At 39.5% G+C, this 132,500-nt stretch overlaps 4 protein-coding genes and 3 long non-coding RNA genes across 9 annotated transcripts in view; 4 read left to right on the forward strand and 3 right to left on the reverse strand.

The window, feature by feature from the left end:
* The window catches only part of mmd2a (monocyte to macrophage differentiation-associated 2a), a 23,823-nt gene extending 11,198 nt beyond the window's left edge, over positions 1-12,625 (reverse strand). Inside the window, exon 1 of the mRNA XM_061884926.1 lies at positions 12,298-12,625. Coding sequence (XP_061740910.1) covers positions 12,298-12,386 — 89 coding nt within the window. The 5' untranslated portion in view covers positions 12,387-12,625. The remainder of the gene's footprint in view (positions 1-12,297) is intronic.
* A 12,429-nt stretch (positions 12,626-25,054) lies between these two features.
* On the forward strand, positions 25,055-48,759 carry wipi2 (WD repeat domain, phosphoinositide interacting 2). Its single transcript, XM_061884180.1, has 12 exons — positions 25,055-25,296; positions 27,899-27,981; positions 30,152-30,321; positions 30,434-30,530; positions 34,132-34,229; positions 36,732-36,824; positions 36,926-36,996; positions 37,072-37,185; positions 37,279-37,443; positions 38,675-38,782; positions 40,365-40,462; positions 47,744-48,759. Exons 1-12 carry the CDS (start codon positions 25,223-25,225, stop codon positions 47,854-47,856), a joined length of 1,284 nt encoding a protein of 427 aa, XP_061740164.1. The 5' UTR covers positions 25,055-25,222; the 3' UTR covers positions 47,857-48,759.
* Positions 48,760-50,496: 1,737 nt separating this feature from the next.
* Positions 50,497-97,959, reverse strand: LOC133541092 (myosin-16-like). The gene is made up of 44 exons (XM_061884181.1): positions 97,626-97,959; positions 94,815-94,958; positions 94,497-94,653; positions 89,828-89,855; positions 89,637-89,733; positions 87,227-87,319; positions 87,062-87,125; positions 85,665-85,763; positions 85,465-85,568; positions 85,248-85,386; positions 85,048-85,149; positions 83,578-83,744; positions 83,347-83,517; positions 83,089-83,265; positions 82,794-82,979; positions 81,462-81,549; positions 81,274-81,391; positions 81,036-81,156; positions 80,728-80,864; positions 80,576-80,657; positions 78,743-78,916; positions 78,457-78,537; positions 77,073-77,219; positions 76,905-77,009; positions 71,667-71,753; positions 71,398-71,543; positions 71,231-71,321; positions 70,447-70,503; positions 68,723-68,809; positions 68,414-68,659; positions 68,239-68,356; positions 68,048-68,175; positions 66,549-66,745; positions 63,942-64,074; positions 63,647-63,863; positions 63,439-63,575; positions 63,268-63,371; positions 63,015-63,207; positions 58,997-59,200; positions 56,537-56,662; positions 56,298-56,468; positions 52,865-53,065; positions 52,567-52,791; positions 50,497-51,031 (listed from the first exon to the last, which is right to left on the reverse strand). The coding sequence occupies exons 1-43, from the start codon at positions 97,833-97,835 to the stop codon at positions 52,594-52,596; spliced, it is 5,832 nt and encodes a 1,943-aa protein (XP_061740165.1). The 5' UTR covers positions 97,836-97,959; the 3' UTR covers positions 50,497-51,031; positions 52,567-52,593.
* LOC133541093 (uncharacterized) lies at positions 74,055-79,332 on the forward strand. The gene is made up of 2 exons (XR_009803792.1): positions 74,055-74,169; positions 76,532-79,332. It is a non-coding gene; the product is annotated as an uncharacterized LOC133541093 (long non-coding RNA).
* On the forward strand, positions 82,803-88,287 carry LOC133541094 (uncharacterized). 2 transcript variants are annotated; one of them, XR_009803794.1, is made up of 4 exons: positions 82,803-82,981; positions 83,155-83,333; positions 83,440-83,544; positions 85,359-88,287. It is a non-coding gene; the product is annotated as an uncharacterized LOC133541094 (long non-coding RNA). The 2 variants fall into 2 exon arrangements; XR_009803793.1 differs by lacking the exon at positions 85,359-88,287 and having other exon boundaries at positions 83,440-85,347.
* A 10,928-nt stretch (positions 97,960-108,887) lies between the features above and the next one.
* smurf1 (SMAD specific E3 ubiquitin protein ligase 1) overlaps positions 108,888-132,500 on the forward strand; it is a 54,584-nt gene continuing 30,971 nt past the window's right edge. For both annotated transcript variants that reach the window (XM_061885173.1, XM_061885174.1), the window contains exon 1: positions 108,888-109,179. In XM_061885173.1, the coding sequence (XP_061741157.1) occupies positions 109,125-109,179 (55 nt within the window). In that variant the 5' untranslated portion in view covers positions 108,888-109,124. The remainder of the gene's footprint in view (positions 109,180-132,500) is intronic.
* Positions 123,384-132,500, reverse strand: part of LOC133541652 (uncharacterized) — a 14,567-nt gene continuing 5,450 nt past the window's right edge. Inside the window, exon 3 of the long non-coding RNA XR_009803941.1 lies at positions 123,384-124,115. This is a non-coding gene — a long non-coding RNA (uncharacterized LOC133541652). The remainder of the gene's footprint in view (positions 124,116-132,500) is intronic.

A 132,500-nucleotide genomic window follows, 5' to 3' on the forward strand; every position in this document is an offset into this window, starting at 1 on the left:
TAGAACAGTGGTTCTTAACCTTGTTGGAGGTACGGAACCCTACCAGTTTCATATGCACATTCATCAAACCCTTCTTTAGTGAAAAATATTTAAAAAAAAAAAAAATTGTTTGTTTTGTTTTCAAATTCAAGACAAAGTTATATGTTGTTGTTTTTTTTTTTACTGGAGCACAACATAAACCATGCATGAACATCACCTCGTTCAAAGAACAAAACCAACACAGTGCATGAACTCACAACAAATTCCCCACTTGCAAATCAGATGAAAAATTAGAGGAAATATTGTTTGAGGGTCTCTATAATACTTGGACTTAGATTTCCTTATTATTGTCATTCAAATTTTAACTTTACAGTACAGATACGCCGATAGGGAGAAGTTTTTATTTACATGATTGATTGATTGATTGATTGATTGATTGATTGATTGAAAGAAGCTTTTATTAGTAGATTGCACAGTACAGTACATATTCTGTACAATTGACCACTAAATGGTAACACCCCAATAAAGTTTTTTAACTTGTTTAATTAAGTCAGGCTTCACGTTAATCAATTCATGAGTCCGGTGTGTTTTGACCACTGCGCCGGAGGCTCCGCCGAACCCCTGAGGCTGACTCACTGAACCCCTAGGGTTCGGTCGAACCCAGGTTAAGAACCACTGTTCTAGAACCATCTTATCTTGTATTGTATTGTACCCTAAGTTCTGTCCAGAAATCTGTGTGCCAAGAACGCCGGCTTATTAGTGATTCTCAGAAGTTAAACAACATCTGCAGTCTCTAGAGCGTTTTCTATTGGGCTCCAGTACTTTGGAATGCTCTACCGGCAATAGTTGTAGATTCTACCTCAGTAGAAGCATTTAAGTCCTATCTAAATCTCATTTATATACTTTGTATATCCATTGCAGCCAGTCACTGAGAATTGGGGACCCTCACATCTTCAGCTACTTCCCAAGGTTTCGTTTTTTTCCACCTCGGACTTTTGGGGTTTGTCCTTGCCTGGATGAGTTCAAATCCGGGAATGTCATTGATGAAGCTCTTAGAGGCACTTCTGATTAAGGGCTCTACAAATAAATATTGATTGATTGATTCTTAAAATGCTAATGATCTTTGACTAGATGTTTTGCAGAGGTGTCAAGATCCATTGCCCGAGTCATGTTATGTTAAGTTTATGATATCCTTACTTTATTGTCTATTTCTGTTTTCAGTAACCTTTTTATTCTTATTAGTTTCCATGGACATGATTCCCTGCACCTGCTTCTGATTAGCGGTCAGGATGCTCACCTGCTCCTGATCACTGATCAGAGAGCTATTTATACGCGTTGCACTCGTCTGGACTGTATTGCTCGCTACATGCGACTGTTTGTGTTGGCGTCACGCTATGACTACTGTTTCTATTTTGCTGTGCTAAGTTATCCTCGAGCCTCACATGTGCTTTCCCTGCATCACGACCTTCTATGTTGTTTTTGCCCTGTATTTGGAGAATACATCATCATCTTACCTGCACGCTGCTTCCTCACATCCTTCTGCATCTTGACATGACCATTGCAAAACCATGTGACCAAAACGCAACACATATAGGCAATAAACTAAGGATATTGTGAACTAAACATAGCATGACCTGGGCAACGAATGATGACAGAAGGTCTTTAAAAACAGCAGAACGCTCCTGTAACCTGTGACCAGCTCAGTGGCCTTGTGGTTAGAGTGTCCGCCCTGAGACTGCGAGGTCGTGAGTTCAAACCCCGAACGAGTCATACCAAAGACTACAAAAAATGGGACCCATTGCCTCTCTGCTTGGCACTCAGCAGAACGTTCCTGTAACCTGTGACCAGCTCAGTGGCCTTGTGCTTAGAGTGTCTGCCCTGAGACTGGGAGGTCGTGAGTTCAAACCCCGGCCGAGTCATAACAAAGACTACAAAAAATGGGACCCATTGCCTCTCTGCTTGGCACTCAGCAGAACGTTCCTGTACCCTGTGACCAGCTCAGTGGCCTTGTGCTTAGAGTGTCCGTCTTGAGACTGTGAGGTTGTGAGTTCAAACCTTGATTGATTGATTGATACTTTTATTAGTATATTGCGCAGTACAGTACATATTCCGTACAATTGACCACTAAATGGTAACACCCGAATAAGTTTTTCAACTTGTTTAAGTCGGGGTCCACGTTAATCAATTCATGGCCGAGTGATACCAAAAACTAAAAAAATGGGACCAAAGACAACAAAAATGGCACCCATTGCCTCCCTGCTCGGTACTCAGCATCAAGGGTAGGATTTGGGGGTTAAATTGCCAAAATGATTTCCTGAGCGCGGCGCATGCTGCTGCTCACTGCTCCCCTCACCTCCCAGGGGGTGAACATGGGGATGCAGAGGACAAATTTTAACACACCTAGTGTGTGTGTGTGACATTCGTTGGGGCTTTAACTTTAACTTAACTCTCACAAAATAAATAGACCAATGTCAAATGTCGACTGTAGAAGACACCGGTTGTCTGGAATGTACAAAATAAAACTAATAGTAAAGGGATCAAGCTTTCTGGAAATTTGGCCCCAAATACAATTTATTTGAATATTGAAATCCCTGATGTACACTCACTGCTCTAAGTTATTTTCAAGACATTTAAATACTGCACGATAGGAAACCTTTACATCCAAAGTCCAAGTCCAAGGAGAAGTTTAGGATGTTTTCCTGCCCGTCCTGTCACACAAACCCGTAGCCACATGAGTGAGAATATTTTCACAGTAATGGAAAAAGCAAACCGTCACCTGACTAAAGAAAACTAATGTTTGGCCTTTACTTTTCCCACGTAGCTCAGTAAGCTTGGCTGCGAGGCTATCAATGGACCTGAGTGTTGCATTGTGAGGTCCTCTAATTGCCTATGACAGAATTGTGTGTGTGTTTGTGTAGTTGGACTGAAGTGAAGGGAAAGGCTCTGATCAGAGGAGACATTGTTGTCATCCTCATCAGCAGGGCCACTATTCTCTTCCTCCGGCTTGAGCACACGCACTGTCCCTCTGCCTGTGCACACACAGTGCCTACTCTATAGGTGTGTGTGTTTGTGTGCGTGCGGGCTTCACGTTCACACAAGTATTCTGGGTACGAAAGCCTATTTCTGCACATTCCATAAATTAATAGGCTCAGTTGCATTTAAGAGGATGAGAAGTGTGTATGTGTGCGTGTATGTATGTATGTGTGTGTGTGTGTGTCTGTGTGTGTGTGTGTATTACTTTTTCCACTAATGCTGAAGTTCATCACCTCTGGGACTCAAATCTCGGGTTCTCACGGTTATACATTCCATGCTTGTGCATCTCCAGTCCGGTCTATTTATTATTTCCTAATGACAATGTTACAGCTTGTCTGCAAGCGCACTGTGGTGGACAGGTGACCTGTCCGGGATAGGGTTGTCCAAAGTGCGGCTCGCGAGCCATTTTCGGCTTATTTTATTGATGAATATACAAAGATTATATTGTGCGACAGTGTTGCCAGATAGGAAATGACAACATAAATAAAATTACTGAATTTTGAGGAAAAAAACAGTATTATTTTCCCTTTGAAATCAGGGGTCTCAAACTAATTTTTATCGTGGGCAACATCACTAAATATTATTACGCAATTGCCCCTTTTATTTAAATATTGTACCGTATGCCAACATACTGATAGAAAAATAGCTTTGCAATCAGAAGTCAGGATGGAAAGCAACTATAAAAGTTCAGCTATTGTAGAATTAATTTCAAAATGGGTTTCAGTGACAAAAAAATGCTAGTGCTATTTTGTTTGCATCAACTAATATTGATTTAAAAAAACTGCAGTTGTATGTGGTTAGACATATTTATGTCAAAATTGAAACAAATTATAATTACTTAAATAGTTACAAATGAGGACTTCATTCACTTTTTATGCACGTACAACACCTAAGACCTTTAGCATATCAGTATGTGGAGTTAAATTATGGAATGGATTAAGTAAATGAGCTAAACAATGTACTCATATGATCCACTTTAAGAGGCTGTTCAAATTAAAAGTTCTTACAAAGCACAAGGAAGAATGATTGTGAGAAATACCTTCAACGTAATTGAAAACAGGATATTCTAAACTCTGAAATCAATCGATCGATCAATCAAATGTGCCATAATCAATACTGATTGGAATCAAATACATACATGTGTTATTAAATGTGTCATTTATTATATATATATATATATACATATATACATATATATATATATATGTGTTAATATATATGTGTGTGTGTATATATATATATGTGTTAATATATATGTGTGTGTGTATATATATATATATATATATATATATATATATATTATTTCATGGTTTGAATAATCAATCCAAATTACATTTTTATTTTATGTTTTCATGATTTATTTTATGATTGAATCAATTAAAGATGCATTTAAGTAATTATTTAAAAATGTATTTATTTACTTTTATTACACTTGGACCTCCATATACTGACACACATTTTTAGGTTTTTGTAGGCCACATAAAAGGATGTGGCGGACCATATGTGGCGCCCGGGCTTTCAGTTTGACACCTGTGCTTTAAATGAGCTAAATGTGCTTATTGGCAGAACAGCGCCCCCAACTGGCTGTAAGGAGGCACATGAGACATCGCACAGTATCGGGTGCAACTCAGGATGTATTTGTTTTGTGTTAATTGCTATTAGCCTTGTTTTGAGGTTGTCAAGTTATCGGACATTATGGGATTTTTGGTTATGAAAATCAAGTTTTACCCTGAAAATCAACGCTGGTGTGTGATCAATGTACAAAATGTAACAAAATTATGGCTGTAACAGTTGATCGATTAGAGAAACGCTTTGATTTACATTTACGTGGTTTCTCTCCGGGTACTCCAGCTTCCTCTTACTTCCAAAGACATGCACCTAGTGTGTGAGTGTGAATGTTGTCTGTCTATCTGTGTTGGCCCTGCGATTAGTTGGGGACTTGTCCAGGGTGTACCCCTCCTTTCGCCCGATGGTAGCTGAGATAGGCGCCAGCGCCCCCCACGACCCCAAAAGGGAATAAGCGGTGGAAAATTGATGGATGGATGTTTGTCAAATTCTAAATTATTTTTTTTTAGAGGTTACAATAATGTCTGCCTTTATAAGCTATTGAATTTGGGTAGATTTATTTAAAATAATGCAGTAGGGCCGCAACAATTAGTCGACATTATCAACTTTTTAAATACACCAATGGTGCAACTGGACACATCCTCAGTGATGTAACCTAGGATCACAGGGGGTTTCGGGTCTTTCAACAATCAGACCCCCTCCCCTAGGCGACCCAGCCGGGGTTGATCAGGCCCCAGCCTGTGTCCACGTAGCGCTACTGCCCTACATGCCACGCCTCTCCCCTCCTGATCCACAGCCACCTTGATGCCACTTCTGCTGCATCTGTGACTAACTTCATGGCCCTTTGCTGGCTGGCCCCTGTGATGCCAAGCATTCTGTAGGCCCTGCAGAGAGATTTGCCCACAAACCCTCGACACCCCACTTCAACCGGCCGGCACATCGCTCGCCACCCATTGCTCCGACACTCCTCCACAAGCTGAGAGTACTTTGCACTCTTCCTCTCATTGGCCTCCTCCATACGGTCCTCCCAAGGCACTGTGAGCTCCAAGAGGATTACCTGCTTGGAGGCCACTGAGGTGAGCACAATATCTGGCCTTAGTGTTGTTTTAGCAACCACGTCAGGGAACTTCAACTGCTTTCCCAGATCAACTGACAGCTCCCAGTCGCGTGCTGTTGCCAACAGGCCAGACGAGGTGTTCCGGGCAGCCGGTGTTGACTTCTCCCCAGCTCTGATGAAAGCAGTACTCTTCACTGGGCGGAGGCTCTTGCTGTGACTGACTCCCCTGCAGATGGCATCAGCTATGGCCTTCAGGACCTGGTCATGTCGCCAGCGGTACCGCCCTTCACCCAGGGCTTTTGGACAACAGCTTAGGATGTGCTCCAAGGTTCCTCTCCTCTGGCAGAGGGGGCACCCTGGTGTCTCCACCTTTCCCCAGGTGAAGAGGTTGGATGGACTTGGCAGCACATCGTAGACCGCCTGGATCAAGAACTTTATTCGATGGGGTTCGGCTTTCCAGAGCTCGGTCCATGTGACCTTACGCTCTGATACTTGTTCCCATCTCGTCCAGGCGCCCTGTTGCCGCATTCCCGCCATCTGGCAGGCTCGCCTTTCCTCAACTCCTGCTCGCACTTCCTCGAGGATCAGTGACCTCTTCTCTTTCCCCTGCGCCTTATCATAGCGAGGTGTTCTTCTGCTACCTAAGCCAGATCTCCCCTGCGCCACTGTTCCCACCAAAACCTTTTGCCGTAGCCTTGCCTCTGCAACATCCACAGCCTCGACAGCTCTCCACTTCCGCCCCGTCCTGACTTCAATCCCAGCCTGTGCAACCTTTGGGTCACTGGACTCCCGATACTGTAGGAGCTCCCTGGACCGTGTCACCATGAACTCCTCGCTCAGGCTGCTGATGGGGAGCTTCAGTTTGTTGTTATGCCCGTATAGAGCAATGCTGCTCAGGCTTCGCGGCAGTCCTAGCCACCTGCGCAGGAACCTACTGACCCTCATCTCAAAGCCTTCCACCGTTGAAATGGGGACTTCGTACACCATGAGGGGCCAGAGGATCCGAGGGAGAATCCCGTGCTGGTAAATCCAGGCCTTGAACTTGCCAGGAAGGCCAGACTTATCCACCACGGTCAGCCAGGTCTCCAGGTCTTGGTTGGTCGATCTTGTGGAGGCTGCGTCTCTCAGGCTGCAATTAAACACCTTTCCCAAGCTCTTCACAGGTTCCTCGGTGAGTGATGGTATTTTGGTGGTGCCAAGTGAGAAGCAGAACTTGCCAGTAACCTTTCCTTTCTTTAGCACTAGGACCCTCGACTTGGCCGGCTTGAAGTTCATGCGAGCCCAGGAAATCACCTCCTGAAGGCCATTCAAGATCCACCTGCAACCTGGGACGGATGCAGTGGTCACTGTCAGGTCGTCCATGAAGGCTCGGATGGGTGGCTGCCGGACTCCAGACCTGGAGAGGGGACCTCTGCACTGAACTTCCGCAGACTTCACCAGCATGTTCATGGCGAGCGCAAAGAGGATGACTGAGATCGTACAGCCAGTGATGATCCCCTTTTCAAGCCTGTGCCAGTCGGAGGTTGTTTTTCCGGAGGAGACTCTTAGATGGAAGTTGGCATAGTAGTCCAGAATGAGGTCTCTGAACTTCTTTGGAATGTGATGCCGATTCAGTGCCTCTTCGACCAGCTTGTGGGGTATGGATCCATAGGCATTTTCGAGGTCCAGCCACAGAACAGCCAGGTCCCCCTTATTCTCCCTGGCTTCCCTGATGAGCTGAGTGACCACGCCTGTGTGCTCCAGACATCCAGATACCTCTGGGATCCCTCCTTTCTGGACCGATGTATCAATGTAGGAGTTCTTCAGGAGGTAGTCTGTCAGTCGCCTGGCCATGAGGCTGAAGAAGATCTTCCCTTCAACACTCAGCAACGAGATGGTTCGGAACTGATTGATGTTCTTAGACTTCTCCTCCTTTGGGATCCACACACCCTCTGCCTGTCTCCACTGGTCTGCTACCTTGCCCCTCCTCCAGATCACCTTCAAGATTCTCCAGAGTCTGTGGAGTAGTCTTGGACAGTTCTTATAGACCTTATAAGGTACTCCACTGGGCCCTGGAGCTGAGCTCGTCCTTGCCCTGCGGACCACCTCCTGGATTTCCTTCCAGCCGGGCTCTTTCCCATCGAAGTCAAGCGTTGGTGTTGGTGGATTGATCAAGGACCTGCAGGGGCCTAGGTCTTGTTCTCTGCATCCATCGCTGTAAATTTGCTTGAGGTGGTGGTCGACCTCAGCTTTGGAGCAGGCCAGTCTACCGCTTCGCTTCTGTCCTAGCAGCTGTTTTGTGACTCCAAAGGGATTCGCCAGAAAGGCAGCTCTCCTCCTGGACCTTTCCTTCCTCCTCCTCCTATGCCACTCCGCTCTCCTCAAGGTTATTAGCTTCTTGCGGATTATACAACGTAGTTCCGCAAGAGGCCCCCTATCCTCTTCACGTGCAACCTTGAACTGCTGTCTTAAACACTTCAGTTCCTGCCTGAGCTGATGGATTTTACTCGCTCTATTGTTCATGATGTAGGGGGGCTTCGCTGCCCGCTTCTCCTCAAGTCCAAACCTCTCTGCAGCGAGGCTGATGATGATCGTGGTCATCGTCTTGAGGCGTCGATCAGCGTCCCCTTTGGCTGTTGTTTCCAAGATGGTATCAGCATCTTCATCAAACTGGAGCCACTCTTTCTCCTTGCTAGCTTGGGGCCACTTTACCCGACGATGTTCTGATGTCCTGTGTGCTTCTGGTGGTTGCATCACCTGGAGGCTCCGGGCACTGTGGGGTGACTCCGGGCCTGGCTCCTCCTGCGTCTCACCAGGCGTAGTTCCTGTGCGCTGTGATTCTACCACCTTCTGCATACACTTCATCCTGGCCTGGTGGATCCGCAGGCCATGTCGGTTCTTGCATACCTTCCCACATATGCATTCCATAGTCGTCGTCGTGTTACCATTGCCATGTGTCGTCAACCTTTGATCCGTCCAGTGGGATTCTCTTCCGCCCCCCCTCTCGGGAATCCCTGGGGGTATATTTCCTGTAGGTCGATTCGTAGCTTGTTGTGGGTTCCTTCCTCTCAGAAGGTGCAGCTCGGGATGCTACCCCTCACTGCCCCGGTGCCGTCTTTCCGGGCTGTCCGCTGTCTCTCCAGCTGTCACCAATCTATACTTGGTGGTCAACCAGACTGTTCCTGGTAGTCACTGGTTGTCCCAGAAAAGCAACTTTTTAAATACACCAATGGTGCAACTGGACACATCCTCAGTGATGTAACCTAGGATCACAGGGGGTTTCGGGTCTTTCAACAATCAGACCCCCTCCCCTAGGCGACCCAGCCGGGGTTGATCAGGCCCCAGCCTGTGTCCACGTAGCGCTACTGCCCTACATGCCACGCCTCTCCCCTCCTGATCCACAGCCACCTTGATGCCACTTCTGCTGCATCTGTGACTAACTTCATGGCCCTTTGCTGGCTGGCCCCTGTGATGCCAAGCATTCTGTAGGCCCTGCAGAGAGATTTGCCCACAAACCCTCGACACCCCACTTCAACCGGCCGGCACATCGCTCGCCACCCATTGCTCCGACACTCCTCCACAAGCTGAGAGTACTTTGCACTCTTCCTCTCATTGGCCTCCTCCATACGGTCCTCCCAAGGCACTGTGAGCTCCAAGAGGATTACCTGCTTGGAGGCCACTGAGGTGAGCACAAGATTATAAAAAAATTAATCGACAAAGACTTGTTAATATAGATGAGTCGCTGAAAAAAGTCTCCATGGTGGAATGTTTATGTGTACACTTTTATTCCTTGAGGTAAGTAAATTCTAACAGTACTGAATAAAATACCTTTTTTACAGAACATTTAGGTGTATTTTTAACTATGTAATAAAGTAAAACTATTCGTTATGCAGTCATTTATGTTTCTTTTTACAATTAAATTTGCTATTATGAAAAGGAGTTCAAATCAAGTCGAAGGCTCAACGTCAAATTCGATCATATAAGCAATAATTGTTTGACCACAAACCCCGTTTCCATATGAGTTGGGAAATTGTGTTGGATGTAAATAAAAACAGAATACAATGATTTGCAAATCCATTTCAACCCATATTCAATTGAATGCTCTACAAAGACAAGATATTTGATGTTCAAACTCATAAATTTTATTTTTTGTTTGCAAATAACAACTTGGAATTTCATGGCTGCAACACGTGCCAAAGTAGTTGGGAAAGGGCATGTTCACCACTGTGTTACATCACCTTTTCTTTTAACAACACTCAATAAACGTTTGGGAACTGAGGAAATTAATTGTTGAAGCTTTGAAAGTGGAATTCTTTCCCATTCTTGTTTTATGTAGTGCTTCAGTCGTTCAACAGTCCAGGGTCTCCGCTGTCGTATTTTACGCTTCATAATGCGCCACACATTTTCGATGGGAGACAGGTCTGGACTGCAGGCGGGCCAGGAAAGTACCCACACTCTTTTTTTTACGAAGCCACGCTGTTGTAACACGTGCTGAATGTGTCTTACTGAAATAAGCAGGGGCGTCCATGAAAAAGATGGCAGCATATGTTGTTCCAAAACCTGTATGTACCTTTCAGCATTAATGGTGCCTTCACAGATGTGTAAATTACCCATGCCTTGTGCACTAATGCACCCCCATACCATCACAGATGCTTGCTTTTGAACTTTGCGTCGATAACAGTCTGGATGGTTTGCTTCCCCTTTGGTCCGGATGACACAATGTCGAATATGTCCAAAAACTATTTGAAATGTGGACTTGTCAGACCACAGAACACTTTTCCACTTTGCATCAGTCCATCTTAGATGATCTCGGGCCCAGAGAAGCCGGCGGCGTTTCTGGATGTTGTTGATAAATGGCTTTTGCTTTGCATAGTAGAGTTTCAACTTGCACTTACAGATGTAGCGACCAACTGTATTTAGTGACAGTGGTTTTCTGAAGTGTTCTTGAGCCCATGTGGTGATATCCTTTAGAGATTGATGTCGGTTTTTTATACAGTGCCATCTGAGGCATTGAAGGTCACGGTCATTAGATGTTTTTATACAGTGCCATCTGAGGCATTGAAGGTCACGGTCATTAGATGTTGGTTTCCGGTTTACGTGGAGTAATTTCTCAAGATTCTCTGAACCTTTTGATGATATTATAAACCGTAGATGTTGAAATCCCTAAATTTCTTGAAATTGCACTTTGACAAACGTTGTTCTTGAACTGTTTGACTATTTGCTCACACAGTTGTGGACAAAGGGGTGTACCTCTTCCCATCCTTTCTTCTGAAAGACTGAGCATTTTTTGGGACGCTGTTTTTATACCCAATCACGGCACCCGCCTGTACCCAATTAGCCTGCACACCTGTGGGATGTTCCAAATAAGTGTTTGATGAGCATTCCTCAACTTTATCAGTATTTATTGCCACCTTTCCCAACTTCTTTGTCACGTGTTGCTGGCATCAAATTCTAAAGTTAATGATTATTTGCAAAAAAAAAAATAATAATAAGTTTGAACATCAAGTATGTTGTCTTTGTAGCATATTCAACTGAATATGGGTTGAAAATGATTTGCAAATCATTGTATTCCGTTTATATTTACATCTAACACAATTTCCCAACTCATATGGAAACGGGGTTGGGGGCAGGGGGGTTCGGTAGCGGAGGAGTATATTGTAGTGTCCCGGAAGAGTTAGTGCTGCAAGGGGTTGTAGGTATTTGTTCTGTTGTGTTTGTATTGTGTTACGGTGTGGATGTTCTCCCGAAATGTGTTTGTCATTCTTGTTTGGTGTGGGTTCACAGTGTGGCGCATATTTGTAACAGTGTTAAAGTTGTTTATCCGGCCACCCTCTGTGTGACCTGTACGGCTGTTGACCAAGTATGCCTTTCATTCCCTTGTGTGTGTGAAAAGTCGTAGATATTTTGAGACTGGGCCGGCACGCCAAGGAAATTCCTTTAAGGTTTATTGGCGCTCTATTCTTCTCCCTGCGTCCGCAAACACGGCGGCGTTTTAAAAAGTCATTGATTGATTGATTAATTGATACTTTTAGTAGTATATTGCACAGTTCAATACATATTCCGTGCAATTGACGACTAAATGGTAACACCCGAATAAGTTTTTCAACTTGTTTAAGTCGGGGTCCACGTTAATCAATTCATGGTAAAAATAAATTTTACTTTTTGAAACCAATACCGATGATTTCCGATTTTACATTTTAAAGCATTTATCGGCCGATAATATCGGCAGCCCAATATTATCGGACATCCCTAATCAAAACGAATTTGTTAAAAACCTAAAGGGCACTTGGATTCTTTATGTTTTATCGGGTGCCAATGGAAATATGCATTTTGATCAAGGGTGTTAATGGGGAAAATGACAAAACAAAAGCAAAGAAGCCCTGCAAAAAAGTTCGTTTTGGAAAGATCTTTTGTTTGAAATGCAATACTTTTCCTCTCTCTCTCTCTCTCTCTCTCTCTCTCTCTCTCTCTCTCTCTCTCTCTCTCTCTCTCTCTCTCTCTCTCACACACACACACGCACACACATATGCAAACACACTCACAGTATCAATCAATAACAAATTCTCTATACGCTTCCATGCACTGGACTTGTTATGCGCGTAAACACGGACAATGTCCACAAATCCAGACAGAGAATTAAAAACAACAACAACAAAAAAAACAATCAAAAACAATCCCTTTACCTTCCAAATGTTGTCCCTTTCAGGTCCATGTTGTGTCTCTGCCTATGGGTTCTCCATTCCGGATGTGCCACCGCCGTGCGCTCAAACATGAACACAACATAATAACATAATAGTCCGGCCGGAGCGACGCAACCTGCGGGTTCGGTCCGGGCTACACAACAAAAACAAAACAAAAAAGAAGAAGAAGGAGCAGACTTAACCCCAACTTTGCATCAACGTGGGCGAGGACGCATGCATGGAGGTGGGTGCAATGGTTGCTTGTGCAGAGTTGTTGCTGCGAGTGTGAGATGTGTTGGCAGGATGTTCCACTCTACAGGACTGGGCTTGTAATCCCTCCTCCCCTTTTCCTGGCTGATGATAACACAACAGCAGCTCTCCCGACTGCACAACTTGTGAGTCCCCCTCCCTCAACTTTTCTGCACTGTTTTACCTCACAATATTTGCAGGGGAAACACTGCAATTGCGCAATAAACTTAATAGGGAGCGAGCCTATAAGCGGAATTTCAGGTTCCAACAGCATCGACGTGATATGCAGCATACAGGGACAGTGGCCTAGTAAATAGAATAGCAATAATACTGTATGAAAAATTAAAGTATGTCAATGTTGATCAATCAATGTTTATTTATCTAGTCCTAAATTACAAGTGTCTCAAAGGCCTGCACAAGCCACAAGACATCCGCGTTACATAGCCCACGTAAGGCAAGGAAAAACTCACCCCAGTGGAACGTCGATGACAATGACTATGAGAAACCTTGGAGAGGACCCACCAACCCCCGCTCCTTCTTGTAGGGCAGTGGTTCTTTAATGGGGGTACTTGAAGGTATGCCAAGGGGTACGTGAGATTTTTTTAAAATAGCAACAATTCAAAAATCTTTTATCTATATATTTATTGAATAATACTTCAAAAAAATATATATGTCAGTTCATAAACTGTGAAAAGAAATGCAAGAATGCAATATTTAGTGTTGACAGCTAGATTTTGTGTGGACATGTTCCATAAATATCGATGTTAAATATTTATTTTTTTGTTTAGAATTAAGTTCATGAATCCAGAGGGATCTCTATTACAATCCCCAAAGAGGGCACTTTAAGTTGATGATTACTTTTATGTGTAGAAATCTTTATTTATAATTGAATCACTTGTTTATTTTTCAACAAGTTTTTATTTATTTTTATATCTTTTTTTCCAAATAGTTCAAGAAAGACCACTACAAATGAGCAATATTTTGCACTGTTGTACAATTTAATAAATCAGAAACTGATGACATAGTGCTGTATTTTACTTCTTTATCTCTTTTTTTTAATCAAAAATGCTTTGCTCTGATTAGGGGGTACTTGAATTTAAAAAAAAATCACAGGGGGTACATCACTGAAAACAGGTTGAGAACCACTGGCCTAGTAAATAGAATAGCAATAATACTGTATGAAAAATAAAAGTATGTCAATGTTTATCAATTAATGTTTATTTATGTAGCCCTAAATCACAAGTGTCTCAAAGGGCTGCACAAGCCACAACGACCTCCGCGGTACAGAGCCCACATAGAGGCAATGAAAAACTCACCCCAGTGGGACTTCGATGACAATGACTATGACAAATCTTGGAGAGGACCGCATATGTGGGCATCCCCCAGCCCCTGCTCCCTCTTCTTAGGGCAGTGGTTCTCAAATGGGGGTACGCGAACCCCTGGGGGTACTTGAAGGTATGCCAAAGGGTACGTGAGATTTTTTTTAAACGTTCTAAAAATAGCAATAATTCAAAAATATTTTATCAATATATTTATTGAATAATACTTCAACAAAATATGAATGTAAGTTCATAAACTGTGAAAAGAAATGCAAGAATGCAATATTTAGTGTTGACGGCTAGATTTTGTGTGGACATGTTCCATAAATATCGATGTTAAATATTTATTTTTTTGTTTAGAATTAAGTTCATGAATCCAGATGGATCTCTATTACAATCCCCAAAGAGGGCACTTTAAGTTGATGATTACTTTTATGTGTAGAAATCTTTATTTATAATTGAATCACTTGTTTATTTTTCAACAAGTTTTTATTTATTTTTATATCTTTTTTTCCAAATAGTTCAAGAAAGACCACTACAAATGAGCAATATTTTGCACTGTTGTACAATTTAATAAATCAGAAACTGATGACGTAGTGCGGTATTTTACTTATTAATCTCTTTTTTTTAATCAAAAATGCTTTGCTCTGATTAGGGGGTACTTGAATTTAAAAAAAAATCACAGGGGGTACATCACTGAAAACAGGTTGAGAACCACTGGCCTAGTAAATAGAATAGCAATAATACTGTATGAAAAACAAAAGTATATCAATGTTTATCAATTAATGTTTATTTATGTAGCCCTAAATCACAAGTGTCTCAAAGGGCTGCACAAGCCACAACGACCTCCGCGGTACAGAGCCCACGTAAAGGCAATGAAAAACTCACCCCAGTGGGACTTCGATGACAATGACCATGAGAAATCTTGGAGAGGACCGCATATGTGAGCATCCCCCAGCCCCTGCTCCCTCTTCTTAGGGCAGTGGTTCTCAAATGGGGGTACACGTACCCCTGGGGGTACTTGGAGGTATGCCAAAGGGTACGTGAGATTTTTTTTTTAATGTTCTAAAAATAGCAATAATTCAAAAATATTTGATCAATATATTTATTGAATAATACTTCAACAAAATATGAATGTAAGTTCATAAACTGTGAAAAGAAATACAACAATGCAATATTCAGTGTTGATAGGTAGATTTTTTTGTGGACATGTTCCATAAATATTGATGTTAAAGATTTATTTTTTTGTTTAGAATTAAGTTCATGAATCCAGATGGATCTCTATTACAAACGTACAATCCCCAAAGAGGGCACTTTAAGTTGATGATTACTTCTATGTGTAGAAATCTTTATTTATAATTGAATCCATCCATCCATCCATTTTGACACAAACGAAGGCAGAGGGTTGCAGATTTTTAGGTTGTTGTTTATTGAGTATGTCATCGTCAGCTCCACATCATACATGTAGTACATAACATCGGCGCCAAGCTACATTTCTGCCTGTTGAGTTGAGTTGAGTTTGAGTTTATTTGGAACATGCATGCATACCACATAATACATCACAATTTCCAGTTTCTCTAATCAACATGTTCCAAAAGGAGTAGGAAGAAGCAGATCTTTTTTAATCCCACCCCTTTTCTTTTACACAACAGCTGCTAAAACTTTTGTTCACTTCCTGTTCTCAATTTATTCACAATATACAGCATAAGTAATCACAAAAAAAATAAATAAATAATACTTGGTGAAGTAAGTTACATTTCATTCGGCGAGATGAGTAAGATTATTTTGAAAATGAACGGATGGATGGATGAAATAAATTCAGAATGTTTATCATGGTTCTTCTTCTTTGTACTTTGTAAACACTTTAAGTTTGAAGAGTTTCTTGAAGTAGATCATATTTGTACATTGTTTGAGTGCTTTGCTTAATCCATTCCATAATTTAATTCCACATTCTAATTTACTGAAGGTCTTAAGTGTTGTACGTGCGTACAAATGTTTTAAAATACATTTTTCTCTAAGATTATATTTCTCCTCTTTTTTTGAGAAGAATTGTTGTATATTCTCGGGTAGCAGATTATTGTTTGCTTTGTGTATAATTTTAGCTGTTAGCAAATTCACTATGTCGTGGAATTTCAGTATTTTTGATTCAATAAATAAAGGGTTTGTATGTTCTCTATATTCAACATTATGTATTATTGTAACTGATCTTTTTGTGGGTGCTCAATGTGCATGTATTAGTGTTGTCCCGATACCAATAGTTTGGTACCAGTAGCGGTACCAAAAGTATTTTGGTACTTTTTGGTACTTTTCTAAATAAAGGGGACCACAAAAAATTTAATTATTGGCTTTATTTGAAAAAAAATCCCCAAACATGAGCGATATTTCCCGCATCTACTTTGTTTTAGCAATCAGGAAAATTTCAGGAATATTTTAGTTGTTTTTATCCTCCTTTGTGTGGACATTGTTGATTGTCATGTCATGTTCGGATGTGTACATTGTGGATACTGTCTTTGCTCCACAGTAAGAGTTTGCTGTCGTCCAGCATTCTTTTTTTTACTTTGTAGCCAGTTCAGTTTTAGTTTTGTTCTGCATAGCCTTCCCGAAGCTCCAAAGCCTTTTCTTAGGGACACTCACCTTATGTTTATTTTTGGTTTAAGCATTAGACACATTTATACCTGCACGCTGCCTCCCGCTGTTTCCGACATCTACAAAGCAATTAGCTACCGGCTGCCACCTACTGATATGGAAGAGTATTACACGGTTACTCTGCCGAGCTCTAGACAGCACTGACACTCAACAACAACACAAAAAATATTTTTAACCCAAGTAGGTGAAATTAGATAATCTCCCACAGAAACACCAGACTGTAATTCACAGCACTAATGTGCCGCTGCACTGTGGTTGAAAAACACTAGTACATAATATACATGCATATCTCCATTGAACAGTCTTATGCTCAATGGCAATACTATCATTTTACCAAAAAGAAAAGAAAATTTAATTAAGAAAATAAAAGTAAAGAAAATTAAATGAAACATATCTCAAAAGGGTAATGGGAAGAAGTATAAACTTTTTGAATCCCACCCTTTTTTACACAGTTACTTTAACTAATATCTAGTTTCCTCTGAACCACATTTTATCAAAATAATCTGGATCGACGTAACTCAATTTGCCCATGACCACGTGCTTACAATTCTCAGTATATAATCATGAGTAAGTCATATAAGTCATTCATACTCATATTCAAAATAAGCCTAGACCTCACTACACCAAACTAAAATATTACATTTGTACAGTTTTTTAAAATGCTCAATGTTTGAACAGTGTTTGAGCTCATCACTCATGCTGTTCCATATTTTCACCCCACAGACTGAGACACAAAAACTTTTCCTTGTGCCAAGTGCTAAAGCGTGTTTATATTTTGTCGTTCCTCTGAGGTTATACCCCTCATCCCTTTCTATGAATAAACTTTGAATATTTGCAGGCAATTGATAACTTCCAGCTTTAAACATGATAAGCCCTGTCAAATATTCTACTAAATAGATTAATTTTAACAGTTTTGACCTTAAAAATAAGCTATTTGTGTGCTCCTTGAACCCAACATTATGGATAATTATAAGTGACTGTTTTTGTAAGATTGTTAAGGAATATATTTTGCTTTTATAATTATTTCCCCAAGATTCTGCACAGTAACAACGTACGTATATATAGTGGGGCAAAAAAGTATTTAGTCAGCCGCCGATTGTGCAAGTTCTCCCACTTACAATGATGAGAAAGGTCTGTAATTTTCATCATAGGTACACTTCAACTGTGAGAGACAGAATGTGAAATAAAAATCCAGGAATTCACATTGTAGGAATTTTAAATAATTTATTTGTAAATTATGGTGGAAAATAAGTATTTGGTCAACCATTCAAAGCTCTCACTGATGGAAGGAGGCTTTGGCTCAAAATCTCACGATATATGGCCCCATTCATTCTTTCCTTAACACGGATCAATCGTCCTGTCCCCTTAGGAGAAAAACAGCCCCAAAGCATGATGTTTCCACCCCCATGCTTCACAGTAAGTATGGTGTTCTTGGGATAAAACTTAGTATTCTTCTTCCTCCAAACACGACGAGTTGAGTTTATACCAAAATGGATACATGGATGATACAGCAGAGGATTGGGAGAATGTCATGTGGTCAGATGAAACCAAAATAGAACTTTTTAATTATCTTTAGCAGATGACATTGATGTGTTTTCATAGCGATGCTGTCACCTAGCGGCGGTTTATTGTGATTGCAGGGGATTTCTACATATTTGTAATGTTACTCTCAGGAATGTCATTTGAACATTCCATATCACGGTTATTATTACTAGTATCACAATATTGTTATATGGAATGTAAAAAATTAATTTGAAACAGACACACAAACAAGGAGTCATTTGCACAATGCATCAGGGTATGACATTAATGCTTCTTGTGGTCATGTTAGCATTTATAACAGCTAGCAATCAGTGGCGCTAATTAACAGCGAGCGATTAGCGGTGCTAGCAATTAGCTGCGCCATCTGGCAGTTACCGATCAAGCTGGCACAAGTGGCAAAAAAGACTGAGAAAGTTGAGGAATGCTCATCAAACACTTATTTGGAACATCCCACAGGTGAACAGGGTAATTCGGAACAGGTGGGTGCCATGATTGCGTATAAAACCCGCTTCCAAGAAATGCTCAGTAATTCACAAACAAAGATGGGGCGAGGATCCCCACTTTGTGAACAAATGCATGAGAAAATTGTCCAACAGTTTAAGAACAACATTTCTTAACAAGCTACTACAAGGAATTTAGGGATTTCACCATCTATAGTCTGTAATATCATCAAAAGGTTCAGAATATTTAGAGAAATCACTGCACATAAGCGATGATATTACAGACCTTGGATCCCTCAGGCGCTACTGCATCAAAGAGTGACATCAGTGTGTAAAAGTTACACAGGAACACTTCAGAAAAACCACTGTCAGTAACTACAGTTCGTCGCTACAGCTGTAAGTGCAAGTTAAAACTCTACCATGCCAAGCGAAAGCCATTTATCAACAACACCCAGAAACGCTGCCGGCTTCGCTGAGCCCGAGCTCATTTAAGATGGACTGATGCAAAGTGGAAGAGTGTTCTGTGGTCTGAGATAATGCGGCGCTACCTGAGAGTTTGCGAATACCAGTGCTGGCGATTAACAGTGCTGGCACTTAGCGACGCTAGCTGGCGATCAGCGGCGCTAGCTTTCTTACCTGGAAATGAGCAGCATCAGCAGTCCACGAGTTTAGCAAATTGTGGTTATCAATCACAGTTTTACTATCATTTCAATTTTATACAGAGATACTAATCGTTGGGGCTTTTACCGTGGTTTATATTAACACCAGTAATCGTTACATCCCTATTACATATGATTAATGAGTGTTGCCATATTGTATTTCACCCTGGCATCCAATACGGTGCTTAATATGGCCCAGTAGGGAGTGCCAGATGTATAGAGGGGAAAAAAAGATTCACATTGTAACATCTACTCAACAGGATGCCTTGTCAAAATGGGGTGGGGAGGAGTTAAAGCTGGAAAAGTGTATACTTGCGTGCATCATTGTTATTGAATTATTGCTTAATTTGTACATATTTCATTATTGCAGTTCTGTTTAGATGTATGATTGTTTTCAGATATTATTGCAAAGTGGAATCATAATATGTTCTTGTGGGAAAATGCCATCGGGCAAGTTTCAACTAACTAAACTCCTAACTTAAATCAGCTAAGGCAGTGGTTCCCAGCCTTTACCCCCTAATCAGAGCAAAGCATTTTTTCTTGAAAAAAAGAGATAAAGAAGTAAAATACAGCACTATATCATCAGTTTCTGATTTATAAAATTGTATAACAGTGCAAAATATTGCTCATTTGTAGTGGTCTTCTTGAACTATTGGGAAAAAAATATATAAAATAACTAAAAACTTGTTGAAAAATAAACAAGTGATTTAATTATAAATAAAGATTTCTACACATAGAAGTAATCATCAACTTAAAGTGCCTTCTTTGGGGATTGTAATAGAGAGCCATCTGGATTCTTGAACTTTGTTCTAAACATTTCTTCACAAAAAAAGAAATCTTTAACATCAATATTTATGGAACATGTCCACAAAAAATTTAGCTGTCAACACTGAATATTGCATTGTTGTATTTTTTTTCACAGTTTATGAACTTACATTCATATTTTGTTGAAGTGTCATTCAATAAATATATTTATAAAGGATTTTTGAATTGTTGCTCTTTTTAGAAATTAAAAAAAAATCTCATGTACCCCTTGGCATAGCTCCAAGTACCCCCAGGGGTACGCGTACCCCCATTTGAGAACCAGTTACTGAAATTTTTAAGATGTAATGGAACTATCTTTTAGTTCTATGAGTATCATCACACTTTTTGTCTGCCATGACTTGCAGTATACCCGTGTGTGTTAACATCCCCAAAAAATGGAGTTTAATTTTGTAGACCAGTGCTCCCCAACCACCGGTCCGGGGACCGGTACCAGTCCGTGACGCTTTTGCTACCGGGCCGCAGAGAAGCATTAAATAATTCATAAACGACTGCATTTGTCCCACTAGAAACACCAATAAGCTTGTTTATAGGGTTAACCATAACCCTAACCCCCAAAAAAACTCCTCATAAGAAGTTGCCCTTTGTTATATGTGTTCTAACTTTGTGACATTATACAACGCACATTAAAGAACAAATAACATTTTAAATATGTTTATTTTTTTATAAATGTCTGTAATGATAATGTCAATGAGGGAGTTTTAATCACTGCTATGTTGAAATTGTTACTGATATTGACACTGTTGTTGATAATGTTATTTTTTGTTTCACTGCTTTTAGATTGTTTTGTGTTATGTTTGTGTTTCCTCTCAATTGCTCTGTTTATTGCTATTCTAAATGTTGCTGGGTTGATTTTGTTTTGATATTGGAATTGCATTATTAAGGTGTAGTTGTGTATTGTTTTGTTGGATTGATAAATAAATAAAAAAATAAAAAATGAACATATGAAATATAAATGTGACAGATTGTAGCAAAAGGCTGATTTCCATCTGCATCTCACAACCCCGAGCTCCCACTAATTCAGCGTTATAGTGAGTTGTATCTTTCATGCACTTATTTTTGCTGTATTTATCTGGCAAAAGTGGAAAGCCGGTCACTGAAAATTATTTGCCAACAATTAACCGGTCCGTGGTGCAAAAAAAGGTTGGGGACCACTGCTTTGGACCACAGGTGTCAAACTCAAAACCTGCTGCCAGATCTGGTCCGCCATATAATTTTATGTGGCCCGCAAAAGCCTGGAGATAATATGTATCAATAAATTATTTAATCTTTCTTACTAAATATATTCCTTTTTTCCGCTTTGACAGAAAAAAACGGCAAGTAATTGCATACTCTATATTTTAATATAATATTATCAAATAATGTAACAAATATTATTTTCTATCCATCCATCCATTTCCTACCGCTTGTCCCTTTTTGGGGTCGTGGGCAAACATTATATTGTACATTAGATTTTACATTTTTATGAGTTTAGGTTGGAAAGTAGTTGTAATTATAATTATGATGAATTATAATGAACTACTGAACTTTCGTGTATCCTACTAATGTAGCAAATATATTATCATCCATTACACATTTTTTGTTCAAATAAAAATAGATGTCTGATTGACTTATGATAACAAAGTAAGTTAGCCACTAATTCGTACATTGTGGAAATGACAATAGATTTTACGGGGAAAAAATGTCCGCTCAGTTTCTAGAATTTAAAAATAATAGAAAAACAGTGGTATTGTTTTTCTCTTTACAGTAACATGCTGTGAAAACACTTAATTCTACGATAAAATTCTAGCAGTCTTGAGATTTTAAAAAACAATACGATGATCTAATGCATAGATTATTTGGTAATAACATCATTCGGTAAATCCTTATATACATTTAAATTAATATATGTTTCAATGTTATAAGCGGCGCTCTGAGGGCAATCATGATTACGATGTGGCCGAGTTTGACACAGCTGTTTACATGATTTTCTTAAATTTCTGAATTTATTAGTTTGATTTTTAAGGCCTATTGGATCATTGGACTTTTCAAAGTTCACTGTGGATGTCATTTTTTTTGCAGAAATTTGTCCTCAAAAATTATCTTTCTGTGAGTGAGTTACAACCAAAAAAGTCCCACATGGGTAAACAGGAAGTTAGGAGGACATTTTAAAATATGCAAACTGTCATGGAAAATCAAATATTATCCAACAGCTGACAGGATCCCTTCGTGGCAATTTGCAGTCTGCGGGCGAGACTGAACAAAGCCGTTATGCAAACTTCAAACAAAGGATGTTACACGTTTGCCTCTGCCTGTGTGTATACTGATATAAACCACTAGATATCACACACAGTGGCCAAACGCATAATTGTGTATAATCAGTTGTTATAGTTGTTCTTTTTCACTCATCCTATGAGCATGTTCATATAAAGTGGGAGTCAGATTTATCAGAATCAGACAAAAACAGAGACAACTGTCACTCATTTGTTGCTATGATGATTTCAGTCAGATTATGTCATTAATTTACATTTATAAAGTAATATATGTGGAGAGACAAGCAACATTTATGATATTTAATTATAGCTAATGTTGTGTGTTTGATGTCCTACTGAGACCCAGAAATGCATTTTTGTCCACTCTATAAGAGATTTGCATGAAAAACAGTGAAAAAATAAAAAGCTGTTGTGCCATGGAGAGAACATCATAGGCTTTTCAGTTATGGAATTTGTCCAATGAAATACAATATATGGATGTTTTATAAGCACATGAAAAGAAAGTTATTATATTTATTCACGTTTTTATTGTTATTTTTTCCATACAAAATGATGAAAGTTCATGAACATGCAGAAATATGTGTAAAGAAAAAAATGCTTTTCCGATGATCATATATGATATGACTGAACAAGTGTTGTATGACATGTACATGTGTCAAACATGTCAACAGTTTTTTTAAATTATTTTTTATGTCCATTGTTGATATAACTGTAAAATGGATTATAAAAATATAGGCAAGTTTTAGGCTATAAACTAATTACAGTAAGAAGGGGATTCATAACCCAATCGTCTCTGTTTACCTGATACATAAAAAGTGACGAATTTCGGGCATGCACTATCCACTTTAGCCGCCGTGTGGCAGTAGAGTATTGAAAAGCTTAAAATATGTGGAAATTCCAACTTTGATCACAGCATCAGTTGCTATGTAAAGCGGCGCTTTCCATCATTTTCAGCAGACTGCATTGCAAAACGATTGAACTCACCTTCCTCTCACACGAGATAAAACCAGGAACGATGCCATATGTACATTGTGAATATACTATTTTATTACAACATTTCTTGTTTCAGGCAGCACGGTGGAAGAGGGGTTAGTGCGTCTGCCTCACAATACGAAGGTCCTGAGTGGTCCTGGGTTCAATCCCGGGCTCTGGATCTTTCTGTGTGGAGTTTGCATGTCCTTCCCGTGACTGCGTGGGTTCCCCCCGGGTATTCCGGCTTCCTCCCACCTCCAAAGACATGCACCTGGGGATAGGTTGATTGGCAACACTAAATTGGCCCTAGTGTGTGAATGTGAGTGTGAATGTTGTCTGTCTATCTGCGATGAGGTGACGACTTGTCCAGGGTGTAGTCCGCCTTCCACCCGATTGTAGCTGAGATAGGCACCAGCGCCCCCCGCGACCCCAAAGGGAATAAGCGGTAGTAAATGGATGGATGAATGGCATTTCTTGTTTCACTCATTGAAACATAAAAGATGAAGGCTGAAATAAATATTGGAGTTGGCACGACTACAAAGGGCATGGATTAAAATAAACAATATTGGAGCATATTGTTTTCAATCATGCAAAAAATAAACATATTCCTCAGAAGTAATAAAGCATGGTTGCTCAACTGAGATGTTTTTATTGTTTTGAAAGCTGGTGACGTTGTTGCATCACGTTGTCTAAATTTATCTTCCGAGTTTGATTTTGTCTCATTTTTCGCACAGATTTTGTATGCTAAAATGAATTATTACTATTATTATTAGGGGTGTGGGAAAAATCGATTCGAATACGAATCGCGATTCTCACGTTGTGCGATTCAGAATCGATTCTCTTTTTTTTTTTTTTTTTTTATCAATCCAACAAACCAATACACAGCAATACCATAACAGTGCAATCCAATTCCAAAACCAAACCTGACCCAGGAACACTCAGAACTGCAATAAACAGAGCAATTGAGAAGAGACGCAAACACAACACAGAAAAAAACAAAAGTAGTGAAACAAAAATTAATATTATCAACAACAGTATCAATATTAGTTATAATTTCAGCATAGCAGGGATTAAAAATCCCTCATTGACATTATCTTTAGACATTTATAAAAAAGAAAAAAAAATAAAAATAGTGTCACAGTGGCTTACACTTGCATCGCATCTCATAAGCTTGACAACACACTGTGTCCAATGTTTTCACAAAGATAAAATAGGTCATATTTATTGCAATCAGTTGATAAAACATTGTCCTTTACAATTATAAAAGCTTTTTTTTTTAATCTACTACTCTGCTAGCATGTCAGCAGACTGGGGTAGATCCTGCTGAAATCCTATGTATTGAATGAATAGAGAAACGTTTTCAATCGGAAATATATCGTTTTTTAATCGAAAATCGCGTTGAATCGAAAAAAAATCGGTATATAATCGAATCGCGACCCCATCCATCTTCTTTCGCTTATGCGAGGTCGGGTCGCGGGCCAGATGAAGCCATCAGGACCACATCATCTGCAAAAAGCAGAGACCTAAGCCACCAAACCAGAACCCCTCAACGCCTTGACTGCGCCTACAAATTATGTCCATAAAAGTTATGAACAGAATCTGTGACAAAGTGCAGCCTTAGCTGAGTCCAACCCTCACTGGAAACTGGTCCGACTTACTGCGAATCGCGACCCCAAGAATCGATATTGAATCGAATCGTGGGACACCCAAAGATTCGCAGCCCTAATTATTATTATTATCATTATTATTATTACTATTCCTTATATAGCATTGCACTGTACTCATAAAGCGTGTCAGAAATGTGTGCCTGTCTCTTTAAACCGCCCCACGCTTCGTTCTTGGAGCATGCGCAGAAGCGTGAAGCAGCAACCCCCTCTATGAAAAACAACAACAATCTTGCCAGCATTAGCAACGTTAGCAATGGGACCCTGAACCTCCACCACACGTTTGGCCGCAACACGTTACCTTTATCGGCCCGGCTGCGCCAGTTTGACCCCGGAGATTGCTAACTCGATGGTGCCGGGCTCATGAACTTGGCCAGTCAGAGCGGGGATGCTGGCGGCAGCCAGCTCCTCTTCGCCAACTTCAACCAGGACAATACGTAAGACACAGCCGTGCGGGTGGAGGGCTGGGCCGGGTAGAGAGCTCCGCGCTGCTCCGATGGCCTGGGCTGGCATGCTAGCGAGTGTTAGCTTACATTTTGAGGCCTTTTCTGCCCGTTTGACAGGCTGACACCACTTTATTCGCCACATTTTGGGTGTGTTTTCTCGTTATACCGAAGCTACTACACGGGTATTGTCAGTTATATTATTCTAACAACTACTTTATATTGTCAGTCAATAGCAGCTAGATATTAGGCTAACATGATGCTATGCTAACTATAGCCACATGTATCAGATAAGGTGTCAAACTCATTTTAGCTCAGGGGCCGCATGGAGGAAAATCCATTCCCAAGTGGACCGGAATGGTCAAATCATGGCATGATAACTTCAAAATAAAGACAATTGCAGGTTGTTTACTTTCTTTTACTTTGGCCAAAAATAGAACACGCACATTGTAAAAACATACAAATCACAAATATTCCTCTGGAAAAAACAATTCAAGTTAGATGAAAATTCCGAGGAAATTGGTGCAGTTTCAAAAACTCAGTGAGTTTAGACCTGGTCTCAGTTTATCTACAAAGCCAGGATTAAACTTTAAAGGCCTACTGAAATCCACCACTACCGACCATGCAGTCTGATAGTTTATACATCAATGATGAAATATTAACATTGCAACACATGCCAATACAGCCGGTTTAGTTTACTAAATCGCAATTTTAAATTTCCCGCGGAGTTTATTGTTGAAAACGTCGTGGAATGATGACGCGTACGCGTGATGCCACTATTTGCGGCTAAAAGTCTTCTCTTTTCATCGCGCAATTAAACAGCATTCTGGACATCTGTGTTGCTGGATCTTTTGTAATTTGTTCAATTAATAATGGAGAAGTCAAAGTAGAAAGATGGAGGTGGGAGCTTTTAGCCTTTAGCCACACAAACACAGTCGGTGTTTCCTTGTTCAAAATTCCCGAAGGCAAAGCTTTACTTTGGATCAGAGCGGTCAAGCGAACATGGATCCCGACCAAATGTCAACCATCAGTTTTCGGTGAGAAAATTGTGGTAATAAGTTTGCTCTTACCGGTGACATCAGCCACAGAGACTCTGAGTCAACACACGTACCCGTAGCCACATCCCTCCGACTTTAGGTACAATTTAGTCTCTCTTAAACACTAACACAATAGGCAGATAAGGGATTTTCCAGAATTATCATAGTAAATGTGTGTTATAACAAGTGCAATCGCCTTTTTTTTTTCTTTTTTTCCTAGTCCTTTACTCTCAATATCCTCATTCACGAATCTCTCATCCACGCTCAAATTAATGGGGAAATTGTCGTTTTCTTGGTCGGATATAGCTCTTTCTGCTGGAGGCTCCCATTAAAAACAATTTGAGGGTGTGAGGACCCCTTATCCTAGTGACGTCATCGTCTGTGACTTCCGGTAAAGGCAAGGCTTTTTTATTAGTGACCTAAAGTTGCGAACTTTATCGTCGATGTTCTCTACTAAATTCTTTCAGCAAAAATTTGGCAATATCGCGAAATTATCAAGTATGATACATAGAATGGACCTGCTATCCTTGTTTAAATAAGAAAATCTAATTTCTGTAGGCCTTTAAGTCACAGTCTTTCTGGGATTGGACAAAAAACAACATGTGAACTCTTCGAGGTATCAAATACTTCCTTTGTCATGTCCACGTATCAATCCAGAGCTAACTCAACAAACCGTAAGAATCGGAGGTAAAACTATCCGAAAGGGTTAAGTTTTCTCTCTATATTTTCATACCTGACTCGGTGCCTGTCGTGGCGGTAATCCTAAAATCCTCTGGTAGACACCATATTTCACCGGTTTGGTCCATGTCCCGCCTCTAATGGCTCTGATATTCCGAAGCGTTTTGGGTGTATAGAAAAACGTTCTATCCATCTATTATTATTATCAATGTTATTATTATCGAAAAATGACGACAACGAGGCATCTTGTAATGATAAAAGTTGATTTTCAATACAAAAATTATTTTCAAGGTAAAAGTTGATTTTCAAGACAAAAAGTTGATTATCCGAGTACACAAGCTATTACCGTCTATTCTTAAAACCCACACAAAGACATTATTGTGGAGTAAGGTTGCCAAATAACGATGTGTTTGAAGCGGAAGACACAAAACGGCAGGTTTTAAGTTTACACGCTTTACTTTGTACCTCTTGTGGGTCATAACAGAATTGCTATTGTGACATCCAGTAGACACATTTAGAACAGCAGTTTCTTTCATAAAAAAAAAAAAAAAAAAATGCAACTAATTTGAATACTTGGCGAACTCATCAGGCGGGCCGAATAAAACCTGTTGGCGGGCCTGATTCGGCCCACGGGCCGTATGTTTAACACCCCTGAGATAAGGTATAATAACGAAATGTCATCCAACACACATTGTAGCTTAGAGTGCCGTTGTTATAACAAAACGTACATTATAGTAATTAATGGGGGAATTCTGGGTGCTTTAATCATGGGATTACATTATAACCTGAGTCTCAAGCTTACGTTGTTGTTACACTAGTTTGAGACAATAAATGTTTTTTAAATTTATGCTTCTAAAGTTTGTTTTGTGTTGTTTTAAAAGGTCCTTAGCTGTTGGCACAAAATCGGGATACAAGTTTTTCTCTCTGTCGTCTGTGGACAAATTGGAGCAGATATACGAATGTAGTGAGTATTACCTCTTTGTACGTGATCATTTTGCCTATTAACCTTTGTCTTATATACAGTACAGCTGCTTGATCTGAGTTAATTATATCACAACTTAGTGTTATATTTAGTCTGCACTTCCTTAAGCATCTGGCTTCCTCTATTACGCACCATCAACAGTCATGCAACCAAATCTAAGGCCCCGATTACACTAAGGGTAAGTTAACCAGGGTAAATCACACCTAACCTTATCCTTGTCCACACACACACAATGGTCTTTTAAGACCCCCTACGTCAGCAGGCGCACCGCAAACTAATACGCATGCGCAGAAAAATGCGCACGTCATAGTCACTTCTTGTGTTGCTTTGTGTGCAAGTTCTTAAATTTAACTTATCTGAACAATATCCAGTGTTGTGGTAGTTCAATTAACTGGAATCCAGTGTGCTGTGGGGCCCTATTGTAGTGAATAACATTTTAGACATTATAAATTAATCAACTCTTTATTAGACACGTACAAAATGTGATGAAGAACATTTTACATCAATCAAACGAGGGATTCTAGATATCCGGTCAGGACAGTCTTCACTCTTTTGCCTTCACCTACATGGCGGACAATAACTGATACTGTCTGCTTTGCCAGTCCAAATGCATCCGCTGTTTTTCTTAATTAGTTTTCCCTCGACGGCCAAGTAATACAAAGCCTACCTTTTTCATCACATCCACGGCAGTCCGCATTCTCGTTGACTCTCCTTCGACAAATGGACAAAGTCTTTTGAGCATTCGAAAGTTCTCTTGGCATCTGAGAAGTGTTTCATCCAAAAAAACTGAAATCGCTTTCTCTTAAGGTATTCATGTGTGATATCCACAAGCGTCTGAACATGTAGAAGAATGAGAAACACGGGCATGTCTGAATGACTTGCCTCCATATTTCCAGTGGATAGCTCCAAATTACGAAACCGCTTTATTATGAAGTTGGCTGTAGCGCGTTCTTTCTGATGTCACTTCCGGTGTGGAGCGTGGTCTTTCTAGCGTTACTTCCTCTCCGAACTCACTTTGTAAATGATCAATGACTCCATACAAAGCTAAGAGCCGTAGATCCAAGAAATACACGGCGCACTTACCCGTGTAACAAATGTGTCTGAGGAGGGGAACCTTAAACGCTGGTTTAGTGTGGCTGAAACAGGGCTTAGGCTAAATAATTATTCATTTAAGGGGTTATCCGGCTTAGGCCATGTCTAAACTAAGTCGTTTAAGAACACACCACAGCCAGCTTCATAATAAAGCGTTTTCGTAGCTCGGAGCTAACTGCTGGAAATATGAAGGCGAGTCAACCAGAAATGCCCGTGTTTCTCCTTCTTCTACATTTACAGACGCTTCTGGAAATCACACATGAATTCCTTAAGAGAAAGCAATTGTAGCTATTTCGGATGCAACACTTCTCAGACGGCAAGAGAACTTTCTAATGCACGAAAAACTCTGTCCATTCGTCGAAAGAGAGTCAACAAGAATGCGGACTCTCATAGATGTGGTAAAAAAGGTAGCGTGTGCTTTGCATTACCTGGCCGTCGAAGGAAAACTAACTACGAAAAAAAGCGAATGCATTAGGACTGTCAAAGCAGACTGTATCAATTATTGTCCGCCACGTATTTCGCTGACTCGACGTCAAGGTCCAGAGTATAAAAAGTCACCAAAAACGAATGGACAATGAAGGTGAAGGCAAAAGAGTGAGGAGTGTCCTGACCAGATATCTCGATCCCTCGTTTGATTGATTTAAAATGTTCTTTATCACATTGTTTACGTGTTTAATAAAGATTTGATTAATTTATGATGGCTCAGATGTGATTTACTACAGTAGAGCCCCACAGCACACGGGATTTACAACACTGGATATTGTTCAAATAAGTTACATTTATGAACTTGTACACAAATCTACACTGGAGATGACTATGACATGCGTGTTTTTACCGTGCATGCATGCTCGGTCTCGTTGTGCCGGCGGACGGAGGGGGTAGGGCGTCTTAAACGATGGCATTGTTGTGTGTGGACACGAATATGGAAAGGTGTGATTTAACCTGGATAGCCTCATTCAGCATAGTGTAAACGAGGCCTTAGAGTGGACAGCCTAATTCAATCCATTAACAAAAGAATAGGGTGAAACCTGATAAGAGTCTGTGGGTTTGTGTCCTGCAGCAGACACAGAGGATGTGTGTATTGTGGAGCGTCTGTTCTCCAGTAGTCTGGTGGCCATCGTCAGCCTTAAGGCTCCGAGGAAACTTAAAGTCTGTCACTTCAAGAAGGGAACCGAAATCTGCAACTACTCTTACTCCAACACAATACTGGCTGTTAAACTCAACAGACAGGTGAGGAAAATTAAGTATTCCTCACTTCTCAGCTTGGTTATTTGAATTAAAACTGTGTTTTGTAATATTTGTAAGGTAAAAGTCACTTCTTATGTTGTGTTTTCCCCTACAGAGGCTGATAGTTTGTCTGGAGGAGTCACTTTACATTCACAATATTCGAGACATGAAAGTGCTGCATACAATCCGAGAGACTCCACCCAACCCTTCAGGTGGTATTATCGACAAGCCAAAATGTGCTCTTTGGTAGAATTAATTAATTTAATGTTAATCTGTGTTGGCCCTGCGATGAGGTGGCGACTTGTCCAGGGTGTACCCCGCCTTCCGCCCGATTGTAGCTGAGATAGGCGCCAGCGCCCCCCGCGACCCCGAAAGGGAATAAGCGGTAGAAAATGGATGGATGGATGGATGTTAATCTTAATTTAATTAATAACATTAAATTAAATATCAAAATATATCGAGATGGACACACGAACAATCTCAATACAACTGTCTTTGATAAAAAAATGCAATATATATATAGTGTGTGTGTGTGTGTGTGTGTGTGCGTGCGTGCGTGCGTGCGCAGTATGATAAAACATCCATCCATTTCCTACCGCTTATTCCCCTTGGGGTCGCGGGGGGCGCTGGTGCCTTTCTCAGCTAAAACATGCAATATATATATTGTGTGTACAGGTGTATATATATATATAAACATGCAATATATATTGTGTGTATGTATGTATATATTTACATGCACACATATATGTGTGTGTGTATATGTACATATATATATATATATATATATATATTAGTATACATATATACAGTATGTATGTATATATATTAGGGGTGTGGGAAAAAATCGATTCGAATTTGAATCGCGATTCTCACGTTGTACGATTCAAAATCGATTCTCATTTTTCAAAAATCGATTTTTTTTTTCTTTCATCAATCCAACAAAACAATACACAGCAATACCATAACAATGCAATCCAATTCCAAAACCAAACCTGACCCAGCAACACTCAGAACTGCAATAAACAGAGCAATTGAGGAGACACAAACACGACACAGAACAAACCAGAAAAAAACAAAAGTAGTGAAACAAAAATGAATATTATCAACAACAGTATCAATATTAGTTGATAGTTGATTTCAGCATAGCAGTGATTAAAAATCCCTCATTGACATTATTATTAGACATTTATAAAAAAAAAAAAAAAAAAAAAAATAGTGTCACTTGCATCGCATCTCATAAGCTGGACGACACACTGTGTCCAATGTTTTTACAAAGATAAAATAAGTCATATTTTTGGTTTGTTTGGTAGTTAAAACAACTTTACATTATTGCAATCAGTTGATAAAACATTGGATTTAAAAGCTTTTTAAAAAAAAAATCTACTACTCTGCTAGCATGTCAGCAGACTGGGGTAGATCCTGCTAAAATCGTATGTATTGAATGAATACAGAATCGTTTTGAATCGGAAAAATATCGTTTTTGAATTGAGAATCGCGTTGAATCGAAAAAATCTATTTATAATCGAATTGTGACCCCAAGAATCAATATTGAATCGAATCTTGGGACCCCCAAAGATTCGCAGCCCAAATATATATATATTAGGCACCAGCACCCCCTGCGACCCCAAAGGGAATAAGCGGTAGAAAATGGATGGATGGACGGATATGATAAAACATGCAATATATATTGTGTGTATGTATGTGTACATACATGTGTATATATATATATATATGTATATATATATATATATATATATATATATATATATATATATATATATATATATATATATATATATATATATATATATATATATATAATTGTATTATTATTTAAAACATTTTTTTGGAGGGGCGGTAGATAAAACTGGAAAGAATGAGGCATGGTTGGTTGAATGAACAAAGGCACTCGTGGTCTGGTCTGTAACCTAGCAAAACAGGAAGTGATCAGTAAGCAATGAAAGGCACACGCAAATCGCGTAACAGGATCAACTATCAAGTTTGGTTGCACAACTTCGCCGTCTCTTTGACTGTCTGCTTGGTGTGAGAAGAAAACCTAAAAATGAGTGCTACAGAGAATAAATTATGTACAAAACAGGAAAAGTCACCAGGTGTTTTCCAACGGAACGTAGACCTTTGCCACATTCAACTTTTATTTTTAGCTCTTGTTTATTCCCTATTTGGATGTACGGAAACGACAGGTAGGAACTAAAGTGTTGGACTTAAAAAAATCTAAAATAATAACTAAAAAATAACAAATGTGCTACTTTAAAATAATATTGTGGTCCAATAATGTTTAAATGACAATTCCTGCATAACATAAATTCATTTTCATGGTTAAATAAGATTAACAGACCAAATTAAATGTTACACAGACCACGTAGCTTCTTAGCAGTATGCGTGCAAAAATAGTTCTCAGGTTTCTCTGTGTAGATTTTCACACTTTCCACTATTTTGTTACACTTAATTAAACATTTTTTACATATTCCTTTTTAACCTTAATTTAAAGAGGTTATTGTTAAAGGGGAGCTACACTTTTTTCGGAATTTTGCCTATCGTTCACAATCATCATGAAAGACGTAACGACAGATGGATTAAAAAAAAAAGGAATTCTGGATATTGAATAAATGCAATCAAAAGTTCGCTTGCAATGGAGCTTATGGGAGTTGTTCAATTCTGCTTATAGGGCCCCTAAAAAACATCTAAACACTTTCATTGAGGTTGTATGTATATAAATGATGTAAGTATATTTGTAATGGAGTAACAAGCACATTTATAATAACACTTAGTATTTACGTATTTTCATCATTTTTAGCAAACGAGGTGCATTGATTTAAAAAACGCATCACTTTTTCTTTTTTTTTTTCTTCATTACTGATTTCTGCTTACTGCAGACTTTATGAGAGCCAACCAACATAATAAAACACCACTTACTGTATAAGGTCTGCTGTCATTAGGATGCCAACTGCTAGGATGCTCATATATTCCCATTTAGATGAAAAATGTCTCATAATCCTCTCTCAGAAACAGGGTGGGGGAGCTGCGGGAAACAAGCGCTTTTAGTGTCGTTCTCGCCGGTCCGTGGTCCTATATGGCTCAAAGTGTCCTAACTTGTCGGAATACCTACTCACATTTCTTGATGATGATTTATGATCTATAATAAGTTTATATGGAGCAAAGAAGTGAGGAAGTTGCGGATCAGTCGGTGATGTAAACATAGGCCCACCCAGAAGTGACCACTGCGTCGCTCTAAGTAGTTTGTCTGAATTAGCGTTTATAATAAGAATATCACTATTACTTCGTTATACAAGTCACAAAATGTAAATTGAGTATTCTTGGAGCTTATTGAATCGTTATTTATCAGATTTTTATGAGCGGATTAGTGGAGTTCCCATTGGATTTGCTGTAAGCGGACTTTTATTAACGTGTTATTTAGAATGCATTAAAAGAAATCCATCTGTCGTCATGTCTTTCATAATGATTGTAAACAAAAGGCAAAATGATTTAAAAAAAGTGCATCTGTCCTTTCAGTGGCTATTGTGCTTTTAGAATTTTGTTTACATTGATTGTTTAAGTGTTTACCATGATCGTCGTCGTGTTGACATTTTCTTTCCTTTCTGCCTTGAAAGCTGAGGGGATTATAATCAAAGGGAGGTCATTTACTCGTAATACAGTTTTCAGCCATACTGCCCAGCCTTACTCCTTGGGCTGCAACATTAGTAACACTATCTCATAAAATTACACAATATACACAGGAAATGATTGCTTTTTAATAACTTAATTATTTTGTATTTTTGCGTCTTCTGCCTGCAGGATTGTGTGCCCTATCCATTAGCAATGACAACTGCTACCTGGCATATCCTGGCAGTGCCATGATTGGAGAAGTCCAAGTGTTTGATACAGTCAACCTGGTGAGTAAACACGACAACACACCTTTTGTATAAAGACTTCACTTTATCTAACTCGTGTTTTGTCACACAGACCATACATTAACTAGTTAGCCTATCAGTTGTATGTATTCATGTATTGACCCAAACATAAGACAGCTTTACTTTTTGAAGTTCGTTTTTTACACTTTTAAAATGTTTCAGTAACAGTGAAATAACAACAGGCAGATTCCAATGGTGAATATATATTATATTATTACATTACATAAAATGTATATGTTTTAACTACTCTACAGTTGTTTGATGCTTCATTGGTCAGCATTTTTAAATCATTATAACACCTCTGTTGTTTGCTGACATGCTGGCAGCATACCTGCAATACAGTACCACTTCCCTGTACCTGTGAATCGATACTGGTACTCAACATTATACATTTCCAGTAGTTTTGTGTGTGATCATGAATATTAATTGTTTCTTGATAGTAAAACAAATGTTTTATTGCAACATTTAAACAAAACTGAGCTAACTACGATACCTGCTGTCAAGTTGTTAAATCTTGTTTTATTGTAATCATATGATAATTTGCAAGTATAACATTAAGATGTAATTACAGTTGTAAGTCTAGGACGTTAGATGGCAGTAGTGTATAGTTTATGGTGCGTTTTTAATTTTATTTTGTTGCATCCTAAAAGTGTTAATACCGTAAGTTAGTTACCAATTCATTAATTCAAAACGATTCTCAATTCAAAGTCAATACCTTTTAATAACATTGGGTGCCTGTTTTATGATTAACTACATTTCTCCATTAGATAGATAAAAAGCTCTGATTAATTTCTATATTACTTAAAATAAAACTGGTTTTGTTTGATAAAATTCTACCATTATTCTATCATTTACAAAAGTGGCTGTAGTGATGTGGACCCTGGTTCGGTCCATTGTGGTGAAAAAGGAGCTAAGCCGAAAGGCAAAACTCTCAATTTACCGGTCAATCTAAGTCCCTGTCTTCACCTGTGGTCATGAGCTTTGGGTTATGACCGAAAGGACAAGATCACGGGTATAAGCGGCCAGAATTAGTTTTCTTTATCGGTTGGCAGGGCTCTTTCTTAGAGATATGGTAGGAATCTCTGTCATCCGGAAGGAGCTCAGAGAAAAGCCGCTGCTCCTCCACATCAAGAGGAGCCAGATGAGGTTGTTCGGGCATCTGATCGGAATGACCCCAGAACGCCTCCCTGGGGAGGTACTTAGGGCACGTCCGACCGATAGGAGGCCACGGGGAAGACCCAGAACACAGTGGAGAGACTGTCTTCCAGCTGGCATAGGAACGCCTCGGGATTCTCCAGGAAGAGCTGGACGGAGTAGCTAGGGAGAGTGAAGTCTAGCTTCTCTGCTTAGGCTGTTGCCCCCACAACCTGACTTTTGAGGAGTGGAGGAGGATAGATGGATGGATGGGCTGGACAGGGCAGATTTTAGTAAAACCCCAAAAGATATATTGACACAGTGGGGCAAAAAAGTATTTAGTCAGCCACAGATTGTTCAAATTCTCCCACTTAAAATGATGATAGAGGTCTGTAATTTTCATCATAGGTACACTTCAACTGTGAGAGACAGAATGTAAAAAACAAAAATGGGATGCAACTCGGTATTCTTGCATCCCAAGAACACCATACCTACTGTGAAGCATGGGGGTGGAAACATCATGCATTGGGGCTGTTTTTCTGCTAAGGTGACAGGACGATTGATCCGTGTTAAGGAAAGAATGAATGGGGCTATGTATCGTGAGATTTTGAGCCAAAACCTCCTTCCATCAGTGAGAGCTTTGAATGGTTGACCAAATACTTATTTTCCACCATAATTTACAAATAAATTCTTTAAAAGTCCTACAATGTGAATTCCTTGAATTTTTTTCACATTCTGTCTCTCACAGTTGAAGTGTACCTATGATGAAAATTACAGACCTCTGTCATCATTTTAAGTGGGAGAACTTGCACAATCGTTGGCTGACTAAATACTTTTTTGCCCCACTGTGTATTTATTATAATCGATTATTTATTTTATTGGAATGATTAAGAATCATTATGCATAAGAATTGCGATTCATATGATAAACAATTGTTTATGAGACCCGTACTGTAAGTATTGTACTTATTATGCACCAGCTGTTACATGGTAACGTGCATTTAGTTGTAGTTTTCATTACCAAATTTAGAGGTGTTGAAATCGCCATGTAAAATCGCAAATGCTAATTATTAGCATGTCAATAGCACAGCCAATGTGTATTAGCATCAAGCCAGCACATTTTTGTAAAAGTTGACCCTTACTTGACTTATGACGGGGAATTTTTTGAGTCAGTTTATTTGTTGGTATTGAAAATTACCCATCTCTACTAAAACTGGTCTTATACTTGGGTCAGTAGGGTAATTACATTCTAATAAAGGGAAAATATAGCGCGGTGTGACTGGGCCTACCATAACTCTTGCTCTGATGTAAGCACAGCCCTCACTTGTGTGTGTGTGTGCGTGTGTTGCAGCGAGCCGCGAACATGATTCCAGCCCACGACAGCCCATTAGCAGCTCTTGCTTTTGATGCCAGTGGAACTAAACTAGCCACAGCTTCAGAGAAGGTATACAGGACATTAATGAGGGCCTCCGCTGTAATTTCTGTTAGCCCGCCTGACTAAATACAGTCCCTTTGCGTTGTCTTCAACTCTTCCCGTCAATCCAGGGCACAGTCATCCGCGTTTTCTCCATCCCAGAAGGACAGAAACTCTTTGAGTTTCGACGAGGAGTGAAGAGGTGATGCGACGGAACCGCAACACAAACTCTCATTCTGTGTCTGCGTGTTTACATTCCCTGCTGTTTTAATCGTAGGTGTGTGAGCATTTGCTCCTTGGCCTTCAGCATGGAGGGCTTATATCTGTCAGCCTCCAGTAACACAGAAACAGTTCACATCTTTAAACTTGAAACACAGAAGGAGAAGTATGTGTAAGTGAGCTGACCTATATAATAAGCAGATATATCATTTTTTTGGTAAGGGATCTGATACAGCACAAATCTAACCATTGTTTATATGTGTAGGCCAGCAGAGGAGCCCACCACATGGGGAGGGTACCTAGGCAAGGTGCTGATGGCTTCCACCACATACTTGCCTTCCCAGGTTACAGAGATGTTCACTCAGGGGCGAGCCTTTGCTACAGTACGCCTGCCCTTCTGTGGACATAAGAACATCTGCTCTTTAGCAATGTAAGTGTTCTCATGTCATACATTTTTACTAAAATATATACAGTCATTCAGTATATTTAAATAGGGATGTCCCAGTACACATTTTTGGCCTCGGATCCAATCTGATTTCAAGTCCCGATCCAATACTGATAACAGGTTATAGAACTGAAAGTGTTATATAGCAATCAACCAAAGTAAACGCATTTTTATATTATTTATCTTATTAAATGTAGAATTTGCTAGTATGGTTGTAAATCAGATGATTTATTAAATGTGTGGTACTGAATGTTACATACAATTTTTTCAACAAAATAAAGTCTGAAGTGCACAGTAGGTAAACAAAAGCAAAAACTTTTGTTGGCTACCTTCCTAATTATTTGGGTTTTACCCTCAAAGCCTTCCTGTATCTACAGACTTAATCCCTGACTTTGTACACAATAACCAAAACCACCAAATATGTTTTTGTAATAATAAAAGAAGAAAAATATAGATCAAATCACTTAAGTATTGTTTATATACTGGTACTATGACAGGCATCAATAGTATCGAGATCTGAATCGATCACTCCAACTTCAGAATAGAATAGAATAGAATAGAAAGTACTTTATTGATCCCTGGGTGAAATTCAGCACCACAGTTCGCTCACAATAGACAATAATAATAATAAATAATATATAACATATTATATACATAATATATGAATTTATAAATATATTCTACATATATTCTACATTTAAGTGCAGTCAAGAAGGAACATATGCATTATACAGTCTGATGGGTTTGAAGCTATAGCGGTTAGCTTCTCGTATCGTTTATTTCGGTTTGCGTGTGTTCTAGTCCTCCATTGATAATGATACGTGAAAATAACTTAATTTATTTTCCGCCAGGGTGGTTATGATTAGAATCTTAGAAGCGGCTTCTCACTGTTGACAGATTTAGACAGTTCCAGGTTTCTCTCAAATTGGAGCCCATGTTCTGGCAAGATGTGCACTAATCTGGAATTCCTTTAAATCCAGTATGTGTGTAACAAGGACTATGGAAATGTAATTAAAATTAGTTTTGTTTCATTTTTCATTTGTGATAATTGTGGCGTAAATTCAATTTCATTTAATTGAAAATAGAATTGCACACAGCATTAGAGCCAATAGAAAGAAAGTAGAGTTTTCGTCAACATGACAGATATTGTAAATAGTGTAGTTTATGAGGCATATACTACCAGACTTGTTTTTGTTTTTTTTGGTTTTGTGAACAGGATTCAGAAGATTCCCAGGTTGTTAGTTGCAGCAGCTGAAGGCTACTTGTATCTCTACAACTTGGACCCACAAGAAGGAGGAGAATGCACACTCATGAAGCAGCACAGGTAACACGCGCGCACACACAAAACGTTGTACAGGTGTTTTTCTGGTTACAAAATAATTGTGTGTCTAAACTGTGATGTTTGGCCAGTTTTTAGTTGCATTGTTTATAGACCACACAGAGGACATATGAATTACAGTAAAAAAAAGATTGATTACCATAACAACATCACCTTGCTTTTGTCCATTCGGTTGTCTTGCATACTGAATGGGCCGATCCGAGGTAGAGAATTATGTTCAAAAATGATGATTTGGCGAAATATTGATTTGTTCACCAAGCATTTCACCATTTCTAATGATAGTTCACATTTCACTTTCCTTTTCTTTGATGCACTCCACCAGAAATATTTGCCTCATGCTTGGGGGGGAGGGGCTGAATCGAGGTTCCAGTTAAAAAAGTCATTAAAAAAATAACTAAATTATGTTGTCCTTCATCAGTGCCGTGATTATAATTTTATATTACTCCGCTTACCTATAACTCTGCGTACATGTTCTTTCAGCCTGTTCTCTTTATGCATTGGCCAGATAATAGAATTTACTGGACGCTATATTGTCCCACAAAATATTGCCGATAAACAATACAGTCCCTGCTTTATTGTCAGACTAAATTAGGCACTGATGTAATCATAACATGTAATACTAATAATGCAAGTAACCGTTTCAAACATAATAAACCTTTATTTCTCATTGTTAATTTATCTGTGTAAATGGAATGTCAACATTTTTTACCATCATAAATAAGAAAACAAACAAACATAAATTGGATTCTCAATATCTGTTAGCAAAATTGCACTTAAATAAATATTGCAATTTTTTCCCCCAATTGGAAAAACTGGGTCAGCTGGGTTTATTTGCTGTCTTTTTTTTTTTTGTTGCCATCACTTTCTAACAAATGTGTCCGTGTTGATGGGCAAATTTTTGTCATTCGATTTGAAGCCAAAATATTTCCGGGTCTTTTCGCTTTCCTCTTAATTTTTGTTACTTTGCAATGCCTCTGACTAGCAAGTCACAACTAGCGAGTCTGTGTATCTTGTGTGTGTTTAAGCCAGTTGTCTTGCCTCCACATGCTGAGACAAAGATATAGTTATGGCAATTTATCGATTAGTTAATTTAAATTTATCGTTTGATTATTTGAATTTATTAATTGTCAGCCGGGGCTTAGTTTTCTTTTTCTTTTTCTTTTTGAATAATATTAATAATTTATGGGAGTGTGTTCGTAACCATGAAACATCATATAAGGAAGACCACCTGTAGTTAGCTAGACGTACGTGGACATTGAAACACTTAATATCTTGAGGATCATGGTGTTGTCTAAAGATATAGGTATACTATAAATTGTATTCATAACATCAGACGTGTATTTTTCATTGGAGTTGTAGTACAAAGCCTTACTGTCATTAGACAATAAAACAGGAAAACAGCACACACAGATGATCATGTGTGTCAAAAGGCTTTGCAAAAACTGCATTTGCAAAGATAATAATGCAGTGTTTTGATGGATTATGTCGTATTCAGTATTCATTTGTTGGTTATTCTATTGTTGTACTGACAGTAGTGTAACTGAACCCCCTCTCCTGTTGACCTCAGGTTAGACGGCAGTGCAGAACCATCCAATGAGATCTTGGAGCAAGGGTCACATGATCGCCCGCTTGTGGCCCAAACCTACAGTGCTGCTGTTACTAAAGGTATGTTACAAGGTCAGGAGCAGCTTACAATTTTAAAAATATTACTAAGAACAGTGACGCATATATCCCCAAAGGGGGATAATTTAAAGTTCAACAAAAATGTATTAGAAAAATTACTCTATTATTTTATGGTGTTTGTGTGTTTTTATGGGGGTGTGTGAAACATAAAAGGGCAGGGCATGTAGAATGTCTGCGAAAATTCAGAAATACGCACTTTTAAACATGAATGTTTGCGCCAAAATACCAATTCAATGAAATATTAATAAAAATATACTCTACAAAAAATGTGTTGAACACTCGTCTTAGCGACATACGATTGCTAGTTCGCGAGCCATCTATCTAGCTTACTTATTGTTGCCTCCGTTCTCTCTCCGAGCCACAAATTTGACGGCTTTGTACTTTGCTGCTAATCATATTTAGATGATTACAACGTGAACACCATTAGTTCCTAACCAGCGAGATGGTTTTGTATTGATGTGAAGGATTGTGAACAGATGTCATAACACCGGAATTATATAACATGGCTACGGGATAGAGTTGCCAAATTGGAGTTGTTTGCACGCATGTTTTAGAATTGTTCATTACATTTTCAATTATAATAATGTTAGTAAATAATCTGCTAAAACAACCTTAAAAATGATGTGGTACATTACATGGGACATGTAAGTGTCAAAAAGACAGCCGAAAGAAATTGGTAGATGAGAATAAATCTAAAGGTCAAATATAGTGAAAAAATCCACCTAATCGCAGTTAATGTAGTCTTGATTTTGTAAATGTTCTTGAGTCATTTGCGTGGCAGCACTTCGTGTTAACAGAAATATTCAATTTTTTCTCTCAATTTTCCTCAAAGGTGTGCTTAAATCCATGCAAGTCAGGAAATATGAGATGATAAGAGGAAATACAAAACAGTAAAGGTCGGGCTACTCTATACAATAATGAGGACTAAACTTAATTGAATAGTTTTAGTTCCATACACCAATTCATTTTTAAGTACTTGTGTATTATACACGGTTTTATACTACACACGCCTTCCAGTAGTACATTTAAAACCCCACTATGTGACATCTTCCTGCTCTTGCTCCATATCAACAATCTGAATTAATTTTTTGGTTTTACACTTACAACTAATAACAAAAGTGTAATGAAGATGACACTTTGTCTCTGGAACAGATTAAATTTGACTTTATTTGCTTAATTTCTTCAAATTATCAATAAAGTACTATCTATCTATCTCTATCTATCTATCTATCTATCTATCTATCTATCTATATAACGAAATGTGTAACTGTTTAAGTGGAAACAAAATATTATTAGTTCAATGCAGTGAATCAACGCTTTGTGAGCTTAAATGGTTGTTAAACAGGGTTCCTAAATCAAAAAGTTCGTATAATAAAACACATTTCTCCTTACAAAATGTATTAAATGAGATAGGGACGGCGTGGCGCAGTGGGAGAGTGGCCGTGCGCAACCCGAGGGTGACTGGTTCAAATCCCACCTAGAACCAACCTCGTCACGTCCGTTGTGTCCTGAGCAAGACACTTCACCCTTGCTCCTGATGGGTGCTGGTTGGCGCCTTGCATGGCAGCTCCCTCCATCAGTGTGTGAATGGGTAAATGTGGAAGTAGTGTCAAAGCGCTTTGAGTACCTTGAAGGTAGAAAAGCGCTATACAAGTACAACCCATTTATCATTTATTTATAAGTCTGCTTTGGCATCTTTTTCCAGAAAAAGTCCGATCTCATCACAATTAAAACTTGCCGCGGTACGGAGCCCGCCTCATCGATTCTTCCATACTTGTGAACGCCATTAATGTACTCCTCACAAATAGACTTTTTTTTCCAACTCCACAGCGATTCTCTCCTTCTTTCCCTGATAGTCTGTTCTCTTTTTGGGACTCATATTAAGTTAGCGAAATGGACAAAACTTGTCAAAAGGCGCACACGCTAAGCAGTGACGAGTAGTGTTCTGCGTGCAGTAAGTGACATGGATGGCTGGGCCTCCCCAAAATGCTTTGCCCTGCTTTCTGCCTGCAGGCAGGACACAAAATCAATGAATAAATGAAGCGTTCACTCACTATAGACCCTCTTTTCAGTCATTCATAATCTTTGTCTCGGCTTAGACGAGAGCGGGGCGCCACCACCAACACGTTCACAGCACAGAGAGCCTCACGACTCGCCAGTAAGAAGAGCTGCCAAGTAACACATCCGATTATAGAGCCAAATGTTCCGTTGTGGTCATATTTCAGCAGCAAATCAAATGGGCAATATTAACCCATCAACACAAACGAAAGAGCAAAAATGTTGTTGTGATCACGTGATAGCAATGAACAAAAAGACAATGTCCGACCTCATTTTCCCAACTGGGAAAAATAATGCACTTTAAATGTTCAATATCTATTTAGGTAAAATTTTTGCTTACAGAAATGAGTCCATTTTATTTGTCGTTTGTTTATTTAGGACTAAGTTATTCACCTTACAATTATAATACAATGGTAAACAATTCTACAATAATGAGAAATAAAAGTTTGTGTACTCTTAAATCGTCACTTGTTTTGTAATTTTATATTATGATTACATTATAGACACTGTTTAGTTTGTATCTGTTATTTTTTCAGTTTAAGAGCATGATGTAGTCCAGGAGTGTCAAACTTGTTTTCATCAATGGGCCACATCGCTGTCAAGGCTGCCCTCAGAGGGCCGCTTGTAACAGAGAATCTAAGAATATAAAAGTATAGTCCATCCATCCATTTTCTGCTGCTTGTCCATTTCAGGGTCGAGGGGTGCTGGAGTCTATCTCAGCTGCATTCGGGGGGAAGGCGGGGTACATAATCGCCTCATCATATTATTGCCTAAGTATTTGGTTATTTGATTTTTGTACGTACAAATTGATGGATAATTTGCTTTGAAATAGTAAGTCAAGGTAACAAGTATTTATTATTATTTTCACAAACTATCATACGTTATATGATAGATGATGATAATTGGGGACGACGTGGCGCGTTTGGGAGAGCGGCCGTGACAGCAACCTGAGGGTTCCTGGTTCAATCCCCACTTAATACCAATCTCGTCACGTTCGTTGTGTCCTTGAGTGAGACACTTCACCCTTGCTCCTGATGGGTCGTGGTTAGGGCCTTGCATGGCAGCTCCCGCCATCAGTGTGTGAATGTATGTGTGAATATGGAAATAGTGTCAAAGCGCTTTGAGTACCTTGAAGGTAGAAAAGCGTTGTATAAGTATAACCCATTTACCATAATCAATATTTTAAATAATTATTTAAATTGTGAAATAATTAAATAAGTTATGAAATTATTAATTAAATAACTAATTTAATATTGTAATACTTTGATGATTAAATAATAAAATTACACGTTTAACAACATAATTCATTATTATCCATCCATCCATTTTTTACCACTTGTCCCTTTTGGGCTCGCGGGGGGTGCTGGAGCCTATCTCAGCTGCATTCAGGCGGAAGGCGCGTTACACCTTGGGCAAGTCGCCACCTCATCACAGGGCCAACACAGATAGTACATTGTAAAAATCAGTTTGACTCGAGAATCGTGTTGAATCGAGTATCGGTTATGAATCAAATCCTCACTGCAAGAATCGGAATCGAATGTCGAGGTGCTCTAAAGTTCACACCAATAACAATTGAATATTTGTATATATATTAAAGTTTAAAACATATGACATTTCCCGTGTTAAATAAATGTTTTTTCTGTCAAAATGGAAACAATGAAAACATTTAGTAAGAAAAAAGAAGTATCCACATTATTCCCATGCTTTTGCTGGCCACGTTAAATGAGGTGTCGGGCCGGATCTGGCCCCCGGGCCTTGAGTTTGTCACATGTGATGTAGACCAACGCTCTGAGTCTGTCTGCAGAAAGACAAATATTTTTGGAAGTCAATTATTGCATATTGTGGCAGCACGGTGGAAGGGGGGTAGTGTGTCTGCCTCACAATACGAAGGTCCTGAGTAGTCCTGGGTTCAATCCCGGGCTCGGGATCTTTCTGTGTGGAGTTTACATGTTCTCCCCGTGACTGGTTGGGTTCTTCTCGGGTACTCCGGCTTCCTCCCTCACCTCCAAAGACAAGCACCTGGGGATAGGTTGATTGGCAACACTAAATTGGACCTAGTGTGTGAATGTGGGTGCAAATGTTGTCTGTCTATCTGTGTTGGCCCTGCGATGAGGTGGAGACTTGTCCAGGGTGTACCCCATCTGCCGCCCGGTTGTAGCTGAGATAGGCACCAGCGCCCCCCGCAACCCCAAAAGGGAATAAGCAGTAGAAAATGAATGGATGGAATGTATTGCATATTGTTCTTTGTGGCACCTTGAGATTATAATATGTTGACTGAAAGTAGCATGTCTTCATTCACCCGCTATTTTTGCAGTTTTATGCATTCAAATGTATAAAATATTTTTTAAAAAGCAAATCAAATCGCAATTTTGGAGAGAGAAGTCAAAGTAAGGTTTTTTCTTAAAATGTTGCAGCCTAGAGATTTCCGATATGGCTTTTTTGCCGATATTTGCGATATTTTCCAACTCTTAATTACCGATTCCGATATCAACCGATGCCAATATATACAGTCGTGGAATTAACACATTATTATGCCTAATTTTGTTGTGATGCCCCGCTGGATGCATTAAACAATGTAACTTTACCATGAATTGATTAACGTGGACCCCGACTTAAACAAGTTGAAAAACTCATTCGGGTGTAGTCAAGTGTACGGAATATGTACTGTTCTGTGCAATCTATTAATAAAAGTTTCAATTAATCAATCAATCAATCAATCAAAAACAAGGTTTTCCAAAATAAGAGAACTTCCACTCCAGTTATGGAAAAAAGTGCCAACATGGCACTGCCACATATATTATTGAAGTCACAAAGTGCATTATTTCTTTTAGATTAGATTAGATAGTACTTTATTTATTCCTTCAGGAAAATTACAATTTTCAGCACAATCCCATTCAAGATCAGACAAACATTACAGGGAGACAGAACAGGATCGCTGACGAGTCTGCCGGCTTCCAGCGCCCCTTACAAAAAAGGTGAGATAGAGGTAAACAAGTGGGGGGGAATGGGAGAAAAAAATACAAGATTAAAATAAAAAAATCGGTCTAAGCCTGGGCCCTGGAGAGGGGGTCCAGACTGAGGCCAAGGGAAAAAAATAACAACAACTCATAGCCATAGTACACATCCCTCTCACATGTGTGTAAGAGGGAAACATCAAAGAACGCAAAGGACATGAAAGACATTAAAGCAGCGGATACAACCAACCACTTCTACATACAGCTATGAATAAAAAGTAAAAGAAACATATACACTGTGGTGGCCTCTGCGGTGTTCCACGCCATCGTCCGCTGGGGTGGAGAGATTATGGCCAGAGACAGGAGCAGACCCAACAAAGCAACCAACTCGGCCGCCAACCAACTCTCGGCCAGTGTCCAGTCCGCATGGATGAGCGAAGATACGTCCAAGAAGACTGAGGTGTCCGACACCTGCTCACCCAGCCAAGACACCGCGAAGCCTCTCCGTCCCATCGCTCAGTGCTAGCTCCGCAGCCCCTTTAACATGCCTCAAAACAGCAGTTTGGAATTTGGGACATGTTCTCCCTGAGATAATCCTACTACCCACTACAACTATGGGAAATACTATACTTTGACTTTCACAAAGTGCATTAAATATATATATTTTTAAACATGCCTCAAAACAACAGCTACAAAGACAAAGAATGCACACCTTCAGCCCAGAGTATACTAGAGCATACTTGCCAACCTTTAGACCTCCGAATTCGGGAGATGGGAGGCCATCTGTATTGTAGTTCCCTGGAAGAGTTAGTGCTGCAAGGGGTTCTGGGTATCTGTTGTGTTACGGTGCGGATGTTCTCCCTAGATGGGTTTGTCATTCTTGTTTGGTATGGGTTCAAAGTGTGGCGCATATTTGTAACAGTGTTAAAGTTGTTTATACGGCCACCCTCAGTGTGACCTTTATGGCTGTTGATTAAGTATGCTTTGCATTCACTTGTGTGTGTAAGAGCTGAATATATTATGTGACTGGGCCGACACGCTGTTTGTATGGAGGAAAAGCGGATGTGACGACGTGTTTTAGAGGAATGTTTTTTTTTAAATTATTATTAAATCAACATAAAAAACACAATATATACATTATATATCAATATAGATCAATACAGTCTGCAGGGATACAGTCCGTAAGCACACATGATTGTATTTCTTTATGAAGAAGAAAAAAACAAAAAACCTTTAAGGCACTCCCCCAATAATGTTGTCTGGTTGGAAATCGGGAGAATAGTTGCCCCGGGATATTTTCGGGAGGGGCACTGAAATTAGGTCGTCTCTCGGGAAAATTGGGAGGTTGAAACCATTACCGATAATCTCCGATATTACATTTTAAAGAACATCTCTAGTGCAGCCCTAGTCCAAATCATTTAGCAACTAGAGGGGTTAGATTAATTTGCTTTGTCAGCTTGATCACAAAGCTAAGATGTTGATGTTTTGTGCACTTGGCATATATTCTCCCGTCCAAAGGCAAAACCCAGTAACTCAATTTTGGTCAAAACTGAGCTGATAATAATTTTGGAGTTCCTAGGTGATATGCTTTACATTAGTGTATGCGATATTGTAATTTGTTCCGTAAGTAAGCTGTTACGCGCATGGCAGGACCTAGCAACTACCACATAACCGCGTAGATACAACAGAAAAACCTGGTATCTCATGGGACCAATCGGAGCTTCTTTGTCAGTCGCTTTATTGTCTTTAATGAGACATTTGCACAAATGGGGGCCGACGGTCAACCTGATTATGTGATATTATGGTACGAGGGGATATTTGGAAGATTGGCCCAGGACGTTAAATGTATTGTTCTTGATTCTTCCCCTTGCATACTCTTTTGGGCAGATAACTGTGGAGGTCGAAATAAAAACTGGACGCTGTACACGGCTCTTGCCCGATGTGCAAACGCAGAATGGGGCCCACCCAAGATTGTGATAAAATATCTGGAGAAAGGGCACACGTTCATGAGAGCAGATTCAATCCATGGCTCAATCGGCAAGAAAATGAAAGCTCAAGAAAACATCTATATGTTTGATGACTTTGTAGATCTTTGTAAGACAGCATCAAGATAGATTGGTTTTCCTTTGTTTTCTCAAAATCAGCTAGAAGTGAGTTACTAGGTTTTGCCTTTGGACGGGAGAATTGATGTACATCATATTCCTTTGAACATGAGTTACTACAATTGTGCTTTGAACCCTTTTTGCCTCAGGTTACTGCGAAGAGCAAGGCGCGGTGGGAGGGGCGGGGCTTGACGAAGACCTCAGCAACTTCCGCCTGGAGGAGGAGAACGAGCAGCCTCCGCTCATCCTGGAAACTGACTGACCAAGCGGACGGCCGCGCCCGCCTATCAGAGGGCTCCTCTGGCGCTGCTATAAACCAGGGGCGGGGATCAGAGAGGGAAGGTGTGTTGTTTTTTTTTTGTTTTTTTGAACACACCACAGCCTCTCTGTTGTGATCCGTGCTGTTAGTCACATAAATACACACACCTCCATTTTGGGCCTTCCTCCCCTCTTTCCTGTGCTCCCTTCCTTGATTTAAAAACTGACGCTTTGCATGTTCGTGTGCCAACCGCTGAAACAAAAAGTGTGTGCGTGTTGGACTTTGGATCAAAGTAGAAATGTAGCCCACACGCACACACACACACACACGCACACAGAGTGTAAAAAGATTGTGTAAGTGCCTCTTTGCCCTATTGTGGTTTCATGTTTGAAACCGCTCCACATTGGCTTCATAAAATCTATTTTCATTTGCTTTTAATGTAAGGAGAACTCTCGCTTTGCGCGCTTACAAAATGAACGCTTTTAACGTGAGGCAGAGTTATTTTACGTTATTTGTTTGACCTCCTTAAGCCCTGCTTCCGCCCGTCCCTGGTGATCATTGGTCACCAGTCGATGTTGTTCCACTCTACGCCGTGTCACGCTTAAAAGCGAAGCCGTGGTACTTGATACACTGAAGACGTTGACATGAGCACCCTTCTATCACGTAGGTTCAGCTTAGAACCGCAGCGATCTCGTCTGTACATTTGTTACTATGGCAACCAGGTATGGTTCTCCACCATAATACATCCGCCGGTCATCGATGATATGTTTGGGATTCCTTTTTGGGGACTTGAAGCCACTTAGCAAGGATCAGCAGGGGAGTGTCGGGCGTTTTCTAATGATTTTGTATAAAAATGTGAAACGTTCATTTGAGACTACATGGAAAATAAAGTTAATTGTTGATGTATGAATGACATAACTGGTATTTGTTCCTACTGAAGTTTTAGCACAATCCTATGTTCAGTAAATCTACACTGCTATACCATCTAGACACTGACTACTCTTAAATTCTATCCGTAATCCCTCTTTTATTGCTGTAAATTTTTATCAGCATTAAAAAGACTGTTTATGACCTTTTAAATATGTTTTTCAGCGTTTTAGACATGAAATAGCATCCTTTAGTTACTTTTACCCTTTTTTAATCCAACATCTGACAGTCAGTGGCCTAGTGGTTAGAGTGTCCGCCCTGAGATTGGTAGGTTGTGAGTTCAAACCCCGGCCGAGTGATACCAAAGATTATAAAAATGGGACCCATTACCTCCCTGCTTGGCACTCAGCATTAAGGGTTGAAATTGGGGGTTAAATCACCATAAATGACCCACTGCGCCTCCCACCTCCCAAGGGGGTGATCAAGGGTGATGGGTCAAATGCAGAGAATAATTTCGCCACATCTAGTGTGTGTGTGACAATCATTGGTACTTTAACTTTAACTTTAATGCTTCCTGAGGCTGTGCCAATCAGTGGCCACAATACTAAACAACGTGTTCGGTTTAGTTTGGTCTCATCTTGTGGCCAAAAATATATTTTTAATATGCTTGAAAATATAAATACATAATTTAATACCAATAGAGAAGCAACAGGACACAAAAGTCCTCGGGGAGTTTAGAGTGTATTAAAAAATGCATGAAATGTGTTTTATTTCTAATCTTATGTATATTCAAGCCTGATCCTTACCCTGTACCACAGCCTTTTAATGTTTACTATATGAATGATAACTCATTTTATGCATTTTATTTTTTTCAAAATTAAAAAAAAAACCTGACGTAATTGGGTCAAATGGTTAAAATATAAAAAATGAAATAAATATGATTTGAGCATTATTTATACACTTCCTGATGACTTTTTAATCCTGGCGCTACTTCAATGGGCTGAAACATTTACCATTGTATTGTTGATAGATAGATAGATAGATAGTACTTTATTGATTCCTTCAGGGGAGTTCACTCAGGAAAATTAAATTCCAGCGGCAGTGTACAGAATTGAGTTAGAATTTAAAAAGTAAATATGGTATGAAATAATTGGTATATTAACCAAAATCATTTTCTAAATAGAGCAAAAAATGTAACTTAAAGGACTAAAAAGTCCCTAATATGCTCAAAGGATTAAAAACAAATCTGTAATAGTTATTTTCTCCCCTTGAGAAAATATCTGCATTTAAAACGCAAATAAGTGAATAAAAAGGTGTTTTATATGAAATGTTACCACAAATGTATTCCTAGCTCCCTCCTGCTGCGTCACTGATAATAGCAAATTTCCCCCAGTCACATTAATGAATGTGTTCGTAATTTTCGCAAATTTATGGCTTAATGATGTTAACATTTTTTTGCACTAAAAATATTATTAAACCATTTATTTCCAAGTTATTTGTTTCAGAAACAAATATATGCATCAAATTTGATTACATTTTGTAATGTTTAAATTATTATTGAGTTTTTATTTGTATTTATTTTATATCTATTTCATGAGGGTTTTTTTTTTGACCAGTTACTAGCTTATTGTACAGGTCGATCTACATTGTAATTGAAAAATAAATAGTCTTTGATTGTGCTGGCAAAATGATGGATTGAATATTCACTACAAAATAGGAACAGTCTATTTCCTGGTATAGCACTTTTAGTCAACAAACGACAGAAGTGGATAAGTTGCAAAAGTACTTTATTTTGACTTTTACACACTAAAATGTAGCAGGAGCGACACACGGGTGGGCTCTCTGTCGTTGACGTGAGAACACAACCTCCACCCTGTCATCCATCCATGACCAAGCCTGAGATGAGACACTACATTCAAAACAATAATAATTCATATTTACAGTACAAGGAAAGAATAAAATAACATTTAATTAGCATGCAACAAAGAGTGTCTTCTAAAGCAACAAAGGTTCCAAACACGTATGATGCACACTATTTGGACACAAGTTATAGTTTGGACATTTGAACATTTCCAACATTGGAAGAGTTTGACCTCACACCTTCTTCGTATCTTTCTATCTGTAGTTACCACATGTTCCGACACATGTGTCCATACAATGTTGTGTACATTAAAGAGACGGACAATTAACACTGACGAGCACTACTTAAGACTCTTGTGATGTTCGAGACTTCTTTGTTATTAAAAACTTCACATAAGGATCTCTTTGGACCTCAAGCTTCTCCTGAACGGATGAAAAGGTGTGCGTCACCCTGTAGGGACCAAAAAAAAAGACAGTATGTTCTAATAAATGGAGTCTCACATTGGACAAAATTAAATAATTAAATTTATCTTTAAATAACAAAAACATGCACCCGGGGATAGGTTCATTGGCAACACTAAATAGGCCTTAGTGTGTGAATGTTGTCTATCTGTGTTGGCCCTGTGATGAGGGCGACTTGTCCAGGGTGTACCCTGCCTTCCGCCCGAATGCAGCTGATATAGGATCCAGCAAATACATCCTCTTTAGCTGCCGGGGTTTCAAAAACTTGCAAAGTTCCAGAGAAATCGTTGGACTAGACATTTGTTAGCCCCGCCCACTGGCTTTGATGGCTGAGTTTGAAGGTTAAAAATAAACTCATGAACTTTGACACACACTTTCATGAAATATTTCAACAAATCATGAAATAAATAATTAAATTATGAAATAATTCAGTAAATTATCAAACCATCAAATAAATATTCAATGACTTGTTAAATAAATAATCAAGTCATGAAATAAATGATTAAATCATTAAATAAAAAGGTCATTAAAATATTGAGATAGTCAAATCATTAAAAAATTACAATGATAGATTAATTAAAAAAATAATGAAATCATTAAAAAAAATTATTCAATCGAGAAAAAATCTAATCGTCAAATAATTATTTCATGAAATAATTATTTAAAATGAGTTTTGAAATCATACAATAAATAATGAAATAAATAAATTAAATAGGTAAATCATGGAGTAATTAAATCGTGAGCATATTAAATATATTATAAAATTACCAAATGAGTCAAATCATGAAATAATTTAACAATAGATATAAATAAATAAATCATTAAATAATGAGCATTCTAAATCATCGACGTCCCACCGGGGTGAGGTTTTCCTTGCCCTTATGTGGCCTCTGTACCGCGGATGTCGTTGTGGCTTGTGCAGCCCTTTGAGACACTTGTGATTTAGGGCAATATAAATAAACATTGATTGATTGAATTATGAAATTATTGAATAAGTCATGGCATGAAATAAATAAATAAATCATGAAATACTTTAAAAAAAGTCATGAAATAAGTAATTAAACATGAAATAAATTATTTAGTCCGGAAATAATGATTTAAATCAGGAAATAGTTAAATAATTATGAAATAATTACTTATTTTCTTAATTTAATATCTTTTGAAATAAATAATTAAAACATGAAATAAATAAGTCATGAAATAGGTCATTTAAACAGTAAAAAATTAAATAAGTCATAGAATCATGATGTAAAAAAATCATGAAACAATGAATTGAATCCTGGAAAATTAAATAAATAAATAAATACATTAATAAATCAGGAATTAATTATTTGAATAATAAAATTAATAATGTATTAAATATTCAAATGTGCTTTTGCATCAAATACTATTTGAACATTGATTAACATTTAAATATTTCATTCCAATTTTAACTAATTAATGACATATTGAAGTAATTATTCAAAGATGTATTTATTTATTGTCCATGTGACCCCTCTATCCAACACATTTCTAAATGCATACCTGCTAGACAGGTGTGTGTGTGTGTGTCTACTCCTCATGTCGTCCAGCAGTAGGCTTGGTGACCTGGACGATCTCCACCGAGGTGAAGCCCTTTGTGGTGGACGCCCGATTCCTAGTCCTCATTTTATTGAGGGCCATCTCGGCCATGTCGGCACGCTCCTCGGCGTCGTCCAGCTCATGGGCCGTCTTCCTGTACCTGCACAGGCTGCTGTTGGCCTGCTCCTCCTGCACGCACGTCACACTGGACCGTCACCGTCTTTATGCATTTGTCATATTTCACGGTGGTTTTCCTACTCACAGCTTCCTCGATCTGTCGTTTGTAACTCTTGAGCTTGTTCTGGAGTTTCTCCACCAGCTCCTGCATCCGCTGGTTGGTCTTGTGGTCCTCCTCCGTCTGGAAGATCAGCTCCTTGAGTCGCCGCTCTCCCTTGCGAAGGTTTTTCACCGTCTCCACATGTCGCTTCTGCTCCTGGTCGAGCTCGTTCTCAAGCTCCTTGACCTTTAGATAAAACCAGTGTGTGTCAGCGACATGCGTGTGTGTGTTCTTGTATTTCTACCCTTCCTGAGACATCAACAAGGAAAAGTACCTACCATATGAGGACCGGTGAAAAAGTTAGAACATAAATGATGGTCCCAATAAGGAAAACCATTGCAACTAATAGAGAATATCTCATATGCACCCCCTGATGGTGAAATCTTATCAAAATTAGGGTGGTCCCAAAAATGAGGGAATTTCGAATTGACTGTGTCTGTTTAAAAGTGTTGACCTCTGGTCAACATATGAAATAACAAGTGTGTGTATAAGAAATTGAAATGCGCCACCTATAGCCGAAATGAATTTAAAAAATAAACAAATATATGTATATACTGGGCAGCACGGTGGAAGAGGGATTAGTGCGCCTGCCTCACAATACGAAGGTCCTGAGTAGTCCGGGTTCAATCCCGGGCTCGGGATCTTTCTGTGTGGAGTTTGCATGTTCTCCCCGTGACTACGTGGGTTCCCTCCGGGTACTCCAGCTTCCTCCCACTTCCAAAGACATGCACCTGGTGATAGGTTGATTGGCAACACTAAATTGGCCCTAGTGTGTGAATGTGAGTGTGAATGTTGTCTGTCTATCTGTGTTGGCCCTGTGATGAGGTGGCAACTTGTCCGGGGTGTACCCCACCTTCCGCCCGATTGTAGCTGAGATAGGCACCCATTGGTCAGATGGATGTATATACACTATGTTGCTAAAAGTATTTGGCCACCCGCCTTGACTCACATACAAAGTGTTGTCACGAGGTTGGGAGCATGGAATTGTCCTAAATGTTTTGGTGTCCTGGAGCATTCGAAGTTCCTTTCACTGGAACTAAGGGGCCAAGCCCAACTCCTGAAAAAATACCCCATACCGTAATTCCTCCTCCACCAAATTTCACACTCTGCACAATGCAGTCCGAAATGTACCGTTCTCCTGGCAACCTCCAAAACCCAAACTCAGAAACCCAGTAAAGCGTGATTCATCACTCCGGAGAAGGCGTCTCCACTGCTCTAGAGTCCAGTGGCGACGTGCTTTTCACCACTGCATCCCACGCTTTGCATTGGACTTGGTGATGTATGGCTTAGATGCAGCTGCTCGGCCATGTAAACCCATTCAACGAAACTCTGCGTACTGTACGTGGGCTAATTGTTAGGTCACATGAAATTCGGAGCTTTGTAGCAACTGACTGTGCAGAAAGTCGGCGACCTCTTTGCATTATGCGCTTCAACATCCGCTGACCCCACTCTGTCAGATTATGTGGCCTACTGCTTGGTGGCTGAGTTGCTGTTGTTCCCAAACTCTTCACTTTTCTTATAATACAGTCGACTTTGGAACATTTAGGAGCGAGGAAATTTCACAACTGGAATTGTTGCACAGGTGGCATCCAATGACATATATGATGCAATTTACATAGTATGCATGTGTTATTAATGTTGTAAATACATATCTTTATATATCTAGAAAGGGTGGTCCTAGAGAGGTAGGCATTTTTCGCAGGTCTCAAGAAGGTAACAAATACAAGTGCGTGTGGAAAGATGGAGCCGTCCCCCAGGATCTGCGTGACTCCAAGATTGTCACACTGTATAAGACCAAGGGAGACCGTAGTGACTGTAATAATTACCGCGGTATCTCCCTGCTTAACATCGTGGGGAAAATCTTCGCTCGTGTCGCCCTTGCTAGACTCCACCTCCTTGCAGAACTTGTCTACCCTGAGTCGCAATGTGGCTTTAGGGCAGCAAGATCCACAGTGGACGTGATTTTCACCCTTCGGCAGCTGCAGGAGAAGTGCCGGGAACAAAGGAGACCCTTATATCTCGCCTTAGTCAATCTCACTAACGCATTCGACCTTGTCAGCAGAGATGGGATCTTCAAGCTGCTTGCAAAGATTGGCTATCCCCAAAACTCCTCGCCGTCATAAGATCATTCCACGAAAACACACATGGTTCCGTCTGTTGCGAAGTAGGAACATCAGAGGCCTTTCTAGCCGCAGCGGCGTAAAACAGGGCTGCGTTCTTGTGCCAACCCTCTTTGGAATTTTCTTCTCCCTCGTTCTGTCTGCTGCTTTCGGCACATGTTCTGAAGGAGTCTCCCTACACGCGAGAGCTGATGAGAAACTTTTCAACCTTGCCCATTTACGCTCCAAGACCAAGGTGACCAGTGTCCTCCTGAGGGAAATGCTTTTTGCTGATGATGCAGCTCTAACATCCCACACCAAGTCTGAGCTCCAAAAGCTGATGGACAGGCTTTCATCTGCCTGTAAAGAGTTTGGTTTCACCATCAATCTAAAGAAAACCAATGTCATGGCCCAAAATGCTGAAACTCCACTCTCCATCTCCGTCGATAATCAGACTCTGGAATGTGTCAACACCTTTACATACCTTAAATCCGCAATCTCCAGTGACTTTTCTAGCGAGAGCCGCCACAGTGATGGCCAAGCTGTCCAAAAGAGTATGGTCAAACAACCAGCTATCCAGGCGCACTAAACTCCAGGTCTACCAAGCCGGTGTAATAGCACACTGATGTATGGCAGCGAGGCCTGGACCACCTACACCAGACATGAGAAACAGCTAAACAGCTTCCACCTGTGGTGTCTTCACCGTATCCTGGGAATCTCATGGCAGGACAAAGTTCCCAACATGGAAATCCTGGAACGTGCTCACTCCACCAGCCTGTTCACCATGCTCAGCCAAGGCTGCCTGAGATGGCTTGGCCATGTCCACAGAATGGACCCCAGCCGGCTCCCCAGAGCTGTCCTATACGGCGAATTGTCAACAGGCTCCAGACACCTTGGTCGCCCCCAACTGCGTTTCAAGGACGTGTGCAAACGTGACATGAAACAGGCAGGTATCGACTACAACAACTGGGAGGAAGCTGCAAAAGACCGTGACTTTTGGAGGCAGATTGTTGCCACAGGAACTCGCCGTGCCGAGGAGAAGCATATCTCCCTGTTGCAGGTGAGGAGACTAAAGCAGAAACTGCGTGACGCGGGACCTGCTCCTGAGTCAGAACCCTCCCCATGCGTCTGTCCCAACTGCACCAGAGATTGTCACTCCAGAGTGACAGAAAGAATGAACTCCCCCAGGCGCAACCCATCGTCACTACTGACGGACGGATGCCTTTTGTATATCTAGAGAGGGTGGTCATAAAGAGGTAGGCATTTTTCGGAGGTCTCAAGAAGGTAACAAATACAAGAGTGTGTGTGTGACTTCTAACCCTCGTTTCCAGTTTCTGGGTGGTGCGTTTTCCAGCCTTGAGAGCCTGCTGCTCCGCTTCCTCCAGCTTCAACATGAGGTCTCTCAGGTTCTGCTCCTGGTTCTTCTTGATCTTCTCTAGGTGGGAGTTGCGTTCCTGCTCCTGGCGAAGCTCCTCACACAGTCTGGTGGCCTGGCGGCGGAACACAAGCGTGAGCGCGCTCGCACGTGTTTCGTCGTTTTGGACTCGACGGCGCTCACGTCGGTCACGGCCTTCTTGGATCGCTCGTCGGCCGCACGGAACTCTGAGATGAGCTCCTCGTTCTCGCTGGAGAGTCGGGCGAGGTCGGCTTCCAGTTTTCTCTTCAGGATGGTCAGACTTTGGTTCTGAGACACAAAATATTGCGAATCACATGAGTTAGAAAAATCTCGATCTGCTGACCACTCATGACTATGTCAAACGCAGCTGCTGCCATCTTGAGTTCTTCAAAACGACATTGGGGGGTTGCCCACAGCCACAGTTGTTGTCGTGAAACGTACCCGGCGCAAGCACTTTTCCTCATCAGAGAATATATATCACTAATATTTGGCGTGAATAAGAACATGTAAAATGTTGGTTAATGACTGACAGGGTGCTTCATGTGAAATGTTCCCACAAATGTATTTCCTAGCGCCTTCCTACTCCATCACTCCCAATTACATAAAGTGTTTTTAAAGAGACATTTTAATTATTTTTTTAAATTTTTTTTTACAAAATTCATATTTTCAAAAAATGTTTTAGAATTATAAATTAAATTCAAACTGGTAGATTGCAAAAATCACATCATTGTGCCCTTTACAAGTTTTTTTTGTGTGTCGTGGCTGCATCTCTCCCGGTCACTGGCGTGTGTTTGTGAGTGCCAGAAAGAAAAGCTCGGATGTTTGGATGTTGTTTGCATGTATCCCTAAACCTTAAGTATGAGACACTCTTTTTTTTTTTTTTTTAGATGTTTTGCCAGAGAAAAAAACAGTCACTTCTATAGTCGGGTCAAAACTGTATAGATTAATTCCTTGTTCTTTGCTGTTAACTGGTTCTGAACTTGAATGCAATAAATTTAATTTCAAAAATACAATAATTTCATAGTGAGAGCATACAAACATATTTATTACCCTCTTGTACATGTTTTTAATATCATGGGAGACATAAAAATAACACCCTTTAGTCACCTTTACACTCTATTAATCCATTATAGTAATGCTATTAAGTCTCAGTGGCCACAATGCTGAACAGCATGCTCTAATTGGTTTTGTCCCATCTCGTTTAGTTAATTTTGCAATTTTTAAGCTTGAACATTCTTCATTTGGGGCAAAAATGTTGTGGAATATGCTTAAAAATAAATAAAATTGCAATGTGGTGAAATCGCAATAATTGAGGCGATGTGGCCGGGACCGTACTGTTTGACTGGTTGTCTGATTTATAGTGCGACTAAAATGTATAGTTTAGGCTTAAAATGATCAAATGAGGAAAGCATATGTATATATAAAATTGTATAAAATCCAACGTAAGCATAAGCCTTTTTTTTTTTAATATTTGATAGCAAAATAAGCAACAGAACATGTTTGTGTTAATCATCACATGTAAAATGTGAACTAATGTATGACAGCGCGCTTTATATGAAATTTTACCACAAAAATATTCCTAAATTCTTCACGGATTAGAATAAAATCGTAAATTAAAAAAATTTAAAAAAAGGATTTTATTATAAAATATTTTAAGTATAATTTTGATTATATCACATTTTTATTTGCACAAAAATAAATAAATCATAACAAATAAAATATATTATTCACATTCAAACTGTACGGTACCAGTCCCCCTACCTAGGAATCGACACAGTTACTCATTGGTACCAATTTTGGTACTTTTAGAATAGAATAGACTTTATTGTCATTATATTTGAATATAACGAGATTAAAGACTCTCACTTAAGGTGCAGTTTTGGGAACAAATATGGGGTAAAATAAATAACACGAGGTAATAGAGGAAAAACTAACAATTGAAATAAACTGACTACTATCCAATAAAAATAACAAGCAATCCTGTACAATATACAAGTGTTTTGTGTTTGTTGATAAATATTAATTGTTTTTGATAGTAAACATTTTTATTGCAACATTTAAAACTGATTATGTAACTGCTGTCTAGTTGTTTTATCATGTTCATTAGCATCATGTTATCATTTGTATGACATTAAGTTGCAAATACAGTTGCAAGTCCAAGATGTTAACGGTAGTAGTGTGTTGTTGTTTTTTCTTGTTATGCCCCAAAAAGTGTTAATACTCTTAAGTACTATACTTACCGGTGTAGTTTTCAGGACCAAATTTGGAGTTGTTCAAATTGCCATGTATATTTCGCTAATGCTAATCAGTAGCATGTCAATAGCAAAGTCAATGTATTTTAGCATCAGCCTTACTTTACTTACGTTTTTGGAGTCGATTGCTTGGTTGGTGTGGAAAATTTCAACATTCCTTAAAGGTAGTTTGGCTGTATTAGTACAAAACATGTGCAAACGTAAATTCAAATTTGAATTAAAAGAATCAAAATAGTTAAATTAAAAATGCGTGCCCTCTAAATATATATTTATTAGCTCACCAAGCAGCACATTTGGCCCTTTGATGACGTTAGACTCCAAAGACTGAAGTGAATATAAGCCTGATAAAAAGAACCAAAAGATCACTCACATGTATGTTGACCTCGTTGAACCTCTCCGTGGTGTCCACCAACTCTTGCTCTATAAGTTTGCGCGCCCTCTCGGACGCCTCCAGGCCGCCTCTCAGCTCCTCCATCTCTGTATGCATGAGACACAGGCGGCGCTCCTGCAGGCTGTACTTCTCCCTCAGCTCCTCATGGAGACGAGCGTCCTCATCCATCTGCACCTGCAGGTCCTTCCAGGAGAAAGATCGTTAACGCTTCATATTAGACATTCAGTTATACATTTTTTTCATGCCATTTCCACTGTTTTGAACATTTAAAAATACATTAGAATTGTCATCTTTTCCACTTAACGTAGCCTAAAATGAGAAATAAAGACACCTTTGTTCCAAACATCACAGAAAATGGCATATTCAACCCACATTTGCCTCCAATTAATGTACTAGTATTTGTTATTTAGACTTTTTTATGTCCACCAGATGGCGCTATGTTTCCTGTTTAAAGCATGCCGCAACATGTCTAGTTTTCCTCTGCATTGCTACTGTAATAACATGTGTATGTCACCATTGATTAATATTATTCTTATTATTGTGTGAATGCTCCAAAGCATTCACACATATAGTTTTCTACACCAAAATGCATCTATTTATTATTATTCTACTTCTTCTTTTTTTTCTCCAGATTTTGGCACACACTGCCTTCCACATGTTTCGCCTGATTTAAACCATTCCAACTTCAAACTGTTCAGCCTGTTCGGGAATCGAGGGCTTTCCCTTGTCAAATTCCCAGATTTCCCATGGCCATTTTTCAAACTCAAAGTTAGTTAAAGTACCAATGATTGTCACACACACACACTAGGTGTGGTGAAATTTGTCCTCTGCATTTGACCCATCCCCATGTTCACCCCCTGGGAGGTGGGGGAGCAGTAAGTAGCAGCGATGCCGCGCCCGGGACTCGTTTTTGGTGATTCAACCCGCAATTCCAACCCTTGATGCTGAGTGCCAAGCATGGAGGTAATGGGTCCCATTTTTATAGTCTTTGGTATGACTCGGGCGGGGTTTAAACTTAGAACCTTCCGCTCTCAGGGCGGACACTGAGTAGGTCTTCTACCATTTCCACATTTTTCAACCGATTCACACCATTCCACCTACAACATATTCTACTCATCCTGGAAGTTCTAATTATCGTTTTTCCAAGTTCAGAAAATTTCCAGTTCCATTTTTTTCAAACCCTTTTTTGACCCTATTTTCTGGTGAGTACTCCTTCCACATTTTTCAACCGTTCCACTGTCCAAACATTCCTCCTAATCAGGACAAAAAGCAAAGATGTTTTTTGAACTGGAAAAATTCCCAGTTTCCCCAAAAGTCCGTGAATTTCTTAATACCATTTCTCAATTAAAAATGTTACTACTTCAACGTTTCTCCACCAGTTTGAAAAATTCCAACACCAACCATTTCAACTCATTCAGAACATTCAAGTCTGTTAACATTTTCCAATAAATTCTCGCTTTTCCCAAAATTCCCAAATTTCCATGAAATTCCCAAATTTCCATGAAAATTTCCATTGGTGTTAATGGGACACTTTTCAAAGTTCCACAACTCCCACATTTTTTTGTCAGATTTAGACCATTCCAATGCCACAATATTCAGCCTGTTCAAAACTGTGTGGTTTCTTTCAACAATTTAAAAAAATGAAGGATTTCCAAGAACTCCCAGTTTTCAGGGACATTTTCCCCATTCAATGAATTTTATTACCTTTTCATTTTTTAAACTTCCACAATTCACACATTTTTCAACCTATTCAAACCATTCCACCTTCAACACATTCCACTCATCCTGGGAATTCAAACGAACACTTTCCCAAGATCCAAACCAAATTTCATTTTTCCTGGAAATTCAAACTCTTCAACATTCAAACTATTCCTACATTCATACTACATTCTATCAGCATTTCAGTTCAACTTCAGCATTGGAGCATTCACATGCAATTCCTTCAGGAATTGCCTCATATAGTTATTATTATTGTTATTATTCATCCGTTTCTTTTTCCAATATGAGACACAGTGGAGTTGTGTAATCCTAATATAAGGTTAACATCAAAAATATACTGTAAATTGGCCATTCCACAAAACTGTTATATCAACATTCAATCTGAATTATATTATATTATATTATATCAATCAATCAATCAATGTTTACTTATATATCCCTAAATCACTAGTGTCTCAAAGGGCTGCACAAACCACAACACAAACCACTACGACAACCTCGGTAGGCCCACATAAGGGCAAGGAAAACTCACACCCAGTGGGATATATCATGTTATATTACCCAAAGACTATAAAAATGGGACCCATTACCTCCCTGCTTTGTAGTCAGGATCAAGGGTTGGAATTGGGGGTTGAATCACCAAAATGATTCCTTGGTGCGGCCACCGCTGCTGCTCACTGCTCCCCTCACTTCCCAGGAGGTGATAAAGGGCGATGGGTCAAATGCAGAGAATAATTTTGCCACACCTGGTGTGTATGTGACAATCATTGGCACTTTAACTTTAATTACAATAAATTGTTTTATACTGTATATTAAAATGTGTATTGGCAACATTTTTTTTCCTTTGGAAAATAGCTTTTGAGTAGGAGGAGTGAGTTGTTGTATTTTTTTATTTTTTTTTACATAGAATTATCAAATATTGTACAAAAAATATATATTTTTTATAATTCAACATAAAAAATAGGTAGCAGGATTGCGCTGAGATTCTGGTGCAAGTGGAAGAGATTAATATATAATAGTGTTCCAAAGTGGTACCTCAATTCAAGAGTTTTTTTTAAGTTAAATCCGGTTCATCGATATGCTTTAGGTTGCAAGTACAAGTTTCAGTTACAAGCATCCCTGCCATTATTTGGTGTAGCAAATGTCTCCAAAAATATTCGGTCTTACTGCTTACTACATCAGCTTATAGATAAAGGTCAACATAACTTTTTGTTTAATTTAAATTAACTTTTTTTCCCCAAGCAGAGGAAAGAAGAAAGTGTGACGGAAGGTGTGTGAAGTGGGAAAAAATACTCATTGAATAAAAGAAATCAAAAACGTTGCAAGACTGTGAAGCTACTTTGATGAAGCAATTTTGAGTCTACATAACGAAGCAGGATGAGTCTAATGCCAGCAAAGCATGTTCGACAATGTCTAAACAGTAGACATTTATCCATGAAAATATGGAAAAGCTGCTGATGCTGTGCTTGACAGAGAAGCAGCTGGAAGGCGATACAGTAGAAGTCTACTCTCCAAGGTAAATGCTGTACATTATTATTACATTACTTCTTAAAACTACTGTGGTTGTAAGTAGAACATTCTATTGTAATGTTTATACGTAATATGTAAAAGTGTGTTTATCTTTTCAAAAGACATGTTACAAATGTGCTGTTGTGGGGGTGTAGGAGCCTAAATGCTGTTTAAGTTAGTTTACATTTTATGGAAGGTGCTTTATGTTTACTCAGCCAAATGGGACTATTTACTTTATTTGCATGCTTAGAATAACTATAACGTACACTTTATTTGTAATTGTTACATTTGTCTAAATAATTTGATAACGTAACTGTTTAATTGCACATATGGCGGAAGGATCTGTGTGGTAAGATGGTTTTGGACACAATGTATTGTGGGTAATGGCAGTCAGGTATGGGGGAATCGAGCCACACAGTTACTTGACCTTACTTTTACTTTTTCCAACTCTTTCTTACTGTTACAGACTTGCTTCATTTTGCCATTCATTTGTTCCCACGTCGTTATTGTTTTACGTTTTTGAGTGATAAAGTTCATAAGTAAGCGATACAAAACCAAGAGGAGCGTCTGGAGTTTTGTTTGTTGTTCCCGCAGCAAGCGGAGCAGGAGAAAGTAGAGGAGCATCAAGCTAAGGCTTCATTAGGAATCGACAGGGAGTTAAATTGATATCACTTCGTTTCAATAGGTGACATTGATTTGAGATACAAGTGTTTAGAGTTAAGAGCCCTTTCACGGAACCAATTACTCGAAGTTCCTTCCAAAAGCTTACTTTGATCTGCTGTTGCAGCTTCCTCAGGGTTTTGAGCAGCTCGCCGTTGCTCCTGTTGGCATGCTCCAGCTGGATCTCCATCTCGTTCAGGTCGCCTTCCATCTTCTTCTTCATCCGCAAGGCTTCGGCGCGACCTTTGGCCTCCGTTTCCAGGCTGGCCTGCAAGGACTCCACTGCCCGGACGTGGTTCTTCCTGCAACACACCTGGTTCGGTCACGGTCTCTCAGGTGTGAGAAGGCCAGTCAGTTGTTACCTGGTCACTTCGAACTCCTCCTCCTTCTCGTGGATCCTGCGGTCGATGTCAGCCTTGACTTGGGTCAACTCTAGCTGCGCACGCACCAGCTTGCCTTCCTCCACCTGGAAGTAGCACACACAACCATTTTGACATCTTCTTCTCCACTCTGTTTTTGGTATTTCTCAATGCCTCCAGTGAAGTTTCCGCCTCCTCCAGAGCCATCTGCAGCTCTTCCATCTCCACTTCCAGTTTCTTCTTGGCCTTCTGCAGCTCGTGGAAGCTGCGGCCTCCTTCCCCGAGCTGGTCCACCAGCTCCTTGATCTCCTCTACGGTGGGTAAAACTCACGCCGATAAGAGACGGCACAAACATGGCGGCTTCACTCAGCATCTACGGCACCTGAGAGAGTTTTGTTGTCCTTGCGGATGGTCTCTATTTCATCCCGGCTCTCCTCGTAGGCCGTCTTCAGCTTGTAGAGCTCCGTCATGTAAGAGCGGCTCTCCTTCTGACTGCTTTCCAGCTCCACCTGGAGCTCCTCGTTTTTGCAGCTCCACTCGGCCGCCAGCTTGTCGAACACACGCTGCTTCTTGTCCAGAGCGGCGGCTGCTGCGCTGCACTGGAGACAGAGGGAGATGTCACGGATTGGAATCTTTCACAAACAACCTGAACACATGGCAGATATTAAATTGTTTACCTTCTCCAGATCTATGGTCAGGTCTTCCACCTCTCCCTGCAGCCTTTGCTTGACCTTGTCTAAGCTGGCTGCTCTCGCTTGGGCCGCCTCCGCTGCTTCCTCCGCCTCTTGGAGACGCACGGCCAGTTTACGCCTGCGGGAGAGGCGGAGCCATTGGAATGAAACGTATGTATGCGAAATGCATGCGTTTAATGTCTAATGCAGGACTACCCTGAGGCCAAATATGGCCCGCGAATGACATCACACCGGCCCCTCGAGTTCAGTTCAAAACAACAAGCATGTTTGCAGCAAATTCCCCAAAAATATTGCAGTGCTCCATTTGTATAGAGGAGGGGTGTCCAAACTTTTTGACCAAAAAGTGTGGTCGGGGGCCGAAAGCCAACTGCATGCAAAATGACATTTAACCACAGAACTTTCCTCCAAAATATCTTATCATTGTCCATGTAATGTCAGATGAAAAAATATAGGCTGTTTGGCCACAATACCCAGCGATATGTTTGGAGGAGAAAAGGTGAGGCCTTTAATTCCAGGAACACCATACCTACCGTCAAGCATGGTGGTGGTAGTATTATGATCTGGGCCTGTCTTGCTGCCAATGGAACTGGTGCTTTACCGTGTAAATTGAACATTGAAAAAGTAGAATCACCTCCAAATTCTTCAGGACAACCCAAAATCATCAACCTGGAGGTTGGGTCTTGGGCGCAGGTGGGTGTTCCAATAGGACAATGACCCCAAACACACGCCAAAAGTGGTAAAGGAATGGCTAAATCAGGCTAGAATTAAGGTTTTGGATTGGCCTTCCCAAAGTCCTGACTAAAAAGTGTGGAAAATGCTGAAGAAACAAGTCCATGTCAGAAAACCAACAAATTTAGCTGAACTGCACCAATATTGTCAAGAGGAGTGGTCAACAATTCAAGCAGAAGCTTGCCAGAAGCTTGTGGATGGCTACCAAAAGCGCCTTATTGTAGTGAAACTTGCCAAGGGACATGGAACCAAATATTAACATTGCTGTATGTATACTTTTGACCCAGCAGATTTGGTCACATTTTCAGTAGACCCATAATAAATTCATAAAAGAACCAAACTTTATGAGTTTTTTTGTCACCAACATTTATGTGCTCAAATCCCTCAAAAAAAAATAAAAACGAGAGTGGTAAAAATTATTGGAAACTCAAGACAGCCATGATATTATGTTCTTTACAAGTGTATGTACACTTTTGACCACGACTGTTTATATAGTGATGCCTTACACTTTGTCACTGAAGGCATCAAAACTATGATACCTGTGAAGTGAAAAACATTTCAGGTGAGTACCTCTTGAAGCTTGTTTAGAGAATGCCAAGAGTGTGCAAAGCCGTAATCAGAGCAAAGGGTAGCTATTTTGAAAAACTAGAATATAAAATTTTTTTTCAGTTATTTCACCTTTTTTTGTTAAGTACATAACTCCACATGTGTTCATTCATAGTTTAGATGCCTTCAGTGACAATCTACAATGTAAATAGTCATGAAAATAAAGAAAATGCATTGAATGAGAAGGTGTGTCCAAACTTTTGCCCTATACTGCATATGCATATACATATATACACATATATTTGTTGCAAAATGAACACACATTCTCATGGTTAAAGGCATGTTTTTGTTTGTATAATTTGTCCCTAAAACATGTGTTTGAATGCCTAATTTCCTACAAAATGTGTGTTACTTTCTGTTGAATTTGTTGCAAAAGGCAAACAAATTCTCGTGGGTATTACATGATAAACGGCATGATTTTGTATAATTTGTCCCTAAAACATGCCTAATTTCCTACAAAATGTGCATTGCTGTTTGTTGAATTTGTCGCAAAATACAAGTTTGGATAAAGTCTCACACACACATTTTCGCGCGTCTACTATGTCCTAAAATGCACATGTTTGTATGTTTCATGCATCAAAAAATGTGCTTATGTGTTAAATCGGTATGTCATGAATTGTATGTGTTTGTGTATAATTTGTCCTAAAAATGTAATAATGCAATTTGTTAGGACTATTTTCACACAAAATACCCTAAATTTACATTTCTATTTGATCACAAAATTTACTTGTTTAAATATCAATATCCTCACAAAATACATACATGTTAACATGTAATTAACATCATAAAATGCATATATTTTCATAATATTCTGCCATGCATTGCATTTGTTTGTATATCTAATTAGAGTGAATGTTTATTTTGTCACATACATCCATATGTTTGCATGTCTCATTTGCCACAAAATGCACACATTTTTATGCATAAAACATCATAAAATGCATGGGTCTCATGTTATTCTGTTGTGTGTACATGGAGTTAGAGCGAATGTTTACTTTGTTACATAAATGTGTGTATTATGTCAAAAAAGCATGTTTTGTACATGTTGATTGTGCCACAAAATGCATTATTAATTACAAAAGTGTAACAGTTGTCGGTTTGTTTGTGTCAAAACTGCAGACTGGAAGTATTAAAATTCTAAACTGGTGTGGATAAGGATATTTGAATACCCATAAATAAATATATACATCAAAAGTGAGCGAAATGTTGCTAAAAAAAATGCTAAGAAAGTCCATATTTCTTATCATTTGAACCTACTTGGTCTCTTCCAGTTCCTCTGTGCGGTGAATGGCATCCGTCTCGTATTTGCTCCTCCAGGTGATGACGTCGGCATTAAGTTTGGACACCAGGCGTTGCATCTCTCCACGGGCCTCGGATTCCTCCTCCAGCTGCTCTTTGAGCAGCGAGAGGTCATGGCGGGCGTTTGCCAAGGCCACCACTGCTGTGTTGCGACCCTGCAGAAGGGCGGTGAGGACCACAGCACAAAACAAATCAACTTTATTTATAAAGCACATTTAAAATTTACCACCGGGGTTGCACAAGTGCTGTACAATGGGCAAGTTAAAAGATAATACGAGGACCGAGCAAACAACACAACACAAACAGAACATGATAAAAAATAAATAAATAAAACATAAAAACAGGTTCACAGCAGGTGTACAATGGGGCGCCATTGCAGGACGGATATCACTCAGTGTTAAAAGCCAAGGAATTAAAGTATGTTTTTAAGAGAGATTTAAAAACAGGAAGAGAGGAGGCTTGTCTAACACTCAGAGGTAGGTCGTTCCAGAGCTTGGGAGCAGCAGCAGCGAAAGCTCTGTCACCTCTAAGCTTCAGCCTTGTGTCAGGGACCGTCAGTAGCAGCTGATCGGCTGATCTTAGGGATCGGGTGGCGCAGTATGGCTGAAGGAGGTCGGAAAGATATGTTGGCGTGAGGTTGTTTAGACATTTAAAAACAAATAGAAGGAGTTTAAAATTGATTGGATAACGCACAGGGAGCCAGTGAAGGGTACGCTAATATAGAGGTGATGTGCTCACGTCTGCGGGTCTGTGTTAGCAGACGAGCAGCAGAGTTTTGCACAAGCTGCAGGCGGGCGAGAGAGGCTTGGCTAATGCCGACATACAGGGCATTGCAGTAGTCTAAACCATTCCAGATAAAGGCGTGAATTAATTTCTCCAGTTCATGTCCTAACAGAAGAGGTTTCACTTTCGCTATTTGGCATAATTGATAAAAGCTTTTTTGAACGACGCTGCTGATATGTTTTTCAAATTTAAAATCTGAGTCGAACGTTACCCCCAGGTTTGTGACACAGTCGCTGAGATCAACGTTGGGGGAGGGAAAGCGACTTGGACCGAACAATATAACTTCTGTTTTGTCTTCATTTGGACTCAGGAAGTTAGCTGAAAGCCAGACTTTGATGTCCTGCAGGCAGTCAATGAGACGTTGAACTGTGTTATTTTGTGCCATGGGAAAATACATCTGGCAATCATCAGCATAAAAATGAAGTGCAATACCATGCTTCCTAAAAATAGAACCAAGGGGGAGAAGGTAAAGCGCAAATAGGATTGGGGCAAGGATTGAGCCCTGGGGGACCCCGTGTGGTCGAGGAGCTGTGGAAGACATAAAACTGTCTATTTTTACACAAAAACTACTGTCGGCTAGGTACGACCGGAACCAGTTGAGGGCGGCGCCCTTAATACCCACACAGTTTTTAGTGTGGAGTCACTACACTGCAAGGTGTGTTGCCTTACTATACCTTGTTTTCCTCGTCCACCTGCCGCTTGAGCTCGTCCACCTGCAGCATGAGCGAGGCTTTCAGCCTGCTGGCCTGGGTCATCTTGCTCTGCACGTCCTCCAACTCCCTGCTCAGGTCGTTATTCTCCGCTGCACAGACAGAAATAAACGTCACACCATCGGCATTAAAAGAAAGCGTGTGTGTGGGTGTACCAGTCAGATGGATTTTAGTAGCGTTGAGCTCAATCTGAGTGCGCTCCATCTCAACCAGACGAGTGTTGGCCTCAGCCAGGTTGTCCTCCACCTTGTGGGAGTGGACCTCAGCGTTCATCTGCAAACACAAGAAAATGAGTTCCATTTCTTGTAGCTCATGCCTCTCAAACTGTACCTTGGCTTTTTGAGTGGCCTCCACGGTGGCGTTGAGATCTTCGATCTCCGCCTTCATGCTCTGCTTGTCTTTCTCCAGCTTGACCCTCAGTCTGGTCAGGTTCTCCAGCTGCTCGCCGAGCTCCGCCACGGCGTCCGAGTGCTTTTTCCTCAGCGCCGCCGCCGTGGCCTCCGACTGGAGAGCGGCTTCATCCAGCTCTCGCCTCAGCCTCAGCAGGTCCGTCTCCCGCTTCCTGTTCTGCTCGATCTGAGGGTCGTGGAAGTTCCTGGTTAAAGCTTCTGTGAGCCAATTGGGACAGTTGAAACTCACCTGTACCACAGTGGCCCCTCCCGCCTCTTCTAATCTATCGCCGAGTTCTTCCAGGTCACGTGACAGCTCTGCTCTTTGTTTCTCCACCTATCAGAGACCACACGTTTATTTCAGCACATTGGACCGAAAGCCGACTGCATTTAAAGTTATATTTACACATAGAAAATGGATGGATTATATTGAGTTAATAAATATTATATAAATAAAATTTTATATATGATTAATAATTAATATAAATTAATATTAAGAGTATGTGAAAGTTCAACCTCTACCTTGCTTATTTCTGTGACAACCTCATAAAAATGTTTTGTAATCAATCAAAAATACCAAGCAGTAAAAAACATGGATAAGTGCAAACAGAGTATTTTGCATCTTTACCATCATGCTGTCATGATCCACTACTTGGATCATGTCATATTCTGGTTTTGTTCTGTTTTGTAATCATGCTGTTTAGTATTTGACGTCCTTAGTTCCTGGTGGCACTTCCTGTTTTGTTTCTGTTGCCTAGTTACGCATTTAGTGTCACCTGTCTCTTGTTTGTCGTCGCGCACTCGCCTCCTAATTTTCTGTCCCTACTTAAGCCTGCCATTTTTGTTCCTTCGTCCTCGCAGTGTAAAAGTTTGCTTTCCACGCAACAGGTGACGTCGCTATCCCGCATCGTGGTAAATACCCTTTGTACTCGATTAGCTTCCATGCTATTTTGTTTGTTTGTTTCCCTAGCTCACATGCTAGCGTCTGGTTTCTTCTAGCTCATGTTAGTTCTGTTGGTTTTGTTTGTTAGTGCCTTTGTGCAATTGTTTTTGTTCCTAGTCTGTTTATGTAGTTAGAAATAAATATTTTCTTACCTTTACGCTGTGTCACTTCCGCATTGCATCATTACTCTGGAATGCCCTCCCGGTAACAGTTCGAGATGCCACCTCAGTAGAAGCATTTAAGTCTCACCTTAAAACTCATTTGTATACTCTAGCCTTTAAATAGACTCCCTTTTTAGACCAGTTGATCTGCTGTTTCTTTTCTTTTTCTTCTATGTCCCACTCTCCCCTGTGGAGGGGGTCCGGTCCGATCCGGTGCCCATGTACTGCTTGCCTGTGTATCGGCTGGGGACATCTCTGCGCTGCTGATCCGCCTCCGCTTGGGATGGTTTCCTGCTGGCTCCGCTGTGAACGGGACTCTCGCTGCTGTGTTGGATCCGCTTTGGACTGGACTCTCGCGACTGTGTTGGATCCATTGTGGATTGAACTTTCACAGTATCATGTTAGACCCGCTCGATTGTCACCGATGTCCCACTGGGTGTGAGTTTTCCTTGCCCTTATGTGGGCCTACCGAGGATGTCGTGGTGGTTTGTGCAGCCCTTTGAGACACTAGTGATTTAGGGCTATATAAGTAAACATTGATTGATTGATTGATTGATTGATTGAGAGAACGCAACCGCTTCACCAAGATGCCCACCAAGATGCCCACCAAGCGTCACATATGCATAATAAAGGATTTAAATTGGGTGTAATTTAGAATTTTGTGTAACTCTTTAACATTTTTTAAATGATATCCACAAAGTTCAGTGAGCAGATCGTGTTGGTTGCTTTTTTTTTTTTTTTTTTTTTTTTTGCATCATGACTAGGGAAGGTTGTTTGGATTGGGTCATATAAGGGAATGATGTGCTGTTTCTTTTAGAACTTTTAGTTTTAGAGACCCTTGGTTTACAATACGCCTTTAAGCAATCAAACCTTGGCTCTCATGGCTCTTTCAGCCTCCAGTTCTTCCTCCAGCTCCTCAATGCGGCCCTGAAAGGCATTCAAAATCGTACAATCAGAGTACATATCACGAAAATACAGTAAAAATTATTAGGTGCATCCTGTCTACAGTTGCTCACGTAGATTTGGACCTCGATTTTTATTAGGATGGCAAGATATCCTTACAAGGGAAGGGGTGTTCAAAGTATGGCCCCATGGTTAGTTTTTTTTAGGGCCCGCACAAATTAAAAAAAAACTGCAAAAATGGGAATATGTACAGGCAGTTTGGACACACCTTTTCATTCAATGTGTGTTCTTTATTCTCATGACTAGATTGCCACTGAAGGCATCAAAACTATGAATATGTGGAGTTATGCACTTCAAAAGGTGAAATAACTGAAAACATGTTTTAAATTCTAGTTTCTTCAAAATAGTCACCCTTTGCTCTGATTACTGATTTGTACACTCGTGGCATTCTCTCGATGAGTTTAAAGAGGTAGTCACCTGAAATGGTTCTCACTTCACAGGTGTGCTTGAAAAACATCACTCCACATGTGTTCATTCATAGTTGTGATGCCTAGAGTGACAATCTACAATGTAAATAGTCAAGAAAATAAAGAAAACACATTGAATGAGAAGGTATATATATAATATTTGGGTCAGAAATTGGTACTATAGGTGAAGTCCAGCGTTGACATCATATATGACGGAGTTGAATGAGGACAACAAAAGCTTGAAGGTGCAACAAAAGCCATCACACGTGATAAAGGTTATGCACCTGCTGCTCTTTGAACTTCCGGCCAAGCATGGAGCTGAGGGCTTGTTCATCCTCCAGCTTTGAGTTCAAATGGTTGATCTCAAAGTCTCTCCTACAATAGAAAAAAATGCCGGAGTCAGCATGTCTGCAAGCAAAAGCACAACTGCAGTCCTTCGTGTGCTTCTCACTTCTTGATCACTTCCTCCAGGTCGACCTTGGCGTTCTCCATTTCATTGAGGTTCTCTATTGTCATCTTCAGGTCTCCCTCCGCCTTTCTCCTGGCTTTCTCCACCTCCGCCCTGATCCTCTTCTCCTGCTCCCAACTGTCCTCCAGCTACACACACACACACACACACACACACACACACACACACACACACACACACACACACACACACACCTGCTAAAGCAACAAAGTTGTATCTGTTATTATGATCATATAGCAAAGTTTCCGTACCTCATTCACTTGGCTGCTGAGCTTGCTGTTTGTCTTGGTGAGATGGTTGACTTTATCTTCTTCCATTCGGAGATCATCCAGAGTGTTCTAAATAAATAAACAGTGCATTTTAAAAATAATAAGTCCTGACTATTAGATTTGATTTGTGAGATAGGCATCCAGTAGATCAGGCGTGTCAAACTTGTTTATATTGAGCGCCACATTGCAGTAATAGTTGCCCTGAGAGGGACACTTTTAACAGTGAATAATATACATTATAAATATAAATGCGTATATATAAAACATGTGTATAATTTTCTAAGGATTTGATTATTATGTCTTTGGTTATGTACACTGTACAAAACACAATCTTTATTTTTACTATACTGTTTAAAACTGGCAGCTCAGTCGCACAGTTTTACCGAAATATTAACAGTTTTATTTTATTTTTTTACAGCATATAAAATAAATAAATCAAGGGAATTTCATTTAAATGAATGGAAAAACGATAACATAATTTTTTTTAACCTAAACATTTATGTTAGTTTTTTTATATTGTAAAATCTACAGTTGTTGTGTTTTTATAGTGTATTCCATCCATCCATTTCCTACGGCTTGTCCCTTAATACTCTACATAGAATGACAGTTTGAAAGTGGATTTTACTGTGAAAAATGTTACTGTAACATTTTTGCATAAACAATTTGTTGGATCCAAATCATAAGTCAAGCAGATGTATCTTTATTTGAACAAAAACATTGTTTTGAAATGTATGATGATATAATCCATCCATTTCCTACCGCTTATTCCCTGTTGGGGTCGCGGGGGGCGCTGGCGCCTATCTCAGCTACAATCGGGCGGAAGGCGGGGTACACCCTGAACATCGCAGGGCCAACACAGATAGACAGACAACATTCACACTCACATTCACACACTAGGGCCATTTTTTTTTTAGTGTTGCCAATCAACCTATCCCCAGGTGCATGTCTTTGGAGGTGGGAGGAAGCCGGAGTACCCGGAGGGAACCCACGCATTCACGGGGAGAACATGCAAACTCCACACAGAAAGATCCCGAGCCTGGGATTGAACCCAGGACTGCAGGACCTTCGTATTGTGAGGCAGACGCACTAACCCCTCTGCCACCGTAAAGCCCAATGATGATATAATATTTTGTTTTATTATTACAGATGATTAAAGTGTAAATATATGTAATTGCGCAAAGTAAATTTATTTTTGTAATACATGTATTAGTGCATGTGCCTCACAATATGAAGGTCCTGAGTAGTCTTGAGTTCAATCCCGGGCTCGGGATCTTTCTGTGTGGAGTTTGCATGTTCTCCCCGTGACTGGTTGGGTTCTTCTCGGGTACTCCGGCTTCCTCCCACTTCCAAAGACATGCACCTGGGGATAAGTTGATTGGCAACACTAAATTGGCACTAGTGTGTGAATGTAAGTGTGAATGTTGTCTGTCTATCTGTGTTGGCCCTGCGATGAAGTGGCGACTTGTCCAGGGTGTATACCGCCTTTCGCCCAAATGCAGCTGAGATAGGCTCCAGCGCCCCCCGCGACCCCAAAAGGGACAAGCGGTAGAAAATGGATGGATGGATGTATTAAGAAGTACTTTTTAGCGGTATAGCTCGGTTGGTAGTGCGGCCGTGCCAGCAACTTGAGGGTTGCAGGTTCGATCCCCTCTTCTGCCATCCTAGTCACTGCCGTTGTGTCCTTGGGCAAGACACTTTACCCACCTGCTCCCAGTGACACCCACACTGGTTTAAAATGTAAAAATTGGATATTGGGTTTCACTATGTAAAGTGCTTTGAGTCACTAGAGAAAAAGCGCTATATAAATATATTTCACTTCACTTAATACACATTATTCCCACCCTTTCGGGGGTCACACAAATAGATGTGGCGGGCCAGATCTGGCCCCCTGGCCTTGCGTTTGCAGTAGATCATCACATTATTTTCCTTAAGAGATCTTACGCCCATTTTGTACCATTCACTTATCTTATTTTCAAGCCATTTTGGCTGTGTTGTGAGTTAAATCAAACGTATCAGACCCAAAGCTGGTGGCCACAACGTTTTACGTGGCCGACAAAAACCTGGAAATATTGTGCATGAGTAAACTTTGTAACCCAGGTTCAAATCTGCAAATATACAAGGCTTTTGTGGCCCTGCGATGAGGTGGCGACTTGTCCAGGGTGTACCCCGCCTTCCGCCCGATTGTAGCTGAGAAAGGTGCCAGCGCAAGCGGTAGAAAATGGATGGATGGATGGGCCCCCCGCGACCCCAAAAGGGAATAAGCGGTAAAAAAAAAATGGATGGATGGACAAGGCGTTTGTATAACAGTTCTGCGTCCTGTCCCTTTAAATCCCCGGTGTAGTGCGCACCACGTGACCTCTCGCCCCTCCCTGTCATGTGACCGCGCTGAGCCAACTGCGTACTAAGCGCGAGGGTCTTAACCTGCTGCGCCGTCATTCCTTACTCAGATCTCAGAGAGGGGAAATCAGCAGACTGTCGAGCACAGGTTCGTGTCTCCATAAAACTTGAAAAAATGTTCGCTCATCCGTTTCATTTACGCGGTTGTGCTCTTTGTAAACGTTTACTGCTTCCTACTGGGCTGCTGGAAGTGGCTGCTGGAAGTGGCTGCCATTGTGACTCATTAAATAGAGCAGTGTTTTTCAACCATTTTTGAGCCAAGGCACATTTTGTGCGTTGAAAAAAATGTGGAGGCTCACCACCAGCAGAAATTACTAAAAAACAAAACTCAGTAAAAAGTCGTCGTCGCAATTGTTGGATATGACTTTAAAGCATAACCAATCATGCATCACTATAGCTCTTGTCTCAAAGAAGGTGTGCTGTCACATCACACCCTGAATTATTTGGACTTTTTTGGGCATTTTCCTGTATGTAGTGTTTGTTCTTGTCTTGCGCGCCTATTTTTTGGGCATTTTCCTGTAGCAGTTTTGTGTCTTCCCGCATCTACAGTGGGGCAAAAAAGTATTTAGTCAGCCACCGATTGTGCAAGTTCTCCCACTTAAAATGATGACAGAGGTCTCTAATTTTCATCACTTCAACTGTGAGAGACAGAATGTGAAAAAAAAATCCAGGAATTCACATTGTAGGAATTTTAAAGAATTTATTTGTAAATTATGGTGGTAAATTAGTATTTGGTCAACCATTTAAAGCTCTCACTGATGGAAGGAGGTTTTGGCTCAAAATCTCACGATACACGGCCCCATTCATTCTTTCCTTAACATGGATCAATCCTCCTGTCCCCTTAGCAGAAAAACAGCCCCAAAGCATGATGTCTCCACCCCCATGCATCACAGTAGGTATGGTGTTCTTGGGATGCAACTCAGTATTCTTCTTCCTCCAAACACGACAAGTTGAGTTTATACCAAAAAGTACTATTTTGGTTTCATCTGACCACATGACATTCTCCCAATCCTCTGCTGTATCATCCATGTATCCATTTTGGTATAAACTCAACTCGTCGTGTTTGGAGGAAGAAGAATGGACGAATGTGGAAATACTGTCAAAGAGCTTTGGTCTCCTTAAAAATGGGTAGAAAAGTGCTGTACAAGTACAACCCATTTACCATTTATATAAAATAAATAACGCAGCTGTGCAAATAACACAAAATGTAACAGTCAGATAAAAAATTATTTTGCAAGCAGGCACTTTCTAAAACCCAGTTGACAATGTGGACTGTCACACATGTAAGGTTCTGTGGTCCTACTAGAACACATATCTGTGGCCAGTGCCAAGTAAGTCCATCCATCCATTTTCTACCGCTTTTTCCCTTTTGGGGTTGCGGGGGGCGCTGGTGCCTATCTCAGCTACAATTGGGCGGAAGGCGGCGTACACCCTGGACAAGTCGCCACCTCATCGCAGGGCCAACACAGATAGACAGACAACATTCACACTCACATTCACACATTAGAGCCAATTTAATGTTGCCAATCAACCTATCCCCAGGTGCATGTCTTTGGAAGTGGGAGGAAGCCGGATTACCCGGAGGGAACCCACACATTCACGGGGAGAACATGCAAATTCCCCACAGAAAAAGTTCCGAGCCCGTGATTGACTTAATCGTGCGACTATGATCTTGTTTAAAAAAATAAAGAGTAGAAATAACGAACAAAATGTCAGCTACTGTCTTGTTATAAAACACCAATGAAAATGAAAGTTAGCATTTACACAGGTTATACTGTGGCAAAAGTCATCACATGTGTGCCACAATCATGTGTGTTCTTAAATGTGTATTCCACATCGTCCATGTTTGAGAGCAGTTTTGATTTGGGCTTACATGGTAAACAACTCAAAATAATGTGTTATCCAGACGCATACAGTTGTCCAAATGTGGCTGAGTAGAAGCATTGTGGTTTTCCTGGACGTCGGCTACATTGCTACAAGAAAAATCTAAGGAAGAAAATCCCTCTGCCTTCTTCCACTATTTTTTTTAATATATAAATCGCCCGCTTGAAAATCAATATTACCATATTTTCTTAATTCATATCTTGTTTAAAAATATGTATCAATATATCTTACAAACTTGATATATCACCCTGCCCTATAGCACACTGTAGCACTTTTGATTGGTTTGTCAAGCACTTGGTGTTTATTTGTAATTCGTGCATTTATCCATCCATCAATTTTCTACCGCTTATTCCCTTTGGGGTCGCGGGGCGCGCTGGTGCCTATCTCAGCTACAATCGGGCGGAGGGCGGGGTACACCCTGGACAAGTCGCCACCTCATCGCTGAATTTGTGCATTTAATTATTATTTAAGAATGTGTACACATGGTAATTAAGTATAAAAGCTAAACTTAAAGAAGCCTCTAGTGCTAATTTAGATGATTTACTGGTCCTGTTGTTGTATTGCAGGGCAGGTGTTTCTTTTTAGGACCAATCGATGGCGAGCCTGAACCTAGTGTCCACCTAACTGGCAGAAACTACTGGTCTGGTAGGAAGGCTGCCACAGCCTGTCCCCCACACACTCTGTGAACTTTGGTGCATCGTCCCACTCATTCCTACTCCTAACTATAACCCTTGGATATTCAATACAACCTCTCAACAAACCCTCATAGGTCGTTGTATCAGTTCTGGGACTCTGTATATTTTCTGTTGTGACACACAAGTTTCCATTCCACTTCAAACAATACATTTTGAAGTGCACTTATCAGCCAATCTCTAACTGCAGTTGTAAATATTTTGGGGTTTTCTTTTTTTTTTAATAGTAGTATTGTTGTAAGTCCACCTGTTGCTGTTCCTCCAGAGCTCTCCTTTCCTTCTGAAGCTTGGCGATGTGGTCATCTCGCTGGTTGAGGTCTCCGGTTATGGTTCGAACCTTGAGGTCCAAACCCTAAACAAAGCACAGAATCGTTTTTCTCACTTATTTGCTGTCTCCTCATCGTGGACCTCACACCTGTTTCTCCTTCTCGGTCTTGGTCAGCGTAGATTCCATTGACTCCAGGTCGCTTTTCAGCTCATTTAGTTCTCCCTCCAGCTGTCTCTTCTGGGAGTGGAGAGAGGCTGCGTTGCCTTCTTCTTCTTCCAGGCGCTCTCGCATATCCTAGAGATAATTTTAGCTGTCACACACAAGCATTTTTAGCCAAATTATGTTGTTTTAGCTTAATAGAAATGAAAACATTCATAAATGGTGGTGCAATAATTAGCGGTGTTTTTACTTTTAATATGATACTGATATAGCCTTAAGTATTAGCCAATACGGATATTAGTCTGATAAGATATTAGCATAAATCATTGTTAGAAAAGGCTTGATAAAATGAAATTACCAAATTTTTCGGACTATAGACCGTTTCTGATCGAAAAGGACATTCATCGCTCCAAGCAACTTTTGTAAGTTTTACAATTCATACTTCCTGGACTGTCCCATGTGTGGGGTCTGGAGGAGTGTTTTCATGCATAATGGTACGTGCTATCGTAATGTAACCAAGCTAGCGTTAGGATTAGCGAATATGCTAACACATTTAAAAGTGCCTGTGTTAGTATTATTGACTTACAATGGCATTGATTTTGTATTGTTTCAGTTTGGTAAATCCACAAAAATGTCACAGTGGAGTTGAGTCTGTTTAGCCGATTGGAGAATTAGTATGACAGAGAACTGTTGACTTCTGTTTTGTTTGATCAGCCGTTTTACTGCAGTGTGACCACCACCATTTGGAAACAAGGTATGTAAATAAACATTTATAACATCTTTTGTACCGGTAGATACATACGGCTTATAGTCCAGTGCAGCTAGTATATGTAAACATATTTATTTATTCTAAAAATGCGCTCTATAGCCCACAAAACACCGTATTCAGACAATGGTAACGCTAACCTTATGACAGATTTATGCTTTTGAAGTGGAGTGGTAATTTATTTTTGGTGACACTTAGTGGTTACAATAATTCATAAAGTTAAGCTCATGACACAGTAACTTGAAAATGCTGACACATTTGTTACTGGACATTTTCTAATACATTTCTGTTTTGGAGACTTTGTATCTGTAAATAATATGCGATGATATTTTTTTGATACTGTATATTTGGACAAATTATTTTGGACTGCAATATGGTTCTATTAAGGACACTTATGTATGCCTATCTTTTTGTGCTATTGTGTGCTTAGCTGTTGTGTAGCTGCTACGCTAGCATGTTTTACCTTTTGTAAATGACTGCTCGTATCGCACCTTACATTATAACTTAGTATTCACAGGCAAGCCGGTATCATCTGATGCCTGTTTTTTTGCTGATTTCGGATACCAGTATCAGATCGGGATCACCCCCGCCCGCCCGCCACACTACCTGCACTGACTCCTCCAGCTGGACTTTTTGGTGCATCAACTGGGTGCAGCGCTCCTCTGCATCACCTAGAGTGTCCTGCTCCTGTTGACAGACAAGGTGGAAAATCAGAATGCATAATGCAATGTATGGATAAAACTCATGGGATGGGACAACCGGACCAAAATTATAGAATTGGTCCCCTATTAGCAGTTTCCACTCTCCTGGGAAGACTTTCTACGCGATTCTGGAGTGTGTGAAAATACTTCTTCCTATGTTTTGGACATGAACAGAACTGAGATTCACTCACAGCAGCCAACGCTAGGGCAAGGTCGCTCTTCTCCTGTGACAGAGTGAACATCTTCCCTTCCAGATCATTGACCTTGCCCTCCATGTCTTTGACCTTCTCCACCGCCACACGCAGTTCTTCCTCTTTAGCCTTGTAGATCTCCTCCTGGCGGGCGACCATCAGGAGAGGCTTCACCTGTATCAGCCAATACAGTTGGGTTAAGAAAAGTAGTTTTGCAAAAGATTTTTTTTTTCTAAAGCTCAAAGACACTTATTAAAAAACAAAAATCAGGCTTATTACCAAACATCTTAAACTCTTAAGTTTCTTATTTTTTATGCTGTTATTTGCTATTTTATTTATTGCTACTATTAGTACTATTATTTTTCCTATTTAACGTTCTTATTGATCAATACCTTACTATTCATATTTCTAATAAAAATATACAATTAAAACATTTTAACACTATATTTTATATTATATTTATTTTCGCCCCATGTATTTTGAATTGTGCTGTTTGTGCATTTATTCTTTTTTTCTTTTTTTTTAATTGGCGTAAAACACCTGCCTGTGTATGAAAGGAGCTAGATAAATAACGTGTTGGTGGATTTTGACAGATTGAAAAGGCTGCTGTTTTTAATGAACTCCACAAGGTGGCAGTATCTGCATTTAAACTATCATGGAGGGGTGAGCATCCAGCAGCCTTATCTATTGCAATATATTATCTATATTGCATGTGCCTTGAAATGTTGGATGTGCCATTCAGCTTTGTTGCACTAGCCGTACTGTTGTTTAAAATCCTAGCTGTTACACCATTGGTGATTTTCCTACCATTACGCATCTTAATTATGTTTTTATCATCGCAAAAACAATGGTTAATGGTACAAATTGAACACATGAAGGGAACCAATGTGTTAAATTGAATAAGATCTACACATGCCTGCTCCTTTTTTAGATATGTTGAAGAGCAAAACAAAATATGTGGTGTCAGTTTCAATTATCAAGGCATTTATAATTTTTGCAGTATAGTTAAATAAACTTTCTGCCATAATCAGGGCATTTACGGTATACAGTAGGGATGGGTACAAAATTGGTACTTTTATGGGCATCGACCAAATTCAGTTGGTATTGATTCACATGAATAGGTCAATATTTCGATACCTCGGTTGCAAGTTACGTCACGACCCTGAACCGGCCTAAACACTTGGTAGGGACACATGCAGTCAAACAGCACTTTGAGAGGACTCAGTAGGACTCCCTCTTGGTAATGTTCTAATTTTCCATTCCAACCAAGCAAGTATGCCTTATGGAAAGAGTTTGAGTGTACAGCAAGCCTCCACCTTTAAATGCGCTAGCTCGATGCTAATTTACATTGGAAATACCATAGATATTCTACAGATTACCTGCAGCGATTTAAATGGTGACCTCCACATTTGGTCATGAAAACTACAAGTATGTTCTTTACAATCAAACAGCAGGTGTACAGTGTAAACACTTTGTAGGGCGCCACATAACACAAGACTGTCACATTTAACTTCATGACAGACTACTTGCCGACTAACCGTAGCCTATACACTACTGCCATCTAACGCCTTGTAATTACACCCGCGTGCAAAGTCTACTGTATAATACTTGCAAACGAGACACAGAAGTGAAAGACAACAAGATATAACAACTGGCAGCACATTTACCATTACCAGCTCACTGTTAAATGTTACATAAAAATAATTTACAATTAAATTAACGTTTATCAACACAACACAAGTACTGAAAAACGAGTACTGCTATCGATTCCCAGGTAACATATCAATTCAAATATGAATGCTACCAATCCTGAATATACACAATATGTCTTACCTTGGTATAGAGTTTCCACCAGCCCCAGAAACGTAACTGGAGGAACTTCCTCACGTTGCGTTGCATGGCCATCAGTGCAATGCTGCATCACATGAGACGTATAAGCACCTTTTATAAATCTGAACACACTAGCGCATTATGGACATACTGACCGTCTGTCGGCCATCTTCTTAAACTCCAGCCTCATCAGAGTTCCTCTGAGACGAGCCTGGAACATGGTCATGATCTTCACCAGGCGCTCATCACGCATGTCCTCCAGCTTTGCTAGGACACCTGCACGGAAGAACACCTGTGGGTGGGGGGGACCACAGAAGAGACATATGTGGTTTTACATCTATACCGCCATACAATATACACACAGACATACACAAAATACATTTGCTTTCTAGATTACTGTCTTGTAAAAAGATATACAATTGTTGCTGCACAATTCTGGCACTAATCATGAAAAATAATGTACCTTGCTCTGGCCGATACGGTACTCCATACTATCCAGCCCAATAGAAGTCAGGATGAGTTCAGATGCTTTCCTATTGTCAACAAATCCCTTAGGGATGACGTTGGGGTTGAGGATGTAGTATCTACATTAGCAGAATGACATAGAAAGTGTTAAAAAGCTGTTCCTAAGGAAAAATTATATAACAAAAAAAAAACAGTTCAAATTCCTAACATTCAAAGCAGACAAAAATAAATCCAACCTCTGCTTGAATTCTGGGTACTGCAGCCGATTGGGGAATCCCTTCCGACAGATCCTGATGCCCTCCAGCACGCCGTTACAGGCTAACTGGTGCAGTATCAGAAAGTTATCTGTCACACCTGTGCTGCAGAAAATTGCCATTGAACTTGACAGATCTCCTATGGTTATAACACAAGATTCATCACACACCTGACTTTTTGAACTCATTGGGCACGATGCAGCGGACAAAGTGAGGGGCGGTGCTTCTCAGCGTGCTCATCAGCTTGTTCAACTGTTCCTGTTGACAAATGAACCAGAGGAGCACATTGTACACTTTTATGTACCGTATTTTTCGGAGTATTAGTCGCTCCAGAGTATAAGTCGCACCTACCGAAAATGCATAATAAAGAAGGAAAAAAACATATATAAGTCGCATTTTTTGGGGACATTTTTTTGATAAAACCCAACACCAAGAATATACATTTGAAAGGCAATTTAAAATAAATAAAGAATAGTGAACAACAGGCTGAATAAGTGTACGTTATATGACGCATAAATAACCAACTGAGAAGGTGCCTGGTATGTTAAATGTAACATATTATGGTAAGAGTCGTTCAAATAACTATAACATATAGAACATGCTATACGTTTACCAAACAATCTGTCACTCCTAATCGCTAAATCTCATGAAATTTTATACGTCTAGTCTCTTACGTGAATGAGCTAAATAATATTTGATATTTTACGGTAATGTGTTAATAATTTCACACATAAGTCGCTCCTGAGTATAAGTCGCACCCCCGGCCAAATTATAAAAAAACTGCGACTTATAGTCCGAAAAATACAGTGCTTTTTTTTATCAATGTTATATGCAGCTGAGATAGGCTCCAGCACCCCCGTGACCCTGAACGGGACAAGCGGTAGAAAATGGATGGATGGAAGGGTTACAGATCAAAAACATTGGTAACTGATTGCTGCAGGTTTTTTAATGTGTGTACTAGTAAATTGTAAAAATAACAGTTACGACAGTGTAACCTATGAAGTCCATTATTGTATATTTGTATAATAAAACTAGAATAAAGTACTAGAAATACAAAATGACTCACACTTTATAGATGTCTTAAAGGAAACAGGAAGGTGTTTCTACAGCAATGATGTCACTTATTGGTGTCACAAATGGATGATTTTGAATGTGTGTGTGTATGTACTGTATATATGTGTGTGTGTGTGTGTGTGTGTGTGTGTGTATATATATATATATATATATATTTATGTGTGTGTATGTATATATATATATTTATGTGTGTGTATGTATGTATATATATATATATTTATGTGTGTGTGTGTATGTATGTATATATATATATATATATATTAATATATGTATGTGTATATATATATATATTTATGTGTGTGTATATATATATATATATATATATATATATATTACATGTATGTGTCTGTATGTGTGTATATATATATATATATATATATATATATACACACCGAAAAGTAAAAGATTTTTGAGTCTGCATGATTTACTCTGTAGAAGTTGGAGACGGTTTGGAAAGAAGAGCCCTTTTTCTGTTTCCTGACTCCTGTGGATGACTCCTCTTCTTTGAAGAGCAGAGCCAGCAGCGGCATGGAGGATTTCTGGAAGAGTCCCACCACTGTCTCATTGAGAGGATCTTTGTTCTTCTCCAGCCAGCCAGCAATGTTGTATCCCACCTGTGAGAAGTGCACACACCCTAACTGTAATGTGTATATTTGTTCCAGGGGGGCTATATTACTAAACGATAATATGAAGTGCATTTATTTACATTCAAGCATGACTCACTGTGCCGGCATAGTGCACTAATTCAAAGTGGGCCTCTGGTCCTTTCTTCCCCCCTTTGGGTTTAAGGAAATTGGAGGACTTGCCCAGGTGGTTGTCATAGAGAGCTGTTTTGAATGTGACGTCCGTCGCCTTTGGGAACACACACTGCTCCTCCAGGATGGAGAAGATTCCCATGGGCTGGTGACAGACAAAAGGAATGTGCAAAGAAATGATAAGCATATGTGCAAAGTCCTGTTACAGAATTGGTGAGTGCTATACCTTCTCCAGCAGCTCGATGCAGGCCTGCAGGTCTAAGCCAAAGTCAATGAAGACCCAGTCAATACCCTCCTTTTTGTACTCCTCTTGCTCCAGCACGAACATGTGGTGGTTGAAGAACTGCTGTAGTTTCTCATTGGTGAAGTTGATGCACAGCTGCTCAAAACTGTTGAACTGGAGACAACATTTACATCATGACAGGTCTGTTCAAGAATCAAGTGAGCTTCAGCTTACCTCAAAGATCTCAAATCCAGCAATGTCCAGAACTCCTATGAAGTACTGGCGCTGCATCTTGGTGTCCAGAGTCTTATTGATGCGGGTCACCATCCACTTGAACATGCGGTCATAGATGGCTTTAGCCAGCGCACCGATGGAGTACACACACTGGTCCTGGTTTTGACCTGGTATAAGTGCAGCGAAGAAAGTCATGTGCATTTTTAAACTGGTTTGCTTAAAATTATTTTTAAGACACATTTTTACCAGGCTTCTACATGCATAATGAAACTATATGTTGAAGTTACATCAGTTCGATAACAGTTACAGTAAACAGTTGGATAAGTAGGCAAGCGCAGTCACTGACCACAAAACCTAAAATAACATCTATTAAATGAACAATATTAAATACAAAATAAATAAATTGCATTAAACAATATTAAATATGATATTTAATAATAATATAATATATTTAATATTTAACTATATTAAAAACGATATTAAATAAACAATATCACAATTAAATAAATTAAATTCAATGCATTTTCAAACTGGTTTTCTTAAAGTGATTTTTAAGATACATATTTTACATGGCTTCTATATGCATAAAAAACTATATGGTTAAGTTACTTCAGTTCAATAACAGTCAAAGTAAACAGATACAGTAAGTGTTGTCAAGTACAGTCACATACCACAAAACCTAAAATAAAATGAATTAAATTAGCAATAATAAATTGAAGAAAAAAATACAAAACAATAAATGTGGTCAACAACAGTTGAATGCAATTAAATTTAATTAACATCAAACAGTTTAATAAAATGAAATAAATTCGATTCATTTTAATAATGGTTTTCTTAAAATTATTTTTAAGTTGCATTTTTACAAGGCTCCCGTGTGTAAAATGAAACTACATGTTTAACTAAATTAGTTCCGTTAGATACAGTAAGTGAAGTCAAGGACAGTCACTGATGACAAGAACCAAAAATAAAATAAGTTAGAATAGAATAGACTTAAATTAAGTTGAGCACAAGTAAATACAATTACATTAAATTCAAGTAAATTAATAAAAAATAAATAAAATTACCATACATATCATTAAAAAAACATTTTATACAGCTAAATATAATTACGTTAAATCAAACATAATTGAATAAATACAGATACATGACATGCAATTAAAAAAAAATGAAACCAATCAACATCGAATACAATTTTAAAAATTCTATTAAATCAAACTATTGTTGAGGCATAATTCAAAATGACTGTTTCCCTAGTAGTTTTCAAAATTTAATTAGAATATATAAATATTTGTTATTACTCTTTAAAGTAATGTTGGACAATTGTATTGTGTTTATATGTTTGACTTTTTTTAGTAACATTAAATGTTGTGACCTGAAACAGATTGTTTGCACTTAAGTAAACTGACCTTGTATTGTAACTCATGCAAATTCAGTATTGCAGATGGAGCTGCCTATTTAATCATTCTGTACCTTTGGTCACAAACTCGTTGCCAACTTTGACCCGGGGGCGTGTTATGCCCTTTTGCAGCTCGCCAGAGTTGATGGCCATGAGGTGGGACACTTTGTCCGCCACTTGAGGAAGCGAGAAGAGGGAGATGTGAATGTATTGTATTAAATAAGTATACATGACTTTAATATAATAATAGAGTTTAATATACTGAAGGAAGTACCCTCGGTGGATTCCACATCAGCTTGTTCTTCTCTGAGCTTCTGCTTGAACTTCATGTTACCAAAGTGCATTATGCCTCCAGTCAGCTTATAGATGCTCATCTTCTCCTCAGGTGTGAAGCCCAGGACATCAAAAGCCGCCTGCCAACAGGCGACGCACATATATTGCAAAGCAGCATAACTCAATCAAATGTTAAAGCTAGGAGTCCCAATACTCACGTCAGTAATCTGCAGCTCCTCGCCATCGTCCATGTTGTCCACCACAGTCACTCCCTGGCATACCCACGCATATTGTTTGGGGTCTGCACTCAGCAGCAGAGCCTCTGAAAGACAGTGACCGGTTAAACACCGTCACACGAAACAGACTATAGTCTATCCAAGTCTTTAAAAAATTAGACACTATGAAGCCTGAGGCTTACCTGTGAGTTCTGGCTTCCTTGCAGACAAGAGCTGGTAGAAGATGTGATATCCTCTCTCTGCGGCCTGCTGGGAAATCACTCTGGATTTCTCCAACAGATCTGATGCACACAGTCATTCAAAAGAGTCCCAGTTTTGTCTTAATCCTCTTGAGTACCTTAAAGCTGTATATAAGCATGCAGTAAAACGCAGTGGCGGGCCGTGCGTTTCCCACCTAGGCCTTCATAGATGTCCGACTTCAATGATTACCTCTCAAAATACCATAATTTATGTCACCACATGACCATTGCTTGAGAAATACTATACAAAAATACATTTATGCACTACAACGCATTGAATCATCTCAACAGTGTACAAAACGGGCTATTTTGTGGCGCATTTAAAATCCAATAAACCCGCATCCGCAATTAAAAGATATCTTATGTGGTACTGTCAAAATGTAAATTTTGAGAACAATTCAACGTGAAAAAATAAAGAAATAAAATATTTGAACTCACAATTTGTAGAACCCATTCAACGCAGTATGAGCCAGTGGCTGATTCGAGTGGAAGTGGCGGGCATTTCCCCATTTCATCGCCGGGACAGATGTAATTTCTTTAAATTTCCTTCTTGAAAATGGCCTTGCAAATATATATATCTGCCACTTAATCAATGTTTTGTTCTCCTTCTTTGTGGCTTAAAAAAATTGTATTGGTGATTTCTCTGCTAGCCCGGTATGGCTACGGTGCTACACTTCCTGTTTCAGTAAAATTGCAACTTGTGGTTTGATACTCACTTTGGAGTAACAAGTGAGTATCTAATCACAGTCTCGTTAACATCAGGCTACCTACATAAGTTACTGTCAAAAACTTGTGTTCTGATTGGCTATTGCAACTGTTTATCAACCGTATGTGTTCTGTTCGTTTGCATAAAGTTAATCCGCTAACGGTCCCAGGTGTGGTTCTGCTGATCTGCATAGCACCGCTGCGGCTCAAACTACACTTAAATATTTCACAATAAAACCAACGTGTAAATGTCATGTTCAACGTCAAGGCCTACTAGAAGGCCTTACTGACAACAACTCGTGACCTGATTGGCTGTCGCAATTATTTATCAACTGTATGTGCCCATTCACTTACTGTGCACAGACGCCCGGGCAGATTTCGTACAGCATGGCAACATAAGCTAGCTAAATTCTGATTGGATAAAAATTCTAACCTAAAAACCACAGCACCGGAAGGAGCATAATATGACATGCAGAGAATATGAATACTTTTAGATATTTAGGGAAAGTAAATAAAAAAAATACTTTTATCTTTGATTATGATCACAATTTCTGGTTATGTTAGGCCAGCAGAGAATGCCTTGCTGGCCCTGATGGCACACCACTGCTAAAACCAAAGTCCTGAAACGCACTCACATGTCTCAATGTCGGCACCAGCCAGCTTAGTTGTTGGGCCAAAGTGGATGCGGATGAACTTTCCCTGTAAAAAAAAACAAGGATGTACATAATCATCACTTAAAATTGCTTACTTTAGACATATTTGAATCAATATCACATATTGAGAATTGTCTGATTACATACAAAGCGTGAGGAGTTGTTGTTTCTGATGGTCTTGGCGTTACCAAACGCCTCCAGCACAGGGTTAGCCTGAATGATCTGGTCCTCCAGAGAGCCCTGCGAAGAGAGCGGACTGTGAGGAGTTTGAATTTTGTTCTTTATTTTCATGTCCTGGTGTTGTTTCTGCTGGTTTATGCTGTCCAGGTAAATAATGAAATGATTTGACCTGGGGTCACGCCAGCAGCCAAATAGCACCACCGTGACAAAGACATTACCTTTGTGTCTCTTCAACCAGCACACTTTCGGTTGCATTGTGGATTACAGTCAGAATCAGTTGAAAAGAAGGACAAACATAACTGAAGCCCAACCAAGTTTTAATCATACTTAAGCTTTTCTAAACCCATATTTGTTCTTACTATGTGATGCTTATCTTAAGTCTTATGTCTCAAAGTCAAGGATCGCGGGCCAGATCCGACTCACGAATGAATTAGCTATGGCCCCCAGGATGATATTTGATTAGTATTACAACCGGCCTGCAGGCCACAGCCGCCTGCTGCTGTTTTACATGCACCAATACTCCATCAGTGTTGGTGCTAGGAATTTTCAAAATAGGGTCCCATGGACCCCATCAAGTCATAAAAATGGGGTCCCACTGTAAATTTTTGGGGTCCCACTTTTTTGTAATTGTTTTGAAAACAAATGATAAATGTGTGCATTATCCTGTTATACTTCATATTCTATATTGTGTTTTGGAAAAAGGTTGTCATAAACGTTAATTAATTCATTAAAAAAAAATGCAAACGAAAACAACTTTTTATGCATATGTAAATGTATTCAGTTATAAATATTTATTCACTTTTTTCTTTCCTTCATGGATCTAAACTTTACTGCTGCCGGTATTTTTTTCTATTTTTTATTGTAATATTTTCAAAATGTGTTTGTTCTATTTTTGGCCAAAGTAGGACCAAGAAAACCATCTGAAGTTGTCTTTATTTTGTAGTTTTAATGCCATGATTTTAACAGTCCGCCCCGCGTGTGCACAGATTTTCTGACAATAAAATTGCATTTGTGTCAAAATATTGCAATCTATGCACTGTGCACGCAAGTAATTTACTGTGAATAACCATTGTATAATCAAAAGCGTGAATATTAATAATAATGAAAAATAATTCGATAGCAGTAAAGTAAATGAATTTATCCAACAGTAATTTAATAAAATACAAATTATTTTATTGTTAAATACACACTGTGAAAACTGTTTTAATTCAAAATATACTGATCAACAGAAAATGTTAAAATTATATTTTGATTCATCCATATATATATATATATATATATATATATTAATTTCAAAGTATATACAATGAAACATAATATATATACATATACATTAAAATATGTATATATATAAGTTTTTATGTATACATATATGTATATATATATATATAAAAAATATATGTACATTTAAACGTGAATGAATCAAAATAAAATATAACTTAAGTTTTTGTTTATATTTTAATGTATATGTATACACTCACATTAAAATATGAATATGCATATTAAAATTTGAATGAATCAAAATATAATATAACTTTTAACATTTTCTGTTCTTAAGTATACTTTAAACAATGTATATACATACAGTGAACTCTCATGTATTGCTGTTAATTTGTTCCGGACCTAACCGTAGTGAAGGAATGTTCGGAAATGTAGTAATTATTGAACTATATACCAAATATTTTCATAGCTTAAGCATAAAAAAATCCGAAATACGCTTTTTAACATTATGAGAGCCCTTCAGACATGAAATAACACCCACATATATAGTCACCTTTACACTCTTTATATCCGTTTGTTGCAATATAGTAATAAATGCCTGAGACTTAGGTAATCAGTGGCCACCATCCTGAACAGAACTCTCTGAGTGGTTTGGTTTCATCTAATGGCCCATAGTAATGATCATTTTAGTTAATTCTTCCACTTTCATGCTTGAAAATGCTTAACTCAGCCCCAAAAAATGTATGATAGAGTGAAAGCTGCAAACAGTCTAATATTTTAGCACAAAAAAAACCCCAATCTCTATAAAAAGCAGAAAACCAATAGACTTTGACCATTTAGGGATACTGAAAACATTTTGCAAACGTCCTTTTCATATTTCTGTGCCAGCTTAATCGCAGTAGCCAGTTGCATGTTAAGTTATAGGAGCACTGCCAGTGTGATTCACCACAGTGAAATTAGAAGTTTAAGCCAAAAACTTTAAAAAACTGGTCAAACTATTCTAGTAAAATACCTCAGCTCCTCATCGAGCATTATAGTGAATCAGTGTAGTGTGAAGGAGCCATGCAGACACTTCCTGTCACCACCCACAAAGCATTGTGACTTTAAATGATGTCCCTGTGTTCTGTTGTGGCCAAAAGGGGAAAAAAAAACTTGCTTTGGAGTCAGACGCTTTGCTTCCTGACGCTCCAACATTGGCAAAATACTGGATAACCTTCTTGGTGTTCTCGGTCTTGCCGGCACCAGATTCTCCACTGCAAAGGAAATATTTAAAGGTGGTCATAAGTAGCGAGGGATGCAGGTGATGCTGCAAGTGCTTTTAACTAGAGGATGAAAGGGCGTTCTTACGTGATCAGCATAGACTGGTTCTCATGCTCTGGAGGGCAGAAGAGCAGACAAGCGCAGACACTGTGAGTATTTAGACTGCGAATGTCTCAGTGAGCCCATCAGAGGTTTGTTTGTGTCCTCTGTCGGCAGTGTGAACAACACAAACAGCTGCCAGTTCTCCCTCGATGTCACATAATGGCTTCCAAGTATTTTGGCTGCTCCCGTAACAAATCATTACATGACACGCTGATTACACACATCCAAAGACCACCCCACCTTCTCCCCAGTCCCTCGATCCACACACAGCCATGCAATGACATTCCTGCAACTCATCCAGAAGGAGTTATTCAGAATCATAGGATTCTTTTGGGCTTGCTGCCAGCAGATGGCGCCGTGTTGAAAAAAGTCGAGCGCGTGTTTGATGAACTTGACACATATAAAGGGCTTGGTTCTTGAGACATGTCCTTGGGGGGCTTACTGTTCCTGTCAACTCTCCCTGTCCATTAGCTGTTGTGTACTGTAGGGCACCAAGTTGACATTAAACATTATTTAGCATCACTTGCTGATGAAAACCAGAGGTTGACCTATGGCCTATTAATTGCAAAGTATTTAAGGGTGCGATTATATTTTCCAAATAGCAAAATGATAACTGGGTATATTCTTGTGATCAGGTAAGGATGAAACTACTCTATGTATTTGTATATATTCTGTATAAATACATCCACAGGCTATAGAGCGTTTTCTATTTGAGCTCCAGTACTCTGGAATGCCCTCCCGGTAACAGTTAGTGATGCTACCTCAGCAGACGCATTTAAGTCCCATCTTAAAATTAATTTTTATACGCTAGCCTTTAGATAGACCCCCCTTTTAGAACAGTTGATCTGCCGTCTCTTTTCTGCTCTTCCCCCCTCTCCTGCATTGAGAGGTTATTAGGTGACCGCAGATGACGCGCGAGCTGTAAAAAGTCGGTACCCGGGGTGGACCAAACATCGTGCATCAGTTGGGGACGTTTCTGCGCTGCTGACCTGTCTCCACTCAAGATGATCCCCTGCTGGCCCCACTATGGTCTGGACTCTCACACTATTAACTAGATCCACTCAACGTCCATTGCACCTTTTGCCCGAGGGTGGGAAACCAGATCTGCGGTCCCCTCCAAGGTTTCTCATTATATCCCATTGGGGTGAATTTTTTCTTGCCCTGATGTGGGACCTGAGCCAAGGATGTCGTTGTGGCTTGTGCAGCCCTTTGAGACACTTGTGATTAAGGGCTATATAAATAAACTCTGATTGATTGATTGATTGATAAATATCAAATAATCAATCAATCAATGATTATTATTATAGCCCTAAATCACTAGTGTCTCAAAGGGCTACACAAACCAAACTCTGATTGATTGATTGATAAATATCAAACAATCAATCAATCAATGATTATTATTATAGCCCTAAATCACTAGTGTGTCAAAGGGCTACACAAACCACAACACAAACCACTACGACATCCTCGGTAGGGCCCACATAAGGGCAAGGAAAACTCACACCCAGTGGGACGTCAGTGACAATGATGACTATGAGAAACCTTGGAGAGGACTGCATATGTGGGCAATCCCCCCCCCCCTCCCCCTCTAGGGGACCGAAAGCAATGGATGTCGAGCGGGTCTAACATGATACTGTGAAAGTTCGATCCATAGTGGATCCAACACAACCGCGAGAGTCCAGTCCAAAGCGGATCCAACACAGCAGCGATAGTCCCGTCCACAGTGGAGCCAACAGGAAACCATCTCAAGCGGAGGCGGATCAGCAGCGCAGGGATGTCCCCAGCCGACATACAGGCGAGCGGTCCATCCTGGGTCCCGACTCTGGACGAGCGGTCCATCCTGGGTCCCGACTCTGGACAGCCAGTACTTCATCCATGGCCGTCGGACCGGACCCTCTCCACAAGGGAGAGTGGGACAGAGGAGAAAAAGAAAAGAAACAGCAGATCACCTGGTCTAAAAAGGGGGTCTATTTAAAGGCTAGAATATACAAATGAGTTTTAAGGTGAGACTTAAATGCTTCTACTGAGGTGGCATCTCATCTCATGTCATATCATGTGATTGTGCATTGCATTTTCTAAATAATTATGAATAAGATACAGTGTGGTACCTCAGGCCCCAGCTTAAGAGTGTTTTGAGATGAGAGCTGATCCTCCGGTTAATTGTTACGCTTTAAGTTGTAAGGAAAAATTTGAGTTACAAGCATCCTTGCCATTAGTTGGCATAGCGAATAGTCATTGTGAACCTCTTAAAACATTTGGTCTTACTTGCTAGCAGTAGTCATAGTTAGGGATCGACATGTAGTAGCTTTGTTTTTCTAAGCATGGGAAGGAAGAAAAAGACGGTGAAGGACAGTGCTGAAAAGAAAAAGTGGATGCACAATAATCATTGAATTAAAGATATAAATAATAAAAAACATGCCTGAGTGTGTTGCCAACTAGGTGACAAAATTTTGAGCATAGCATTGCTCGTCTACGCCATACTAAAGTACAATGAGTTGTTAACGTCAGCCAATATTGTTGAAAGAATATCTAAATAGCAAATATTTATCTATGAAAATATGGAAAAGCTGCTGATGATTTGTTTGGCAGAGAAGCCGTAGAATTCCACTCTCCAAGAAATATGCTGTACATTATTATTAGATGACCTCATAAAAGTACTGTAGTACATTCTACTGTCTTAATTTAATGTAATATTTATTATCTAAAAGTTGGGTTTTTATTTTTCAAAGGCATTTTACATGTTAAATTTGTGCTGTTTGGGGGTGATAACAACTGATTTCAATTGGAAGATTTTGAGTTAAAAGCTCTGTCAGAGAACCAATCAAACTTGTAAGTTGAGGTATTGCAGTAATTCTGTATAATGAATCTAAGTGTGGCAGCAGGACAACATTCACTTTTGGTTCTTCCAGCTCCTTTTCAAACCCATTATTCTATCTATCCATTTTTGGGGTCGCGGAGGGTGCTGGAGCCTATCTCAGCTGCATTCGGGCGGAAGGCGGGGAAAACCCTGGACAAGTAGCCACCTCATCGCAGGGCCAACACACATTATCTTGATGGAGATTATTTTGATACTCTTTTTGAGTTTGAAAGTCCCGTCCATGTCCCTGGAAAGACGCTTTGGCTAGTGACCGCCATGTTTTTCGACCAACCTTGCTCTAATTATACATATGCATGCTTGTCCGTCCCCCTTGAAGTTGTGTGCCAAATTTGGTGGTGAATCAGCTAAACACCCTAAAGTTACAGGGAGTGTTTTTCAGAGGGCATTGAACTGTGTGAGAAATTTCGAGTTGATCCGACATACGGGGTCTAACTTTTGTGTTTTATAATGGCGCCACCATGTGGTGTATTTATCAGAAAAATAATACCACAGGCAACAAAGTAGTTTTTTTTTGTTAACCAATTTTAGAAGCGGAACACATTTTGAGTTCTTTATATAATAGTCAACAGTGTGTCAATTCTTACAAGCCATGGATCATTAACACTCTAGTGGCTTGTGTAGCAGAATCAATTAAAGCAGTGTTTCTTCCTCATAGAGCCAAGGGTCCATTGATGGGCCACGAGTGCCTGCGGGCCGCCAAAAAATATCTGTTTCTCAGCTGTGATTTGTTTGTATGGGCCACAACGGTAGTCACTTGTAACATACATTTCCACCACTTGTGGCAGTAATGATAATATCAAACAAAGAGAAGAAGTCTAGAGCTAAAGTCATGGAGAAGCGCAAAAATGATGACTACTTGTACTTTAATTCAGCTGTGGTTAGAAGTAACCGCCCTGAGATCGGTAGATTGTGAGTTCAAACACCGGCCGAGTCATATCAAAGACTATAAAAAATGGGACCCATTACCTCCCTTTGATTGATTGATTGATTGATTGAAACTTTTATTAGTAGATTGCACAGTACAGTACATATTCCGTACAATTAACCACTAAATGGTAACACCCGTATACGTTTTTCAACTTGTTTAAGTCGGGGTCCACGTAAATCAATCCATTCCTGCTTGACACTCAGCATCAAGGGTTGGAATTGGGGGTTGAATCACCAAAAATAATTCCCGGGTGCGACCACTGCTGCTGCTCACTGCTCCCCTCACCTCCCAGGGGGTGATCAAGGGTGATGGGTCAAATGCAGAGAATAATTTTGCCACACCTAGTGTGTGTGTCTGACAATCATTGGTACTTTAACTTTAATTATAGTGAGAGTTTAGTTAAGAAACATATTCATTATTCACTTTATTTCAGCACAACCTAAATGTACGTCAATTATTTTTTGTGAGTTATTTGTGTCACTTCTTCTGCAATATATTTAGTTAGAACAATTTTTTCTAATCAGTCTGACCTAATTTTAAGGTTTATGTGTTACATAAATAATAATATTTGTGAATAATACAGTTTCATATCATCTGAAAAGGTTGTAAACTGTGAATAGGTTAGATATACTTATTAAATATGACTAAACTCAAGAGTAAGATTACTAGTGTTAATATTTGAGTAGGTCAAAAAAGGTTAAGAACCTCTGTATTGAAATAAGTTAGGATAGACTCCAGCCACTCGCCAATATGAAATGCTGACGCGTATACAGACACAAATTCTGCCTAGCAACAAGCGCTAACAGACAAATCAATGGATTCTGTCCCTCCCACATCTTTTTCCTCACCCAGCATCATGTCATGATAGGCATTGTCGGAGATGGAGAAAAGGTGAGGAGGAACTTCATTGCGTTTCTTCCCCTTGTACATCTGGGCCACTTTAGCGCCATAGATGGGTAGCCATTTATACGGGTTGATGGTGACACAGAAGAGGCCCGAGTAGGTCTGAAAAGAGGCGGGGTAGCATTAAAATGACATTTTCACATAAATAATGCAGAAGTCAGCACAAATGTGGACTCAGTGTTGCACAATTCATGGGGAACATTCAGCATTAAAGTTGTGTCATATTGCATGTGGTATTGTCTGCTTCTGCTATTGTGGCTTACATAGATCCTCATGTCCACGTAGCGGCTGCGCAGGTTTTCCATGACGCTGGCCTCGTTGAGGAAAGTGAGGTTGGACATATCGCTGGCTTGGAAGAATTTGGGAGGATTCATCTGCTGAATTTCATCCTTCTTTCTTGTCACCGTCTGAAACGAGGCAGAAAAAACAAAACACATTCGTCACATTTGCTTTTTAAAAGCAAATGTTAAAGATACCCTAATATGCAATATTGATGATGTAATAACAGCAGTATGTGAAAGCACCAAACAATATGGGTTTTCATTACGTCATGAAGGAACCAGTTGGACAAGGCTTGGAGTTGGTCTATTTTGGGCAGGAGACGTCAGACCAGTAGCATCGTAAAGTTTTCAGATATCAAAACATATTTGAAGAATAAAATAGTTGTTATTCTTATTTTCTTAAGAAAAGACCAAAAGGAGGGTGCTTGAGCATCACTCGAGGTCAATCTGCATACGTCCACCACTTTATAAGCTTTGTAAAGGCAAAAAGCTTTGTAAAAATGCAGGCTTTGCTACACATCCTAAAATAAAGCCTTCAGGTCTGCCAACAATGCATTGGCCAGCTCAAAGCATAAGTTTGATCATTTTGTTCTTCCTATGCAAACAGGCTAACCTAGCATGATGTTGCTGTTTTAGTCTATAGCAGGGGTGTCAAACTCAAATACAGAGTGGGCCAAAATTTAAAACTGAACAAAGCCGCGGGCCAAGGCTCAACAAATTAACCTTTTAATAGCGACCCAAACAAGTTTTGCAATGAATATTGAACAAGCAAGGCTTAAATAGGGCAGCACGGTGATACAGGGGTTAGTGCATCTGCCTCACAATACGAAGGTCCTGAGTAATCCTGGGTTCAATCCCGGGCTTGGGATCTTTCTGTTTGGAGTTTGCATTTTCTCCCCGGGGTTATTTGGGCTTCCTCCCATGGAACAGGCAGAGCTTATATAACGTAATAGTGCAACATCAACTTTTAAAAAACATCAGTGGTATATTAAATAAAATCTAATTTAAAAAATTAATGCCTCTTTTCTATTTGCAGCCTTCTGAGGTAAATATCAACATTAACTTTTTCCACAGGCTAATAAATTCCATCCATCCATCCATCCATTTTCTACCGCTTATTCCCTTTCGGGGTCGCGGGGGGCGCTGGCGCCTATCTCAGCTACAATCGGGCGGAAGGCGGGGTACACCCTGGACAAGTCGCCACCTCATCGCAGGGCCAACACAGATAGACAGACAACATTCACACTCACATTCACACATTAGGGCCAATTTAGTGTTGCCAATCAACCTATCCCCAGGTGCATGTCTTTGGAAGTGGGAGGAAGCCGGAGTACCCGGAGGGAACCCACGCATTCACGGGGAGAACATGCAAACTCCACACAGAAAGATCCCGAGCCTGGATTTGAACCCAGGACTGCAGGACCTTTGTATTGTGAGGCAGACGCACTAACCCCTCTTCCACCGTGAAGCCATATAAAAATCAGTTGGGCGGGGTTCTGGTAGTAGCGGGGGGTGTATATTGTAGCTTTCCGGAAGAGTTAGTGCTGCAAGGGATTCTGGGTATTTGTTCTGTTGTGTTACGGTGTGGGTGTTCTCCCGAAATGTGTTTTGCCATTCTTGTTTGGTGTGGGTTCACAGTGTGGCGCATATTTGTAACAATATTAAAGTTTTTTATACAGCCACCCTCAGTGTGACCTGTATGGCTGTTGACCAAGTATGTGTTTGTGAAAGATACATATATTATGTGACTAGGCCAGCACGCTGTTTATATGGAGGAAAAGAGGACGTGACGACATGTTGTAGAGGACGCTAAAGGCAGTGCCTTTAAGGCACGCTCCCAATATTGTTTTCCGGGTGGAAATCCAGAGAATGGTTGCTCAGGGAGATTTTCAGGAAGGGCACTAAATTTCGGGAGTCTCCTGGGAAAATCGGGAGGGTTGGCAAGTATGAGTATTAGCGGTGAATGTGGTGTTACCGGCGGGCCAGCTCTAATGTTAATTTGATATTGCGTCAAGGGCCAAATGAAATTAAACAGCGGGCCAAATTTGGCCCGCGGGCCAGAGTTTGACACCCGTGGTCTATAGGGTTGAAGTTGCCTGGAGGTGTTCTTTTAGTGCGGTTTGAAGGAGGATAGAGATGCACTTTCTTTAACACCTGTTTGGAGTGCATTCCATATTGATGTGGCATAGAAGGAGAATGAGTTAAGATCTTTGTTAGATCGAAATCTGGGTTTAACGTGGTTTGTGTCCTCTCGCTCCACTCCTTAATCTTATGTTCTTGTATGTTATTTATGGCATCTACTATATTGGACAATGCTGTGTTACAGTGTATACATAAAAAGTGGGAGTAGCCACACACGCTTTATTAGACAGACATGGGCAAACATAGCTCATTAGCATTAGAAGTACAATATACAGACCAATAATCCCCAATCTACGGCCCGCGGCCAGTGTCTAAAATCAGCTTTGTGTCACGTTTGTCCAACAAAAAACATACTTAAACAAAAAATATATTTTCCCCCATCTTTTTCCATTTGCAATCGTTTTTTAAAAATGCTCCAGGGAACCACTATGGGGCGGCACTAAAGAGCCGCATACGGCTCGAGAGCCGCGGGTGGCTGACCCCCGTTCTAGGCCATATCACGCATCCCTAATTAGCATTAAAGCTACAACTATGGTATGTTCCCAGTAGGGCTTACATTAAAACTGTCAAAATTAATTTTATAGTGGGACCTCTGTAATTGACTTAAAATACCTTTATTGTGAAATATTTAAGTGTAGTTTTGACTCTTACTGTATTTTTGGCTGTCTTGACGGTGACTTTGTCCCCATCTTCGGACTGAATCTCCCCAGCGATGAAAGCCTCCTTCTCATCTTTAACCCAGCAGGAGCGCTTGGTGTCATACGGCTTATTCGTGGCGTCCATGCGCTCCTTCTCTGAGGGAGTCAAAAAGGGCATGGGGTCCACGTCGTCCCCGCACTCCCCTTTGTATGCACCTGGCATGGCTGCTGTTGACCGGCTCGCTCACCTTTTGACTGTGGCTGGAAGGAAGACAGAGGAAAGCATTTCACGGTTATCAGAAGTTGGACTTTCTAAAATAAATGTCGAACTCAGGCACATACTCACCAAAGAAAGAGGCGGCTTAGGAGACCTTAGGCCGTTGTTGGGGTCAAGCTACTATATACAGGGGTCTGCCCAGCCCGATATGGTCACAACTCTAAAACCAGTCATCACCCAGTGGTGCCATTCTTCTGATCGGCTGTTCCTACCACTGACAGCGCGGGATCTGGGAATTCTTCGTCTGCCTCGGCCCATTTAGGGCTTCCCTTGGAAGGCCATCACTCACCTAATACTCATCTTGTCCCACCACTCAAATAGCATCTATTCTCCTCTCAGCCACAAGGTACATTCATTACACCAGTGGTTCTCAACCTTTTTTCAGTGATGTACACCCTGTGAACATTTTTTTAATTCAAGTACCCCCTAATCAGAGCAAAGCATTTTTGGTTGAAAAAAAGAGATAAAGAAGTAAAATACAGCACTATGTCATCAGTTTCTGATTTATTAAATTGTATAACAGTGCAAAATATTGCTCATTTGTAGTGGACTTTCTTGAACTATTTGGAAAAAAAGATATAAAAATAACTAAAAGCTTGTAGAAAAACAAACAAGTGATTCAATTATAAATAAGGATTTCTACACATAGAAGTAACCATCAACTTAAAGTGCCCTCTTTGGGGATAGCAATAGATCCATCTGGATTCATGAACTTAATTCTAAACATTTCTTCACAAAAAAATAAAATCTTTAACATCAATATTTATGGATAATGTCCACAAAAAATCAAACTGTCAACACTGAATATTGCATTGTTGCATTTCTTTTCACAGTTTATGAACTTACATTCACATTTTGTTGAAGTATTATTCAATAAATATATTCATAAAGGATTTTTGAATTGTTGCTCTTTTTAGAATATTTCACGTACCCCTTGGCATACCTTCAAGTACCCCCAGGGGTGCACGTACCCCCATTTGAGAACCACTGCATTACACTACAGCCATTCTAAACAGGTCAATTATTATTTAGCATAAATAGTGCTGTATATCCTTTTGAAAACCAGCATCCTCTGCAGTGGACATTTGTTTTTGTTCTCTCTTTTAATCAGAGTTTTTGATTGATTGATTGAATCTTTTATTAGTAGATTGTACAGTACAGTACACCTACTTTGTTTGAGACAAGAGCTATGTTGATGAATGGTGGGTTATAGTTTAAAGTCATATCCAACAATTGCGACATTGACTTTTTACTGTCAACTGAGTTTTGTTTTTTAATGATTTCTGCTGGTTTTTTTTGGTTGATTGAGACTTTTATTAGTAGATTGCACTTTACAGTACATATTCCGTACAATTGACCACTAAATGGTAACACCCGAATAGGTTTTTCAACTTGTTTAGGTCAGGGTCCATGTAAAACAACTCCGTTACATTTCAGAGCCCTCTTGAGACACTGCAGCTCCGAGGAGGATACACAATGAAACAGTTATATATTCTAGGGATGTAACGATTACCGCTACAATAGTACGATGGTACGAGTCATACCAAAGACTATAAAAATAGGACCCACTACCTCCCTGCTTGGCACTCAGCATCAAGGGTTGGGATTAGGGGTTAAATCATCAAAAATTATTCCCGGGTGCGGCCACCGCTGCTGCTCACTGCTCCCCTCACCTCACAGGGGGTGAACAAGGGGATGGGTCAAATGCAGAGAACAAATTTCACCACACCTAGTGTGTGTGTGACAGTCATTGGTACTTTAACTTTAACTTAATAATAATAATACAAGTCCCGACGGTAAGTGTACTGTTTCAAATTATAATTATCGTAAAACCGTTATTGTTTACCACATTTTGAAAAACTAATGATGAGACTGCTCATTTCCTGGAGCAGCAGCTAGTACGCTTATTGCAAGCTATCTTAAATGCTAACATGAAGACGTCTTTCTCTCCCTCGGACAAATATCATCCAACAGCCATTTTTAAAAAAGCGGCCGAAATGAGTTTCATTCGCCGGGTGGCGGGGCTCTCCCTTAGAGATACGGTGAGAAGCGCTGCCATCCGGGGGCAGCTCAAAGTAAAGCCGCTGCTCCTGCACATCGAGAGGAGCCAAATAAGGTGGTTCGGGCATCTGGTCAGGATGCAACCCGAACGCCTCCCTAGGGAGGGGTTTCGGGCACGTCCAACCAGTAGGAGGTCACGGGGAAGATCCAGTACACGTTGGGAAGACTATGTCTCCCGGCTGGCCTGGGAACGCCTCTGGATCCCCCGGGAAGAGCTAGATAAAGTGGCTGGGGAGAGGAAAGCTTAGGCTTAGGCTGCTGCCCCCGGGACCCGACCTTGGGTAAGTGGAAGAAGATGGATGGATGGATGGAATTATTGTTAAACCGTGATTGATTGCTGCATTTCGAAAATGCAAACGGTGACACTTGCTCCTTTGCTGGAAAAAACAGAAAGCACGCCAAATGGCAGCTAGCCTGAATGTTAACATGAATACAAGACAAATTACCGACTTTCCTCATTACAAACATCACCCGAAAAGCATGTTGAATTTAAATTATCTTGAAACCGTGATAGATTACCACACTCACAGTGATATTGCTAATTGTCTGGTGTAGCAGCTAGCACGCTAATCACTAGCTAGCTTGAATACCAACATGGATACATGACATAATAACAACTTACCCTTTTACAAACTTCACCCAACAACCGCGTCAAATTTTAATTATGTAAATCAATGATTAATTATCGCACTTTGAAAAACTGACAGTGACACTGCTTATTTCTTGGAGAAGCGGTAACTTTGAATTAGCTTAAATGCTAACAGAAATTTAAGACACATTACAATCTTTCCCCATTCCAAACATCACCAAATGTGTGAATTATCATCCGTGATGGATTACCGCACTTTGGAGAACTCACGTTTATACACACTTTTCCTGGCGAAGAGCAAACAGGCTGATTGCCAGCTAGCTTAACTGCCAACTTGAATACAGGACGTCTTTCCCCCAGACAAATATCACCCAACAACCTTTACAAAATGTAACTATCGTTAAACCGTGATTGATGGCTGCATTTCGAAAAGCAAACGGAGATACTGCTCCTCTCCTGGAGAAACAGCGAGAACGCAAAATCAATCAATCAATCAATGTTTATTTATATAGCCCTAAATCACAAGTGATCCTCGGTAGAGCCCACATAAATGCCAGCTCGCCCAGGTGCTAATATAAATACAAGACACAATAATGATGTTCCTCATTACAAACATCTCCTAAAAACCTTGATTACCTTGAATTATCATAAAACCTTGATCAGATTACCGCACTCAAAGTGATACTGGTCATTTCCTGGCGTAACAGCTAACACGCTAATCACTCGCTAACTAGAATGCCAACATGTATACGAGACACATTACCGAATTTCCCTATTGCAAACATCACCCGATAATCGTGTTGAATTTTAATTATCGTAAAACCGCAATTGATTACCGCACTTCGGAAAATTCAGTGAAACTTGTAATTTCTTGGAGAAGCAGCTAGCGTGCCAATTGCTAAATAGCTTAACTACTAACATACATTTACGACAAATTACCATCGTTCCCTATTACAAACATCACCCAAAAACTATTTCAAGGCTGAATTACTGTAAAACCGTGAAGGATTACCGCACTTTAGCTTGAATACCAACATGACTACGAGACACATTACGACTTTACTAATTGCAAACAACACCCAATAATTGCGTTGAATTTTAATTATCGTAAAACCGTAACGGATTACTGCAGTTCTAAAAATTCAGTGATACTGGTCATTTCTTGGAGAAGCAGCTAATTGCCAGATGGCTTAACTACTAACATAAATTTAAGACAATTTACCATCTTTCCCTATTACAAACATCCCCCAACAACCATTTCAAGTTTGAATTATCGTAAAACCGTGATGGATTACCGCACTTTGAAGAACTCATTTGAGCCTCTCGTTTCCTGGCGAAGAGCAAACAGGCTAATTGCTTGCTAGCTTAAATGCCAACATGAATACAAGACATATTAACGTCTTCACCCATTACAAACATCAACTAACAACAATTTTGAAATTAAAGGTATCGTAAACCTGTGATTGATTACCACACTTTAAAAAACTCTCACGGTGAAACTGCTCATTTCCGAGTAAACCACATGAATACAAGATACATTAATGTATTTCCCCATAAGAAACATGTTTCAACTGTTTCAAGTTGTAATTCTCGTAAAACCGTGATGGATTGTCACACTTTGAAAAATTTACAGTAAAACTGCTCATTTCCTGATCATGAGTGTCATGTGCTATTTCTAAATGCAAACGTGAATACAAGACACATTAATATTCATTACAAAAATCACCTGTATTGTATTCATCAGTCAGAATATCTCTAAAACATTAACAAATTAAACCAAAAGAAAACATTCAAATACAAGTCATATGTCTTTAAGTAAGGATGTAAATAAATGTAAGTTTATTTATAGAGCACAATTGATACGCAAGACAATCCTAAGTGATTTATTTACAGATGATTAAAATTTACAGGAATAAAATCATGAAAAAAAACCAAAATCATCATAAAACAATATATCAAGATCTCAGGGTGTCTATTTTATTCGTCACATACGGAGTACACCACAGTGAAATGCTTTTTTCCGTGCGCTTCAGATATTGCGTACAGTGGGATCCAAACACGAGTTGCAGAATCTAATGCACTAAATCCCAATAATACAAACATTTGTATAGGTCTGATGTACATTAATTACAAGAAAATAAGTTGCACAATAAGTTACAGTAGTTATGGTAGAGGTATCAGTACAAGTAGAAGTAGAGTAGTCAAATACAGTACCAGTGCAAGATCAAATAGTAACAGTATATACAGTATAGGAAGCAACAAATACTAAGGTGTCTACAGTTCTTTGGCTTTTGAGTAGTGACAGTAATATGAACAAAAGTAATGGAACAGTATGGCATTTTTTATACACTTGTTTTTACATTATTTACAGTAAAGGAAGCAACAAATATTAAGGTGTTGTGATAGTCTCTCGCTGTGGTGCGGGTTCCCAGGACCATCAAGGAAGGACATCTCGCTTGAGCAGGTTTGACTCGCTTAATTTTTCAATATAGCTTTGTCTTCAGGTCAGGTCGCTTTTCAGCTCCTCCTCTCCACTGCTCGCTCACGGTCCGCTTTTCAGCCGCCAACGTCGTTGTCTGCTCTTTGTTGTTTTCGCTCGTCGGTCGCTGCCGCGGGCGCTTCTCCTCCTTCTGCCCCGTTCTCTCCTCCTTCTCCCTTTTTTATACAGCGTGAGGAGAAATGTTAATTGTGTACCGGTGCGCAATCCACGCACCTGCACTTGACTGCGGCGTCGCTCCCGGCACGCCCCGCCTCTCCGCTCGGCCGCATTCTCCACTTCCTCGCCGCCATCTTGGGCCGGGCTCCAGCATGCTCTACCCCGCTGCTCGTTCGCCGGCTCCGCCTCTCCACAGGTGTCTACAGTTCTTTGGCACTTGAGTAGTGACAGTAGTATGAACAAAGATTATGGAGCAGTATGACTTCTTTATACTCTTGTTTTTACATTATTTACAGTCATTGAACAAACAGTATTGTAGTCCGGTAATTACAGTGGTAAGTAAAGTGATTCTTGTGCGTGTGGTTTTGTGCACTTGTGGTAAAGTGTTAATCAGCGATGCATTTGAGCAGTCCGATGGCTTGGGAATAGAAGCTCCTCCTGTTTCTTCTGCCACTGAAAGTAGATTGTGTGTGTGTGTATTGTTTATTCTTTTATTTACTTTAATAGCTTTAATTTAAGTTGTAAAAATATTTCAGTGTGTGCATTGGCACTTTTGGAGCACATTCCACAATATAACGATAACGGTGATAGTTTGGTCACAATTCATATTGTTGCACCTCTAAAAGAAATATATATGCATATATATACAAATAATGCCAAATAAATGTAATAATGTCCAGTCATCTTTTAGATAAAGATTGAATCAAGAGTTAAGATTTTTATTTTTATTTTTACCTATCACACATGAAATCTACCCCAAAAACGTTACTCAGTACAAAACATTTGCTCACACAACCTAACATCCATAAAGTATTTTTTAAATCCTGTACTAAAGCGTTATTTGCTAAAGAAACATGCCCATTCATCATTGTATTTATTTTTATCCATTCCTTCCTCATTTCTGTTATCCCTCATTACTTTGGCGCTTGCTATTTTTATTTCTTAAGGGCCAACATTTTGAAATTTTCCCTAATGGTTTAGGAGTGCGCATCCCCCGAGGAACAATTACACTTGTCTCTATGATTGGAATTATTTAAGTAGTTGTGAGCCCACTCAGTACGTAGGTCTCAGCGGGGGGCTTTGAATGACACACACATTCATACATACACACAAACACATTCTCATAATTGCATACAAACAGCTGTACATGATGCGTGCAGACTATCTCGGGCATCAACGCAGCCACCTGTGGAGTGTTGACATGGAAAAATGGAAGGACCACAGGTGCAGAGCAAAAGCAGTGAAGAGTCCATGGAATTTGTCTGAGAAAGATAAAGGAATAAAATTAGCCAGGATTCTACTTTATGAGACCGAATGCAAAGGTCGAGAACGCAGCTGCGTGTTTGTTATTTGAATGTGAGCATTACTTGTGTCCGGCCCTCTGCTTATGTGGATTTACTGAATCCTGTGGCCTGAAAACAGTCGAATCAGAGGCTCCATTGTTCAGCCAGCTAATACTGCTGCAGTCAAACCAACCCAAAGGCAGCCTTAGAGCCAAATCCCAACAACCCGATCCATGCGCTTTCCTTCCTGACAAACATTAGATGCACATCATATGATTACAGATCATGCGTGTCATGTGTTTATTGAACTTCTACACAGGCATTGACTATACGCATTCACAAGCATGGATCACGTCAATTGTGTGAGTAAATGAATGAATGAAATTAGTTTATTTCGGTCATATAATCCAGTGTTTTTCAACCACTGTGCCGCGGCAGATACAGTCTGGTGTGCCATGGGAGATTATCTAATTTGACCTATTTGGGGCAAAAAAAAAATTTCCAAACCAGTAATTATAGTCTGCAAATTATGTCTTGTTGTTGAGTGTCGGTGCTGTCTAGAGCTCGGCAGAGTAACCGTGTAATACTCTTCCATATCAGTAAGTGGCAGACGGTAGCTAATTGCTTTGTAGATGTCGGAAACAGTGGGAGTCACAGTGAAGGTAAAAAGGTGTCTAATGCTTAAACCAAAAAAATAAATAAAAAAGGTGAGTGCCCCTAAGAAAAGGCATTGAAGCTTAAGGAAGGCTATGCAGAACGAAACTAAAACTGAACTGTCTACAAAGGAAACAAAAACAGAATGCTGGACGACAGCAAAGACGTACTGTGGAGCAAAGACGGCATCCACAATGTACATCCGAACATTACATGACAATCAAAAATGTCCCCACAAAGAAGGATAAAAACAACTGAAATATTTTTAGTCGCTAGAACAAAGTAGATGTGGGAAATATCTCTCAAAGGAAGACATGAAACTGCTACAAGAAAATACCACAAAAAGAGTAAAAGCCACCAAAATAGGAGTGCAAGACAATAATTATAACTCTTCACACAAGAAAACAGTAAAAAAAAAAACTCCAAATAAGTCATGGCGTGAAGTAACAGGTCATGATAGTACACCTACTTTGAGACCAGAGCTATATTGATGCATGCTTGGTTATGGTTTAAAGTCATATCCAACAATTGCAACAACGACTTTTTACTGTCAACTGAGTTTCGTTTTTTAATGATTTCTGCTGATGATGTGCCTCAGATTTTTTTCAATCTGCCTTGATTGATTGATTGATACTTTTATTAGTAGATTGCACAGTTCAGTACATATTCCGTACAATTGACCACTAAATGGTCAACCTGTTTAAGTCGGGGTCCAAGTTAATCAATTCATGGTTCATTGGCTCAAAAAAGGTTGAAAAACACTGGTATAATCAACCATTTTGTGTGATCAATTTAACAGCAGAGATTATACATAAAAACAATCATACACATACACACAAAAAGAAAAAGAAAGACCGAAAAGGGAATAGGTTGAAGCCAAGGCTTATATTTGCCTATCCTATGTATTCACTGAAAATTTGATTACCTGGAACATCAATGGTCAAAAAAATCAATGGGATGAAAGTAATCGTTGCTATATTTGATAATTTTCCATTATTTCACCTTTTAAAGCTTTCTTAAACCTTAACAAAGAATCTTCCATTGCCTTTACCTTTGTCCGGCCACAAGGTGGAAATACTTCTTCACATCCTGGGTAATTACTCTAAGTCAGAACTGGGCTTCCATGTGCTGAATCCACAGGCCCAACATGTTCTCCAAAACAAATGGTCAACTTGACAGTCACAGATACAATCAGCTGTGTTGTTAGCATTCCCTGTTGTTAGCCTTGCGTTTCCTGCGTTGTCATTCATCATTGTTTATTCAACATTGTTGAGTTTGTAATGCACAACACTGCAATAAAACACCAATCTGGGGCGGTATGGCGTAGTGGGTAGAGCAGCCGTGCCAGTAACCTGAGGGTTGCAGGTTCACTCCCTGCCTCTTGACATCCACATCGCTGCCGTTGTGTCCTTGGGCAGGACACTTCACCCATGCCCCCGGTGCCGCTCACACTGGTGAATGAATGATAGGTGGTGGTCGGAGGGGCCGTAGGCGCAAACTGGCAGCCTCGCTTCCGTCAGTCTACCCCAGGGCAGCTGTGGCTGATATTGATGCTGGAGTAGCACACGACAGAGATCGCCTTTAGAATACAGAATGGTAAAAATGATCGCTGCATAATACACTATACTTTGTGTGTGTGGTCCAATCCAACCGTGTTCGCTTGACATCTCTGTTCCATAGTAAAGCCAGACTGTCCTCTTTCGGGAATGTAAACAATGAAACACCGGCTGGGTTTGTGTTGCTAAAGCCGACCGCAATACACCGCTTCCCACCTACAGCTTTCTTTTTTGATGTCTCCATTGTTCAATGAACAAATTGCAAAAGATTAACCAACACATGTCCAGAATACTGTGGAATTTTGCGATGAAAACAGACGACTTAATAGCTGGGCACAATGCTGGCATAAAATGTCCTCTACAATCCGCGATGTCACGCGCAGGCGTCATCATACCAAAAGGTTTTCAGCAGGATTTTTCTGCGCAAAACTTAAAATTGCACTTTAATAAACTAACCTGCCATATTGGCATGTGTTGCAATGTTAAGATTTCATCATTGACATATAAGCTATCAGACTGCGTGGTCGGTAGTAGTGGGTTTCAGTAGGCCTTTAATTGTCTTGTAATTAATGTATATCAGAGCTATTACATTTTTTTATATTTTTTTTGTATTTAGTGTATTAGATTCTGCAGCTAGTGTTTGGATCCCACTGTACGCAATATCTGAAGAGCATGGAAAAAAGCATTTCACTGTGGTGTAGTCTGCACGTGACAAATAAACTTGAACCTTAAAGGCTTACAGAAATTAAATGTTCTTATTTAAACGGGGATATTAGGTCCATTCTATGTGTTATACTTGATCATTTCGCGATATTGCCATATTTTTGATGGAAGGATTTAGTAGAGAACATCAACAATAAAGTTTGCAACTTTTAGTCGCTAATAAAAAAGCCTTTCCTTTACCGGAAGTCGCAGACGATGACGTCACAAGGGTGAGGGCTCCTCACGTCCTCACATTGTTTTTAATGGGAGTCTCCCGCAGCAAGAGCTATTCCGACCGAGAAAACGACAAATTCCCCATTAATTTGAGCGAGGATGAAAGATTTGTGGATGATGGTATTGATAGCGAAGGACTAGAAAAAAATGAAAATGAAAAATAAAGTTTAAAAAAAAAAGGCGATTGCATTGGGACGGATTCCGATGTTTTTAGACACATTTACTAGGATAATTCTGGGAAATCCATATCTTTCTATTGTGTTTCTAGTGTTTTAGTGAGATTAAATAGTACCTGATAGTTGGAGGGGTGTGTCCACGGGTGTCTTGACGCCAGTCTCTGGGGGAAGCCGACGGCATCTGCATGGACGGTGTAAGCTCAGCTGATCTCCGGTAAGAGGCGACTTTTTACCACAATATTCTCACCGAAACCTGCCGGTTGACAAGTGGTCGGGAACCATGTTCGCTTGACCGCTCTGATCCATAGTAAAGCTTCACCCCCAGGAATTTTAAACAAGAAAACACCGTGTTTGTGTGGCTAAAGGCTAAAGCTTCCCACCTCCATCTTTCTACTGTGACTTCTCCATTATTAATTGAACAAATTGCAAAAGATTCAGCAAAACAGATGTCCAGAATACTGTGTAATTGCGCCATGAAAAGAGACGACTTTTAGCTGCAAATGGTGCTGCGATAATATGTCCCCTGCAACCCGGGACGTCACGCGCACGCGTCATCATTCCGCAACGTTTTCAACAAGAAACTCCGCGGGAAATTTAAAATTGTAATTTAGTAAACTAAACCGGCCGTATTGGCAATGTTAATATTTCATCATTGATATATAAACTATCAGACTGCGTGGTCGGTAGTAGTGGGTTTCAGTAGGCCTTTAAAATTGCTATGGTACCATGAACAAGTTGAAAAACTTATTCGGGTGTTACCATTTAGTGGTCAATTGTACGGAATATGTACTGTACTGTGCAAACTACTAATAAAAGTATCAATCAATCAATCAATCAATGGTATGAAAAGGGGTAGGAATAAATAAGCTCTGCTTCTTCCTACTCCTTTTCGGACGTGCTGTAATGAAACAACTGGAAATGTGTGATGCATTACATTGTATCGTATGCATGTTCCAAATAAACTGAAACTGAACTGAACTGAACTAAACTGAACGGAATCGTCTTACTTTTTTTTCCTGACTGCAGGCTGAGAATTCCACGGGCACGCCCACGTTCGCCAGACGCGAGCACGTACGACTGTACAGTTAAGATTATGACGTCATTACGTGCTTGAGCCTGCCCGAAAATGTTCTCCTGTGTTGTTGGATCTCGAGGAAGCGCAGGACTATGCGATGAAATGATACCGTCGCATCCATGAAGAACCGGAAAACTAACCGCGTGTTTGCATTCTGAGGGCATTCGCCGTACAACGGAGTTGCAGAAAAAAGGTCTCTTTCGGGGGAGCCGAAGAGGAAGTTTGTGGGGTCGTTTTTTTCACGGAGTGATGTCGAATCCTGGGACTCGAAGGAACGGGTCCAGCATCAAAATCCGACTGACAGGTAAAAAAAAAAGAGAACAAAACGGACATAAACTACACACTGCTTGTTTTAATGATGTATAATCGTTCACGTCAAGCAAGCATAACAGGACATCGCCAAGTGCCTTTTGAAGGGCTGCGATTTATCCAAACATCCGGTTTTTGTGCGGTAGACACAGCAACACAAGTGCTAGCTCGTTAGCCGGGGTGCTAGCCAAATTGCCCGAAAGGGCAGTGAAATAAAACACAATTCTCCGTCATGTGGAGCTTACAACCGAAACAATGACCCGTCCTTGGCTGCCGGGGGGTCATTGGAAACATAGACGCTTGAAAAGCATTAACACTATGAATTATTGACGCCAGCCAGTCGGCGTTAGCTCTCTCTAGTTAACGTTGGCCGCTAATGCTGGCTAGCTACGCCCATTAGGGGTCTCACCAACCACCACTAAAACACAATATTTAGTTGACAAAAGGTAAATAATAACATTTTTCATTTCTGAAGAGGCCAAAGTCTTGTCTTTCGGTTGATTTCGACACGTTAGCTATTCCCACTTTGATAACTGATTGGCATCCCCCTGCTAAGTCAACTGTAGCATTTAGTACAGTGGTTCTTAACCTGGGGTTCGATCGAACCCTAGGGGTTCGGTGAGTCGGCCTCAGGGGTTCGGCGGAGGTTAAAACACATCCGACTCATCGTGTAAATACAAACTTCTCCCTATCGGCGTATTACGGATACGGCAACAGCCGACTGATTTGCAGGTGTGTAATTTTTTGTGAGTTCATGCACTGTGTTGGTTTTCTTGTTTGAACAAGGTGATGTTCATGCACGGTTCATTTTGTGCACCAGTAAAAAAAACATGGTAACACTTTAGTATGGGGAACATATTCACCATTAATTAGTTGCTTATTAACATGCAAATTAGCTACATATTGGCTCTTAACTAGTGATTATTAAGCACTTATTGATGCTTTATTCGGCATGGCCTTGTTATAACCCTAACTCTTTAACCCTAACCAAATAATGCTAAGTCTTTATTACTTAGTACAGTGGTTCTCAACCTGGGTTGGATCGAACCCTAGAGGTTCGGTGAGTCGGCCTCAGGGGTTCGGCGGAGGTTAAAACACATCCGACTCATCGTGTAAATACAAACTTCTCCCTATCGGCGTATTACGGATACGGCAACAGCCGACTGATTTGCAGGTGTGTAATTTGTTGTGAGTTCATGCACTGTGTTGGTTTTCTTGTTTGAACAAGGTGCTGTTCATGCACGGTTCATTTTGTGCACCAGTAAAAAAAACATGGTAACACTTTAGTATGGGGAACATATTCACCATTAATTAGTTGCTTATTGACATGCAAATTAGTTACATATTCCCTCTTTACTAGTTATTATTAAGCACTTATTGATGCCTTATTCGGCATGGCCTTTTCATAACCCTAACCCTTTAACCCTAACCCTAACCAAATAACGCTAAGTCTTTATTACTTAGTACAGTGGTTCTCAACCTGGGTTGGATCGAACCCTAGAGGTTCGGTGAGTCGGCCTCAGGGGTTCGGCGGAGGTTAAAACACATCCGACTCATCGTGTAAATACTGTACAAACTTCTCCCTATCGGCGTATTACGGATACGGCAACAGCCGACTGATTTGCAGGTGTGTAATTTTTTGGGAGTTCATGCACTGTGCTGGTTTTCTTGTTTGAACAAGGTGATGTTCATGCATGGTTCATTTTGTGCACCAGTAAAAAAAATATGGTAACACTTTAGTATGGGGAACATATTCACCATTAATTAGTTGCTTATTAACATGCAAATTAGTTACATATTGGCTCTTAACTAGTGATTATTAAGCACTTACTGATGCCTTATTCGGCATGGCCTTTTTATAACCCTAACCCTTTAACCCTAACGAAATAACGCTAAGTCTTTATTACTTAGTACAGTGGTTCTTAACCTGGGTTTGATCGAACCCTAGAGGTTCGGTGAGTCGGCCTCAGGGGTTCGGCGGAGGTTAAAACACATCCGACTCATCGTGTAAATACAAACTTCTCCCTATCGGCGTATTACGGATACGGCAACAGCCGACTGATTTGCAGGTGTGTAATTTTTTGTGAGTTCATGCACTGTGCTGGTTTTCTTGTTTGAACAAGGTGATGTTCATGCACGGTTCAATTTGTGCACCAGTAAAAAAAACATGGTAACACTTTAGTATGGGGAACATATTCACCATTAATTACTTGTTTATTCCATCCATCCATCCATTTTCTACCGTTTATTCCCTTTGGGGTCGCTGGGGGCGCTGGTGCCTATCTCAGCTACAATCGGGTGGAAGGCGGTGTACACCCTGGACAAGCCGCCATCTCATCGCAGGGCCTTTAGTAACATATTGGATCTTAACTAGTCATTATTAAGTACTTATTAATGCTTTATTATGCATGGCCTTATTATAACCCTAACCCTCCAACCCTGACCCTAGCCCTAGCCAAATAACTCAAAATTAAGTCTTTATTACTAAGAATATGTTCCCCTAGTGTCCAAATAACTCTATATTAAGTCTTTATTACTTAGAATATGTTCTCCTATTGTCCAAATAACTCTAAATTAAGTATTTGTTACTTAGAATATGTTCCCCTAGTGTCCAAATAACTCAAAATTAAGTCTTTGTTACTTAGAATATGTTCCTCATAATAAAGTGTTACCAAAAATATATAACTTTGTCTTGAATTTGAAAAAAAAAAAAAACTTTTTATTTTTCACTAAAGAAGGGTTCAGTGAATGCGTATATGAAACTGGTGGGGTTCGGTACCTCCAACAAGGTTAAGAACCACTGATTTAGTACTAACGTTATCCTTATCCGTGTATTTTTTTTTTTTTTTTTTAGTGTTTTGGGTGCTCGATCTGAGCATTTAAAACAGTGGTTCTTAAAGGCCTACTGAAATGAGATTTTCTTATTTAAACAAGGATAGCAGGTCCATTCTGTGTGTCATACTTAATCATTTTGCTATATTGCCATATTTTTGCTGAAAGGATTTAGTAGAGAACATCGACGATAAAGTTGGCAACTTTTGGTCGCCAATAAATAAGCCTTGCCTGTACCGGAAGTAGCAGACAATGTGCGCGTGACGTCACAGGTTGTGGAGATCCTCACATTGTTTACAGTCAAGGCCACCAGCAGCGAGAGCGATTCGGACCGAGAAAGCGACGATTTCCCCATTAATTGGAGCGAGGATGAAAGATTTGTGGATGAGGATAGTGAGAGTGAAGGACTAGAAAAAATAAAAAAGAATAAAATAAAAAAGGCGAGGGCAGTGGGAGCGATTCAGATGTTATTATACACATTTACTAGGATAATTCTGGAAAATCCCTTATCTGCTTATTGTGTTACTAGTGTTTTAGTGAGATTATATGGTACCTGAAAGTCGGAGGGGTGTGGCCACGGGTGTGGTGACCGCCAGTGTCTCCAACAGGAGGAGGTAATAGTCCGCAGCTGCAGGAGGACGCAAGGTCCGCTCATGTCTACGGTAAGAGCCGACTCATTACTACAATTTTCTCACCCAAACCTGTCGGTTGACATGTGGTAGAGAACCATGTTTGCTTGACCGCTCTGTTCCATATTAAAGCTTCACCTTCGGGAATGTAAACAAGGAAACACCGGCTGTGTTTGTGTTACTAAAGACAGCTGCAATACACCGCTTCACACCTACATCTTTCTTCTTTGACGTCTCCATTATTAATTGAACAAATTAAATTAATTAAAAACTCTGTACACTGCTGCTGGAATTTTAATTTTCCTGCGGGAACTCTCCTGAAGGAATCAATAAAGTACTATCTATCTAAATTGTAAAAGATTCAGCAACACAGATGTCCAGAATCCTGTGTAATTATGCGATGAAAAGAGACGACTTTTAGCCGTGAGCGGTGTTGGAAGAACATGTCCGCTACAACCGGTGACGTCACGCGCACGCGTCATCATACGTGTCATCATTCCGCGACGTTTTCAACAGGATACTTCACGGGAAATTTAAAATTGCAATTTAGTAAACTAAACCGGCCGTATTGGCATGTATTGCAATGTTAATATTGCATCATTGATATATAAACTATCAGACTGCGTGGTCGGTAGTGGTGGGTTTCAGTAGGCCTTTAACCTTGTTGGAGGTACCGAACCCCACCAGCTTCATATGTGCATACACCGAACCCTTCTTTAGTGAAAAATTAAATTTTTTCAAACTCAAGACAAAGTTATATGTTTTTTGCAACACTTTAGTATGGGGAACATATTCTAAGTAACAAAGACTTAATCTCGGGTTATTTGGACACTACGGGAACATGTTCTAAATCAGTGGTTCTTAACCTGGGTTCGATCGAACCCTAGGGGTTCGGTCAGTCGGCCTCAGGGGTTCGACGGAGTCTCTGTCCAAACCTGACTAAATAACAAGTTCAATGTTTTATTATTATAACCAAATGACAACAATCATTTCCATGAGATTATTTTCTAATACAAGTGTTTTGGCACACTTACATTGACAAAAAAACCCATTGTTTTTCATGAGCTCAGTACAAGGTGGGGTTGGAAATATTTTTTACTCCTTTCCGATATCGCATTTTGGTCCCACTAAAACAGTCACATGTTGCACAATGAGATGTAAACATGGCAGAGGTGGGACCAAGTCATTGTTTTGCAAGTCACAAGTAAGTAAGTCTCAAGTCTTTGGTCTCGAGTCAAGTCCCAAGTCAAGACAGGCAAGTCCCGAGTCAAGTCCAAAGTCAAGACTGGAAAGTCTCAAGTCAAGTCCCAAGTCCTGCATTTTGAGTTTCGAGTCATTTCAAGTCTTTTTAACCACAGACTAATACATTTACACAGATTGTGTATGCTTTTAAAACGCTATTTATTTACAGTATAATAAAAAAAATCGTGCTGACATTGCACTTCATGATAGCACTATTAACCAGTTATTTAAAACATTTAACTCATTCCTTTACAGAATGAACACATTTGAAAAAACAAGTGCAACTGTACTTATTTGCACAAAGGTGTTAACATTGTATTTCCAAGGCATTTTGCATTGTAACTAGTTCCACAGCAGTTTCTATCCTGTTCTTACCCTATCTCATCGATCTCATCTCATACTGTATGTGTTGATGTGTGCGTACACATGAAAAACATAACAAATACATGAAAATAACTAGGAACGGAGTTGTACTTTTTAGAATTCACGGCCCTATGGAAAATTAACCAGCCGCCACTGATTATGATGCATTCTCATTTTAGGCAAAGTATAAGACAATACTTTCTTAACAGTATAACTGTAACCAGGAATAAGTCTTCATGTAACAATATTCAAATACTAACTTTGTTGGGTAAGACATAATTTGCTTTTATTCTGAATCCAGTGAAACAGATTGGTGGTTTTAGCTGATATAAAGACTTTCAAGTGTTTATATACGTTTATGTTTAAATTGGCAGACACTTTTATCCAAAGCAACATACATGAAAAATACATATAAAACAATCACTGTAAACATGATAATTTAAGGGAAGAATGTAATACAAAATATTAATACAAAGTGTCAAGACAGAATAAACTCTCTGCTGTTGTAGCAACAGAAATACAGTCTATAAGATATAAAGATATCTAATGTATTCATACATTGTTTGCGTAGGATGTATGCATGTATATATAAACTAATCATATTGTTTTTTCAAGTTAGAAATAGCTGACCGTTTTTTTCCCCCTTTTTGGGATTATTATTCCAAGTTTTGATCTTGGACGTCTGGTTACTTATAGCATATGAGAATATTCTATTACTGTTAAGCAAACTTTGAACACGCCAAAAAAATTGTCCTTTATCATAGTTACACGTATGACAAAAAGTGCGTAAATATATCGGTGGTATTCAGTGAGGTAAAATGAATTAAATGCACCGACAGTTCATTGCTCCTGCCAAATGAATTGCACTGAGTGGAGGGGATCACCACTCCAAGATGGCGGCCGCTCGTCTCGTCTCGTCTGCGCCAGTAGGCAGGAGTGGTCGATGCTGCGTCTACTTTTAAGATGTCTATGGTTATAACGTTAGCAGTGAGTTAACAGCCTCACTGATTTAACTAAACAGCAAATAAAAGTTACGTTACTCGGCCAACAAACGTTAGCTTACATTCTTACCCTTCTTTGTGCAACTTCAAATGTCGAACGAAGTTGGAAGTTGTTGCGTCTCTGTCTGTAATCTTCGAACGAACTGCATGCTTTGCATACGGCAATTCGTTTTTTGTTGACCAAGTCGTAGTTTTTATACCCGAACAAAACAATTTTGGGCATAACTTTTCCTCACTTGCGTGTTGTTTGAGAGCTCTTCGTTGGTTTTCATGCAATTTGATTGGCTGAATGCTGTGTGACGAAAATAACAGGGATGTAATTTGATTGGCTGTTGTTCTGACAGGTAGCGCGCACACTGTCACCGCACACACGGACAGATACGGAGCGCTCCTGAATAACTTTTTAATCATTGGGTTTTGGGGAAAGTAGCAAGTCATGTCAAGTCAAAAGGCTCAAGTCCAAGTCAAGTCACAAGTCATGGATGTTAAAGTCTAAGTCGAGTTGCAAGTCTTTTTAAATGTTGTCAAGTCGAGTCTAAAGTCATCAAATTCATGACTCGAGTCTGACTCGAGTCCAAGTAATGTGACTCGAGTCCACACCTCTGAAACATGGGATCATGTGTACATTCCTGTAACTGTCTGTTTGTAAAATATATCTTTATTAGTATTTCTTTAATATAGTAACATCATTAAATTAAGACAAAAACCTTTATGTTTCACTAAAGAAGGGTTTGGTGAATGCGCATATAAAACTGGTGGGGTTCGGTAGCTCCAACAATGTTAAGAACCACTGTTCTAAGTAATAAACATTTAGCGTTATTTGGTTAAGGTTTGGGTTATAGGGTTAGGGTTATAACAAGGCCATGCCAAATAAGGCATCAATAAGTACTTAATAATCACTAGTTAAGAGCCAATATGTAACCATGTGCATGTTCATAAGCAACTAATTAATGGTGAATATGTTCCCCATACTAAAGTGTTACCATGTTGTTTTTTTTACTGGTGCACAAAATGAACCGTGCATGAACATCATCACCTTGGTCAAACAAGAAAACCAACACAGTGCATGAACTCACAACAAATTACACACCTGCCAATCAGTCAGCTGTTGCTGTACCCGTAATACGCCGATAGGGAGAAGTTTGTATTCACACGATGAGTCGGATGTGTTTTAACCTCCGCCGAACCCCTGAGGCCGACTAACCGAACACCTAGGGTTTGATCAAACCCAGGTTAAGAACCACTGATTTAAAGGTTGTTTTGGGGTTCAAGCTCTTGTGTGGGACATAAAGGAGTCTCTCTCTTTATACACAGCTGGAACAATGGGTTCTCACTGTAGCCAGTGTGACCCCACTGGACTCCCAGGGGCTTCTATTCAAATGGAAATGTCTCTCTGTGCCCAGGGCCAGACGCCTTGGTCATCTGATGCTAAACTGAGCAATTACACTGAAGTATTTGCCTACTTGCAGGTTTAATGCACACAGACTGGACAGTTATTTAGGTATGTATAGCAATCTCATAGGATCCAAGTGTCTGTGTCATAGTGTCTTTGCAAAAATAATATTGCAGGTTGTCATTGTGGCTAAGGCTGAAAACTGTATGATATACGTTTTTATATTGGTCTATATCAATAGTTGTTGATATATTTATGAACTCTGGATAATACGGACCAGGAGAAAAAATATTGTTAAAATGTTTTAATTTCAAATGTAACCTTCCTCTGATTATAATCCCCTCAGCTATCAAGGCAGAAAGGAAAGGAAATGTCAACACAACCATGGAAAACACTCAAAATATCAACCGAAGCAAAATTCTAAAACCACAAACACTTAATAATAATTAATTAATTAAGGTACGGATATAAGGAATGTGTATGAATTGCTTTATAGAGTGTAACAAAATAGTGGAAAGTGTAAAAATATAAATATAGAGAATCCTGAGGAGAACAGTTTTTGTAGGTTTACTGCCAGGTCAGGTTTACTCTGGTCATTTAACTTGGTCAGTTATTCCTATTTAAGTATTGAAATTAATTATGTTTTTCAGTAATTTTTATTGAAATATCATTGGTCCAAATTACTATTTTAAAGTAGCAAGTTTGTTATATCTTGTTGTTTATATCAGGGTGTACCCCACCTACCTCCCGCCCAAATGCAGCTGAGATAGGCCCCAGCACCCCCAGCCACCTCGAACAGGACAAGCGGTAGGAAATGGATGGATGGATATTATTTATACAGTCCTGCACTTGAGTTCCAATGGACTACGGTCCATTTAAAAATCATCGAAAAACCTTTAGGTATATATAGCAATCTCGTAGGATTAAATGCTTCAGCTGTGTCAAAGGGCCTTTGCAAAAATAATATTGCAGGCTGTCAATGTGGCTAAGGCTGAAAACTGTATGATATACGTTTTTTATATTGGTCTATATTGATAGTTGTTGATATATTTATGAACTATGGATAACATGGACCGGGAGACAAAATATTAATTGTTAAATTTTTTTATTTTAAATGTAACCTTCCTCTGATTATAATCTCCTCAGCTATGAAGGCAGAAAGGAAAGGAAATGTCAACACAACCATGGAAAACATTCTAAATATCAACCGAAGCAAAATTCTAAAATCACAAACACTTAATAATCCATCCATCCATTTTTCACCGTGTGTCCCGTTCGGGGTGGCGGGGGGTCGCTGGAGCCTATCCCAGCTGCACTCGGGTGGAAGGCAGTGTACACCCTGGACAAGTCGCCACCTTAGCACAGACACTTAATAATAACCTAATTTATTTAAGGTACAGATATACAGAATATGTAAGAATTGCTTTATACTGTGCAACAAAATAGTTGAAAGTGTAAAAATGTAAACATAGAGAAACCTGAGAAGAACATTTTTTTCAGGTCAACTGCCAGGTCAGGTTTACTGTGGTCATTTAATTTGGTCCGTTATTCTTATTCAAGTATTAAAATGAATTATGTTTTTCAGACATTTTTATTGAAATATCATTCGTCCAAATTACTATTTTAAAGTAGCAAGTTTGTTATGTTTTGTTGTTTATATCAGGGTGTACCCCAACTAACGCCCGCCCAAATGCAGTTGAGATAGGCTCCAGCACCCCCCGCCACCCCGAACGGGACACACGGTGAAAAATGGATGGATGGATTATTAAGTGTTTGTGATTTTAGAATTTTGCTTCGGTTGATATTTAGAGTGTTTTCCATGGATGGATATTTATACAGTCCTGCACTTGAGTTCCAAAGGACTACGGTCCATTTAAAAAAAAACTGAAAAACTTTCAGGTATATATAGCAATCTCATAGGATTAAATGCTTCTGCTGTGTCAAAGGGTCTTTGCAAAAATAATATTGCAGTTTGTCAATGTGGCTAAGGCTGAAAACTGTATGATATACATTTTTATATTGGTTTATATCAATAGTTGCTGATATGTTTTATGAACTATGGATAATATGGACAAGGATAAAAATATTAATTGTTAATAATTTTTTTTTTAAATGTAACCTTCCTCTGTTTATAATCCCCTCAGCTATCAAGGCAGAAAGGAAAGGAAATGTCAACACAACCATGGGAAAGCCTCAAAATATCAACCAAAGCAAAATTCTAAAATCACAAACACCTTATAATCCATCCATCCATCCATCCATCCATTTCCTTCGGTTTATTTCATCCGGGGTCGCGGGGGGCGATTGTGCCTATATCAGCTACAATCTGGCGGAAGGCGGTGTACACTCTGGACAAGTCGCCACCTCATCGCACACACTTAATAATAACCTAATTTATTTAAGGTACATATAAAAGGAATATGTAAAAATTGCTTTATACAGCGTAACAAAATAGTGGAAAGTGTAAAAATGTAAACATAGAGAAACCCGAGAAGAACAACTTTTGTATGTTTACTGCCAGGTCAGGTTTACTGTGGTCATTTAATTTGGTCTGTTATTCTTGTTTAAGTATTGAAATCAATTATGCTTTTCAGTCATTTTTATTGAAATTAGGGCTGGGCAATATGGCCTTTTTTTAATATCTCGATATTTTTTAGGCCATATCGCGATACACGATATATATATCTCGATATTCTGCTTTAGCCTTCAATTAACACTTGATAAATATTATCACAGCAGTATGATTATTCTATGTGGCTACATTAAAACATTCTTCTTCATACTGCATTAATATATGCTAATTTTAAACGTTCATGCAAGAAGAAAACCACAACTAAGTCAATTGACCAAAACTGTATTTATTAAACAGTTATTAGCAGGTGACTTTTCAAATGATGCTACATATTAGCAGTCATGCTACTTTTGGTAGCAACACTTGTGCCCCACACTTGACAAATTAAAGTTGTCTATTCGACATCTTCCTGCTTGAAGCCAAACCACCGCCAGACCATGGACCCCCTGCTGTTTTTCTTGGGAATTAATTATTCCTTCAATCGCGCCTTTTTTCTCTCGTATTACCACTCGCACGGCTTCTCTAGCATCACAGCTAATGTTACCCAGTCTGCTACCTCTCTGCTCCGCGAGGGCGTATACGTATGTGACGTATGACGAGACAGTATGTGATGTGTGTAAGTTTGGGCGCTTGCTGTCTGTGAGAAGGAAACACAAGAAGGAGTGGGAAGAGCCTGTAGTGTAATGCCCGAAGCTAAAAGCAACTTCATGAGAACGTATACTCGAATATCACGATATAGTCATTTTCTATACCGCACAGAGAGAAACCCGTGATATATCGCCCAGCCCTAATTGAAATATCATTGGTCCAAATTACTATTTTAAAGTTGCAAGTTTGTTATATTTTGTTGTTTATATCAGGGTGTACCCCACCTACTGCCCGCCCGAATGCAGCTGAGATGGGCTCCAGCACCCCCCGCCCCCCGGAACGGGACAAGCGGTAGGAAATGGATGGATAGATATTATCTATACAGTCCTGCACTTGAGTTCCAAAGGACTACGGTCCATTTAAAAAAAAAATCAAAAAACCTTTAGGTATATATAGCAATCTCATAGGATCGAATACTTCAGCTGTGTCAAAGTGCCTTTGCAAAAATAATAATGCATGTTGTCAATGTGGCTAAGGCTCGGCGATATGGCTGAAAACTGTATGATATACGTTTTTTATATTGGTCAAATAGTTGTTGTTATATTTATGACCTATGGAAAATATGGACCAGGAGACAAAATATTAAATATTAACATTTTTATTTCAAATGTAACCTTCCTCTGATTATAAACCCCTCAGGTATCAAGGCAGAAAGGAAAGAAAATGTCAACACAACCTTGGAAAACCCTCATATCAACAGAAGCTAAATTCTAAAATCACAAACACTCAATTAGAGCTGGGCGATATGGCTTTTTTTAAATATCACAATATTTTAAGGCCATGTCGCGATACACGGTATATATCTCGATATATTGCCTTAGCCGTATGATGATTCTATGTATCTACATTAAAACATTCTTCTTCATACTGCATTATTATATGCTCATTTTAAACTTTCACGAAGAGAAGGAAATCACAACAAAAAAAATCTAACAATTTTTCATACGGTGTTGATCAGGAAATGTTTGCCTCGGCATTTTGTTAGTGTGCGCGTGCTGCACTGAATGGTGATGTTGTAATGCGGAGTATGCACTCTTCATTCTCTAGCAGGTGACTTTTCAAATGATACTACATATTAGCAATAATGCTACATTTTATAGCAACGCTTTTGTCCCACACTTGACAAATTACGGTTGTCTGTTCGACATATTCCCACTTGAAGCTAAACTACCGCCAGACGATGGACCCCCTGCTGTTTTTGTGGGAATTAATTCTTCCTCCAATTTTTACCAGATTCGCACCTTCTTTCTCTCGTATTACCACTCGCACGGCTGCGCTGGCATCACAGCTAACGTTGCCCATCCTGCTACCTCTGTGCTCCGCGACGGCGTATACGTATGACGTGACAGTATGTGACGTATGTAAGAAGGTGCGCTTGTCTGTCTGTGAGAAGGAGAGACAAGAAAGAGCGAGGAGAGCCTGTAGTGTAATGCCCGCAGCTAAAAGCAACTGCGTGAGAACGTATACTCGATTATCACGATATAGTCATTTTCTATATCGCACAGAGACAAACACGCAATATATCCAATATATCGATAGGTATACGCCCTCGAGGAGCAGAGAGGTAGCAGCATGGGAAATGTTAGCTGTGTGTGCTAGAGGTAATACGAGAGAAAGAAGGTGCGAATCTGGTAATAAATGAAGGAAGAATTAATTCCCAAGAAAAACAGCAGGGGGTCCATCGTCTGGCGGTGGTTTGGCTTCAAGTGGGAATATGTTGAACAGACAACTGTAATATGTTAAGTGTGGGGCAAAAGCATTGCTTAAAAAGTAGCATTACTGCTAATATGTAGCATCATTTGAAAAGTCACCCTCCAGAGAATGAAGAGTGCCTGAAACTACGCATGTCAACATCTCCGTTCGGTGCAACACCATCAAAATGCCAAGGCAAACATTTCCACATCAACACCGTATGAAAAAAATAATCAACAACATAAGGAGATAATAACGTCTGCGGTAACCTCCCACATAGTGATTTGATTTCCTATTATGCAGCTCATTTTTATTTGACAGTTATTGAAATATCTCATGTGACATCCTGCACAAAAGTGCACTTTTTGTACAGAACGCCACTATTGTAGTGGCGTTCTGTACAAAAAGTGCACTTTAATATAGTGTTGTTTTGATATGTCATCTTAGTGACATCATGCACAAAAGTGCACCAATAGCTTGTTTTCAATTGTCTGACAATCTTGCACTTTCTGTCTTGAAATGACATGAATGTTTGTGCCACTGCTTGATAACTGTTTAATAAATACAGTTTTGGTCAATTGACTTAGTTGTGATTTCCCTCTCTGCATGGAGGTTTAAAATGAGCATATATTAATGCAGTATGAACAAGAAAGTTTTAATGTAGACACAGAATCATCATACTGCTGTGATTATACGTATCAAGTGTTAATTCAAGGCTGAGGCAAAATATCGAGATATATATCGTGTATCGCGATATGGCCTAAAAATACTGAGATATTAAAAAAGGCCATATCGCCCAGCCCTACTACGGTCCATTTAAAAAAAATCGAAAAACCAGCCATACTGTTGAGGTGACTTTCCCTGTTTTATCGAAAATGTATTCCCTCTCTGCAGCACTCATTTTTAGTTTATTTTCTCATTCCATGCAAAGAATCAACAGCGAGACAGCAAGATTGCACATCCAAACTTGATAGTTAATACTGTTACGTGATTGGCTGTTTTGTGTGTCCCTCCCAGTGATCACTTCCTGTTTTGCTCGGTTACCAGACTATATATACATATAAAAAACAGTATAATGATAAACCGCGGTAAAATTTCAGACGGTTAGTAATAACATTTACATTTTTAATCGCAGAAAAAATTTAATTTATTAATGTATTTTTGGCAACACCGCTTACTTCCTGGAAACACTGTCACAGCTACGCCAGTGCATCCGCACGCGAGTTGTTTGGCTTGAAACATGGCAGAAAGCAACTACAGACTTTGCTCTGTAAAATTCCTCTCAGACTAAACGGAGCAGAGCGCTTCGTATAACTTCTTTTCCCATCGCTTAATTTCCGTGGCGTCTCGGCATGCGTTCAAAAGCGCACTGCTGCTATTAGATGACTACAGGTGTGGACAATATTGAAGACAGACGTATTTATTCCACGGTAAAAGTATACTGTGGAGGAGATGTTGCTTTTATTTACAGTGTCCTGCTGTGACTGAGAGTCAAAGACGTGAGGAAACATGCAGCAAGTGTTGTGTCGGGAACGTTGCCACAACATGGTGATTAATCTTTAGTTTTTTTTACTGGAATATTCACTTTATGTTACTTTATTTAACTGCTAATTGTATCAGAGTTCCAATAACACAAATACTTGATATAATGTTTTGTCATTTCTTTGAATGGAACGCAGTCTGTGAAGATTGTCAATTACAATTGTGATCAAAATTATTCAACCCCCACACAATTTTGGTGTTTTAGCAAGTTGGACATTTATTCCGTATTTTGTTTATAGTCATATCAAATAAAGATGCATTAAATAGACAAATGCAACTTGAATTACAACATTATATTTTGTAACATACCAAACAGTGTCATTTTTCTTAATATGTCATTGACAAAATTATTCAACCCCTTGAAGATCATAACTCTTAAGAACAGAATTTGAATAAGGTCTTTTCAATCAGGTGTTGAAAACACCTGTAGATGTGATTAGAACCATAACGAGCAACAATTAAACTGATTGAAAAAGACTGTGACGCTCAGCTTCACAATGTTGTATTTGAATGACGCAATACTGTGTATATGGTAGCACCCAAAGGAGGAGCCTTTTATGGACATCATTGATATACATTTATAAGAGATAATATTGATATACAATATTAAAGATGCATAAACAATAGATTTATAATGGCATCGTAGCCCTTGAATCGTAATCGAATTGTGGGGCGCCCAAAGATTTCCACATCAAACTGCAGAAGAAACAAAACTCTGTTGTTCAAAATTGTTGTTGTTCTTGTTTCCAGTTGTTGCAAGTGTGGTTTTCTCGCGTTCTTCTTGCCACGTGACAGTGCGGCGACGTCATCGTTCCCAAAAAAGTAGCGGTTTGTTTGTCAACGACAAGGTAGCGTTGTCAGAGTTTCCCACTCTGGAACTCATTTCTCTATAGATATCATGGCAAGTCACCCAGAACCCTGTTGCCATGTGGATGAAAAGCCAAAATAAAAAGGTTCCTCTGTGTCCAGGGTGTCACTCGCCTCTCACTCTGTCAGCTGGGATAGGCTCCAGCTTACCTGTGACCATAAAAGGAAAAACAGCAAAGAAAACTGATGTATTGCATGTTTATTTTAAACTTGTACTTCTTAATTGCTACACATCACTGCAAACCAACAACCACAATAAACATATTGTTTAATATGGTATTCAAAACATAAACTATCTTTGTAAACACCTGCCTTTTGAGAAGTGCTTGTTTTGAATCTACAGAAGACTCCGGTCCAATCCAAGCAATTGCATCATGTGTCTGGCAAAGTCACGTAATCTGTTTTTTCCCCCCTTTTAGTCTTGTGGGTTACTTTTTACCATAGTGTGTTATTATTGGTGGAGTATCTACTAACCCCATTAAATCTGAATACACAACATTTCAAACCCTAAATTGGATCTGGGTTGATGACATTTTAATGAACTAAGGAGTTTTAACAGTAATGAAGAGGAGAAAATGACAGTCATTTCTATCTGAAAGACTACTGAGGAGAAAATGCACAGATTCTGCTGGTTACATTAAATTCAATACAACAATTTGGCTAAATGATGCATGTAATTTGCAATGGTATTTTGCACTGTGATCAGCCAAATGAGCCTTAATGATAGAAAACAGAGAAAGCATGTGTGTTTATGTGCGTGTGTGTGTGTGTGTGTGCGTGTGTGTTTGCGTGCGTGCGTGCATGTAAAACCCAGCCATTCATTAGCTATGTTTGAACGCAAACAAAAGGTTATTGCCCCTGACTTTGCTCCACCCCTACAGGTATGAGAGGAATTCTAATTGGTTGAGGAATGTCGATGAGCCAATAGGAGTATAATGCTGTCTGGCCAGCCAATGTGTTTTTGTTGAGTCTGTCAGGCAGAGGGGATGTTTGGCCTACATTAGCAAGGCTCATGTGCTTGTGGCAGAGACCCACACAAAGACCTGGTCAGCCTAATGGACATATTTAAGTAGAAGAGTGTTGGTTCTCGTCTTGTGGCTACAGTTAGTTAATAAAAGAGCAATGCCACATACCTTCTAAAGTGTGGTCAAGCAATGAAGGGGTGGAAATAGAGCAGGATTTATTTCTTAAACAAGGGAGGTTGGAGGAGTGCCCTCATACTGCAGGGTTGACATTATCAGTTCATTAATAATTCCTACTCCTCAGCCAGTTGATGTTCAAAGGGCATTAATGTCATGTTTCGGGCTGACTGTATGGCGTCGTCGTCCTTGTGGCCGTCCTCACGTTGGCACATACCAAGCCTTATCTGTTTTTGTAATGTGTTTTTCAGGACGTGTAATTAATGGCAGTGAGATAAGTGACTTTGATTGGCTGGTCTGCCTCTTCAAATTATCCGTTCATCTACAAAAGCTGTTCAATTCCTGTTAGTACAGGCTGACTGCAGATGTAAAAACAAATATTGTAATGCAATACAAGCCCTTTGATGGTTGAGATTTAGTAAATGTAGCACGTAAAATATCAATACATTTTGTCATAGACATGTTGCATGCAAAAATATGTAAATATATATCACTGCTGTCTAAGGCTGCAGCTTTTGATTATTTTAGCAATCGAGGAATCTACTGATTAGTATCAGATAAAATGCACTTTATAGCCTCAATGCATTTTTTAGGGAAAATAGTTGAAATTAACCAAAATGTTTCTGCCTCCCATAACCTATTTATTTGCTATTTATAATGACACTTACTAGATTCTCTTATTTAACTATTTATACATGAGTTGCAGACTGGCTCGAACATGCCCATGCATCCTCCAATGTTGCCATTTCTAATAAAAAGCGCATAGTCTAACTTGTATCTGTCAGTAGACTCTATAAGGAAGCGCTAAAAACTACAACATGGCTGGCGGAGAGAAGACGCAGGCGAATTAGGACATGTAAGCAAGACGGTCAGAAAGTGGCTTGAATGTAAGCCTTGTTTTTTTTTTTTCTGAATATTTGATTGAATTGATTGAAACTTTCATTAGTAGATTTCACAGTACAGCACATATTCCTTAAAATTGACCACTAAATGGTAAAACCCAAAAGAGTTTTTCAAGTTGTTTAAGTCGGGGTCCATGTTAATCAATTCATGGTGATGATGTACCATATTGTAGTGCTGGACAATTAATCAGATTTTGATGTCAAATATGGCTTTCACTATTATTAAAATATAATTAATATAATAATCAGAAAAAACTATAAATTCCGAAATTTGTGACGGTGAAACGAATGAGGAGCGAATAAGTGAGAAAAAGGTAATGTTTACTAGAAGTTTAGGACGTCACCATGGTTGTTACTTTTTATTTGTCACAACGATAGTATGCCTAATCAATAATCTCTAAACTCAACAAAAAAAGTAACACGTAACCTTGGACAGAGTCACATAATTGGCCAATAAATTGGAATCTGCAGTTAAAGCAGAATATGTGAGTGAATGTTTTCACTGTGAGGAGAAGGAACATTTGTTTGGGAAAATAATGTGTCCAGAGCTGCTCATTCATCCCAGAAACACTCAACTGCCCCATCCGAAGCTAAATGTTGAGACAGTCACTTGAAACAGCGACTAAACTACCAAGCCAAAGCTAGCAAGAACAATTCATACACCCATAACACATGTCATCTGCTTGTGTTGTGTCATTTATATAACATCCATGTACAAACAGGACAGCGGTTGCAACTTGAGAGGTGTTTACTCTGTACTAGTCAAGCTGAGAACAGCAGCATAGCACACTTTCCCCCTTCACAATAAAAGCGCTTAGCGCCACATTCGGTCTGACTGCGCTAACAAAATAAAGGTTTCACAAAAGTTCCTTACATAAGCGTAAGGTAATTAAGCATTAACTGATACATTTACTAAATTTTTATGTTTTGAACTAAATAATTGGTCAAAATTTTCCAAAGATGTATTGCACCAATACATGTGAGGTTTTTTCTGCTTTTAATTAACATTAACAGCTTATTAAATTTTATTTGACACAAAAAGCACTCATTCTATGTGGTAAAATAAGTTTAAATGGTAAGAATTGGAATTAAAAGCAATTAAAATGGAAAAACTGAATTTTGTTTTTTATATTGCTATTACATTTTTTGTTATTGCTATAATGATTATTTTACTTGTTGTAGTTCATTCGTTACTAATTTATATCCGGTTTTTAAAAACTATTTAAAGTAACTAATAAATACAATCTATTTTTAATTATCTATTGAATAAATAAATAAGTAATTAATGGTGATTACAATATCAATTAAAATAATTGTGATTGTTATTTTTCCATAATCGTCCGGCCCTACCATATTGTAACTGTATTCATCTTCAACATAAATCAAAACTATGAACCCTCACACCACCTCTTTCATGTGCGCTCTATTGCAGCGGCCGGGTGGAAACTAGGTCCGCATTTTTAAAGTTCCAGGCACTTCATGCAGTCCGGATTTTGAACTTTTATTTTCAATCATTGCCAGGACTGTTCTTGAAACACATACATCCGCGGGGGAAGTAGCCTAAGCAGAGAAACCCACACTTCTCTTTTCCCAGCCATTTTTAGTTCCTTGAGATGGATACCTATGCATGGTTAAATTGGCTGTTAAACTATAAACAATGCTCATGTAAATGTAATATATTGATACAAAAGTGTATGACATTGCAAGCTTTTGAGAAATTATAATTTATCGTGCTATGAATGAATGAATGAAAGAATGGTGAACTCATCAACTTCATCATATGGAGCCAATAAACTTGCTGATCCAATTGTTTAGACACAGACACGTCATTCATTGTCCATATACAACACACTGTGATTGTTGTGTAAAGATAAATACATTTTTCTAGTCTTAAAGCTGATCAATAACAGTGGTTTCTTGACATGAAATACTATAAAACAGCTTTTATCATTTCCAAGGCACAAGTCGAAATGTAAATTCTCAAAGGCAACCCCTCAGTGTTCAGACAAGTTTGCCTTCCTTATAAGATTAAAAAAGTCCCTCAGATGCTTGGGTGTGGTGGTAAAGCTTAAAATCACAATATACATTTTCCTTTTTTTAATATTCAAACAAATCCTGTTTTGCATGGGGTTTGTAAACATTTGCACTGAGCCCCACTCTGAAAAATCAAAATATGTGGCGGCTATTTTGATATTTTCCATTTTCAAAACCAATAAAATATATAGATTTTTTTCAGAAGACAAAACCGCTTGCATGTCAGCTTTGTGGTATTAGTGTCAACAATTCAAATTTTGTCGGTACTTTACACCTTGTTGGCATGTTTTTTTTTTAGTAATAGTATTTTTAGAATGGCCGTTAGAAAATAAGTTGCGAGCCCCAAATGGGCCCCCGGCCCCAGTTTTGACACCCCTGCTGTATCGCAACACAGGGGGCCACCATAGTGTATTACACAGTGCTTCTCAATTATTTTCTGATACGCCGTCCCCAGAGGTCACATGCGGCCCTTCCCACGGGGTGGCCGCCCCACTATTTGAGAAGGTCTGTATTGCAGTAACAATAGTCTTACTGAGAGCTTAGACAGTAGTCTTGGGTCTTTTCCACTGATAAAATGGAGGGAAGCAGCGAGATATAAACTTGAGATATTATTTCTCATATTGTGGTTATTGTGACAAAAGTTATTAGTTATCAATCACAATTTGTATTTTTGAATGTGCTCAAGAAGTACTTATAAACAGACAGAAATATATTGCCAAGTTTTATTTATTAATAGACACAGAATAGTTTCCTTGGCAGAAGATACAGGAAATATTCTTCTGGTTATTAATTAGCTACTTTTTTGGCTATATAAGGTGGTTTAACATCCGGATGAGATAGTTAACAGAGAATAAGGAGCCATATTTTTATTATTTAAAGTGTTGAAATAAGTTTATCTTGTTCTGTTTTTGTTTGTGAAGGTTTGAGACAGCGTTTCAGGTCTGGTATATGTGACATCCCTTGCGTTCACTTTCTGTTGTAGAGAGGTCCATGTAGGGATTTTCGCCTCTCTCTGCACTTCTCTGTACTAAGGGAGTGCAGCCTGTAGGTTCATTGTGCAATATTTATTAATAGCTCCGATAGTAATGTGTTCATACAAGTTAAATTGATGTTTGTAATGGGGAACGACTTTAATGTGTTTTGTATTAATGTTAGCATTTAGGCTAACTAGCGATTAGGGCGCTAGTGTGCTTCTTCAGGAACAAACCAGTACCCAATTGTCCATCAGTTTATCAAAGTGCGGTTATTACGTTTTTACGGTAATTTTCATTTGAAACAGTATTAATACTAATGGTCGGGGGTTTTACTGCGGTTTATCATAAATATAGGTAATCGTTACACCCCAAATAGAAACAAATTTCAAAAATCCGAAACGTGTTTTCAACTTTTTTTTCCCCGGTCGTTACATCCCAAATAGAAACACATTTTCAAAATCCGAAACGTGTTTTCAAAGTTTTTTTCCCCAGTGGATTTGACACATTTGGTTGACAAACTTGACAATGGCTGCCTAAAAGGTTGTTTGTTATAAAAGACTGAAGCCTTGGATTAGATTGCCAGTGTGCTTGAATTTAAAAGGGAACTATTTTTTTAAAATGTTGCCTATCATTCACAAACCTTATGTAAGACAATAACACATATGTCTTTCTTTTTTATGCATTCTAATTTGCAATGTACGGCAAGAACAAGGTGGAATACTATGAAGCTAATTGGAGTCCATTGCATCCATAAAACTCTCTAAAAACATCCAAAACCGCCAACAACACTCCCATTTATATGTTGTGACCTGCATGTGAACCAAGTATTAGCGATATCAATATCAATCAATATCAATATTTATTTCTTCAGTCAGTGGTCAACAAAATAAAAAAACAATTTTACATAAATAAACAGTTGTACATTCATAAATTGATATTGTTATTATAAGCGCTAACACAGAGGAACTACTTTCAGCAGCGCCGTGATCATACAGAGTGAGCTAGCTTATGCAGCTATTGACATACAGTACCTAGCTGCTGAGCTGCTGCATTGTCTCAACGGTAGTAAAAGTTTCTGCTAAATTATAAATAATCCCTCTCACCTGTATAGTAGAAGTTTGTGGCCTTTGACATTCAACTTCGCCTCGGAGATCGCAAGAAAGGCATAAACAAAACGTTTGTTTGAACCCACCTTTCTTTGTCTTTTTTTTTTTTTTTACCCGCCTAAGGATTATGATTAATTGTTTATTTATACTGGAAGATATTAACATTCCATCAGTCTGCATCCCAGTGAGATCAGACATTGTCCAGTAAGTGATTGTTTTATTGTATTTGTGGTTTGTATGTCTTGTTTAGCACTTAGCAATAGTGCTACTTGCTGGATCTGCTTATCAATCAGTGTCTAAAACTCATAGCTCATCGTCCGTTTATTCAAGCTCAGGTTCAGCATCAATATTTGTCCCAAAGTAGCCTCAATAAGTTAGTAGTAGTAGTTATTGTTTTTCAAAGAAATAGCAAACATTGTCTGTGAATTACATGCACCACCATATGCTTATAATGACCAAAATACGTAAATATTACATGTGATTATGACTGTGCCTGTTACTATGTTACATATACAATATACATACAGCAGGGTTTCCCACACATTCATTTATTTGTTGCGGCCCGCCACGAAAGAATTACAGCCGCCACAAAAAAAAAATTAAACTCTTTTTTTTTTTTTTTTTTTCCCTTCGGCTTTTGACTCGCTTGACCGCTCATAAAAGCAATGGGACTCTGACTGTGAATGGAGCTTGTAGTTACATATTATATAAATATATAAATATTTTATAAATATGTATATAAATATGTACATAAAGTGTTGTAATTATATTCCAACACCGCGTTCTTCTTGGTCATCGCAGCCGTCGCCGCAGAACCCCCCCCAACCCAACGCCCGACCACACCACCACAAATAGATGCCTGACCTGTGGGAAATACTGTACATCATGTATTAAAAACTTTGATGGAGTTTTTTTGTTGTTTTTATAGCGCTTTATAGGCGGAATTGATTGAATCCCATTTGCTCCATTATTAGTTGACTTTTGCTAGTGTTTATTAATGAGTTGATAGCGGATGAAGCTGGCAAGCCACCCGTTCAGTTAGTCAAGTAAACGAAAGGTTTAGTGTTATCCTAGTAAGAGTAATGCATTTACTGAAGTGTCGTCAAAGCTGTTAATAACCATCTCCTTTAGCTAGTAAACTAGTTTGTCAATACAACCAGTTGACACAATTGACATGATATTCGTAGGGTTGTGATATTTCTAATACAATTCAGATTTTAGTATCAGATTGATAAACCTACTGGTGGGGTCTATCATGAGATTAATCCTTGAAAAAATGGTTTTCTGCAGCATATTTTCTGCAGTTTTCAATTTACTCTACTTTATTGTATTGCTTGTGCCATGGGAACTGAACCTTAATTTATTTTGCCTATGATTTTTTTATGAATTTAGTTAAGTAGTGGTAATACAAAAGGTTGTTTTGTCTAGGCAAGAATGAGGTTTGTAGGCTAACCGCACGAAACATTGCTGGCCCAATGTTGATTTGCATGCTCAGGTCACACGTGCTGCTCGGGTTTTGATGCCAACTATTTGGATTGAGCACCGATTTGCTATATGGGCCAGCACGCCGGCTGTGTCATGGCAGCTGGCGACACAGGAAGCTCACGAGACAAGAGTTTAAAAGTCGAGATGAGCAGTAAAGATTATGAAAACATGCATGGTACTCAAAAGCGACATTATTTTGTAGTAATTTTTCTAATTAGCTTGAGAGAACGAGGAAAGGGGAGACAACGTTTCGCAGGCGACATAAGCATCCCTAATCCTCTCATGGCCGTGACTGAGCCTGCAGCATGTGCACAAACACACACATGTAGTTTAAAAGAGGACAAGCAGATTGTGCTTATTTGGCACCTAATCAAAACATTTTTCTGTATTTGACTGCCTGCGTGCGTGACATCCCATTGATTAGTACGTGTGGCTATTGTGGAGTTTATCAAGTAGGTTAAATGTTTTCTCATGTGCCTCACAGCTCTTCCTCTTACTTTGTTTTTACTTTATTCACACAGGAAGTGAATACATTACATTATACTTTTTCTTTGAATAGTGGTACTATGATTTTCCTTCCGAAAGGCTCGATGTAGAACAAATCGCAGGAAAACCGACTACATTTATCCAACAAGAAATGCGTAAATCCAATCAATCCATTCCAGAAACGCTTAAAATATTAACACAAAACAGTTTTTATGAAGAAAAAAATAAAGAGTTTCACATGCCTAAATACATGTGTAATACATAAGATGTTCAGATGAGGGTTTTCTGCTGCCGATTCTAATACGATCATCCAGGAGTCAGATCGGCCTATACAAATACCGATCACATGTATTAACTGCAAATTTTTCCATTTATTTATGGTGAATTCTATTTGCAGTATAACAGTATG

Source organism: Nerophis ophidion, linkage group LG23 (assembly GCF_033978795.1).
Source record: "Nerophis ophidion isolate RoL-2023_Sa linkage group LG23, RoL_Noph_v1.0, whole genome shotgun sequence".
Taxonomy (NCBI): Eukaryota; Metazoa; Chordata; class Actinopteri; order Syngnathiformes; family Syngnathidae; genus Nerophis; species Nerophis ophidion.

Bases quoted from the DNA above. Each gene is read 5' to 3' on its own strand.
- wipi2 (XM_061884180.1), top strand. From the start codon at position 25,223: ATGAACTTGGCCAGTCAGAGCGGGGATGCTGGCGGCAGCCAGCTCCTC. The intron at 36,825-36,925 runs GTATACAGGACA...CCGTCAATCCAG, and splicing joins TAGCCACAGCTTCAGAGAAG to GGCACAGTCATCCGCGTTTT. The intron at 37,186-37,278 runs GTAAGTGAGCTG...TTATATGTGTAG, and splicing joins ACACAGAAGGAGAAGTATGT to GCCAGCAGAGGAGCCCACCA.
- LOC133541092 (XM_061884181.1), bottom strand. From the start codon at position 97,835: ATGCCAGGTGCATACAAAGGGGAGTGCGGGGACGACGTGGACCCCATG. The intron at 83,266-83,346 runs GTATAGCACTCA...GTCTGTCACCAG, and splicing joins GCATCGAGCTGCTGGAGAAG to CCCATGGGAATCTTCTCCAT. The intron at 71,322-71,397 runs GTGAGAAGCACA...TTTCTATTGTAG, and splicing joins CTGGAGGAAGTGATCAAGAA to GAGAGACTTTGAGATCAACC.